A 144179-nucleotide genomic window follows, 5' to 3' on the forward strand; every position below is an offset into this window, starting at 1 on the left:
TGAAAAGATTTGGCATGGGTCCTCAGATCCTCAAAAAGATCTACAGCTGCACCATCGAGAGCATCCTGACTGGTTGCATCACTGCCTAGTATGGCAACTGCTCAGCCTCCGACCGCAAGGCACTACAGAGGGTAGTGCGTACGGCCCAGTACATCACTGGGGCCAAGCTTCCTGCCATCCAGGTCCTCTATACCAGGTGGTGTCATTGGAAGGCCCTAAAAATGGTCAAAGACTCCAGCCACCCTAGTCATAGACTGTTCTCTCTGCTATCGCACGGCAAGCGGTACCGGAGCGCCAAGTCTAGGTCCAAAAAGCTTGTTAACAGCTTCTACCCCCAAGCCATAAGACTCCTGAACATCTAATCAAATGGCTACCCGGACTATTTGCATTGCTGCCACTCTCTGTTTATTATCGATACATAGTCACTTTAACTCTACCTACATGTACATATTACCTCAATTACCTCAACTAACCTGTGCTCCCGCACATTGACTCTGTACCGGTACCCCCTGTATATAGCCTCGCTACTATTATTTTACTGCTGCTCTTTAATTATTTGTTATTTCTTTTAATTTTTTTAATTTTTTTACTTATCAATTTTTTTACTTAAAACTGCATTGTTGGTTAAGGGCTTGTAAGTAAGCATTTCACTGTAAGGTATACAGCTGTTGTATTCGGCGCATGTGACAAATACGATTTGATTTTATTCTCACCCCCTTCCATAGACTTACAAAGTAATTATGACAACTTCCGGAGGACGTCCTCCAACCTATCACAGGTTTTGCAGCATGAACTGACATGTTGTCCACCCAATCAAAGGATCAGATAATTAATTTAGTACTGAAAGCATAAGCTACAGCTAGCTAGGACTGCAATGTACATAATGTGGTGAGTAGTTGACTCAAAGAGAGAGAAAGAAAATAGTTGAAGAGTTTTGAACAAATTAATGTTTTCCTAAATGAAGGAGAAGCAAGAGAGAAATAGAGGGAGAGAGAGAGATTTTGTACTTTTTTTTCAGTTTCACTTACTTAGCTAGCAAATACAGCTAGCTGGTTTAGCCTACTGAAACACCCTGCTCAAACAGAGGGATGCTATGTTAGCTAGCTGGCTATGACTATCCAACACAACACTGGAACTCTTCCAAGTCAAGGTAAGCTTGAGGTGAAAGGAGGAGAACGCATAATGTAGATGCGAGAAGGAATACAATGTGGCTGCTATGACACTGTGAACTGTGTTTACGCATGATCAGGGGTGTATTCATTCCACCGATTCTGTTGAACAGAAGAAAACGGAACAAAACGGGGATAAACATACCTGAATTTGTCCAATAGAAACTCTTGTTTGCAACTGTTGGACTAATGATTACACCCACTATCAGTTAGATGCAGGCAAGAGTGTGCAAGGCATTATTGAATGTCACTGTCTGTCAATGTGTCACTGTCTGTCATATCAAATTTGTCTCTCGACCTGTGTGCACCTACGTTGTAAACTTTCATTCATAGGTTGTTGCAACCTCATGATGGGTATAGGGAAATTTTGAGTATCATGTAATAGCCTAAACCTATCACTGTTACATTTAACTGGGTGAATGGAATATGAATGACAGTCATCCAATATGCTGTAATAGAAATAAGGCCATGCTCATGAAAAAACATCGTCCTCCCTCATCTGAAATGGCACTGTCCGCCACTGGAATATGTCAGATATTTTGTTTATTTATACAACAATTTAATGTGTTATTACTGTGCTTCATCTAATAGCTGAACCAAATGATTGCAGTTGAGATTACATTAAAGTACATGGTGCAAGTTATCAATGCCATTTGAGATTCTATGCAGATCATTATAGCAATTGTGAAGATTTCCACAGACCAGCGACCCTGAACATGCATGCTTTCTCTTATTATATAAGAAGAAATGTATTGTTACAGTAACCTCAAAATGTGGCCATGGATGTGTTACTTATTTTAAGGTTGAATAAACACATGTTACATAACATTAGTTTGTAAGATAGCCTTAACATTTGCCTTTTACAGCAGTGGGCTAAATCAGGGTCACACAGTATTTCTTGGTAGTCTTAAACAAATCTACTTTGAAACAAAAGTATACACCTCACACACATGGTTATGGGCTTTAAAAAAGACACCTGTACCATGTCAGATATAGAGGTGAAATGTATTCAATTTTGAATTTGTATCCCAATATTACACTTTATATTCATCACAGAAGACTGAAATATAACAAAACGGTTTACATAGAAACACCAGATTTCCAGTGTTTAAAAAATAAAATATGTTTAGTAATTATGAAATTATGAAAAATATTAATAACATTCCACCCATGAGGCCACAGATTTGGGTAATTTGACTGCAGGAAAGGGCTACGCTATTTACTCGCTTACAAAAATTGTTGAACTGTGTTTCAACTATCTACTGCTTGGATAGTTAGATCTGAGCCACTGGCTTAATCCTTTTATTGTATTTATTTAACTTGTATTTTTTGGTTGAGATGACTTGAATCCAACATATCATTTGTTAACTTGTAGACAAGTTAATAGGTTATTTAATATATTGCAAAAGTGTTATTGAATTGTGTTGGCTGTCAAAGCAAACAAATATCAACATTTAAAGGAGATGTTTCTTCTGCTTGGATAGCTCCATCTGCGCCACTGAGTCTGGCTTTAATCCCAGTTTGTCTACAAATTAATAATTGACATGTTAGACTCACGTCTCCATTTCAAACAAAAATCTAAGTTAAAGAATAGAATCAAATCAAATCAAACTTTAAATGCATTTAAGTCTCCCGAGTGGCGCAGTGGTCTAAGGCACTGCATCACAGTGCTAGCTGTGCCACTAGAGATCCTGGTTCGAATCCAGGCTCTGTCGTAGCCGGCCGCGACAGGGAGACCCATGGGGCGGCGTGCAATTGGCCCAGGGTAGGGGAGGGAATGGCTGGCAGGGATGTAGCTCAGTTGATAGAGCATGGTGTTTGCAACGCCAGAGTTGTGGGTTTGATTCCCACAGGGGGTATGAAAAAAAAAATGTTTGCACTAACTGTAAGTCGCTCTGGATAAGAGCGTCTGCTAAAATGTAAAACACAGTTTGATTGGATTTGTATCCTATTCCAGTGCCGATTTTAGCATGTAAATCTTGGTGGGGGAAAAAAATAACATTGGAGCAAAGCCACTAAACAATACACTAATTTCACTATAACGGTGGCCACAAACTGTTAGGGCCTACATAATGCTGTCCCAACAGCAGTCCCAACACCTTACCACTGCTACACCTGGCTATCAGTGAGCCTTGTCTGGCACTGAAACAGTTCATTCAGTCAAATTTACTGCCTTTAAAAAAATATATAGTTGATATGGCTGACTTGCTTAAACAAATGTGGTTTCTACTGACAATTGAGAAGTACAAATTATGGCATAAGGGGACGACGAGCGGATAAGATGCAATCCGTAATTTCGATTAAGACATTAATGAGCGAGCTAGAACGGACGTAGTCAATGCAACTATTTGTTCAGCACTTTTGAAATGTACAACGACACAATTCAGAACATGGGCTGTTCTTACAGTATTTTCCCTGTACACCAAGTCAGAACCGTAGGATAAATGAAGGGGCATACAGTGGGGAAAAAAAGTATTTAGTCAGCCACCAATTGTGCAAGTTCTCCCACTTAAAAAGATGAGAGAGGCCTGTCATTTTCATCATAGGTACACGTCAACTATGACAGACAAATTGAGAAAAAAAAATCCAGAAAATCACATTGTAGGATTTTTAATGAATTTATTTGCAAATTATGGTGGAAAATAAGTATTTGGTCACTTACAAAAAAGCAAGATTTCTGGCTCTCACAGACCTGTAACTTCTTCTTTAAGAGGCTCCTCTGTCCTCCACTCGTTACCTGTATTAATGGCACCTGTTTGAACTTGTTATCAGTATAAAAGACACCTGTCCACAACCTCAAAAAGTCACACTCCAAACTCCACTATGGTCAAGACCAAAGAGCTGTCAAAGGACACCAGAAACAAAATTGTAGACCTGCACCAGGCTGGGAAGACTGAATCTGCAATAGGTAAGCAGCTTGGTTTGAAGAAATCAACTGTGGGAGCAATTATTAGGAAATGGAAGACATACAAGACCACTGATAATCTCCCTCGATCTGGGGCTCCACGCAAGATCTCACCCCGTGGGGTCAAAATGATCACAAGAACGGTGAGCAAAAATCCCAGAACCACACGGGGGGACCTAGTGAATGACCTGCAGAGAGCTGGGACCAAAGTAACAAAGCCTACCATCAGTAACACACTACTCCGCCAGGGACTCAAATCCTGCATTGCCAGACGTGTCCCCCTGCTTAAGCCAGTACATGTCCAGGCCCGTCTGAAGTTTGGGAGAATGTCATATGGTCAGATGAAACCAAAATAGAACTTTTTGGTAAAAACTCAACTCATCGTGTTTGGAGGACAAAGAATGCTGAGTTGCATCCAAAGAACACCATACCTACTGTGAAGCATGGGGGTGGAATCTTCATGCTTTGGGGCTGTTTTTTCTGCAAAGGGACCAGGACGACTGATCCGTGTAAAGGAAAGAATGAATGGGGCCATGTATCGTGAGATTTTGAGTGAAAACCTCCTTCCATCAGCAAGGGCATTGAAGATGAAACGTGGCTGGGTCTTTTAGCATGACAATGATCCCAAACACACCTCCCGGGCAACGAAGGAGTGGCTTCGTAAGAAGCATTTCAAGGTCCTGGAGTGGCCTAGCCAGTCTCCAGATCTCAACCCCATAGAAAATCTTTGGAGGGAGTTGAAAGTCCGTGTTGCCCAGCGACAGCCCCAAAACATCACTGCTCTAGAGGAGATCTGCATGGAGGAATGGGCCAAAATACCAGCACCAGTGTGTGAAAACCTTGTGAAGACTTACGGAAAACGTTTGACCTGTGTCATTGCCAACAAGGGGTATATAACAAAGTATTGGGAAACTTTTGTTAGTGACCAAATACTTATTTTCCACCATAATTTGCAAATAAATTCATAAAAAATCCTACAATGTGATTTTCTGGATTTTTTTTTCTCATTTTGTCTGTCATAGTTGACATGTACCTATGATGAAAATTACAGGCCTCTCTCATCTTTTTAAGTGGGAGAACTTGCACAATTGGTGGCTGACTAAATACTTTTTTCCCCCACTGTATAAGCAGACAAGGAAAGCTCTTACAATATTCAATGATGACATTTCTCTAAAACAGGCTATAGGCTACATGTGCACCACCAAGTCAGAACAGTAGGCTAAGTTATGAGGGGAAAAGGGACCAAATTATTAGGGTGAGGCACATGGGCTACTAACAGCTTACTACACAACATACACTTAGTATTACTTTCTTAGCTACAGTATACATATCTCCCTGGCATATTACATCATTTATGCAGCAGCATACAATACATTTTTGGACTCACCTTGTTGTGCTGTGCTCACTTGAACAGGAAGGTGGTGCGGCGGTCCTTCTTGTGGGCAAATTTTTTCATCCAACTTTGTCATCAAAGTCTGGCATTCTCTGGATTTATGGTGCTTTAAAGACAACTGGGAACTTGGAAAAAAAACAAGGTTGAATCACGACATCAGTGATCTTCAGGTCGCAGCTCTAGAAAGAGGCCCGAATTTCCGACTTGGAATTCCGAGTTGGATGACCATTCAAAACGTATTTTCCCAGTCGGAGCTAGTTCTTTTCAGAGTTCCCAGTTGTCTTGAAGTCACAGAAGTCTGAGATTTTCCAGTTACAAGTTTTCAGTTCTTTTGAATGTGGCAGAAGGAATGCTGGATTGACAGCATAGCCAATGTTGAATGTTTATCCTTTTAAGCTTGGAAAATAGTCCCTTAAACCCAGACTTGGACCACACACACACTCCACTGAATAGCTGGCTAGTGATTGCTTTGCAATGCTTGCAGTTAGCCACTGATTCCTTCCAAACCACTCATTATTGAATTTGTGATTTCCAACATGTTGTGTAATGTTTATGTCCAATGGCCGATGAGCACCGATACTTTTTATCTATAATTTCTCTTCATCATTTCTCTTCATACGACAAGGATTGAAAAGGATTTGCCAGTAGATTGTTGACTTGATTCATGATGATGACTGCTAGCTTGCTAGCTAAGATTTTGAAAGTATGATGTTGACATAATCAGTCCAATCAAAGCTATGGTAGATATAACGTGATTTGATGTCATTTTATCTGTGGCCAATGACCTTGAGCCTTCTTGGATGGGCAATTCTAATGTAACTCTATGGCAGCACCCAAGAGGCTTGAATTTTCGAGCTCTCCCCGTAGATTTATCTTTACATTGTTTGCAAATTGATATGTTACACATATTAATGCCAAAATAACATGCAAAACAGGCAACAAAAAAATATGTGAATATATATATATATATATATATATATATATATATACACACAGTGAGGGAAAAAAGGATTTGATCCCCTGCTGATTTTGTACGTTTTCCCACTGACAAAGAAATGATCAGTCTATAATTTTAATGGTAGGTTTATTTGAACAGTGAGAGACAGAATAACAACAACAAAATCCAGAAAAACGCATGTCAAAAATGTTATAAATTGATTTGCATTTTAATGAGGGAAATAAGTATTTGACCCCCTCTCAATCAGAAAGATTTCTGGCTCCCAGGTGTCTTTTATACAGGTAACGAGCTGAGATTAGGAGCACACTCTTAAAGGGAGTGCTCCTAATCTCAGTTTGTTACCTGTATAAAAGAGACCTGTCCACAGAAGCAATCAATCAATCAGATTCCAAACTCTCCACCATGGCCAAGACCAAAGAGCTCTCCAAGGATGTCAGGGACAAGATTGTAGACCTACACAAGGCTGGAATGGGCTACAAGACCATCGGCAAGCAGCTTGGTGAGAAGGTGACAACAGTTGGTGCGATTATTCGCAAATGGAAGAAACAGAAAATAACTGTCAATCTCCCTCGGCCTGGGGCTCCATGCAAGATCTCACCTCGTGGAGTTGCAATGATCATGAGAACGGTGAGGAATCAGCCCAGAACTACACAGGAGGATATTGTCAATGATCCCAAGGCAGCAGGGACCATAGTCACCAAGAACACAATTGGTAACACACTACTTATTCTAAAATTGATTAAATAAAATAACATCCTCAGCAATCTACACACAATACCCCATAATGACAAAGCCTAAACAGGTTTTTAACAGCCTTATTTACGTAAATATTCAGACCCTTTGCTATGAGACTCGAAAATGGAGCTCAGGTGCATCATGTTTCCATTGATTATCCTTGAGATGTTTCTAGAACTTGATTGGAGTCCACCTGTGGTAAATTCAATTGATTGGACATGATTTGGAAAGGCACACACCTGTCTATATAAGGTCCCACAGTTGACAGTGCATGTCAGAGCAAAAACCAAGCCATGAGGTTTGAATGGAATTGTCCGTAGAGCTCCGAGACAGGATTGTGTCGAGGCACAGATCTGGGGAAGGGTACCAAAAGATGTCTGCAGCATTGAAGGTCCCCAAGAACACAGTGGCCTCCATCATTCTTAAATGGAAGAAGTTTGGAACTGTCACGTTCCTGTTCCTCGCACCAGGCCAGTGGTGCGTGTTCCCAGTCCGGTACGGCCCATGCCTGCTCCCCGCACCAAGACAGTGGTGCGTGTCGCCAGTCCGGCCTGGCCCATTCCTGCTCCTCGCACCAAGCCAGTGGTGCGTGTTCCTAGTCCGGTCCGGCCCTGTCTGGGCCCTGGTGTGGGAGACCCCGAACCTGGAGAGGGGCTGACGTCTGGGTCTGGACTAGAGCCGCTGACCGGAGCTGGACTAGGCACCGGTGGAGTGGACTGCTCTGGCTCCGGAGTGGAGCTGCTGACCGGAGCTGGACCGTGCACCGGTGGAGCGGACTGCTCTGGCTCCAGAGTGGAGCTGCTGACCGGAGCTGGACTGGACCCTGGTGGAGCGGACCGCTCTGGCTCTGGAGTGGAGCCGCTGACCGGAGCTGGACCGGGAACCGGTGGAGCGGACTGCTCTGGCTCCGGATTGGAGCCACTGACCGGAGCTGGATCAGGCACCGGTGGAGCGGGCACGGTCCGTGCCGGACTGGACACATGCACCACTGGTCTGGTGCGAGGAGCAGGCACGGGCCAGACCGGACTAGGAACACGCACCACTGGCTTGGTGCGAGGAGCAGGAACAGGCCGGGCTGGACTGGCGACACGCACCACTGTCTTGGTGCGGGGAGCAGGCACGGGCCGTCCCGGACTGGGAACACGCACCACTGGCCTGGTGCGAGGAACAGGAACGGGCCGGGCCGGACTGGGAACACGCACCACTGGTCTGGTGCGAGGAACAGGAATGGGCCGGGCCGGACTGGGGACACACACCACTGGCTTGGTGCGGGGAGCAGGTACGGGTCGTACCTGGCTGGCGACACGCACCACTGGCTTGGTGCGAGGAGCAGGAACGGGCCGGGCCGGACTGGGGACACACACCACTGGCTTGGTGCGAGGAGCAGGTACGGGCCGTACAGGACTGGTGAGGTGCGCTGGTGACACAGTGCGTAGAACCGGAGCAGGATATACTGGACCTTGGAGGCGCACTGGAGACCAGGAGCGTTGAGCCGGCACAACCCGTCCTGGCTGGCTGCCCACTTTCGCACGACACGTGCGGGGCGCTGGCACAGAGCGCACTGGGCTGTGCATGTGCACTAGCTCCGCATACATGGGTTCCTCAATTAACCCACGCTCCTTATGTTGCCTAACCAGCTCCTCTCTCCGTGCATCTACTTCCTCCTTCTCCCTACGAGCCTCCTGCAGTGCCTCCTCTTGAATGGAGCTCTCCCGCTCTATTCTCGCTATCAGCCCCCGTAAAGTGGTGGCCTCCTCTCTTACCCTGCAGATCCGATCCTTCTCTCTCTCTCGGCAATTCTCCTCCAGTGAGAACTCCTCCGGGAGCCCCCACGAGTTAGGGAACAGAAACTCATCGTCGTCGTCATCCTCCGACTCCTCAGTATAAAACTGTTCCCACTCTTGTTCCCATGGTCGTAGGGACTCAACCTGGAAACCCACCGGGTGCAGTGGTCGGGGCTCTTCTCTCTCGCTCCCCGACCACCCCTTTAGCCCCCCTAAAAATGGTTCTTGGGGCTGCCTCTCTGGCTTCCTCCTGGGCCGGTGCCCTCTGTGTTGCTGTTGCTCCTCTCCTGCCTGGGCATCTACCTTCGCCCATGGTCCTTTCCCCGCAAATATCTCCTCCCAAGACCACATCTTCCCCACCTGTGTCCAGGGTGTTTGCTCCTGGGCACGCTGCTTGGTCCGTGTTTGGTGGGATCTTCTGTCACGTACGTTGAAGGATGGGTCAGACCAAGGCGCAGCGTGAAATGCATACATGTTTATTATAAAGATAAACACACGAACAAAAACAACAAAACAACGTAACGTGAAGTCCTCAGGCTAAACACAAAACAAGCCTCTACACGGAACAAGATCCCACAACTAATGATAACAAACAGGCTACTAAAGTATGATCCCCAATCAGAGACAACGAGCGACAGCTGCCTCTAATTGGGAATCACACCCGGCCAAACATAGAAATACAAAACCTAGAATGAGAACATAGAAATAATAACCTAGATCTCCACACCCTGACTCAATATACAAGAGTCCCATAAGTCAGGGCGTGACAGGAACCACCAAGACTCTTCCTAGAGCTGGCCACCCGGCCAAACTGAGCAATCGGGGGAGAAGGGCCTTGGTCAGGGAGGTGACCAAGAACCCGATGGTCACTCTGACAGAGCTCTAGAGTTCCTCTGTGGAGATGGGAGAACCTTCCAGAAGGACAACCATCTCTGCCGCACTCCACCAATCAGGCCTTTATGGTAGAATGGCCAGACGGAAGCCACTCCTCAGTAAAAGGCACATGACAGCCCGCTTGGAGTTTGCCAAAAGGCACCTGAAGACTCTCAGACCATGAAAAATAAGATGATCTGATCTGATGAATTCAAGATTGAACTCTTTGGCCTGAGTGCCAAGCGTCACGTATGGAGGAAACCTGGCACCATCCTTACGGTTAAGCATGGTGGTGGCAGCATCATGCTGTGGGGATGTTTTTCAGCGGCAGGGACTGGGAGACTAGTCAGGATCAAGGGAAAGATGAACGGAGCAAAGTACAGAGAGATCCTTGATCGTGACCACGATTCCTGCCTTCTGCGAAGGTGAAATAAACACCTGCCACGCTCTGTGCGTGAATCTACACCTTTTTCTCCCTGAGTATTCATTACAGGTGCTTCAACAAAGTACTGAGTAAAGGGTCAGAATACTTATGTAAATGTAATATTTCAGTTTTTTTATTTTTATAAATTAGCAAACATTTCTAAAAACCTGTTTTTGCTTCGTCATTGTGGGGTATTGTGTGTAGATTGATGAGGATAAAAAAACAATTTAATCAATTTTAGAATAAGGCTGTAACCTAACGAAGTGGAAAAAGTCAAGGGGTCTGAATACTTTCCGAAGGCACTGCACATTTAATTTGCTCTGTTGAGCCTACCCTTTGGACTTCGATAGCAACAGTGAATCTATTAATTGGAGATTTATCAACAATCATTCTCACTATATTACATTGGTTATAGTCAGTGACAAATATCAAAGCTAAGCAGGGCTGGTTAAAACCCTGGATGGAAGACATAGTTGTAGATAGGTCAACTCTCCAGTAGAAGGTGCTTCCCGGCCTATGGTTTTTTTCTTATAGTTGATATTACTTTGATGATATGATGTTGTTTAATACAAGATTTGTCTATTATGAAAATTGGTTACCATGATGACATATTCCTATGGTAGAAATTTACCCTCAAAACAACACTTTATGACTTTTTTCAAATCCAATGTATTGTCCATGTAGATTCCACATCACAATACCTTAACAACGTTGATTTAACCAGTTGGTGCCCAGTGGGAGGCTAGTGTTATGTTAGTGGTTCTATAGAAACCTTTACAGTTCATGTTGATGGTGTGTTCACTGATGCAATGACTGTCACCTAGTGGTACAAATGACACACCTAATGTTTTGCAGAAAACGTTTCGAAATGCATTGCAGAGAAAGAGGCCTACAGTATGTGTATCTACCTGTATTTTACTATAACATAAGGCTCACAGATAGGATAACTAATGTGTTCCTTAAATTTCAAAGGCGATTTCACCCCGCCCTTCTACCCACCCCCTTATGAATTATGCTTCTTGCTATAAATGTAGAACTTACAAGAACCTTCAAATGGTGTGGATAATGGATTTATATAATGCATAGTTCATGTGTATTTTTGGAAAGTGACAATTTTGAGAAAATGTCAGCGTATATCCTTGAACGCTGAAAGATGTATTGCCATGGAAACGGAAATATGATTTTCTATCTCATGATAATTCTCATTCAGATGGATGTTGAAAATTGCCACACTGAAAGACGTGGGAGGGGGTTGCGCAAGCGTGCGGGAGCTCGCGCTTCATAGAGAGGCAGGTGATCACATTGAAAGATAAGCGTGCGCCTATCAAACCAGTATTATCGCGCCAAATGTTTCTCTCTACAATTACATTTCTGATTGATAAGCGGATAAAGGAATGCAAAAATGTTTTAGTATACCAATCGTTTCAGAAGGTTACCAATATCGAATTTGGCTGGACGAGAGGAGATGCTTAAAGTAGTTGGAGACGAAAATCAACTTGGTTTAGGCTAAACATGCATTCTATAGTGTACGTAACTCAAGTTAATAATGTTTAGAAAGTCGGTGGATCCAATGATGTGCTTATGTTGAAACTTGCCTGGAGCGAGGCTGACAATCACTTTTCACTCGCCCGGACAGATGGGGATGATTGATAGGCTATAGATTGAGAGATTTTACAATCCGTGTAACCGAATCGTTATACATAATGGAATTTGTATTAAAACGCATCACGAATTTTACCTTTTGTAGTTTACTTCAGCATGGAATGACATTACATGTAACTTTTTTGGGGGTAATATTGGCGCTCCAACAGGTCGTCTCAGGCTGTCAATGGATTGAAAGTGGATATTTTACTATTTCAACCCATTAGCTTTTTCATCTGTTTTGATATACAAGAAAACAACATTTAGCAAGTCTCATCCTCGTTTTTTCTTCCATAGAATGGCTCGGTTTGGAGACGAGGTTCAGATGGCGATGGATTCCCGAGACTCCGGGGACCCGGAGCGCGGGGAGGACGGCGGGGACACGGCTTCAGGTACAGGGTCAGGGACGCTGAAACAAACCAAAGCAGCGAGGGCGCGCACAATGGCTCTCTACAACCCAATTCCCCACCGGCAGAACTGCCTCACGGTCAACAGGTCCCTCTTTATATTCGCCGAGGACAATTTAATTCGGAAAACTGCCAAGAGGATCATAGAATGGCCATATCCTTCCTTATACTATACAGACTCACTCTCACTCACAAGTTAGGCTTACCTCCTGAATATCACATCACTTAAGAGTAGTTTTCCGTTGTCAAAAAGTATTGCTTATAGCTACATTGACTTTAGTGCAGTTCAGCACCATGGAAAGCGCCATACTTATCTAGTGCGCCATTCTACAAATGTTTCACTATTGGAATTTAGTGAATTTAGTTGTTTGGACTTCACATTCTTGACTGGGTTAGCAGGTTATATAATGGCTGGCCTCAGTCATCACTGTAGTTGTTCAGATTTGATTGGACTGTTATTAGGCCCTGTGCAATCTGTTATTTGATGAGGTACAGCACATTTGTCTTTGTCTATTAGTCCAATATTACTGTCTGTTTGTCAGTCTGTCAATCTATAATTTTTCCATTTTTCATGACAACTACTTTAAATAGCTGGCCTACCTTCTGTACCTTTATCCATCTCCCTCAAACCCATAGATGTACCTATTGTGCTATAAAATGCTGTGTGAATGTGAGCTGGCTGTGCTCACTGAAGTTAACAGAACATGCATGTGATGATCAGCTCTGCATACTGTGGGCGTAGGTTGTAGGCATATCTCTTGCTGCCTTGGTGCATGATGGAATATAAACATGAGTAGGAGTCAGGACAAATGCATTATTCTTTTCACTTATGCGTTTTCCTACATGAATATCTGTCCTTGTAGGTCATTGCAGATACTTTTAGAGTTGAGGAAGGGCTACTACACCACTACAGTGATCTGCTTAACTAAGCAAAACTAGTTTTTTTTGTTGCCTTTTCTATGCTATCTATCAATATCCACCAAAGAGACAGAGACTGCTTCGTTGTGTAATGCTAGTACTTAAGAGTATAACTCTTATAGCCGTACAGGTGTAGGATTTTAATTTGATCACCCAATTGCAGGAGAACTTTCCTGCAATGCAGGAAATTTAAAACTTGTAGTGTATATATAGAGGTTTAAAAAGGCTTCTGAAGTTTGTAATTTCCACTTTGAAATTGCAGACTTGATCTTACGAAAAACATATAAACCCCTACAAAAATGTCCATTAATTATAATCCACATAATAATTCACATTTCCTGTTTCTGCTAGATTAATTTCCTGCTGTATGAAACTGGCTCAAATTAAGATCCTACATATGTACCAATACTTTCTTGTGCTTTACATTGTAGCAATACAGATAATGCATTGATTCCATAATGCAATTCACTGCTCTTTTGAGTATTATCATACTCATACACTGTGTCACTCTCCTGCTTGCTGTTATCTAACCATCATCCCAGTTGTTGTGTGGGTGTGGGACCAGAGTGGTCAAGGCAAGTTTAACACAGAGGGTTGGAGGTATAATTGTGAGACTGAGTGTTCAGGACCAGATCGTTTTTTTTTCTGCACTTGATTGAGCTTTTCTGAGGCAATGGACCTAATAGAATTTTCCCCAAAGTGCAAATCGTATACACTTGGCACTTCCAGGCAGGCTCAATCAAACGCTTAAAGTATTTGAAAGAAAACTGTACTTTGTGAGCCCAGGTCTGGTAGTTGGTGGTGAATATTAATTCAAGTGACTGTGAGTGACTAATGGGAGTCATGAATCTGGAGAGTATTATTTTGTTGAGGAGTATTATTTTGTTCTCTGGATTGGCTATTTTTAAATAGTTTGAGTCGTGCTGACATGATGTGGACTCATTCACAGTAGCTCCCAGAGGCCCCCGCCACATCCCACCGTAGTGAGTTAATGACACCATTTTCACTCAAGGCTAGAAATGAATAATGAAGGAGAGAGTGTCCCATGTGGCGCCTCTTACCATAGTCAAGACAAACACAGTCTCTCATACACACACACCCACACACACACACACACACACACACACACACACACACACACACACACACACACACACACACACACACACACACACACACACACACACACACACACACACACACACACACACACACACACACACATGCACACACACACACACACACACACAGCGATGCAGCAGCAAATCTGTGGGTATCACATTTCACATACAACAGGTCCCACAAAGAGTTGTCCTGTGGGAAGAGGCTGTCAGGTCAAATTGACTTTTGAGCACACTCAGATAACTGTTACTGTAATTTTGCCATGGATACTGTATTATCTCGGACTGTTTTGTTTCGATGCCATTCTCTATATCAACCATTCCATCGTCCATCCATCCATCAACTGATAATCCATCCATCTAATTTTCATTTTACTGGAACGACCAACATCCACAGCCATAGAAGTATAATAGATTCCATTGTAATGATATGCCCCTCCCCCCAACACCAATATAAATAGCATTATCACTATCATGTGTTTGTCAAATGATTGTTGTGTACTGTATATGATAGTGTAAAAAAGCCCTTTCCTTAACTTTGTGGCCCTTACACCGTTTGAGTGGGTGATCCTGGCGACCATCACGGCCAACTGCATCGTTCTGGCCCTGGAGCAACATCTTCCTGGGGAGGACAAGACTCCCATGGCCAAAAGACTGGTGAGACTACAGGCCTTGATTGGTTTATATTACATTTTTAGGCAGCATCTCAAATGGCACCCTATTCACCATAGTGTTGTAACTTACAGTAAATGGGTTACAGAGTTAAATGTGGCACAGCTAATTTAATTAAGAATGATCTACAGATGTTATTTACAAGAGTCATTGTATTGCATTGCAATTAATGTGATTGAGAACTATTAGAATGTTTATTTTGTAGGCCTATTGGTTAAAAAAAAACTGCAAGTACCAGAATGCCTTGTGGCAGAAAGTGAGAACAAGAAGTTCTGAATGAATCCAACAAGTTATTCACATTGCAGTGCGCTAGCTACCTTTCTTTTATTGTTTTGTACAGTCTAAAGTGGTAAAATGTAACATTAATTATTTAATTCACTAAAATAACTGACGTTCTGAGTCATTACTTTGAAGATAGTTAATCTATATATTATATACATTGAGTGTACAATGTATACTCCCCCTCCCCCCCTTTGCCCTCAGAACAGCCTCAATTAGTCGGGGCATGGACTCTACAAGGTGTCGAAAGCGTTCCACTGGGATGCTGGCCGATGTTGACTCCAATCCTTCCCACGGTTGTGTCAAGTTGGCTGGATGTCCTTTGGGTGGTGGACCATACCTGATACACACGGGAAACTGTTGAGTGTGAAAAACTCAGCAGCATTGCAGTTCTTGACACAAACCGGTGCGCCTGGCACCTGCTACCATACCCTGTTCAAAGGCACTTAAATATTTTGTCTTGCACATTCACCATTTGAATGGCACACATACACAATCCATGTCTCAATTGTCTCAATGCTTAAAAAGCATTATTTAACCTTTCTCCTCCCCTTCATCTACAGTGGATTTAACAAGTGACATCAATAAGGGATCATAGCGTTCACCTAGATTCACCTGGTCAGTCTATGTCATGGAAAGAGCAGGTGTTCATAATGTTTTGAACACTCATTGTATAATTGTGCACTACTTTTGACCAGGGTCCATAGGGCATTATATACAGATTTAGGATCTTAATTTGATGACTCTTTTGTTGCTGAGAATTTTCCTGAGGAAATGCAAAGTTGTAGTGTGTTTGATTTTTTAAAAGGTTTCTAAAGTTTGCAATTCCATTTTGAAATTTCAGACTTGATTTGCCCTAACGAAAAATGTATTAACCCCTACAATAATTAACATTTCCTGTTGCTGGAGGATTATTTTCCTGCTGGCTCAAATTAAGATCCTACACCTGTAGGGTAACTAGGGTGCCATCTTGGCTCCTGGCCCTCTGATATCCTATTGTATCCATGTTGTCTCTTCCTCTACAGGAGTGTACTGAGCCTTACTTCATCGGGATCTTCTGCTTTGAGTTTGGAATCAAGCTGGTGGCCCTGGGCTTTGTGTTCCATAAAGGCTCCTACCTGAGGAATGGATGGAATATCATGGACTTCATCGTGGTGGTCAGTGGGTGAGTTACAACTAGTGAAATATGGATTGCTTTGCATATGTGTGTGAAATTTGGACTAATAGTTCAAAGAAAATAAGCTCCTGCACAAATATCACTTGTTTATTTTGTGCCAATGTTTTGGGTTTAAGGCCTAAATTATAAAATTTTCTTTGAGTTCAATGGGTGAGTGGCAGCATGGGCCTCTTCCCTCTCTTTTCTGTGACCTCCAAAGGTATGGCTGTGTGGGTGTCCACAGTAGTTTGTTGTTGTGGACTCTATTGCAAACAGATCCATATGGATCTAGTCTATGGCAGTTAGGCAGTGACTGCTACAGTAATGACTATACATTGTGTGCGTTGGGCTTCAGTCAGTGTTTGTACTTAGATGTACTGTATATGAGGATGGATCCATAGTTCCAAACCTTGGACATATGAAACATAGTCATTTGTATGCAATGCAGTCCTGCAATGTAATGCCTAATGTTATATTATTGTCTGACAAACATACCGTAAGCAGTAAATTGGTGAAGAAATCTTATTCAATTGCTTTGATACAGTGTAGCCATGGATACCTGCTCATGTCATGACTTGTGTTGGTTAGATAGCTGTTCACCATTACGAACTGAAAATGTGTAACAACTAACGTGTGTTTATGCATAACTAGGGAAAGTGTGTGCTCCCCTTGCACAGTGTGGTCAGCAGATAGGTGGGTGGATAAGTGGATTGGCTGTCGTGTCGAAAACCTGTTTTGCCCCCAGGACCTGTAAATGTAGTCCTGAAGAAGATTTGATGCAAGAAAAGGAGAGAGAGAAAAAAAGAGAGGCAGACAGAGAGAGAGAGACACAGAGACCGTTATTTTTTTCCCCCAGGAATGGGTTAATTTATGCTTTATGTTTACTTATTCATAATGCTTTAAGTCAATATTATTGACATCCATATTGGGTCAGTTCTGTTGTGTGGAGGGAGAAGCAGCAAACAGCATACAGTATTCAGGGAATATAGCTGTTGGCATATTGACATCAAAGCTAACCCCAACGCCCACATCTATCTCTTTCTCTCTCCACTTTCTCTTACTGAATGCACTTACATAAAAAACCCAGCTAACAACAAACGTTCCCACAACTTAAGAGAACGTTCCCTTAAGAGTCATAACGTTTTCATAGGAATGTTCCCGTGATTTGCAAGGAATGTTTCCAAGAGTCCATTCCCTTAATGTCAAATATAATTTACTGAGAATGTGGTTACCATGCTCTCAGAACTTAAGATATTAATGTTCTAGAAATGTTAAATGAGAGCATTGCAAGAACACTAATGTGTCCAGTTTTCTGTGGATTCTGAGAATATTCCATCAACGTCCCACCAAACATACACAGAACATGGTTGCCATGTTCTCAGAACATAATATATTCATGTTTTAGACACGTTTCATGGAAGGAAAAAAAAGTTCATAATCACAGCACTGATTGGTGAACCCCTGATCCATTTATAGCTCTTTGTCTGTTGGCAAGGTTAGACATACTCACACAAACAGTGCTTTTAACATACACTGAGTGTACAAAACATTAGGAACACCTTCCTAATATTGAGTTGCACCCTCTTTTGCCCTCATAACAGCCTCAATTTGTTGGTGCATGAACTCTATTACATTTACATTTTAGTCATTTAGCACACGCTCTTATCCAGAGCGACTTACAGGAGCAATTAGGGTTAAGTGCCTTGCTCAAGGGCACATCGGCAGATTTTTCACCTAATCGGCTCGGGGATTAGAACCAGCGACCTTTGGGGTACTGGCACAACGCTCTTAACCACTAAGCTACCTGCCCCACCTCTATAAGGTGTCGAAAGCATTCCACAGGGATGCTGGCCCATGTTGACTCCAATGCTTCCCACAGTTGTGTCAAGTTGGCTGGATGTCCTTTGGGTGGTGGACCATTCTTGATACACACAGGAAACTGTTGAGCGTGAAAAACCCAACAGCGTTGCAAACCGGTGCGCCTGGCACCTACTACCATACCCCATTCAAAAGCACTTAAATATTTTGTCTTGCCCATTCACCCTCTGAATGGCACACATACACAATCCACACATACACAATCCATGTCTCAATTGTCTCAAAGCTTAAAAATACTTTTTTTACCTTTTTGATTTGACGCATTTCTGGAACTTTGGCCAAAGAAATGTGTGAAAGAGGTAGTCAAAGTTCCAGAAATATGTGAAAGAGGAGAAATATATACACATTATGTCCATATAAACAAGTCTGATGAATACAATCCAAAATTGCAATATCATATATTGCTAAGAATGTGAGAGTAGGGTATTTCTCCTAGCAGGTCTCGAACCCAGGTCATCAGCACCAATGACAAACACCCTAACCACTGTCCCAATAAGGGATAGCTCTAGGGCATGTGCTTATTGGGCTAGTATAGTTGAAGGTTAATATTGAAATAAGTCAAATCAATGATGAGAGAATAGTCAATTTAACTGATAACCGACACAGACATGGTGGAGTAGCAGGAAGATCATTCACTAAATCCTAAACCTCAACTAAATATTGTAATGAATAATGTGGTAATTGAGCAAGTTTAGGAGACTAAATTGCTTGGAGTAACCCTGGATTTTAAACTGTCATGGTCAAAACATATTGATACAACAGTAGCTAGGATGGGGAGAAGTCTGTCCATAATAAAGCGCTACTCTGCATTCTTAACAGCACTATTAACAAGGCAGGTCCTACAGGCCCTAGTTTTGTCGCGCCTGGACTACAGTTCAGTCGTGTGGTCAAGTGCCACAAAGAGGGACTAAGGAAAATTGCAATTGGCTCAGAACAGGGCAGGACGGCTGGCCCTTGGATGTACACAGAGAGCTAACATTAAAATGCATGTCAATCTCTCCTGGCTCAAAGTGAAGGAGAGATTGACTTCATCACTACTTGTATTTGTGAGAAGTATTGACATGTTGAATGCACCGAGCTGTCTGTTTGAACTACTGGCACACAGCTTTGTCGCAATTACCCATGCATACCCCACAAGACATGCCACCTGAGACTATGGGAGGCGCACAGTACTACATAGAGCCATGACTACGTGGAACTCTATTCCACATCAAGTAACTCATACAAGCAGTAAAATTTGATTTAAAAAACTGATAAATATACATCTTATGGAATTAAGGGGACTGTGAAGCAACACAAACATAGGCACAGACACATGCACACAAACACACAATAACAGACACACTATACACACACGTACACATGGAATTTGTGTTGTAGATATGTGGTAGTAGAGTAGGGGCCTGAGGGCACACACTTAATATGTTGTGAAATCTGTGTATTGTAATGTTTTTAAAAAGTATAACTGCCTTAATTTTGCTGAACCCCAGGAAGAATAGCTGCTGCCTTGGCAGCAGCTAATGGGGATCCATAATAAATACAAATGCCATGAACCAAGAGGTTGTGAGTTTAAATCCCAGGTGAGGACATGTTGAATAATAATTACTGTAAATGAACATGCACAGTGCAATCATGGATGTCAAAGTGTATAAAATATGTAAGTTGAAAACAATATGTTAAAAGCAGTGTGTGTGAGTAGGGCTGTGGCGGTCATTACATTTCGTCAGCCAGTGATTGTCAAGCAAATAACTCACGGTAATTGACCATTAATTAAATGTAGAATCTCCTGGCATCCACACATAGCCTACCATCCACTGATGCAGATCTTGGAACATCTACATTTTAAAACATCTAATAAATTCATTTAATATAACATACACCATCACAAAAGCTCTAAAGAAACATGATATGAATAAAATGTAGTCTATTTCAGAAGAACAGAATAGCATACTCTGAGTTGTCCTTATGTAAGGCCCTGATCTGGCTATGCCATATGGCTGTGGGCTACACTAGTTAATTTAGCAGACAAGATTTGCTTAGAATTCTGTGGCATTATTTTATATTATTTTATAGTATGAAGAATACAATTGAACATGGCTGAATAAGATAGAAAGGATATTTTCTCCAAACGATTTGAGGGAGTGCGCACATGTGGTTATTCTTTGTTGAGCGGTTAACAAAGAAACAGGTACTCCTATATGCTTAATTTAGAGTTATTTATGTAACTGTAGTTGTGATACAAACGTTGGGATATATGTTTTGATTTTGTATACATTCTAAGGCTGCATGATGCGACTCTAATGATGATTTGAAAAAAGTTGCATGAAAGGCATGAGCTCTGCTTTGTTTTTTTGCGCAAGCTGTACACACTTCATCAGTCTCTCATTCTCAATTTGACAAGCACTTGATAATGTCTAGAATTTCCCGGCGGCATCCCCTTTGTGCGGCCGTAATGCCCCCTAAAACAATCCATGCTTTTTGCGGCCAGTGGCCCTTGGGATGAATATAATAATTATAATTCCCTTCTCCCGGCTGCGTGCTCGAAGCACCTCTGCAATGAGGCTGACGCAACAGATCAGAGTGTTTAGCTTAAAATAATGATAAACGATTAGGCTATTTCTTAACATTATAAGCGCAGCAATGCGCACACAGCAGTAGGCTATAAGCGTAAATGTTCCATTAGAGGGAAAACACCATTATCAAAAGTGACCACAAATGTGATTATGCATGTAATGCTTTTATTATGAAGGTGCATTTTTATGGTGAAAATTATCTTCCCCAAACATGAAACTCATGTGCTGCCAGTTAAGCTCTACACCTATTGTAAAGCAGATGAATGTGCTTAATTTTAAGAAGTTATTTGGCCACTTTAGTTGTGATACAAACCGTATCAAAATATATAGGCCTATGGGCTAGGCTACATGAGGTGTGGGACTATGATTTGAAAAAGTTGCAAAAAAAATGAGTTTCTTGCCTTACTGCACACAAGCTGGGCATCATTCACAAGTAGGGCTGTTGTGGTGACCGTATTACCGCCACACCGGCGGTCACGAGTCATGAAGGCAGTCAAATTCCACGTGACTGTTAGCCTTCTCCAAGCTCTGATGCTGCTGATGGCCATTAGTAGTCTACCAAACTTGCTAACTGCCTGGTACTCAGCACTCTATTGTCCCTCTAATCACTGACATCAATGCAAATGTAATCAAAAATCTAATCAAACACTTCATGAAAGCCCATGAGCTCATGTTGTGCAACATATCTATAGACGATGCAATTGTGTGAGAAAACAGAGTGATGGCCTCTATTAAAAATGGGAGGATCCCATCAGCTTTCTATAGGATAGGCTTACTATATTTATTTCTCAACTTTCCAACTTATTTATTTAATTGCTTCTCTTTACAACAGGAGTATAGCCTACCTGGCTGGCATGAAAATGAACCATGGTAAAAGCGTCCTCCATTCACTATTTAAGTGCATAGATGACATGTATTTTTTCCTCTGCCTCTGTTTCGAGACAGGTGCACAATAATGGTCCATTCTCAATCAAAACAAATTTCCCACATACACTACCAGTCAAAGGTTTGGACACACCTACTCATTCAAAGGTTTTTCTTAATTTTTTACGATTTTCTTCATTTTAGAATAATAGTGAAGACATCAAAACTATGAAATAACACATATGGAATCATGTAGTAACCAAAAAAGTGTTTGAGATGTGAAATTCTTCAAATAGCCACCCTTTGCCTTGATGACAGCTTTGCACACTCTTGGCATTCTCTCAACCAGCTTCACATGGAATGCTTTTCCAACAGTCTTGAAGGAGTTCCCATTTATGCTGAGCACTTGTTGTCTGCTTTTCCTTCACTCTGCGGTCTGACTCATCCCAAACTATCCCAATTGGGTTGAGGTCGGGGGATTGTGGAGGCCAGGTCATCTGATGCAGCACTCCATCACTCTCCTTCTTGGTAAAATAGCCCTTACACAGCCTGGACATATGTTGGGTCATTGTCCTTTTGAAAAACAAATGATAGTCCCGCTAAGCCCAAACCAGATGGGATGACGTATCGCTGCAGAATGCTGTGGTAGCCATGCTGGTTAAGTGTGCCTTGAATTCTAAATAAATCACAGACAGTGTCACCAGCAAAGCACCCCCACACCATAACACCTCCTCCTCCATTCTTTACGGTGGGAACTACACATGCAGAGATCATCCGTTCACCCACACCGCGTCTCACAAAGACACAGCGGTTGGAACCGAAAATCTCACATTTGGAATCCAGACCAAAGGACACATTTCCACCTGTCTAATATCCATTGCTCGTGTTTCTTGGCCCAAGCAGGTCTCTTATTATTATTGGTGTCCTTTAGTAGTGGTTACTTTGCAGCAATTCGACCATGAAGGCCTGATTCACACAGTCTCCTCTGAACAGTTGATGTTGAGATGTGACTTGAACTCTGTGAAGCATTTATTTGGGCTTATCCTCTGCAGCAGAGGTAACTCTGGGTCTTCCATTCCTGTGGCGGTCCTCATGAGAGCCAGTTTCATCATAGCGCTTGATGGTTTTTGCGACTGCACTTGAAGAAACTTTCAAAGTTCTTGAAATGTTCCTATTGACTGACCTTCATGTCTTGAAGTAATGGACTGTCGTTTCTCTTTGCTTATTTGAGCTGTTCTTGCCATAATATGGACTTGCTCTTTTTCCAAATAGGGCTACCTTCTGTATACCCCACCTACGTTGTCACAACACAACTGATTGGCTCAAACGCATTAAGAAGTAAAGAAATTCCACAAATTAACTTTTAAAAAGGCACACCTGTTAATTGAAATGCATTCCAGGTGACTACCTCATGAAGCTGGTTGAGAGAATGCCAAGAGTGTGCAAAGCTGTCATCAATGCAAAGGGTGGCTATTTGAAGAATCTCAAATATGAAAAATATTTTGATTTGTTTAACACTTTTTTGGTTACTACATGATTCCATGTGTTATTTAATCGTTTTGATGTCTTCACTATTATTCTACAATGTAAAACTTGGTAAAAATAAAGAAAAACCCTTGAATGAGTAGGTGTGTCCAAACTTTTGACTGGTAGTGTATATGATTTAGTATATGTAAAGACAAGACTAAATCAAGAATAGTCTGATGGGTGACAATATTAGCCTATCGCTTGTGAATTATATGTTATCACTTGTGAATGATGCCTAGCTTAAGGCAAGAAACAATGTATTTTTTTTGCGACTTTTTCTAATCATTGCTGCACACCTCATGTAGCCCATAGACCTATATGTTTTGATAAGGTTTGTATCACAACTAAAGTGGCCAAATAACTTGTTAAAATTAAGCACATTAATCTGCTTTACAATGGGTGTAGAGCCTAACTGGCATACATACACAGCGCGTGATTTTCAAGTTTGGGGAAGATCATTAGTAGGCCTATCCTATAGAAAGATGATGGGATCCTCCCATTTTTAATAGAGGCCATCACTCTGTTTTCTTACGCAATTGCATAGCCTATAGAAATGTTGCGCAACATGAGCTCATGGGCTCTCATGAAGTGTTTGATTAGATTTTACGATCACATTTGCATTGATGTCAGAGTGATTAGAGGGACAATAGAGTGCTGAGTACCAGGCAGTTAGCACGTTTAGTAGGCTACTAATGACCATCAGCAGCATCAGAGCTTGGAGAAGCCTAATTACCGTGACTAAACGGTCTCGTGGAATTTCACTGCCATCATGACTCGTGACTGCCGATGTGGTGGTAATACGGTCACCATAATGGGCCTTAATGGGCTTGGCAACAGTAACAAGACATAATGTGTAATTACTATTTTTTTGTGTGACAACGTATCTTTGGGACCATCAGGTGTCGTCCTGACAACTGATACACAGAAATGTTCTTGCAACATTTCATTGACATTTTTACATTCTGAGAACATGGCAACCATGTTCTGTGTATGTTTGATGTGACTTTGATGGAATATTGTCCCAACCCTTCGAAAACTGGACACAGGAATGTTCTTGCAACGTTCTCATGAAATGTATCTAGAACATTAATATCTAACATTGTGAGAACATGGCAACAGGTCTATCTCAACAGCTGTTCTATCACCATTTAGTGTTGGAAGAATAGTTGCCCATCACTGGAAGAATCCAAAACAGAGGCTCTACTGTAGATGCAAAATATATCTTATTCATTTTGGGCCCCGATTCAGTCTTAGTAAATGTACGCCTTTCCTTCGCACTTCTCAGTAGTTGGTATTCAGACTTACCTTATGCAGGTGCGTAACGGGCTTTGCAGGCGTGTGTCCCTTGCGTGCGCTGAATAAATGTAATACAACCGCTGATATCCCTCCCACTTGCTGGCGAACAGAATTTCTCATGGAGTTTTCATTCAATAGGGTTTTCAGTACATTTATCTAAAGCCATCCCTTTAAAATTGGTGCACCTTTAATTTGAAAATGTATGCTGAGATCTACTGCACAGATCTTTTAAAAACATGACTTAAAAAACGTAAGCCTATGCAACATTAACCAATAAACAGTTCTGTAGCAGTTCTGTAGCAATGAGGTTTGTGCAGTAGGCTATATGCCCAATTCATTATCACTGTATATTAGCTATGCTTGAATTGCCCTGCCAATGTTGTTCTTCTCAGACCATTTTGAAATGTAGGTAGCATATACGATCACACTGGCAATAGATCATTTGTTGCATTACTTGTGAGCCACAGCTGAGTGAGCATAATATTTTTTACTGGACTGATGGCCTGCATCTCATGGTCAGTATGAGGGGAGGGAGGGAGCAGCGGTGAGGCTGCCGCTCACTCGACTCACCGTCCCTCCTCTCTCCCTCCCTCCACTGAGAAAAGGGGACAGTCTTTCAGCTGATGGCGAAACTGAAGTTGCACTGCATTATTTCTGCCTCATGCACCAATTTATGTTGTTACTCTTATGACCAGAGAAAGTGAAATATTCCTCTATATAAAAAAGACACAAGCTGCTAATAATAACAACGCAAGCTTATCGAAACACTTTGCTATACTCATTCATTGCAGCTGCAGTGCTGGTTGTAGCATGAGTGGACGAAGGGAGAACACACATTGTATGGCTTATAAAACTGTTGATAACAACTAGAATAACTTACTCATAAAAACAGCAGCTCTTTGCTGTATTCGTTGAGTCTCTTTCTAGTCATGGTTTTAAACGTTTTGAAATTTCACAGTATCAACTTTGCTGTGCGTTCGAGGCTTCTTTTTACATTACATTACATTTTAGTCATTTAGCAGACGCTCTTATCCAGAGCGACTTACAGTTAGTGAATAATTATATTTTTTTATACTGGCCCCCCGTGGGAATCGAACCCACAACCCTGGCGTTGCAAACGCCATGCTCTATCAACTGAGCTACATCCCTGCCGGCCATTCCCTCCCCTACCCTGGGCCAATTGTGCGCCGCCCATGAGTCTCCCGGTCGCGGCCGGCTGCGACAGAGCCTGGATTCAAACCAGGATCTCTAGTGGCACAGTTAGCACTGCGATGCAGTGCCTTAGACCACTGCGCCACGAGGAAACTGTGCAGACAAGGTGATCCGAGTTATCTAATTGGCCAGCGGTAGGCCTATAGGTGAACTTAATTTGCTCTCTAGGCCTGCCGGGGAGGCGGAGTTCTACCTTCAGACACATGAAATGGTTCAAAATGGGAACACTTTGCCTTCCTGGTGGTAGGGCTGCTGAATCAAGTGCACCTACAGTACCACCAACAGTGCGAAACTAATACAAATATAGGAACGCAAGGCTTTATCGTTGTTTTTTTTACAGAAATGCGATCGACCGGTTGGTGACCACTGCACTAGAATATATGGAGAGAACGGTTCAGAATATTAGGGATCAATTAAAGAAAGCCATGTATACACACACATTCGTCTCCTTTTCAGCACCAATTGATAGATTTAAAAATACTCTGATCTTGTATATTATTTAGGGTTAGGTAAGTATTTCTGAACAATAAAAAAACTGGTTTGGAGAGCCTTTACGCACAAAATATATTGGTGAATAAAAAATGGTGTTTTGAATCATCCTGAAAGTTGCCATATTTAATTGTTCAATCCATTAAATATTGGAAGGTGAGAAAAGTGTAGGGGTTGAACAGTAGTCCTATAAATATACCCTAATAATCCTCACTAATCATGGAACTGTAATGACAACGGTCCAGTCGCCGTGAACCATGCGCCAGGGTCCAGGTTTAAGTATGGTCTGCGTTCCATAATGATTCAAATAGGCTACATGTTCCTATTTGAAAAATAAAATAATGTATGCACTCACTAACTGTAAGTCGTTCTGGATAAGAGCGTTTGCTAAATGACTAAAATGTAAATGTAATGTAAATGTTCCAAATTATTGCACAACTTGTAATACGTTAGACTAATATGATCCACTATTGCTAGCAATACTCAGGAACAACCACACAAACGTGACAAGAGGAAAGAAAGGTAAACTAACGATATAATGGAATGATATAGAATGTAACTAAACTAACCCTTAAGTGACAGGTATAAATGTATGTGGGTATAAGTGACGGTGGCTACTGACAGTGGCTAATATTTAACATGATGCAAATTGTTTAAAAAAATACTGTGAAAAGGCCATATAATTAAAACATTCTAGAAATCATAAATCAACACTGTAGGTTTGGCACTATACTGTCATTTGCGCATGGCTACAGAAGCATATAGCTTCGGTGTCAAATTTTATCCCTGCAAGTTAAAAGGCCAGCATTTCATAAACTTCACTGTGGAAATGGTGATATGTTGATATGCTTCAGTTTGCTGCCGTATGACTGGTTTCACATTTGTCTCCAGCTATCATGAGGTAAAATAGATCAAAAACAATTGTCATTTATATTTACAATCTCCTTATCCAAACAGCTTACTCATTTACCTAGCTCTTGTCAATAGCTGTTATCAATTTGTAAATTACAGTGCATGGAGAATGGTGTTATTTCTATCGGAGAAAATAAAGTAGAGGTCAGAGGTCAGAATATGGCGTATCTGTAGACACACCTCCACCATACCTTCATTTCTATGATCTCCACCCCAAACGAATAGTGGGTGACTAGCATGCTATTCTCATCCTTAAGTTCAAGGTCATAATATGCGTAGAGAGAAAAGTGCATAAAAAGGGAATTTTACGCTCCATTTAGTCATGCTTAACTCGGGTCGGAATTCCCCCCCTTTTATCAGGGTCATCAGGGGGGTCACTGCAGGGCAGACAGACCACTCCATGTCCGTACAGTCTCTGGATTCAAGTGTTTTGAGGACAGACACAGTCTGAGGTGTGGCATTTCATAGAGTACATCCTTTTTTTCTGAGGCGATATGGAGTTGAAGACAGAACATCCATGCTGTTCTTGTTGGAAAGAAAAAGGTGGATGATCGATCTGTACCACAGAGCTGGCCCTTTATTGTAAAGTAGCTCTCCTGCTGGCTGGTCAAAAAAGTGTGTGTGTGTGTGTGTGAGAGAGAGAGAGAGTTGTAAATGCAATGTGCCTGTGGAGGTCAGGTCAGGACCTGGGTGAATCAGAGCTGTTTAATTTCAATGCTTCATCCCCTGACAAGTGTCACTATTTCAAATGGAAGATGTCATGTCATTTCCTGCTACTCATGGTCAGTATATTGCATGCTACATGCTGTATATTCTTGGTGAGTGATAATCAACTGATTTAGTCAATCAATCAAATAAATATTTGACCGAATATTTCACTAGGAAAATATTCAATCAGGTGTGTTAGTACAGGGCTGGAACAAAAGCCTGCACGCCCTGTGGGTCCCCAGGAGCAGTATTGAAGAATTAATCAGTTGAGGAAGTTTGACTGATCTCGTGTGTCCCAGAAAATATTCTAAAAGGTCACTGCACCTGGGGTGGTTTGAAAATCAAACTCTCCTATTACAATTCAAATCACTTGAACAAAATATAACAAATGTGTCACTTCCTTTTGTCTAGCATGGAATCACACACAGACACATCTGGAACCTGTAATACTGATGACCTGCTTTCTACTGCACTTATCTGACACACTTTCTGTTGGCAGGCATCTTCCCCCTCTCCCCCCTCACCTCCTCTCCTCCCTTTCCCTCCCCTCCCCTCCGCCAGCTAGGAAGTAAGTCAGACTTAAAAGAAACAGAACACGTGTCACGGCGGCGGCCAGCTGGGAATTGAAACAAGGCCAGTGGGCCAGTAGCTAGCAGCTTTCATTTCATCTGAAATTAATGAAATCGCTGGAACCTAATCTACAGGGACTCAGATCTCAATTAAGAATTCTTAATTTTGATGGGGAGAGTGTGTAGAAAAATCCAGCAGTAGTCCATCGTGCCCCAAAAAAAATATTTGATTTGCTGGGATTCTGAACGTGGTCAATTACAGTAGCTCCCCCGGCAACACGTTTGGTACCAGTGGATTGGTACCATTTTTGATTAGCATAGACATCCCAGATGAATTTTATTGCATACTGTATGTCGGTATTCCAATTATGCTTTAGTACTGTATCAAATCAAACATTATTTATGGAATACATTTCTTACATGGGATTGCATTTCAAAGTGCTTAACAAAAGAGAATAATAAAAGGTGAGAAAGTTTAAAATATTTTTTAAAAATCTGAAAGAGACAAATGAAAATAGTAAAACAATAATAAAGTAGCAGTGGACATGAAATACTAATGCATAAAATACATTGTTATTTTAAGTATGACTAAAATCTTATGATCTTTCTTAAACATTTATACCGTTTCTGAGGCCCTCAGATCTTCCGTCAGGCTGTTCCAGAGGCAGCCTCAAGAAACGTTTTTATTCTGGCCTTTGGAACAACTAAAAGGCCAGTGGCAGAGGATCTGAGGGACCGACCAGGCACATATCTTAAAAGCATATCAGACATGTATTCTGGTGTAAGGCCACGAAGTGCTTTAAAAAGCAATAAATCAATTTTAAAATCAATTCTGAAACTAACAGGTGTGCTCTCCTCCTGGCCTTCGTTAGCAGACATGCTGCTGCATCCTGAATTAGCTGGACCACTGGATAGCTACAGTTAATGCACCTATACAGAGGTGGGGTTTCCAGCTCCAAGAATTTGAAATTGCAACCCTCATATCACTATTCCATTTCTCTATACTCTAAAAAATGCTGGGTTGTATGGATGACCCAACTAATGGGCTGCAGGCATTGGGTCACTTAGTTGGGTTGTTTTCTTTAAAAAGAGCAAGGTTGGGTTGTTGATGCAGGGTTATTGATGCTAGGTTGTTGAGATATGACCCAGCGGATCAGAAGACTGGAGGCGTGGCTTAGTTGGATGTAGCTTTCAGATAGTTATTTTTGGTCACCTGTGAGAGTAAATGTAATTTGGGTTAATCTGTTGTATTGTTATCACATGTTAAGGTTGAACGCTACTACTTTTGTAGCTTTAATGAGGCTTACACAAGTGTTTGAGTTCTTCAAGTGCCTATGCATATCCCAATGTTGGGATAGTTACCACTTGTTAAAATACATAAATAATCATGTACATTTTTATATGTGATTACATTTCTCAATTGAGTCTAATGTACCCTTTCCAAGATTGGCTTTTTTGCACATTTTATAAAAGTACAGACTCAGAGCTCCAAAATTATAAATCATACACTGCAGTTGGGGAAAACATGGGAAAGTTATGCTGATTTGAAATTTGATACATCATTTCACCTTGTAAACAAGTACCAGAAAATCCCCTTGAAAGATTTTCACACTTGCTCGAGAGCTCTTTTTTGAGTATGCCCATTCAGCATCGTTGACACCATCTTAAGCCTTAGCCCCAACCATTTCTTTAAGTATTCACGTGAGGCCATGTGCTAAACTGAGTGATTAAGGTAGTGTAGTAAACAAGTGGTGAAAGTAGTAGCCAACAATAAGGAAAACTCCAGGTAAAAATACTTAATCTAGTCCTTGTCCTATATCCTAGCATGTTGTTCTTCACATTGTCTCTGGTAAAAACACTATACAGTACCAGTCAAAAGTTTGGACACACCTACTCATTCCAGGGTTTTTCTTTATTTTTTACTATTTTCTACATTGTAGAATAATAGTGAAGACATCAACACTATGAAATAACACATATGGAATCATGTATTAACCAAAAAAGTGTTAAACAAATCAAAATATATTTTATATTTGAGATTCTTCAAATAGCGACCCTTTGATTTGATGACAGCTTTCCAAACCTGGAATGCTTTTCCAATAGTCTTGAAGGAGTTCCCACATATGCTGAGCACTTGTTGGCTGCTTTTCCTTCACTCTGCGGTCCCACTCATCCCAAACCATCTAAATTCGGTTGAGGTCAGGGGATTGTGGAGGCCAGGTCATCTGATGCAGCTCTCCATCACTCTCCTTCTTGGTAAAATAGCCCTTACACAGCCTGGAGGTGTGTTGGGTCATTGTCCTGTTGAAAAACAAATGATAGTCCCACTAAGCCCAAACCAGATGGGATGGCGTATCGCTGCAGAATGCTGTGGTAGCCATGCTGGTTAAGTGTGCCTTGAATTCTAAATAAATCACAGACAGTGTCACCAGCAAAGCACCCCCACACCATAACACCTCCTCCGCTATGCTTTACGGTGGGAAATACACATGCAGAGATCATCCGTTCACCCACACAGCGTCTCACAAAGACACAGCGGTTGAAACCAAAAATCTCCAATTTGGACTCCAGACCAAAGGACACATTTCCACCGGTCTAATGTCCATTGCTCGTGTTTCTTGGCACAAGCAAGTCTCTTCTTATTATTGGTGTCCTTTAGTAGTGGTTTCTTTGCAGCAATTCGACCACGAAGGCCTGATTCACGCAGTCTCCTCTGAACAGTTGATGTTGAGATGTGTCTGTTACTTGAACTCTGTGAAGCATTTATTTGGGCTGCAATTTCTGAGGCTGGTAGCTCTTATTAACTTATCCCCTGCAGCAGAGGTAACTCTGGGTCTTTCATTCCTGTGGCGGTCCTCATGAGAGCCAGTTTCATCATAGCGCTTGATGGTTTTTGCGACTGCACTTGAAGAAACTTTAAAAGTTCTTGAAATGTTCCGTATTGACTGTCCTTCATGTCTTAAAGTAATGATGGACTGTCATTTCTCTTTGCTTATTTGAGCTGTTCTTGCCATAATATGAACTTGGTATTTTACCAAATAGGGCTATCTTCTGTATACCTTGTCACAACACAACTGATTGGCTCAAATGCATTAAGAAGGAAAGAAATTCCACAAATTAACTTTTAAGAAGGCACACCTGTTAATTGAAATGCATTCCAGATGACTACCTCATGAAGCTGGTTGAGAGAATGCCAAGAGTGTGAAAAGCTGTCATCAAGGCAAATGGTGGCTATTTGAAGAATCTCAAATATGAAATATATTTTGATTTGTTTAACACTTTTTTGGTTACTACATGGTTTTAATGTCTTCTCTATTATTCTACAATGTAAAAAATAAAGAAATCCTTGAATGAGTAGGTGTGTCCAAACATTTGACTGGTAGTGTATATCAAATCAAATCAAACCAAACCACCCCCCAGACACATCTAGCTAAGTGGATTGATCTCTATTGTCTAGACCTGTTCACATGTTCATGAACTACAATAGATGGCCATATCACCCCCAGATACACCTGGCTAAGTTTATGGGTCATGTAATCATCTGGCTAAGTGGAGTCTTTTTGTTTAGACATGTAGCATGCTAGCTAGCTAAACAAGTTCATGAACCATAATCACAACTCATACAGTTTAGCAATACAAACAGTTTAGATCGCCAGCCACCATGCATGAAATTAATGCAGTATTAATCTGCATGTAAAGCTAACCAACCAGCTAGCTAACATTAGGGTATAACTAGGAATGCAAATGAGTATCGGACAAAATTAGATTGATTTATAACGTTAGCTGGCATTAGCTACCAAGCAACTAGCCAGCTAGGTTTAAGGTTGGCTAGCTAGCTAGCCAGCCAGCTAACATTAGCTAGCTAGCTAACAGAAGACTTTAACTAGTAATGCAAATGACTTTATAACAAAATGAGATACAAATAATATCTGTACTTGAAGCTTATGTTAGAGACTTACCCGTATACATGGATGAATGCTTCACGGCAGACTGGAACTCCTTTAATTAAGTAAAATGTACCCTGTTGTCTGTGTTTCGTCTGCTCAGCTTTCTTGGGATGTTGTGTCATGTCTCTCCAGTTCACATTTACAGTGTTCAATATTCCAAGACTTATCACATCCTTTTTTGTATACAAATGGTATATCATACATTGCAGTTGGGGGAAACATGGGAAAGTTATGCTTATTTGAAATGTGATAAATGTGTTATTCCACCTTGGAGATAAGTACCAGAAAATCCTCTTGAAAGATTTTCACAATTGCTCGACAGCTCTTTGTTGAGTATGCCCATTCAGCATCATTCACACCTTCTTAAGCCTTAGTCCCACCCATCTCTTTAAGTATTCACACAAGCCCATGTGCTAAACTGAGTAATTAAGGTACAATAAGGAAAATCTCCAGGTAAAAATTTATATTTTTTTCAGCCTTCATTCAGAAAGTATTCAGACCCCTTGACTTTTTCCACATTTTGTTACGTTACAGCCTTATTCTAAAATGGATTACATCGTTTTTTCCCCTCATCAATCTACACACAATAACCCATAATGACAAAGCAAAAACAGGTTTTTAGAAATGGTTGCAAATGTAAAAAAATTAAACTGAAATATTACATTTACATAAGTATTCAGACCCTTTACTCAGAACTTTGTTGAAGCAACTTTGGCAACGATTACAGCCTCGAGTCTTCTTCGGTATGATGCTACAAGCACGGCACCTGTTTTTGGGGAGTTTCTCCCATTCTTCTCTGCAGATCCTCTCAAGCTCTGTCCGGTCAGATGGGGAGCGTCACTGCTCAGCTATTTTCAGGTCTCTCCAGAGATGTTAGATCGGGTTCAAGTCTGGGCTCTGGCTGGGCCACTCAAGGACATTCAGAGATTTGTCCCGAAGCCACTCCTACGTTGTCTTGGCTGTGTGCTTAGGGTCGTTGTCCTGTTGGAAGGTGAACCTTCACCCCAGTCTGAGGTCGTGAGTGCTCTGGAACAGGTTTTCATCAAGGATCTCTCTTTACTTTGCTACGTTCATCTTTCCCTGGATCCTGACTAGTCTCCCAGACCCTGCCGCTGAAAAACATCCACATGGCATGATGCTGCCACCCATGTTTCACCATAGGGATGGTGCCAGGTTTCCTCCAGACGTAAAGCTTGGCATTCAGGCCAAAGAGTTCAATCTTGGTTTCATCAGACCAGAGAATCTTGTTTCTCATGGTCTGAGTCCTTTAGGTGCCTTCTGGCAAACTCCAAGCGGGCTGTCATGTGCCTTTTACTGAGGAGTGGCTTCCGTCTGGCCACTCTACCATAAAGGCCTGATTGGTGGAGTGCTGCAGAGATGGTTGTCCTTCTGGAAGGTTCTCCCATCTCCACAGAGGAACTCTGGAGCTCTGTTAGGGTGTCCATCGGGTTCTTGTTCACCTCCCTGACCAGTTCGGCCGGGCATCCACCTCTAGGAAGAGTCTTGGTCGTTCCAGACTTCTTCCATTTAAGAATGATGGATGCCACTGTGTTCTTGAGGACCTTCAATGCTGCAGAAAGGTTTTGGTACCCTTCCCCAGATCTGTGCCTCGACACAATCCTGTCTCTGAGCTCTATGGATAATTCCTTCGACCTCATGGCTTGATTTTTGCTCTGACATGCACTGTCAACTGTGGGACCTTACATAGACAGGTGTGTGCCTTTCCAAATCATGTCCAATCAATTGAATTTACCACAGGTGGACTCCAATCAAGTTGTAGAAACATCTCAAGGATGATCAATGGAAACAGGATGCACCTGAGCTCAATTTCGAGTCTCTTAGCAAAGGGTCTGAATACTTACATAAATAAGCTATTTCAGTTTATTTAATTTTATTCTAAAAACCTGTTTTCGCTTTGTAATTAAATCAAATCAAATTTTATTTGCCACATGTGCCGAATACAACATATATAGCAGTGCAAATAGTCCAGGTAGCCATGATTAGCTGTTCAGGAGACTTATGGCTTGGGGGTAGAAGCTGTTGAGAAGCCTTTTGGACCTAGACTTGGTGCTCCAGTACCGCTTGCCGTGCGGTAGCAGAGAGAACAGTCTATGACTAGGGTGGCTGGAGTCTTTGACAATTTTGAGGGCCTTCCTCTGACACCGCCTGGTATAGAGGTCCTGGATGGCAGGAAGCTTGGCCCTAGTGATGTACTGGGCCGTACACACTACCCTCTGTAGTGCCTTGCGGTCGGAGGTCGAGCAGTTGCCATACCAGGCGGTGATGCAACCAGTCAGGATGCTCTCGATGGTGCAGCTGTAGAACTTTTTGAGGATCTGAGGACCCATGCCAAATCTTTTCAGTCTCCTGAGAGGGAATAGGCTTTGTCGTGCCCTCTTCACGACTGTCTTGGTGTGTTTGGACCATGATATTTCGTTGGTGATGTGGACACCAAGGAACTTGAAGCTCTCAACCTGTTCCACTACAGCCCCGTCGATGAGAATGGGGGCGTGCTCAGTCCTCTTTTTTTCCCTGTAGTCCACAGGAAAAAAGTAATCTCCTTTGTCTTGGTCATGTTGAGGGAGAGGTTGTTATCCTGGCACCACATGGCCAGGTCTCTGACCTCCTCCCTATAGGCTGTCTCATCGTTGTCGGTGATCAGGCCTACCACTGTTGTGTCGTCGGCAAATGTAATGATGGTGTTGGAGTCGTGCCTGGCCATGCAGTCATGGGTGAACAGGGAGTACAGGAGGGGACTGAGCACGCACCCCTGAGGGGCCCCCGTGTTGAGGATCAGCGTGGCAGATGTGTTGTTACCTACCCTTACCACCTGGGGGCGGCCCGTCAGGAAGTCCAGGATCCAGTTGCAGAGGGAGGTGTTTAATCCCAGGATCCTTAGCTTAGTGATGAGCTTTGAGGGCACTATGGTGTTGAACGCTGAGCTGTAGTCAATGAAAAGCATTCTCACGTAGGTGTTCCTCTTGTCCAGGTGGGAAAGGGCAGTGTGGAGTGCAATAGAGATTGCATCATCTGTGGATCTGTTGGGGCGGTATGCAAATTGGAGTGGGTCTAGGGTTTCTGGGATAATGGTGTTGATGTGAGCTATGACCAGCCTTTCAAAGCACTTCATGGCTACATATGAGAGTGCTACGGGTCGGTAGTCATTTAGGCAGGTAATCTTAGTGGTCTTGGGCACGGGGACTATGGTGGTCTGCTTGAAACATGTTGGTATTACAGACTCAGTCAGGGACATGTTGAAAATGTCAGTGAAGACACTTGCCAGTTGGTCAGCACATGCTCGGAGTACACGTCCTGGTAATCCGTCTGGCCCTGCGGCCTTGTAAATGTTGACCTGCTTAAAACTCTTTCTCACATCGGCTACAGAGAGCGTGATCACATAGTCATCTGGTACAGCTGGTGCTCTCATGCATGCTTCAGTGTTGCTTGCCTCGAAGCGAGCATAGAAGTGGTTTAGCTCGTCTGGTAGGCTTGTGTCACTGGGCAGCTCGCGGCTGTGCTTCCCTTTGTAAAGGTGGTCTAGAGTTTTAATTTCCTCTGGTTGCACATTTAATATGCTGGTAGAAATGAGGTAGAACGGATTTAAGTTTCCCTGCATTAAAGTCCCCGGCCACTAGGAGCGCTGCCTCTGGATGAGCGTTTTCCTGTTTACTTATGACCTTATACAGCTCGTTAAGTGCAATCTTAATGCCAGCATTGGTTTGTGGTGGTAAATAGACAACTATGAAAAATATTGATGAAAACTCTCTTGGTAAATAGTGTGGTCTACAACTTATCATAAGATACTCGAGACTTCCTTAGTATTTGATTTTGTGCACCAGCTGTTGTTTACAAATATACACAGACCGCCACCCCTTGTCTTACCGGAGTCAGACGTTCTATCCTGCCGATGTAGCGTATATCCCGTCAGCTCTATGTTGTCCATGTCGTTGTTCAGCCACGACTCGGTGAAACATAAGATATTACAGTTTTTAATGTCTCGTTGGTAGGATAACCGTAATCGTAGGTCATCTAATTTATTTTCAAATGATTGAACATTAGCTAATAGGATTGATGGAAGCGGCAGTTTACTCGCTCGCCATTGGATCCTTACAAGGCACCCCGACCTATGTCCACGATATCTCTGTCTCTTTCTCCTGCGAATGACGGGGATTTGGGTCTTGTCGGGTGTCTGTAGGATATCCTTCGCGTCCGACTCGTTGAAGAAAAAATCTTCGTCCAATATGAGGTGAGTAATCATTGTCCGGATATCCAGAAGCTCTTTTTGGTTATAAGAGACGATGGCAGAAACATTATGTACAGAATGAATTACAAATAACGCGAAAAAACACAAATAATAGTACAATTGGTTAGAGGGCTGTAAAACGGCAGCCATCTTCTACGGCACCATGTTTTGGCTTATGTGCACAAAGCGAGGTCCATACAGAAATGGTTTGTCGAGATCGGTGTGGAATGACTGGCCTGCACAGAGCCCTGACCTCAACCCCATCAAACACCTTTGGGATGAATTGGAACCCAGACTGCGAGCCAGGCCTAATCGCCCAACATTGCCCTACCTCACTAATGCTCTTGTGGCTGAATGGAAGCAAGTCCCTGCAGCAATGTTCCAACATCTAGTGAAAAGTCTTCCCAGAAGTGTGGAGGCTGTTATAGCAGCAAAGTGGAGACCAACTCCATATTAATGCCCATGGTTTTGGAATGAGATGTTTGACGAGTAGGTGTCCACATACTTTTGGTCATGTAGTGTAGCTTGAGGTATTTTCAGAAACAATTTTTTCAAATACATGGCCAGCTGAGGCAAAATGGTTAGTAGAAGCACCACAAATGTCATTTCTGTCTGTTATGGGACCAGAGGCTGTCACAACCTGCTGGGGCAATGAGGGGGTGGAGTTTTTTCTCAAAGATTTGACCACTTTCCAGAATTTTGCTGGATTTCCACCATTCTCAGATACACAATTCAAGAAGTATGTTTACTTTGCTTTTCTAAACAGAGTAAGACATACATTTCTCAAATGTCTGAAGGAATGCAAGTCGCAGGAAGAATCAGTCAATCTAGCCTTAGTCCAAGCAAGTTTCTTTTATGAAATCTTTTAGACAATTCAAAATCAAATCAAATCAAATTTTATTTGTGTCGTGATGTGACTTTCATTAATCTGATGACTGTTATTTATCGAATCAACTAACTATGTTTAATTGTTATTTGATTAAATTAATAATGTAACAATTAACTAATTAGGATTTGGGGCACCACGGAAGAGTTACCATCTGCCGAATTAAACTCTAAAGGTCTTTACCTATCAATATGTATAAAACAGTCAACGTATTAATCATTACGTCTTATCAGTCTCATTCTGAACGGTCGTAGACTTTTTGGATCTGCAAGAACCCCATCTTTACTTATGATTCAGCACTACACAAACTGGTTTAATTATTTATTTACTAGCTAGCTAAATAATAACAGAAAAACATACACACTTAATACATGAGAAAAAGTCCCTAGTGGACTAACAACAACATAACTGCTTGGTTACCAAAAGAGGGAGGGGTAGAGCGAGTGAGGGAGAGTGACAAAGAGAAAGAGACACGCATCGTTGATACATTTGGAAACTACCCTCAAAGTAATCATAATACTTTGCTCATGAACCACCGCCTGTTTGGAGTAAGAAATCATGAATGTATTTACGTGTGGATGTCTTTGTTTGTTGTCTATCTCTGTTGACCCAACCCCTCTTGGAAAGGAGGTTTTGTCTGGGTCTTCGCTCAGCTCACTTGTAAGGCTCTGATTTTCCTGTGGGTGTAAGGCTCTGATTGTCCACAAGAGGTAACAATGTCCTTCTTCTTAGTTGTCCTGACTTGTATTGGAATGTTTCCTCAGAACAGATACTCAGAAGAGGGGGGAGCTTTCTTCTTCCCACCTGGTGTGGTTAGTCAGAGTTTGAGCCACTTTACACGCATAGCTGCAGCCTGGCAATGTCCGGGGAGTTGATCTTCTTCACCTCGTGTTGAGGTTCAACGTTCCAACCATTTTCAGATGTGTAGACCACCGTCTCACGTCTTTCTGGTCTAATGTTAATTTCGTTACCAAGGCTTTTTATGCACTCTGGTTAAAAGGGCGTTCCGTCAGGCTGACACGCTTTCTGAGCTCACTCAGGGCGTGGCTACTTAATGGTGCAAAGCATCATCAAAACCTATGATCTCGTTAGAAAACTAAAATCATATTCCTATCTTAACAAAAATACTCTCATAATTGTCCATATTGTATACACAACGTATTGGATAAAAACTTGACAGATAGAGTGTGTACACTTTTTAAGTTACAATATTTTCTTAATACCATTCTTAATGACATCACAAAATAATAAAACAACATGACATGATTATTCTTTAGGTCCCCACTGACCATTCCCCACATTCTTATCTTAGAAATATTGTTCCAGTGTTTACTTTTTGGACGTTAGAGTTTTGGTGGCAAAAGTCTTCTGGAGACAAAGGGACATTCCAATAGCCAATACTGGAGAGAAGGAGAGAGATTCCCCTCCTGCCTAATTTACGACCGGGTGTGAGGTGTCAAAAAACCCCACATCAGTTCTGTCCTCCCCTCTTCTGTGGGTGAGAGAGGCCTGGTTACTGTCAACCATTGCCAAGCTGATCTGAGCCATTGGATCCTAACACAGGACTGTCATGACATTTGTCACATACACATGTTTAGCAGATGTTATTGCGGGTGTAGCGAAATGCTTGTGTTTCTAGCTCCAACAGTGCAGTATATCTAACAATTCACAACAATACACACAACCTAAAAGTAAACGAATGGAATTGAGGAATATATCAATATTATAAATATTAGGATGAGCAATGTCGGAGTGGTATAGACTAAAATACAGTAGAATAGAATACAGTATATACATATGAGATGAGTAAAGCAAAAATATGTAAACATTATTAGAGTTACTAGTGTTCCATTATTAAAGTGGCCAGTGATTTCAAGTCTATGTACAGTTGAAGTCGGAAGTTTACATACACCTTAGCCAAATACATTTAAACTCAGTTTTTCACAATTCCTGACATTTAATCCTAGAAAAAATTCCCTGTCTTAGGTCAGTTAGGATCACCACTTTATTTTAAGAATGTGAAATGTCAGAATAATAGTAGTCCCATGGTGTTTATATTTGCATACTATTGTTTGTACAGATGAACGTGGTACCTTCAGGCGTTTGGAAATTGCTCCCAAGGATGAACAAGACCTCTTTTTCTGAGGTCTTGGCTTATTTCTTTTGACTTTCCCATGATGTCAAGCAAAGAGGCACTGAGTTTGAAGGTAGTCCTTGAAATACATCCACAGGTACACCTCCAATTGACTCAAATGATGTCAATTAGCCTATCAGAAGCTTCTAAAGCCATGACATCATTTTCTGGAATTTTCCAAGCTGTTTAAAGGCACAGTCAACTTAGTGTATGTAAACTTCTGACCCACTGGAATTGTGATACAGTGAATTATAAGTGAAATAATCTGTCTGTAAACAATTGTTGGAAGAATTACTTGTGTCATGCACAAAGTAGATGTCCTAACTGACTTGCCAAAACTATAGTTTGTTAACAAGAAATTTGTGGAGTGAGTGACTGAAAAACATCTTCTATCTCAAGGCCATCAGACTGTTAAATAGCCATCACTAGGCAGCTTCCACCCGGTTGCGTAACCCTGCACCTTAGAGGCTGCTGCCCAATATACAGTTGAAGTCGGATGTTTACATACACTTAGGTTGGAGTCATTAAAACTAGTTTTTCAGTCTCTCGGTCTCAGCTTTGATGCACCTGTACTGACCTCGCCTTCTGGATGATAGCGGGGTGAAAAGGCAGTGGCTCGGGTGGTTGTTGTCCTTGATGATCTTTTTGGCCTTCCTGTGACATCGGGTGCTGTAGGTGTCCTGGAGGGCAGGTAGTCTGCCCCCGGTGATGCGCACCACCCTCTGGAGAGCCCTGGTTGCGGGCGGTGCAGTTGCCGTACCAGGCGGTGATAGAGCCTGACAGGATGCTCTCAATTGTGCATCTGTAAAAGTTGTAGGTTTTTAGCTGCCAAGCCAAATTTCTTCAGCCTCCTGAGGTTGTGCCTTCTTCACCACACTGTCTGTGTGGGTGGACCATTTCAGATCGTCAGTGATGTGTACACAGAGGAACTTGAAGCTTTCCACCTCCTCCACAGCGGTCCCGTCGATGTGGATAGGGGCGTGCTTCCTCTGCTGTTTCCTGAAGTCCACGATCAGCTCGTTTGTTTTGTCGACATTGAGGGAGAGGTTATTTTCCTGGCAGCACACTCCCAGGGCCTTCACCTCCTCTCTGTAAGCTGTCTTATCATTGTTGGTTATCAGGCCTACTACTGTTGTGTCGTCTGCAAACTTAATGATTGAGTTGGAGGCGTGCGTGGCCACGCAGTCATGCTTGAACAGGGAGTACAGGAGGGGGCTGAGCACGCACCCTTGTGGGGACCCTGTGTTGAGGATCAGCGAAGTGGAGGTGTTGTTTCCTACCTTCACCACCTGGGGGCGGCATGTCAGGAAGTCCAGGACCCAGTTGCACAGGGCGGCGTTCAGACCCAGGGCCCCGAGCTTAATGATGAGCTTGGAGGGTACTATGTCGTTGAATGCTGAGCTATAGAGCTATATAATTTATGAGGGGCGTTTGTCAGAATAATATCCAAAATAGTAGATTTTTCAGGCTGTTTTAAGTTTGGGTGGGTTGATTTTAGTTATCAGTTTAGTTAAATTTAGCTAAGTAGAGGGAGAGTGAACAGAGGGGAATATGGTGACACCCCCACCTCTGCCAGCTCTGTCAGATCTATAAACATTATATCCATTTAGAGACACATCAGAGTCTGGCACATACTTTTTTTAATCAAGTCTCAGTAATTATCAATATGTCAGAGTTAGTTTGAGAAGCCAAAATCAAACTGACATTTACATTAATCAGTCCAAGACCACAGCTTCGGGATTCAGATCAGCTGGAGTCTCTAACACAAAAATGCTATGATCAGTAGGTAACCCTCTATATGAAATAGCCATGGGGTTGGCTTGAAATGGTATAGATACAAGATTGCTTAGAACTGTGCCATTTGGTCTATGCCTTTAATGAGGACATGGATTAATACAAGACTCAATGAGGGTTACCTGTTTCGGCCAAGGACTGATATCCCATCACAATGTTCTATGAATTTAATTAAATGCCATGTGTCACCTTGTAGTGGGCCTACAATACAATCCACAAATGCGAAGTGCCATTAAATCTGGAGTGAAACATAGGGATGTATTATAATCTGCTTGATTAAGGAACTACACATGTACATGCTAAGAATGTTGTGGTAATATTAGGTCAAACTTAAATATAACATTTTCTAAATGTTCTTGAAATATTCGGAGGATCTCCAAGACAATTTAAAATATATATTGTGTGAACATCAATGGAATATGATGTTAAACCTAAAACAAATATGCAATGAATGTCATAAAAACTGACTTGTTTGGAAATTGTGGAACATTGTGGAACATCGTGAGAATGTTGTGTGCAATCTCTTAAGTACAATATGTGAATGTGACAAGAATATTCTTGCAACATCCCAGACAACTCACATAACTTAATTAAATGTTCTGGGAACCTTTAAAGAAAATTAAGGGAATGTCCTGTGCAACCTAACTTGAACATTTTATGAATGTCATCACAGCTGAACATATTTTGTGCTTTGGGAACCTATCTCTTGTAATGTACCCGCACTGTTCCCACAACCTAATGAAATGTTCTGGGAGCTTTTAAATAACATAAAAAATGTGTTCTGGGAACGTTCTTGTAACATCAGGTGAATGTTTTTTGCACCCTAAAATAAACATTATATAATCATCTGCACAACAGTTCAGTTCATCTTTTGTGATGTCCTCACAATGTTCCCACCCGACTGTCCCTCAACCTTTAAAGAACAGACTAAATGTGTTCTGGGAAAATTGTGGGGACATCACGACTGAACATTGTGGGGTCAGCACGACTGGACAGTTTTTGTGTTATGAGAACATTTGCCACAACCTAATTAATGTTCTGGGAACTTTCACAGAACCAATGTTTGGCTTTCTGGGAACATTTTAGTGAATGCTAGGAGAACATTTTACACATAAAAAAATTATTTGGTTTTTGAATGTTTTGGATATGTTATCAACCTAATGTTAGATAAAACTCTAACTAGAACTTAATGGGAATCTTAGCTAATGTTCTGGGAATGCTCCTGGTTTGCTGGATAGAAGGTCTATGCCAAACTGCATCTCATTGTACTGTACTACTGACCCCTCTCCACTGTATGTGTCAGCCTGAATGATACATTCAGACCACAGACGAACTCACCTTCCCCACTCCTCGCCCCTCGCCCCCTCGCCCCCTCACCCCCTTACCCCTCTCTCTACTGTATGTGCCAGACCAGCTCATCCTCCATACTCCCCTCATCCCCCAGCTAGGCCCTCCACCCATCACCTGCCTCTCCTCATGCTGTCCATCTGTGCTGTCCCTGTTAGAGAGTGTGTGTGACACTTAGCTCTGATTCATAATAGATCTGGGAGGGTGTTCTGAATGATTCATTAGCCATCTGGCACAGAGACAGCTACTCCATGCTGTGTGTGTGTGTGTGTGTGTGTGTGTGGGATGACCTGTACTCGGCATCAACTCACACCTCACACACAGCTACAGTGGACACTCCCAGCTCCTCAACATATATTCAGTCCACCTCTGGGGGGGGGCTCATTTCCAATCTTGCTCTGCTAATTGAACTGTATAAACACTAAAATGGTTTCTAGTCCCATGTGGGTAGTGGTTGGGAAAACAGACCCAGATATTTATTATGTGACTAATAATGGTTTAATGCAGCATGCTTTACTAATCCCAATGGAAGCATGCTAAACGTTTTATAAAACATTATGTTTATGAAGTTAAATGGAAGATAATGCACTTAAGACTAGTACAGTCATCTATAGACGTGGGGTAAGTTGAGCCATTTTTTACATTCAGCATCACACCGCCAAGGGAAATATAGTATTCTTTCTAACAAAGATATCTACATATATTTCACGATGTTGTGTATCCCTGGAAATAATCAGAATTTATGTAAACATTACAGTTTTGAAAAGCTAGCTTGTCCAAAACATTTGGTCTCTTTGCACAACTTACCACGGATATGGGGTAAGTTGAGCCGCCTACAAATTTCTGTGCTGAATGAAATATTACCACTACGATAACTATCTTTATTTCCCAAACACAATTCAACACAATCACAATCGCTTTTTTGGATTTAATCATTTTAAGCATCTTTTAACAGAGGCTTAACACCTAAAAAACACTTTGTACTTTATTAAACACTTTTAACATAGGCCAGACCCTGTTGTTACCTCATATCCCAGCGATAACGCCTTGCATTATGCGTGGGAAGAAAACATTTCAATTTACTCAACTTGCCATCAGCTCAACCATTGGCTCAATTTATCCCAAGGCAAACATTTTGACTATATTAGCCCACACGGATACAAGGATGCACTTTCATACTAGGTTTAGGACCTCATATTGAAGCTTATAGAGACCCCAACTAATGTATAGAACAATCGTAAATTGATCTACTTTGGTTTAGATACAAGCATCATGAAACCTCTAACTCAATACATTCATTTTACTTGGTGAAAATCAGTTTTTGGACCTAACTTACTTACCACTTTTTCCATGTGGTTTCTTCCTTCACAGACTCCATTAAATATTTGGTGAAATGATTCATTTTGTGTATGGTTTCCTAGAAACAAGGTTGGTTCAACTCACCCCTTTGTTGTAACTTACCCCACTCTCCCCTACATACAGGACTCCTCTGTTTGTGTTGTTGTCATTAGCTGTTAGCTGTTAGAGTTATTCTCTCTCTCTCTTTTTCTTAATTTTTTTCCTCCCAGTGTTCAGTGCTGGTTCTCCATGTAGGTGGAGGTGTGTGGGAGAGGCCGGCAGGCGGCATTCTGTTCATGTAATGAATTCAATCACTTAAAAGTCAGTTTCAGTACAATAAAGTGTTACACTTTGAGACGACCGTGAAAGTGGAGCAACCACTCAGTGTAGCGTGAATGAACGACGACAAACAAACACGGAAGCAACATAAATCAATTCCAGAAATCTGCCGATGCTACTCCTATCAATCCATTACATTAACAACTACTGAAAATACTCATCTCTATTAGCTAGTATATTTCTCCAATGCAAGTAATGGTTGATTTAGACTGTGTTTATGTGACAGTTGGTTTGTGTATCCTTAGTGCCAGTCTGTTTGTGCTATCATATCAACTGTCACTCATTGTCATGTTTGGCTTGACAATGACAGCAGTGGTGTTGGCAAAAGCACAAACAGACCTGGGACAAGGCCATTTGTCGTGTGTTTCTGAGAGCAAACCAAAGCAGTCTCTAATTTGTGGTCAAAACAAAAGTCAGACAAACAGGTTTTCCCTTGCATTGATTCTACGATTGTTGTGGTTCTGTGGTCAGGAGAAATTCTCTGTGCCCCCCAGATCAGCCTTGAAAAAGCAGCAGTGCTGCAGCTTTTGTTCAATGTGTTTGATGGCTGTAGACTCATACACCTCTCCACCACAGGAGGTTGGTAGCACCTTGATTGGGGAGGACAGGCTCGTGGTAATGGCTGGAATGGAATAAGTGGAATGGTATCAAATACAGCAAACATATGGTTTCCATGTGTTCTTTCTCTCTCTCTCGCTCGCTCTCTCGCTCTCTCTCGCTCTCTCCCCAGTCTCTCTCCCCTCTCTCTCTTTCTGTCCACGCTCTCTCTGTCACCCTCTTTCTCTCCATCAATCTCTCTCCCTCATTCTCTTCATCACGCTCTCTCTCTCTCTCTCTCTCTCTCTCTCTCTCTCTCTCTCTCTCTCTCTCTCTCTCTCTCTCTCTTTCTTTCTCTCTCTCTCGCCATGCTTCTCTCTCTCTGCTTTCAGTGGATATTGCATGGGCCCACACTTGAGTTTCTGCCATGTGCTTTGTGCACCCCTCCACACACACACAAGCTCGCCCACAATCCACAGCACTGACGTGTGTGAGTGAGTGAATCTATTAATCTACAGTGCCTTCAGAAAGAATTCCCACCCCTTGACTTTTTTCACATTTTGTTGTGTTACAAAGTGGGATTAAAAGGAATTTAATAGTTATTTTTTGTCAACGATATACACAACATACTCTGTACTGTCTAAGTGGAAGAATAATTTTAGCATTTGTAAAAATAAAAAACAAACAATGTAAAACAAAACACTAATATACACTGAGTATACAAAACATTAAGAACACCCGCTCCTTCCATGACATAGACTGACCAGGTGAATCCAGGTGAAAGCTATGATCCCTTATTGATGTCACTTGATAAATCCACTTCAATCAGTGTAGATGAAGTGGAGGAGACAGGTTAAATAAGGATTTTGAGCCTTGAGACAATTGAGACATGGATTGTGTAGGTGTGCCATTCAGAGGGTGAATGGGCAAGACAAAACATTTTACGGGATATGGCAGTAGGTGCCACCAGTTTGTGTCAAGAACTGCAACGCTGCTGGGTTTTTCACGCTCAACAGTTTCCCATGTGTATCAAGAATGGTCCACCACCCAAAGGACATTCAGCCAACTTAACACAACTGTTGGAGTCAACATGGGCCAGCATCCCTGTGGAACGCTTTCGACACATTGTAGAGTCCATGCCCCGACGAATTGAGGCTGTTCTGAGGGCAAAAGGGGGTGCAACTCAATATTAGGAAAGTGTTCCTAATGTTTGGTATACTCAGTGTATAAATCATTGACTACACCACTGATTATCATCTATTATCATCTCACCACATCACATCCAGAGAGACATTATCAGTAGGTAAGAACACAGACATCATTCAGTATGGATCTATAGTTTTGTGGAAGGAGACAGAGTACAAACCAAATCTCACATCCCTCAAAAACCCACGCACGTATTGACATCCCTCCACCCACACACACAAACATTGAAAACACCATTTACAGCAACCAACAGGAGGCAAAGAAAGGCAAATATACAGTCTCTCTGTACTGTATACACTGTATATTCTGTACATCTTGTACTGTATGCTGCATTCCTGACCAGTAGCTGTGGCTGGGTAAAATCAGTGAGGAAGCCAAGCCAAGTCAGTAAAAAAGCCATATTACAACCTATGCGTTAATTGCGTTGTTTGCTCTATAACCCATTCGTTCATACGCAACCGTGATGTGCAATAAGGCAGTGACAACCAAAAGACAACAGTTAGACAGTGGCAGAATAAATTCAACTACACATACGTTTGTTTCATAACAAAACCGGAGAGCAACATCTGCCTGGTGAAGTCAACAAAGTAAATATTGCATTCAAACAGTTATATCACCTGCAGCATGGTCAAGCAAGTTAATGTTTTCGACAGTTTACTAAACAACTACTGATTTAGAACCACGGAGTTATCGCAAGTCAGCACAAAGACAACAGGAGCACTGCTTCCGCTATTCCAGCACCATTTCAAATTAAACATTTAAACATCATCAAATCAACAAGGCTGTATATGCTTAGTTTAATACACTGAAAACAAACTTAAAGATACCAAAAACGATTTAGTCCAATCAATGTTGCTAAATATCATGTGACTGTCCATGGTACTGATTTGTGTGTGTGTGTGTGTGTAGACTAGTTGAATTCCAATGCCATCCTCCTCTCTTTCATGTTGGCAAAACGGTCTATGGCTATAGCAGACATTGAATATCCTTTTGAGCATGGTGAAGTTATTCATTACACTTCGGATGGTGTATCAATACACCCAGTTACTACAAAGATACAGGTGTCCTTCCTAACTCAGTTGCCGGAGAGGAAGGAAACCGCTCAGGGATTTCACCATGAGGCCAATGGTGACTTTAAAACAGTTACAGAGTTTAATGGCTATGATAGGACAAAATTGAGGATGGATCAACAACACCGTGGTTACTCCACAATACTAACCTAAATGACAGAGTGAAAAGAAGGAAGCTTGTACAGAATACAATTTTCCCCAAACATGCATCCTGTTTGCAATAAGGCACTAAAGTAAAACTGCAAAAAATGGGTGTCCTGAATAGAAAGCGTTACGTTTGGGGCAAGTCCAACACAACACATCACTGAGTACCACTCTTCATATTTTCAAGCGTGGTGGTGGCTGCATCATGGGTATGCTTGTCATCAGCAAAGACTAGGGAGTTTTTTAGGATAAAAAGAAACAGAATAGAGCTAAGCACAGGCAAACTCTTAGAGGAAAACCTGGTTCAGTCTGCTTCCAACAGACACTGGGAGACAAATTCACCTTTCAGCAGGACAATAACCTAAAACACAAGGCCAAATATACACTGGAGTTGCTTACCAAGACGACATTGAATGTTCCTGAGTGGCCTAGTTACAGTTTTGACTTAAATCGGCTTGAAAATCTATGGCAATAGACTTAGCCAGAAAGACTCACAGGTGTAATCGCTGCAAAAGGTGATTCTAACATGTATTGACTCAGGGGGTTGAATACTTATCTAATCAAGATACACTGAGTATACAAACATTAAGGACACCTACTCTTTCCATGACATAGACTGACCAGGTGAATCCAGGTGAAAGCAATGATCCCTTATTGGTGACTTGTTAAATTCACTTCAATCAGTGTAGATGAAGGGGAGGAGACAGGTTAAATAAGGATTTTATAGCCTTGAAACAATTGAGACATGGATTGTGTATGTGTGCCATTCAGAGGGTGAATGGGCAAGACAAAATATCAAAGTGCCTTTGAACGGGGTATGGTAGTAGGTGCCAGGAGCACCGGTTTGTGTCAAGAACTGCAACACTGCTGGGTTTTTCACGCACAACAATTTCTTGTGTGTATCAAGAATGGTCCACCACCCAAAGGACATCCAGCCAACTTGACACAACAGTGGAAAGCATACATTTACATGGGCCAGCATCCCTGTGGAATGCTTTCAAAACCTTTCGAGTCCATTCCCTAACGAATTGAGGCTGTTCTGAGGGAAAAAGGGGGTGCAACTCAATATTAGGAAGGTGTTGCTAATGTTTGGTATACTCAGTGTAAATGATATTCAATGTACACCACTTCTGCCCCCGAAACCCCTTATCCATAAACCACACTGCCTATTAACCGTTTATCCCACTTGAAAACATTAATTCAGTATTTTATTGTGAATCTGATCATTCATGTGTTTCTATGTGCAGAATACTGGCAACAGCAGGGGCCCACATGAACATACCAGTGGATCTGCGGACCCTGAGGGCAGTGAGAGTCCTGAGGCCCCTTAAACTGGTCTCTGGGATCCCAAGTGAGTACAGTCAATATCTACCAGCATATCAATAGCATTTACAGTGTCATAATACCTCAATATGTAACTTTCTATAATGTCTAATTCTCACGTGTGTGTGTGTTGTTTTTTTAATCATTAGGCTTGCAGATCGTGCTGAAGTCCATCATGAAGGCCATGGTGCCCCTGCTCCAGATCGGTCTGCTCTTGTTCTTCGCCATTCTTATGTTCGCCATCATCGGCCTGGAGTTCTACAGTGGGAAGCTACACCACACCTGTCTACCTACTGCTGACATCCTTGGTAGGAACATACCCCAGTCTCCCTCACACTCTCTGTATTTCATATACTACCCCACACTCCGTCATACTCTCTCACTATCCAAAACCTCTTTGCCCACTTCTACCTCTATCCCTTGAAGAGGTTCCCTTCCCCTATGTGTTCCATTTTCGCAGGCTCCTCATCTCTATTATACTGTATTTGACAATCTCTCTCTCTTTCTCTCTGTCGCGCTCTCCCCCCTGCACCATCATTAACGTCTTAGACTCTAAAGAATTAAAGGGTGCATGGTGGGTGGAAGAATTAACCAACAAATCTATGGATATAGCAGCCTATAGCCTAATTTCGTCTGTCAAACAGGTAGGTCTACCTCTTATTCCTTAAATAGGAAGAAATAGGCTCCAATACAAAACCCTCTTATTGTTAGTAAAGTCTAATAAAAATTAAGACTGTTGCAATATATTATGCCTACTAGAATTTGACTACTTTCAGCACCATGAGCTGTCCATTTTTGATTGATTGTGCCACGGCTGTGTCACACTCGTCAAACACAGTGGACCAAGGCGCAGCGTGATATGCGAACATACTTTTATTTATATTCACCCACACGAACAAAACAACAAAACGATACGTGAAGTCCACAGGTTCACAAACACAAACCTACACGGAACAAGATACCACAAAACACTGTGGAAAGCAGGCTGCCTAAGTATGGTTCCCTATCAGAGACAACTAGCAACAGCTGACACTCGTTGCCTCTGATTGAGAACCACCCCGGCCAACACAGAAACACATGAGCTAGATAAAGAACCTAGAACACAAACATATAGAAACTACACACCCTGGCTCAACATAACAGAGTCCCAGAGCCAGGGCGTGACAGGCTGCTGCTTCAAGTTTCAGCACCCCAATGTACATTAAGTTCTGGCTTATTGTGAGGTCAATATCTTTAATAAAAACATCAGGGGCAAGAAACATATTGTTTTTAATCAAACCAATTATAGTAGTAGCAAGCCATCAAAGTTTACCTCTGGTCCTCCTTCTCATCTTCACGCTCTCCTTCTCAAACTGAACAGAACATAGGCTATAGGCTAGTCTGCACAAGATTTTGGTAGAAGCCTTTGACTCTCCTCCTGAACTGCCACCGTAGGCCTACACAGCACAGCCATTGGTTAGGCAGCACACACAACCGTTTTAAGATAAGCAGGAGCAGAGCAGGCCGGGGCTCAGGGTTGGGATATCAATTTCTGTGTGTAAAACAGCCTAGTTTAATTTACACCATCCCAGCAGCTATCTTAGAAATATAACTTTGCTCTGTGCTTCTCCGAGTATGCACTGCGTAGCCTATAGCATATAGGCTATGGCTAATTTGATTGAGACCACACTAAATAGCCTATAGGTGCACTTGATATTGCACACCCAGCGGAGAATCAGAGATGATATATATCGACACACATCGATATATAGCCAAATAAGCAACTAATTCTAAAACACTGAGAAATATTGAAATGTCATCAATTACACTAGATTTTAAATATACTAAACCCTCCCCTTGACTGAAATTGAACATGACACTCCCCCATTTTCCTCCAGGTAACCGTTCTGTAAATTGCGATCCGTCCCTTAGTATGCCCAACTGGGCTGCCTAGCTACCTTTTCATGATCCAACAATGATTACTCTGTAATCACACAAGCCAAATATAGTATTTTATTAAATATGGTTTGACACAGTCAGATATGATCTCTCCAGAAACTTGTATTTCTCAACCTTCAATTCACGAAGCAGCACTGACCCCTGGGATGTTGGTGACCAGTCCCTGAGATGGTTAGCTGAAACAGATTCAGTCAGTTTTCAAGTGCCAGTTTTTAATCTAAGTGGTCCTCGAAGGAGGAAGGATCACAGCTCTCCTGTTGTAATTAAGGTTGACGCTCTAGACATCCGCTACTCCTAAACCCTATTGCCCTCTTAAAGAGCAATCTGCATTTCAAACAAAAACAAAGCGGCAACCCTACCACTGTTTTGGTAAACAGCTGAGGGATGAGGCTGGAGAAATGTAACCACTCTCAAATTCATAGACAGAGCTATGGATGCCATGACTGACCATCCATGATATCAAAATGATTGTTTTAACAATGTTTTGAGGCTATACAGTGTGTGTTCTCAATTACCTTGTTTACAAACAATGGAGTATCATATTTTACATTTAGCAGAAGCTCTTATCCAGAGCGACTTGCAAGCGCCATGCTCTACCAACTGAGCCACACGGGATCTAAGTAAAACAAGGTTATATTTTGGGTTCAGATGGGCAACGACAGTTGAACTAAGTTAATGGGGTATTTATAAGTTATATTCTTCAAGAATCAATGGGTATATATAATTAATTTAAAGGGTCAAAATTGGATGTACCAACTGCAGATTGCCCCTTTGAGGAAAAGGTCTGATGCGGCGCTAATGTAATCAAACAATGAAAAAGCTGCCACACTGTGTTGCTAGTTTTGTGTAGCTCAGTTGGTAGAGCAGGATTGTGGGTTCGTTTCCCACGGGGGACCAGTATGAAAAAAGTATGAAAATGTATGCACTCACTACTGTAAATTGCTCTGAGTAAGAGCTTCTGCTAAATGACTAAAATGTACATGTGTAGAAAGTAACAAGCTGCCTACACTTTAACCACCCCTGCCTTGTCCTGTGTTAGAAAATGAGACGATGGATACGACCGAGGTGGAGTTTGCGTGTGGAGTGAGGAAGTGTCCGGAGAAGTATGACTGTATTGGGTCATGGATTGGCCCCAACAACGGCATCACCCAGTTTGACAACATCCTGTTCGCTGTGCTCACTGTCTTCCAGTGCATCACCATGGAGGGATGGACAGCTGTACTTTACAATGTGAGAACAGATCACCCAAAGTATTTAAAAAAAACTATTTTTAAGGTAGAGACATTGAAGTAAGGGATAATCAACGAGGGGCTATGAAGTCCTGTGGAAATAACCCACGATGTGCGGGTGTGATGCGTCCCCGATGCACAGCATTGTGGCACAGCTTCCGCGTTGTGCTTTATTTCCAGAGAACGCATAGCCCCTTGTTCTTACATAGAACTCTTTAGCAGTGAAGCGTTTGTCTGTACCTGTATTTATGTACCCTATACATGTCTATTGTACGTCCGTTAGACCAACGATGCCTTGGGCTCTATGTGGAATTGGATGTACTTTATTCCTCTCATCATCATCGGCTCATTCTTCGTGCTCAACCTGGTGTTGGGAGTCCTCTCTGGGTGAGTAAATAAAAGCTGTGTGTGTATGCATGTATGGGGCGGCAGGTAGCTTAGTGGTTAAGAGCGTTGTGCCAGTAACCGACTAGGTGAATAAATCTGTCGATGTGCCCTTGAGGAAGGCATTTAACCCTAATTGCTCCTGTAAGTCGCTCTGGATAAGCGCGTCTGCTAAATATGTAAAATGTATGTGTGTGTGTGTGCGCGTGCAAGTTTGTGTGTGATTTTATGAGGGTTTTGGAAGGGGAAACAATGGATTGCCTCATGTCCTGCGTGTGTAGGGAGTTTGCCAAAGAGAGGGAGCGGGTGGAGAACAGGAGAGCCTTCATGAAGCTGAGACGTCAACAGCAGGTGGAGAGAGAACTCAACGGTTACAGAGCCTGGATAGACCGAGCAGGTACTGTACTGTTACCTTACAGCCACCACCAACCGAGAGATAACTACGTAAGATGCTAAAATTAATATATTATAAGATCCAAGTGGTGATTTGGTTGAAGTAGATAAAGATGCAAAAATGAATATATTATAAGATCCAAGTGTTGATTTGGTTGAAGTAGATTATGTTAATTTTGCTAGCTGCTGTGTTGCCTTTGAGATGGCTCTGCTGTGATGGAGCTACCTGGTGAATATGTGGATGGAGCTACCTGGTGAATATATGGATGGAGGGTGACTTTGTGACGCTACAGTGCTATAATGGCAATCTACAGTATCTTTCTCCCACGCAAGTAGAGGTTGAGAGGAAGGTGATGCGGACTCATTGACTCAAGTGTAAATGTGTGAGTGCGAGTCTGTGCATATCTATGTGTGTGAGCGTGTGTGCATCCGTGTGTGTGTGTGCACTCATCCGTGTGTGTGCGCTCATTCGTGTGTGTGCGTGCACATCCACGCATCCGTGTGTGTGTGTTTGAATGTATGCATTAGTCATAGAAATCAATGTGTTCCCTCTCTGCAGGGCGTCATCAGGGCCCTGAAAGAGAAAAGTTAGCTGCCAGGCGAGCGCTGGATGAGCTCTCACCTGATGATGAGTTTCTCCCTCTCTCAGAGCATCAACACTATGCGACGCTATGCATTCAGCCCAAATACTCACCTTTGTAATGCAAATAAAATCATTTCAATATTACATTTAAACAGGTTAGCCCCATGATTTGCTCACGATCTTCTGAGAGCGCTAAGGGAGAGAGAGAAAGCCCTGTTTATGTTTCAGGAGCACTTTATGATGGACTGTGAATTCACTATGTGTGGATGACAATGAAATGTGTTCATCCCAATGTTTCAGAGGAGGTGATGCTGGCTGAGGAGAACAAGAATTCAGGGAGATCTGCTTTAGATGGTAAGAACCAGAAGACACAATTCATTGAGAGGAGTCACCACCACAATGGTGTATTCAATTGTGCTGAAGTCCTTTCCTCCCACATTCACTACCCTTACAACAGTAAATCCTTATGTAATGGGGAGTCAGTGTGCTGCTAAGAGCTTTGCTTCCTCCACTGTCCAAATGCCCCTTACTGGGCTTGAACCAGTGATCCTCTGCTTTGCAACACACGTGATTGCCCTCCTTGACAACGTTCCAGCGGTGTTGGCTACCAGAAAATATCTAAGTCGATAGCTCAATCTGCGACATTTCAAGCTTGCTGTGGAGGGAGTTTACAGTACCTTCTTAACTTCGTTATACGTACAACAGTACAGTACAATGTTTTTGAATGTTCTATACCATGTTCCGCAATTGTTCCACAACCTGCCTCTCTCCATCCTGCACTTTAAACTCCAGTTGTAAACAAAGGCAGCCATTTTGTTCCTCTTTGACCTCCATTAGCTTAGAGCTGCTGCAGACAATTGAAAATGGCAGTGAAAAGGCTAAACCTCTTTCAGAGGAAAATATACCATAAAACCCTCAAGAAGTTAATTTGCTTTGATTACTGTGTGAACATCGCGGTTGTTTTGGTAACAGCAAGGTGAAAAATGCTTGGCGCACGCCTGTAGGGCTATATCGTCTGTCAACAAAGTCTTGTTGTATCATGTTTTTGTGAGTCTCACTCCTTTTTGGAAAACGAAAATGGTTCATATGACACTTTCATTTACACCATACCTAATCAACCTATCAAAAAGTCCCAAACAATAAAGCCACATTTAATTGGCTCTTCCTCCTTCCTCTCATTGTTCAGAGGATTTCAGTCAGTTTGCCCTGAAAGTTAGTATGTCAACATTACCATTTCCTTCCATTAATATATAATTATCTCTATTTATAACTAGTTTGTTGTTCCCTATGGACCAAATGGCTGGCAAGTGAAATTTGTTGTGTCATTATGCTTATAAGCATCTGTTGTTCTATGTCAGTCTATCTATGCTGTTAGAGACATTCTCTGTTTGTTCAAATTTTCTGTCGTGTGTATATTCAGTGCTGAAGCGGGCCACCAGTAAAAATGCTAAGCGTAGAGGAGTTCCTGGGGATGCAGAGATCTCCACTATAGGTGAGAGAGGAACACACAGCCCAGATCCTCATATCTAGGCGTCTTACTGTCTTTCTCCCTAACTTAATTTCTGGTCTCTTTCCCCTATATCTACTGTATTTGACCCCTATTTGACATATTTATAATTTTCTACACCCTTTCTCTCTCCTCTCCAACCCTGACCGTTTTCTTTCTCCATATCCTTTCTCTCGCTCACTTTCTTTCTATTTACTCAACCTCTCTTCTCATTCTTCCTGCCCCAGGAGCACCTCGTATGCGGATCCGTACAGTGCGGCGTGGCCCGGTAGCGTATATACGTCGTAAGGAGCGTATGCTGCGTATCTCACTGCGGCGCATGGTGAAGACCGACACCTTCTACTGGACCGTCCTCAGCCTGGTGGCTCTCAACACCATCTGTGTGGCCATCGTACATCACAACCAGCCCAAATGGCTCTCCACCTTCTTGTGTACGTCTGTGCTGGACTATCAATCAACCGATCAATTAATCAAAATGTGTCTATATAGCCCTTTTTACAACAACGATTGCACATTCAGAAAAAACTCCTGGTCCTAAGTATAGGCTATGTAGGGCATTTACAGTTATAGTAGCAACTATCAATGCAATCTGGCCAGCTTTCAAATATCCTTCTAGACTATGAAGATGTGGTTCTTCTGTTGTACGGAGTTTATAACGTAGCCTGAAAGAAAGCTAAATAGCTTGGTTTGAACAGAGAAAAAACTGTGAACATTTGCCCAGTCTTTGATTCATAATGATTTATTCTTTCTTCAGACTATGCAGAGTTTGTTTTCCTGGGGCTCTTTTTGGCAGAGATGTTCTTAAAGATGTATGGCCTGGGTTTCCGGCTCTATTTCCACTCTTCCTTCAACTGCTTCGATTGCGGAGTGAGTTCATTCATTTTACTCCATGTTAGCTTAAGGTGAACCTTGATTACCACAGGTATGTGGTTTCAAGACTTACTGTAGAAGTGTGGCAACATAAGATGTTCTTATGGTTGTACAGGTGAATCAAGGTGTGTTGTCTTGGAGTTAGGAAAAACAAAAATACATTTAATTTCTAACAATATGGACAATTAAGTGCTATTATTATGTGATACTCAAATCAAATCCAATCAAATAAAATGCTATTTGCTGAATACATTACCGTGAAATGCTTACTTACAGCCCTTAACCAACAACGCATTTATTTATTTGTTATAAAAAAGTAAAATAAAACAATAACAACAACAAAAAAGTGTTGAGAAAAAAAGAGCAAAAGTAAAATAAAGTAACAGTAGGGAGGCTATATACAGGGGGGTACCGGTGCAGAGTCAATGTGCGGGTGCACCGGCTAGTTGAGGTAGTTGAGGTAGTTGAGGTAATATGTACATGTGGGTAGAGTTAAAGTGACTATGCATAAATAATTAACAGAGTAGCAGCAGCGTAAAAAGATGGGGTGGGGGGCAGTGCAAGTAGTCCGGGTAGCCATGATTAGCTGTTCAGGAGTCTTATGGCTTGGGGGTAGAAGCTGTTGAGAAGCATTTTGGACCTAGACTTGGCGCTCCGGTTCCGCTTGCCATGCGGTAGCAGAGAGAACAGTCTATGACTAGGGTGGCTGGAGTCTTTGACTGTCCTATATTGCTGATTAATGTGTGTTCTTAATGATAGAGGTTTGTCTAAACCTCTATAATGGTGTTTGAATGTTGCGTGGTGTCTCTCCCATGCAGGTGATAGTTGGCAGCATCTTTGAGGTGGTGTGGGGCTTCTTCCGGCCTGGCATGTCCTTTGGCATCAGCGTCCTGAGGGCACTGAGACTCCTGAGGATCTTTAAGATCACCAAGTGAGTGGGACATCAACCAGAATGAGGGTTAGGGTCAGCATTAGTGTTGCTGCTGTAAGTATAATGTATTACCATTCTAGGGTTAGGGTTAGGGTTAGGATAGGGTCAGCAATATTTTTACTGCTGTAATTACAATGTATTAGAATTCTAGGGTTAGGGGTAGGGTAAGTGTTAGTGGTGTAAGTACAATGTATTACCATTCTAGGTTAAAGGGTAGGGTCAGCTTTAGTGTTACTGCTGTAAGTACAATGTATTACCATTCTAGGTTAAAGGTTAGGGTAGGGTCAGCTTTAGTGTTACTGCTGTCTTTTCCTACTAGCACTGACCTGTCTGATAACTACTCTATTGAGGAAAATTTACTTACTACGACTGTCAGATGTGGTTGTCTCACCTAGCTATCTTAAGATGAATGCGCTAACTGTAAGTCGCTCTGGATAAGAGAGTCTGCTAAATGACTCAAATGTAAATGTAAATGTAGGGTCAGCATTGGTTATACTGCTGTAAGTACAATGTATTATTCTCCAAAATACATTAAAATGGCAAACGGAAGATGTTGAGGTCTGTCTATTTTGTATGTGAACCTTTTTTCTTTTTTCTTGACCAGGTACTGGGCATCTCTTAGGAACCTGGTTGTGTCTCTCATGAGTTCCATGAAGTCCATCATCAGTCTGCTCTTCCTCATCTTCCTCTTCATCGTCGTCTTCGCCCTGCTGGGCATGCAGCTCTTTGGGGGCAGGTGAGCACAACCAGAGGGTTTGGGTTCACTTATTAGATACAGTGTCACTGATCTCAGGATAGTGATTCAGTGCTTCACCAATATTAGGATATCAATATGTTTTTGTATGCGCAAGTCCCAGGTTCCATGAATGTATTTTCAGTTGATCTCTTAATTGACTAATGATGTGGATTGGCCATCATCATATCTCCGTATATATTTACAAATATTAATTCAGAAGCAGCTTGAAGCTGTGCCATTTTTTGTTTTGCTGCATCGGAAATGGAATGATAGACCTGAAATTACACATCTGGTTGAAAATAGCATTTTCCACCTCCGCTTCCCACCTCTTCCTCCTCTTCCTCCTCTTCTTCCCCGGTCATATCTGCCCATCCATTCTTTCTCTCCCTTTAGGTTCATCTTTGAAGATTACACTCCTACCAACTTTGACACATTTCCAGCTGCCATCATGACAGTGTTCCAGGTTTGGCTCTTACACTCCAGACTGTCCCATGGTGACACACAGAACCTACCCGGGAATATCTCCCACAACCCCCCAGGGCCAAGATTAAACAACTCTGCTCACTGCTCACCTCCCCCTCCATCTACTAGCCTCCCACACATACACACATGCACATAAATGTCAGAGCTGTGAAATATGGAAGAATGTTTGATCAAAACTATAAACTGGGTTTCCGAGACAAATAAAATAATACTAATTCTGACATTTTTAACTCTGCAGGGAGAAAGAACCCTGTTACCGATGTGATAAATATTATGGCCCATTATGGCCCATAATGTATTTGTGTGTTAGCATTCGGAAAGTATTCAGACCCCTTCACTCTTTCCACATTTTGTTACGTTACAGCCTTATTCTAAAATGGATTTAAAATGTTTTTCCCTCATCAATCTACACACAATACCCCATAATGAGAAAGCGAAAACAGATTTTTTTAATACATTTTGCAAATGTATTAAACATAAAAAACATAAATACCTTATTTACATAAGTATTCAGACCCTTTGGTATGAGACTCGAAATTGAGCTCAGGTGCGTCCTGTTTCCATTGATCATCCTTGAGATGTTTCTACAACTTGATTGGAGTGCTCCTGTGGTAAATTCAATTGATTGGACATGATTTGGAAAGGCACACACCTGTCTATATAAGGTCCCACAGTTGACAGTGCATGTCAGAGCAAAAACCAAGCCATCAGGTCGAAGATATTGTCCGTAGAGCTCCGAGACAGGATTGTGTCGAGGCACAGATCTGAGGAAGGGTACCAAAACATTTCTTCAGCATTGAAGGTCCCCAAGAACACAATGGCCTCCATCATTCTTAAATGGAAGAGGTCGGAACCACCAAGACTCTTCCTAGAGCTGGCCATCCGGCCAAACTGAGCAATTGGGGGAGAAGGGCCTTGGTCAGGGAGGTGACCGAGAACCCGACGGTCACTCTGAAAGAGCTCCAGAGTTCCTCTGTGGAGATGGGAGAACCTTCCAGAAGGACAACCATCTCTGCAGCACTCCACCAATCAGGCCTTTATGGTAGAGTGGCCAGACGGAAGCCACTTCTCAGTAAAAGGCACATTCTAAAAACAGTTTTTTGCTTTGTCATTATAAGGTATTGTGTGTAGATTGATGAGAACAAAACAACTATTTAATCAATTTTAGAATAAGGCAGTAACGTAACAAAATGTGGAAAAAGTCAAGGGGTCTGAATACTTTCCGAAAGCACTATATACTTTGCGTTTGTGTATTATTTTCATTCAGATTTTATTGGGCTGATCAATATTGATCTTGTATTTTTCAATCTAGATTCTGACTGGTGAGGACTGGAATGAGGTGATGTACAATGGGATCCGCTCCCAAGGAGGAGTGCAGTACGGCATGTGGTCCTCCATATACTTCATAGTGCTCACCCTGTTTGGGAACTGTATCCTTGCTCAACATCCTGCTAACCACAATCGACAGATTCTGCTCACATTGTAGATAGGTTTACGTGTATCTTAATTTTTATTTGAAAGTTGTTGCATAGACCTAAAGTAGTTGTAGGGTCATGGGTTGATTTATTAGGGGAAAAAGATGCACTGAGTACAACCCAGGGGATATCCCTTTAATGCGATTCCACTTGTTTCAAACGTGGTTCAGATGTTTTGTGGAACTGTCCGATAGTAGCCTAATTCATGTATTGCAGTTTCATCCACCCCTGTTAGGATTCTTGACCATACTGTGAACAGATACACTACTCAACGTCTTCTTGGCCATCGCTGTGGATAACCTTGCCAACGCACAGGAACTCACCAAGGTGTGTAGTACTGGTTTAAGAGTTTCTACAGAATGGGGTATTTTAAATTAAAATAAGTGCTTTCAAATAAATGTGTAAGAGTCATGACCTATGGCCATATCTGCCCAATATCATAAACTAATTGTGGGATGTAAATTACCTTGTGTTTTTATTTTACCTTTGTTAGGACGAAGAGGAGGAAGAGGAGTTCTTCAATGCAAGATACGCCAGAGGCAGAGATGGCCCGATGTCTGAGTAAGTGTTCTGTTTATACTTTTATCACAATGGCAGTTGGTCAGGCACCTACTTTGGCCTAGTCTTGATGATGATTAGGAGGGGATTGAATCTGAGGGGTGATCATGATGCTTTCTCAATATCTATCGATTACACAGCCATAAAACCCATAGAAAAATAAGGATCTACTATTCTCTTTGAGAATCTGATGTAGGCGTTACCAGGAAGAATGTTTATTTTCTTTGCGTACAGCTGCATGATGAATCTTCAGGGTTAGAGAGGCATGTTCTGTGTGTGGAAAATGTATGTGTACCTGCCTGTTACATAGGATGTGTAATGGAAATTGCATTAGTGAAATTAGGGATGAGGCGCATGTCCTAGTGATGACATGCATCTTCGCTTATAAATCTGTCATGTTCGTTCATAAACGGGTCGGACCAAGGCGCAGCGTGATATGCAAACATGTTTATTTAACGAATAAACACAACGACAAAACAATAAACCAACGATACGTGACGTCCTAAGGTACACACAACAAACCTCACACGGAACAAGATCCCACAACCCACTAGTGCCAATAGGCTGCCTAAGTATGGTCCCCAATCAGAGACAACGAGCAACAGCTGCCTCTGATTGGGAACCACACCGGCCAACATAGAAATACCCATACTAGAACCTATAACAACACAACATAGAAAATCACACCCTGACTCAACAAATAAGAGTCCCCAGAGTCAGGGCGTGACAGTACCCCACCCCCAAAGGTGCGGACTCCGACCGCACAACCTTTACTTAACAGGGTAGGGGCCGGGTGGGCATTCCGCCTCGGAGGCAACCACCTATTCTCCGCATCCCTGTTGCGCCCCGGGACTGGTCTGGACCTCGGCGCGCTGCTTCCCCTCTCCTTCCTCCCACTATACTCCAAGCCCTGTCTGGACCCTGGTGTGGGAGACCCCGAACATGGAGAGGGGCTGACGTCTGGGTCTGGACTGGAGCTGCTGACCGGAGCTGGATCGGGCACCGGTGGAGCGGACTGCTCAGGCTCCGGACTGGAGCCGCTGACCGGAGCTGGACTAGGCACCGGTGGAGTGGACTGCTCTGGCTCCGGAGTGGAGCCGCTGACCGGAGCTGGATCAGGCACCGTGCTGCCGGAACACGAGCTGGACTGGACCCCGGTGGAGTGGACTGCTCTGGCTCCGAGTGGAGCAGCTGACCGGAGCTGGATCAGGCACCGGTGGAGCGGACTGCTCTGGCTCCGGACTGGAGCAGCTTACCGGAGCTGGATCAGGTACTGGTGGAGCGGACTGCTCTGGCTCCGGACTGGAGCTGCTGACTGGTGCCGGACCAGGCACCGGTGGAACGGGCACGGGCCGTGCCGGACTGGACACACTCACCACTGATCAGGTGCGAGGAGCAGGCACGGGCCGAACCGGACTAGGAACATGCACCACTGGCTTGGTGCGAGGAGCAGGAACAGGCTGGGCCGGACTGGCGACACGCACCACTGGCTTGGTGCGAGAAGCAGGAACAGGCCGGGCCGGGCTGGCGACGCGCACCACTGGCTTGGTGCGAGGGACAGGAACAGGCCGGACCGGGCTGGCGACGCGCACCACTAGCTTGGTGCGAGGGACAGGAACAGGCCGGGCCGGGCTGGCGACGCGCACCACTGTCTTGGTGCGAGGGGAAGGAACAGGCCAGGCCGGGCTGGCGACGCGCACCACTGGCTTGGTGCGAGGGGCAGGAACAGGCCGGGCCGGCCTGGCGACGCGCAACACTGGCTTGGTGCGAGGGACAGGAACAGGCCGGACCGGGCTGGCGACACGCACCACTGGCTTGGTGCGAGGGGCAGGAACAGGCCGGGCCGGGCTGGCGACGCGCACCACTGGCTTGGTGCGAGGAGCAGGAACGGGCCGGACCGGACTCCGAAGGCGGACTGGAGGTCTGGAGCGGAGAGCTGGCACAACCCGTCCTGGCTGGCTACCCACTTTCACACTACACGTGCGGGGTGTTGGCACAGGACGCACTGGGCTGTGCACGCGTACTGGCGATACAGCTCGTAGAACTACCGCAGGATATGCGGGACCGAGGAGGCGTACTGGAGACCAGGAGCGTTGAGCCGGCACACCCCGTCCTGGCTGGATGCCCATCTTCGCACGGCACGTGCGTGGTGCAAGCACAGGACGTACAGGACTGTGCCGGCGCACTGGTGACACAGTACGTAGCTACGCATAACACGGAGCTTGCCCAGTCATACGCCTTCTCGCGTGAGTACGGGGAGTTGGCTCTGCTCTAACCCTAGGCTCCGCCAACCACCCCGTGTGCCCCCAAAAAAATTTTTCTTGGGGCTGCCTCTCGGGCTTCCTCCTTGACCGGCCTCCTCCGTGTTGCCGTTGCTCCTCTCCTGCCTGGGCATCTACCTTAGCCCATGGTCCTTTCCCCGCAAATATCTCTTCCCATGACCACAACTTGCCCACCTGTGACATGGCCCTTCGCTCCGCCTGGGCACGCTGCTTGGTCCTCGTTTGGTGGGATCTTCTGTCACGTTCGTTGATGAACGGGTCGGACCAAGGCGCAGCGTGATATGCAAACATGTTTATTTAACGAATAAACACAACGACAAAACAATAAACCAACGATACGTGACGTCCTAAGGTACACACAACAAACCTCACACGGAACAAGATCCCACAACCCACTAGTGCCAATAGGCTGCCTAAGTATGGGCCCCAATCAGAGACAACGAGCGACAGCTGCCTCTGATTGGGAACCACACCGCCCGACATAGAAATACCCATACTAGAACCTATAACATAGAACAACACAACATAGAAAATCACACCCTGACTCAACAAATAAGAGTCCCCAGAGTCAGGGCGTGACAACATCTGATGTTGTTCTGGGGACTTGCTAATGAAAATGTATGATTTTAATTAGAATTGACTTTTGTTTTGTTTATTTGAGCATGTCATTCAACAGGTAAATTAAGAAAGATAACAGGCCAGTCATACATGCATGTTTTTATTTATTTAGAATTTGTTTATTTGTGCATGTCAGTCAACAGGTAAATTAAACCAAATGACAGGGCAATTGTAGAGTATAAACATAGTATGTGCTTAGTGTATAAGCACCACCAACCATTCTGCTCCCTCTGTAACAGGTACAGGTAGGGGGGAAAAGGATGCATGGATTGTACTGTCCTCTGATCTTCTCCAGGCACGTTACACTGACTGTGTCATTTGTCTGTTACTACATATTTGAGTGTCAGTCCTATGTGTTTCAGAGCTATCAAGATGGCGCCGCTTTTGATACGTATACTGTACTATGGTGTAATGTTATGTAATGCTGCTTCCATCATGTTGTCTTGTTACTCTATGCCTGTTATGTGGCACTGACCAAAATAGATATTACAAAATATAGAAGTCTAAATTCTATCACTGCCCCTGTACGGTCAAGGTGAAACAATTTGTAACTTGGATAACCACTGTTATCGGATAAGATGTATAAGCATCCACTGTCACTACTTAAGAAATAATGATTGAACAGGATTTGGATCCATTTATCAAGCCTTCAAAGCCAAATCGCCATGCCAAATATACAAACATAATTATAAGACAAATAAAATAAGATATAACCAAATATACTAGACTGGCATTAAGGTGACGTCTGTTGACAATTGGCCTTGACCCTTGACCTGGTTTTGGACTGTGTCACAAGGATTGTTCTGTTCTGTCTTTGTTCCAAAAACACTAATGTCTTGTTTTCAACCAATCACTCATTGATTACATGGACTACAAAAGAGTTTGAATACCCGTAAGTAAAGGTGTCTGTCTGTACTCCTGTCACACCTAATTCAGTTTCCTTTATCTTAGAAGAAGAAGTTCATTTCTAGATATCACAGTATTTCCCTATTTTAATTCTGCGCCATTCCTTTTTATTTTTGTGGCTTTTTGAGTTTGTGTGCTTTCTTCCCAGGTATTTTCATCATTTGAATTTCAATTGAATTTATGGTGTTTGTTTTATTTAGATGATAATTCAATATGTGAATTCAATTCATCTTTAGCCATACAATATGCAACATATCTGATTCAAAATGTTAATAGCAAATTGCTCTGTCATGCTATTTTCGTACTTCATTATTGACTTACATACATGCATACATACAATGTTATATAATATGTAGTATGTTTATACTGTATTTAGTGTTGAGATGCATCCTTTCATTGATACTGTAAGTGTACATATGATGTGGGCGTGATGCTGCCCTCTAGTGACAGGCTTTGTGTTGTGCTCTATAGGAGGAGGAGGCGGCCCTACCTCCGCAGGAAGAAGGCCATCCACAGGGGCCGTATGGCCGTCCCCGAAGAGGAGGAGGAGAGCGGCGCCGCAGGCGGAGACGACCAACCCCCCAACGGCGCCAACGCCTTCTCCAACCGCCGTGACAGACGGAGGAGGGGGGGAGGAGGAGGAGGAGGAAGAGGCGGAAGATCCGTGTGGGAGCAGAGGGCCAACCAGCTACGCAAGCGGCGCCAGATGGAGAGCCAGGAGGTGCTGTTTGGAGGCAGCCCCACCGAGGACACCACTGACACCCCTACCACCGCATACCGCGCCCCCACCCTTTCCCCAGACGCCAGCCCCGGTCACCTGCCCGAGTCGCCCATGTCCGGGATCATGCCCATGCCTGAACCCCCGATGTCCATCGCCATCCCGCTGCCGGAACCTCCAGACTCTGAGCCTATGCCTCTGTTTACATTGGCTGAGGAGAGAGCGGTGAACCATCGCCCCGCCGGTGGGGACAGGAGGCACAGGGTGGCCCGGAAGTTCAGGCCTGGCCCTGGGGGGGCGGAGGAGGGAGGGGCGGCGCGGCATAGGAGGCACCGCCATCGTGAGGCCCGGGCTGAGGCCAAGAGCAGAGAGTCCCCACAGGAGGAGGTCAGCGAATCAGGCAGCCGCGAGAGGAAGATACTAGAAGAGAGGGAGGAGAAGGAAGAAAAAGATAAGAAGGGGGAAAAAGGAGAGGTTGCTGAGGTGGAGGGAGGAGTGTTGGGCCAGGACGAAGGAGGAGCCAGCATTATCAACTTAGAGAGTGAAGAAGAGCATCTGAGGTAAGACGGTGGTGCTAGGTTCCATTATTTTACGCTAAGGGTTAAGGCATTGTGATTCGTGAGATAAGACTTCAGGCCCAAATTAGGTGTCTAAACACATCCACACATTCTCTTCCATACACCTCCTCTTCAGAGTGTGTATTGCAGACATCCCTGAGCCTCCCCTATGTGATGACTTCCCTGAGTCCCTACCCCCACCCCTGCTGGACCCTCCACCCCAGATGGAGGAGGGCGAGGTGGGGGAAACTGGGCAGTGTGAGCCCCTGTCTCAGGACCCTGCAGTGGAGCCAGCTCCAGAACAGTTCACAGACCCCCCAGAGCTCCAGGCGGCATCCGGCGTCAATGATTCGGAGAACAACCCGGACACCCTGAACCGTGAGAAGGGTGAGGAGCCAGGCCAAGGCCTAGACAGCCAGACTAGTGTGATCATAGAGATGTCTGGAGAACAGCCACTGCTGGAGATCATCCCTGTGACAGGTATGCTTCCATATAGTCGCTCTTGACCGAAATTCGTAGCTGAAACATTCTAGTTCATTGAAAGCAATGTAATTGCCATTCATTGTTCTGTACCGTTTCCTGCTGGAAAAAGGATGGTAACGATAACGATGGACTTGTTTTGCCATGCTTGGCAGGAGCCAGGTCAAATAACAGGTTTTATCTTCAATTTACTTTTAGCTTTACACAGCAGCAAAGAGATGGAGGTGTACCAGCCTGAGAGGAAGGAGAAGGAGAAGGAAAAGCAGGAGGAGGCGCAGGAGGAGGAGGAGGAGGAGGCCAGCCCTCCCAAACCTGTACCTCCTGACAGCATGTTCCTCTTCAAGGCATCCAATCCGTAAGACTCCCCTTCCTGCCCATGTCTTGGCATGCATTCTAGTGCGGTACTAATCAATTCAGTTCAGTTTTATGGAAGGACTCAGAAACACGTTTCTCTGATCCCTTTTAGTATACATAGGCTATTGTGTTTCTCTCTCTGCACACACTCCCTCATGCACTGTAGCTGTACAGCACTCTCACTCTCAGAAAAAAAGGGTATGGTTAGGGTACAGTATTGTTCCCTAGGGTACAAAAATATAAAAATCCACATAATGTGTCTTCAGAGGTACACATATGTGACTCGTTTCAGGAAACTAGGTGTATATTACGCGTCACTACTTCACAGGAGAGCCATTTGAATGTAAACCTTTAAAAAATATAAAAATTAGTTTTTTGGCAGAAATGCCTTCTGGAACATGTGAACTTTCATGTTCCTTAATAACAAACTTGTATGCCATCTGTAAATACAATTAAAATGGTTAAATTACGAGCCTAGTTGGTTTAGCCACAGAAAAGACAGCAACCTTCCCGCTAGCCATGATTGGCTGAGATAATGAGTGGGCTGGACATACCGAGAGATGAGTTCGGATTGGTCTGCCATGTAGCAGGCTTCTGTCTATTTGAGCTGGTCAGTATGTGTAGGTAATCCTGTCTAACGCGGCTTAAAAATATATATATCACGTAGTAGAACTGCATAAGTGTTGCTCTCCACTTTCTGGAGGACCGAGTTTTGAAATCAGTGGAATTAGAGTATGAAAGCTAAGGAGATGGAGAAAATACCTGTCTCCGGATTACATCTTCAAACTAAGGGCAACCATGGCATCCATGACAGAGAGGGAGAAGCGTACATCCATGTATACGGTTAAGATAGTCTAGCTAGCTACATTTTCAGATATGATGTTTCTAATTTAGTCAGAAAGTCATTTTCATTTCAAGTTAAAGTGTACTGTTAGCTAGCTAGCTAATGTTGGCTGGCTCGCTAGCTAACGTTACGTGTATGATCTGTGTAGTAATATTATTCATATCTCAGAGCCATTTGCTTTGCTAGTTATAACCTAAGTTAGCTAGCTAACATTGAACCTGGTTGGTTAGCTACCTGCAGATTCATGTAGGGTAGTAACATCATGAATTAGGATTATGGTTAATTGTTTAGCTAGCTAGCTACATGTCTTAACAAAAGACTCCACTATGCAAGTAACCATTTCAATAGAATGTTAAGGATGTCACTGCAACAACTGTTGATAGACTTAGCTAGCAAATTCGCTCTCGTCTGAGTGTGCCAGAGCACAGAATAACTGACGAATTTACGAACGCTCAACACCCGTTGAATATGGCCATGTCAGTAAACGTTGGCAAAAAAATGTAAATTGTTTCCAGCAGCACAGTTGCAGTCACCAACGCTCTGGATAACATAAAAACAGCCTAACCAGCTCTGCTAGGGCGAGTAAAATGGTCAGAGTGAGCTGTTCTCTCATTTGTGTCTGGAAGCAGCTAGCAAGCTAGCCAACGTTAGCCAGTTAGCTTGGATGCTTGACTGCTGTTGTTAGGACAGAACGCTCGGATCAACCTTTAAAGAGATGGGTGGGGCTAAAGCTTAAGAGGGTGTGAATGATGCTCTCCAGTAGATATACCAAAACATTCAAATGCCATTTTTTCAAAATTGAGGTTACAAGTTTATCAACTTTCAAAGCAGAATTACTTTCCCATTGTTCCTCAGCTGTAGTGTATGATATACAATGTTCTAGCTCTGAGTCTCTACTTTTATCCAATGTAAAAAACACAATTTCAAATGTTGCTACATTAGACCGAATCATGTCGGTCGGTCACATATGATCTCACCGTTCCGTACCTTTTAGGGTACATGTGTGGATAATCTAGTATGGTACATTTTTGTACCCAATATTTTGAATATAAAGGTACAATTACGCACAGTGCGGGTGTGGCTTTCAGTTAGTTATTTTTGGCCACACATGAGTGGAAGTGTTGTACAAGTTTAAGTGGTCTATGGTTATGTAAATAAGACTTTTAGCATGTCCGCTGCCAGTCCTGAAGTCTTTATAAAGGCTTACATAAGAGCATGTGACAATAAAATGCATTAATCCAAATTGTAGTGACCTTAAGGCCAGGTACTACAGGATAAAATTACATTTGAAAATCTACTTATCGATTTTTTGCTTTTTTGGTCCAATAATATTAGTAATTTCAAAAAGTTAAAATTAAAATGTAAAAAAGTTGATGACAATGTATATTTGCATTAGTTTATTGTACTACCATCATCAAAATGTAATGAATTGTAAACACTTTTAAATGGACAAACATTTACATTTACGTCATTTAGCAGACGCTCTTATCCAGAGCGACTTACAAATTGGTGCATTCACCTTATAGCCAGTGGGATAACCATTTTACAATATTATTATTATTATTTTATTTTTTGGGGGGGTGGGTTAAGGGGGGGTAGAAGGATTACTTTATCCTATCCCAGGTATTCCTTAAAGAGGTGGGGTTTCAAGTGTGTCCAGAAGGTAGTGAGTGACTCCGCTGTCCTGGCGTCGTGAGGGAGCTTGTTCCACCATTGGGGTGCCAGAGCAGCGAACAGTTTTGACTGGGCTGAGCGGGAACCAGCAGGCCAGAGGTGGATGAACGCAATGCCCTCATTTGGGTGTAGGCACTGATCAGAGCCTGAAGGTACGGAGGTGCCGTTCCCCTCACAGCTCCGTAGGCAAGCACCATGGTCTTGTAGCAGATGCGAGCTTCAACTGGAAGCCAGTGGCATGTGCGGAGGAGCGGGGTGACGTGAGAGAACTTGGGAAGGTTGAACACCAAACGGGCTGCGGCATTCTGGATGAGTTGTAGGGGTTTAATGGCATAGGCAGGGAGCCCAGCCAACAGCGAGTTGCAGTAATCCAGACGGGAGATGACAAGTGCCTGGATTAGGACCTGTGCCGCTTCCTGTGTAAGGCAGGGTCGTACTCTCTGAATGTTGTAGAGCATGAACCTACAGGATCGGGTCACCGCCTTGATGTTAGCGGGGAACGACAGGGTGTTGTCCAGGGTCACGCCAAGGTTCTTCGCACTCTGGGAGGAGGACACAATGGAGTTGTCAACCGTGATGGCGAGATCATGGAACGGGCAGTCCTTCCCCGGGAGGAAGAGCAGCTCCGTCTTGCCAAGGTTCAGCTTGAGGTGGTGATCCGTCATCCACACTGATATGTCTGCCAGACATGCAGAGATGCGATTCGCCACCTGGTTATCAGAAGGGGGAAAGGAGAAGATTAGTTGTGTGTCGTCTGCATAGCAATGATAGGAGAGGCCATGTGAGGATATGACAGAGCCAAGTGACTTGGTGCATAGCGAGAATAGGAGAGGGCCTAGAACTGAGCCCTGGGGGACACCAGTGGTGAGAGCACGTGGTGCGGAGACAGATTCTCGCCACGCCACTTGGTAGGAGCGACCTGTCAGGTAGGACGCAATCCAAGAGTGAGCCGCGCCGGAGATGCCCACCTCGGAGAGGGTGGAGAGGAGGATCTTATGGTTCACATTATCAAAGGCAGCAGACAGGTCTAGAAACACAAGAGCAGAGGAGAGAGAGTTAGCTTTAGCAGTGCGGAGAGCCTCCGTGACACAGAGAAGAGCAGTCTCAGTTGAATGACCAGTCTTGGAACCTGACTGGTTTGGATCAAGAAGGTCATTCTGAGAGAGATAGCAAGAGAGTTGGCTAAAGACGGCACGCTCAAGAGTTTTGGAGAGAAAAGAAAGAAGGGATACTGGTCTGTAGTTGTTGACGTCAGAGGGATCGAGTGTTGGTTTTTTGAGAAGGGGTGCAACTCTTGCTCTCTTGAAGACGGAAGGGACATAGCCAGCGGTCAAGGATGAGTTGATGAGCGAGGTGAGGTAAGGGAGAAGGTCACCGGAGATGGTCTGGAGAAGAGAGGAGGGGATAGGGTCAAGCGGGCAGGTTGTTGGGCGGCCGGCCGTCACAAGTCGCAAGATTTCATCTGGAGAGAGAGGGGAGAAAGAAGTCAAAGCATAGGGTAGGGCAGTGTGAGCAGGACCAGCAGTGTCATTTGACTTAACAAACGAGGATTGGATGTCGTCAACCTTCTTTTCAAAATGGTTGACGAAGTCATCCACAGAGGGGGGGAGGGTGAGGAGGATTCAGCAGGGAGGAGAAGGTGGCAAAGAGCTTCCTAGAAAGTGGCTTTAGCAGCAGAAACAGATGAAGAAAATGTAGAGAGGAGGGAGTGAAAAGATGCCAGGTCCGCAGGGAGTCTAGTTTTCCTCCATTTCCGTTCGGCTGCCCGGAGCCCTGTTCTGTGAGCTAGCAATGAGTCGACAAGCCACAGAGCAGGAGGGGAGGACCGAGCCGGCCGGGAGGATAGGGGACATAGAGAGTCAAAGGATGCAGAAAGGGAGGAGAGGAGGGTTGAGGAGGCAGAATCAGGAGATTGGAGGGAGAAGGATTGAGCAGAGGGAAGAGATGATAGGATGGAAGAGGAGAGAGTAGCGGGAGAGAGAGAGCGAATGTTGCGACGGCGCATTACCATCTGAGTAGGGGCAGAGTGAGTAGTGTTGGAGGAGAGCGAGAGAGAAAATGATACAAAGTAGTGGTCGGAGACATGGAGGGGAGTTGCAGTGAGATTAGTAGAAGAACAGCATCTAGTAAAGGTGAGGTCAAGCGTATTGCCTGCCTTGTAAGTAGGGGGGGACGGTGAGAGGGTGAGGTCAAAAGAGGAGAGGAGTGGAAAGAAGGAGGCAGAGAGAAATGAGTCAAAGGTAGAGGTAGGGAGGTTGAAGTCACCCAGAACTGTGAGGGGTGAGCCATCCTCAGGAAAGGAACTTATCAAGGCGTCAAGCTCATTGATGAACTCTCCAAGGGAACCTGGAGGGCGATAAATGACAAGGATGTTAAGCTTGAATGGGCTAGTGACTGTGACAGCATGGAATTCAAATGAGGAGATAGACAGATGGGTCAGGGGAAAAAGAGAGAATGTCCACATGGGAGAGATGAGGATTCCTGTGCCACCACCCCGCTGACCAGATGCTCTCGGGGTATGCGAGAACACATGGTCAGACGAGGAGAGAGCAGTAGGAGTAGCAGTGTTTTCAGTGGTAATCCATGTTTCCGTCAGCGCCAAGAAGTCGAGGGACTGGAGGGTAGCATAGGCTGAGATGAACTCTGCCTTGTTGGCCGCAGAACGGCAGTTCCAGAGGCTGCCGGAGACCTGGAACTCCACGTGGGTGGTGCGTGCAGGGACCACCAGGTTAGAGAGGCAGCAGCCACGCGGTGTGAGGCGTTTGTATAGCCTGTGCGGAGAGGAGAGAACAGGGATAGACAGAGGCATAGTTGACAGGCTACAGAAAATGGCTACAATAATGCAAAGGAGATCGGAATGAAATGAACTAAACATCTGGGAAAGCGAGAGAGCGGGGCCTCCCTCACTTACGTTTCACTGAAACACCCAAATATAACTCTCCCAACTTCCACCTCAGAAACTATAATTGTTGTAAACTACAGCGGTTCAATGTTTTCTAGGAATAGACTAACTTAGTTTATTCAGCTAGCTAACTTGGTACAGTATTCTTCCGTGAAAACCGTCCAGGGCACCTAGTCATATGACGCCACAGCCAACTAGCATGCCGGACTCCAACAACACGGTTTAGCACCAATACTCGGCCACAACAAACCACCAGTGTGTCAACACGCCAAGCAGATCATTTGTGTCCGTGTCTAACGTTGTGGGTTAGTCCCGACAGCTTGAGCGAGTCCGTCGTCAACTTAATTATCCAGTTAGTTAGCTAGAATAGTTAGCATACTAGCTAGCCATTGCTTTCTGCCAACGAAGAAACCCCTCCTCCCACGGCACGAACACACAGAGAGAGCCAAGCTAACGTTAACTAGTCACCCATGTCCTGAATTCACTTGAACGACTCTGGCTATCAGTATGTAAAAACAAAACACAAATGTAGGTTATAACTTACCCCTAGCAGCTACTGTTAGCTAGCCAAGTGCAAAGCTAGCCACTGTATTGACTCAGCCAGTTCACGTCTGTTCGCTAGGTCGTTCCAGCTATTGTTTAGTAGCTATCCAGGTAGCAACAAGCTAGCTACATTTCAAGCACAGTAGCCACTTACTACCTAACGTTAACGCTTCAGACAATGAGGTTAGAAAAACAGCTGAATGGTAGACATTATTGTATGTAATTATTGTAGGCAGCTAGCTGGCGTAAATACAGGTACTCTCAGGCGTGAAACAACTATCCACAGTTGCTAAAAGTTACCAGTAGCTACCCGCTAGCTAGTCCAGGTAGTGGGTTAGCTAGCTTTGTGCTTCACCGGGCTCAGCCGAATACAATACTAACCTACAATAATTATATACAACAACCCACGATAACTACCTACAATACCTAACTACAATCTAAATACATAGTTTAAGCTTTACTCGACAAAGCCCAAACTATGTATATAAGCCATATAAGCCAAGCTTACCTCCCGCCAGAGAGAGACACAACCTCACCCGACGACGACCGCACATGTAATAATTTCCATAATTTCAAAGCTCTCAACATTGAATCACACATCATTTAAAAGCCCATTTCATAGAGAATGTTACAAACTGGACTAAATGTGGTAACTTACTTTGAAAAGATGGTGATTGGGTCTAAATAGGTGTTTGGCGTTTGATAGTCTAAATTCAGTGTACTTGTCTGTAACTGCCATTTCCCGAAAGTCAGACTCTTCCCATACGCCAACAAATTTTTCTCAGCCTTAGAAGCATCTGAATTCACCAAATTTAGTCAAGACACTTCACTTTAGACTTATTCTCCAGATTTATACATAGGAAATTGTTGATATGTTGTTAAATGTTTATTTTAGATTACATTTTCTTCCCAAAAATTCGACACAAATTCATTTTACGTACCTTTCTTTAGTATTTTACTGATAGAAGATGAAAAACATATTTATCCACAATCTGCTATGTCAAAGTCCGGTCCTGAAGTGTCTTGACAAAATTTAGAAAATATGCGCATATTTAATTAAATATTACCTAATTTGCATACAATAGTTCTGAAAATGTGTAATACAAAAAAGTATTATATTTGTGTCCACATTCAACTGGTAAAAGTTGATTGTGATATGATTAATGGAAAAAAATACCCTATTAGGGTGTGGTGTCTGGCTTTAACCCTTTAATCCTCTGTAGCTCAATTGGTAGAGCATGGCGCTTGTAACGCCAGGGTAGTGGGTTCGATCCCCGGGACCACCCATACGTAAAAATGTATGCACACATGACTGTAAGTCGCTTTGGATAAAAGCGTCTGCTAAATGGCATATTATTATTATTATTATATTATAACACTGAGAGACCTAATGGTTAAGGTGTTGGCTTGACAGTTGCTGGACTCAGGTTCAAGTCCTGGTCAGGGCTACCCTCTGAATTCGCTACATTTGTGTCAGAATTAGGATGGCAGAGAGGTGTGTACATGTGAGGGACTTGGTATAGAGAAGATGCACATGTTTGGCACTTAAAAGGAACAAACGGCTTTGTCACTGGTGGTACCCTATAAAGGCACATTTGTACCTTTTTCTATCTTATCCCCAAAGGTACACAATTGGCTCTTTTAAGGTACAAACTGCAAGGGTACAATTATGTACCTATAACTAATGGTACAATGGGCATACCTTAGAGGGTACCACTACAGTGGCAAGCGTTTGTACCCCTTTAAGTACAATTCTGTACCTTTTTTTCTGAGAGTGTATGAGCGACCATTAGTGTATCTGATACTGTCAACTCCTCTTTTTTGATCTGTAGGATCAGGAGGATCTGTCACTATGTGGTGACCATGCGCTACTTTGAGATGACCATCTTGCTGGTGATCGTGGCTAGCAGCATCGCTCTGGCTGCTGAAGACCCTGTGTGCACCAATTCTGACAGAAACAGGGTAAGTTCAATATGATTTTGGAATGTTTGTATCAGTGACGTGAAGATGTGTATTTCCTCTCACATAATTGTTGGATGTGTTTGCTTTTCTAGGTTCTCCGTTACTTTGATTACGTCTTTACTGGAGTCTTCACGTTTGAAATGATCATAAAGGTGAGATACTCAAAGAGAAATGATCAATTATGAACCTCCTAAAACTATGCACAGAAATACACTTGTAACATTGTTTTTAGTGTAGTAACTTATGTTGTCTTTTGTGTGTGTGTGTTTGTGTTTATGTGTATCTATGTTGTGTGTGTGTGGGCACGTGCGTGTGTGTGGTTGTGTATCTATGTTGTCGTGTGTATGTGTGCGTGTGTCCTCCAGATGATTGACCTGGGCCTACTTCTGCACGACGGCTCCTACTTCCGTGACCTGTGGAATATTCTGGACTTCATCGTGGTGGTGGGAGCTCTGATCGCCTTCGCTCTGACGTGAGTCACAACGCTTCTGGTGCTGGATTAGTAATCACACTGACTCACCGACTCACATCTTTATATACTGCACTGTAGCAAATCTCAAAATATATAAAACTAAGTGTCTGACATGCATCTTCTGGTTGATGCCTCATGCAGTGATATAAATATTACATTTCCTATGTCTTTGTTTTAACCCTTTCCCCTCTGACAGGTGAACATGTTAATTAACTTTCAGTCTCTTGTAGGCTAACAGACTAATAACGTAATCAAGTAGCTAGCTAGCGCTCACAAGATTTAGTTCTGGGTTGCGAGATTAATTAACTTGTGCTTCTCCCCTGCCTTATACACTGCTCAAAAAAATAAAGGGAACACTTAAACAACACAATGTAACTCCAAGTCAATCACACTTCTGTGAAATCAAACTGTCCACTTAGGAAGCAACACTGATTGACAATACATTTCACATGCTGTTGTGCAAATGGAATAGACAACAGGTGGAAATTATAGGCAATTAGCAAGACACCTCCAATAAAGGACTGGTTTTGCAGGTGGTGACCACAGACCACTTCCCAGTTCCTATGCTTCCTGGCTGATGTTTTGGTCACTTTTGAATTCTGGCGGTGCTTTCACTCTAGTGGTAGCATGAGACGGAGTCTACAACCCACACAAGTGGCTCAGGTAGTGCAGCTCATCCAGGATGGCACATCAATGCGAGCTGTGGCAAGAAGGTTTGCTGTGTCTGTCAGCGTAGTGTCCATGGCATGGAGGCGCTACCAGGAGACAGGCCAGTACATCAGGAGACGTGGAGGAGGCCGTAGGAGGGCAACAACCCAGCAGCAGGACTGCTACCTCCGCCTTTGTGCAAGGAGGAGCAGGAGGAGCACTGCCAGAGCCCTGCAAAATGACCTCCAGCAGGCCACAAATGTGCATGTGTCTGCTCAAACGGTCAGAAACAGACTCCATGAGGGTGGTATGAGGGCCCGACGTCCACAGGTGGGGGTTGTGCTTACAGCCCAACACCGTGCAGGACGTTTGGCATTTGCCAGAGAACACCAAGATTGGCAAATTCGCCACTGGCGCCCTGTGCTCTTCACAGATGAAAGCAGGTTCACACTGAGCACATGTGACAGACGTGACAGAGTCTGGAGACGCCGTGGAGAACATTCTGCTGCCTGCAACATCCTCCAGCATGACCGGTTTGGCGGTGGTTCAGTCATGGTGTGGGGTGGCATTTCTTTGGGGGGCCGCACAGCCCTCCATGTGCTCGCCAGAGGTAGCCTGACTGCCATTAGGTACCGAGATGAGATCCTCAGACCCCTTGTGAGACCATATGCTGGTGCGGTTGGCCCTGGGTTCCTCCTAATGCAAGACAATGCTAGACCTCATGTGGCTGGAGTGTGTCAGCAGTTCCTGCAAGAGGAAGGCATTGATGCTATGGACTGGCCCGCCCGTTCCCCAGACCTGAATCCAATTGAGCACATCTGGGACATCATGTCTCGCTCCATCCACCAACGCCACATTGCACCACAGACTGTCCAGGAGTTGGCGGATGCTTTAGTCCAGGTCTGGGAGGAGATCCCTCAGGAGACCATCCGCCACCTCATCAGGAGCATGCCCAGGCGTTGTAGGGAGGTCATACAGGCACGTGGAGGCCACACACACTACTGAGCCTCATTTTGACTCATTTTAAGGACAATACATCAAAGTTGGATCAGCCTGCAGTGTGGTTTTCCACTTTAATTTTGAGGGTGACTCCAAATCCAGACCTCCATGGGTTGATAAATTTGATGTCCATTGATCATTTTTGTGTGATTTTGTTGTCAGCACATTCAACTATGTAAAGAAAAAAGTATTTAATAAGATTATTTCATTCATTCAGATCTAGGATGTGTTATTATAGTGTTCCCTTTATTTTTTTGAGCAGTGTATATACTTATGACTGTGTGTTGATTTCTCTGTTGTGGATATAGCTGTAACTGTGATCCTCATTGTGTATCTCTATTTATGCTTCTATTTCTCTGTTGTTCCTGGGGAATTTATCACTGTTGGGGCTTCCAGGAATGTGATTGGGTAAAGCAAACACTTCTCACTCTCATACTTGTCATGTACAATTTGTCATACACTTCTCATAGAATTCTCATGTACTTCCCATACTTCTTGTACACAATTCACCATGTCTTTTGTCAGATACTTCTCACTCAGCTACGAAACTTTAAAGTACTGAATACAAATGAATTCATATTACTCTGATAATCTTCTTTATAGTATTGTTTTTCATCAAAAGATGGAGATATTTTTTGTTAATGTGTGTGTGTGTGCGTGTGTACGTGCACTCGCTCGTGCATGTGTGCGTGCATGCATGTGTGTCTTCTGTCCCCACAGTACACTAAAACACATCTCTATATCAACAGGAACCACAAAGGCAGAGACATCAAGACCATCAAGTCCCTCAGGGTCCTGAGAGTCCTACGACCTCTGAAGACCATCAAGAGACTCCCCAAACTCAAGGTACTGTACTGTGTATATGTTCATATATATTCATCTGCCAACATGTCAATGTTTAGTTGACCTTGGCTTCTTCATTAAAATGAATGAAATCTTTCAAGGAATTTCCAGTGAATGTGGGTTTTTACCTTCGATCTGTGCTACCATGTCATTATGTTATCATCTCTCCTCCTCCTATACAGGCAGTGTTTGACTGTGTGGTGACGTCCCTGAAGAACGTCTTCAACATCCTCATCGTCTACAAGCTCTTCATGTTCATCTTCGCTGTCATCGCCGTGCAGCTCTTCAAGGGAAAGTTCTTCTATTGCACCGACAGCTCCATTGACACAGAGAAGGAGTGCCAGTGAGTCAAACACACAGATATACACACTGACTGCTGCCCCCACTTACAGTACACCCACTGGAATAAACAAAGACATACAACACATTGATCTTACTAATTTATCTCTTCATAATCTAATGAAGAAATAAATATAATTAAGTCGTGATCATCCACACACCACCCATTTTGTGAGTGATCAGAGGAATCCCAACCTCTGGCTCTGTCCCCTAACCTCCATTCTGTTTCCTACAGAGGTTACTACATAGACTATGCTCGAGACAAGAAGGAATTGAAGAAGAGGGAGTGGAAGAGACATGAGTTCCACTATGACAATGTCTGCTGGGCTCTGCTCACCCTCTTCACCGTTTCCACAGGAGAGGGCTGGCCGCAGTGAGTCCCTGATGTTCCCAGCACTATACTCTTAGAAAAAAGGGTTCCAAAAGGGTTCTTCGACTGTCCCCATAGGAGAACCCTTTTTTGTTCCAGATAGAACCCTTTTTGGTTCCAGGTAGAATGCTTTTGGTTTCCATGTAGAACCCTCTGTGAAAATGGTTTTTCATGGAACCCAAAAGGGTTCTTCCTGCAACCAATAGGGTTCTACCTGGAACCAAAAAGGACTCTTCAAACGGTTCTCCTATGGGGACAGCCGAAGAACCCTTTTAGGTTCTAAATAGCACCTTTTTTTCTAAGAGTGTATGCTCTAACACCAAATGAATGCCATTTGATAGGGGATTCAGAGAGACCGTTTTGATATTAGTCTCTCTCTCTCTCTCTCTCTCTCTCTCTCTCTCTCTCTCTCTCTCTCTCTCTCTCTCTCTCTCTCTCTCTCTCTCTCTCTCTCTCTCTCTCTCTCTCTCTCTCTCTCTCTCTCTCTCTCTCTCTCTCTCTCTCTCTCTCTCTCTCTCTCTCTCTCTCTCTCTCTCTCTCTCTCTCTCTCTCTCTCTCTCTCTCTCTCTCTCTCTCTCTCTCTCTCTCTCTCTCCAGGGTCCTGCAGCATTCTGTGGACGTGACAGAGGAGGACAGGGGTCCAAGTCGGGGCAACAGGATGGAGATGTCCATCTTCTACGTCGTCTACTTCGTGGTCTTCCCTTTCTTCTTTGTCAACATCTTCGTCGCTCTCATCATCATCACCTTCCAGGAACAGGGGGATAAGATGATGGAGGAGTGCAGCTTGGAGAAGAACGAGGTACAGGACAGAAAAGCGGCATACAAATGCACTCCCAGTCTACTGTAGCTTGAACATACTTAACTCATACACAAATTCTTACAATACAAACACAGAAAGCATTAGACCTATCACTAAAAGCTTCAGTCATACAAAAGTTATACTTAAATCCGAACTGGTTCTCTAGCAAATTAGTAAGATTGTCTCAACCCATGTTCAAGAATGGCCTTTTTCCCTTTATTCAGATTACAACCTCTCACTTTCAGTTATTTGAAAAGGAAATAATCTCCCAAATATCACTATTTCTAAAACAAGCCATAGAAAGTTGGTTGCAATTTCAATTTAATCCTTCAGAAACGACAGAACAAATAATGCAACAAATATTGTGGTTAAACTCAAATATACTAATTGATAAGAAAACATTATTTTTTTAAAGAATGTTTAAAAAAGGTATAATCTTCGTAAATTATATCATAGGTAGGACTGGTGGAGTGATGTCGCACATGCAGCTAACAAAAACATATGGAAATGTCTGCTCTACCCAAAATTACAACCAAATAATAGCAGCATTACCGCAAAAATGGAAGAGGAAAGTGGAAGGGGGAAAAAGTAAAGAACTTGTCTGTCGGCCCTGCATTAAAGAACATAATTGGTTAAAGAAAATTGTGATAAATAAAAAAAGTTTACCAGTTTCATTTAAGGACCAAAGGATTGACAGGAGGGTTAACTCCTGTCTCAGCTCCTCCTGTTGCCTGGCCAGCTCCTCTCTCCGTGCATCCACAAATTCCTTCTCCCTTTGGGCCTCCTGCAGCGCCTCCTTCTGAAGTGAGAGCTCCTGCTCCCTCTTCTCTAACAGCCCCCGTAATGTGGTGGCCTCCTCTCTCATACTGCTGATCCGCAGGTCTTGGAGGACCTCTACAATAGCGGCCTCCTCCTCCACAGTCAGCCCTTTCACTGCCTCCTGCTGCTTCGTCGACCACCCCGTGTGCCCCCGCAAAACATGTTCTTGGGGTTGCCTCTCGGAGTCGCCGTCAATCCTCTCCTACCTGGGCTTCTACCATCGCCCAGGGTCCTTTCACAGCAAATATCTCCTCCCAAGACCACATCTTCCCCACCTGTGTCCAGGGTGTTTGCTCCTCCTGGGCACGCTGCTTGGTCCGTATGTGGTGGAATCTTCTGTCACGTTCGTTGAGTACAGAATTGGCCCAAGGTGCAGCGTGGAATGCATACATGTTTATTAACGAAGTTACAGACGACAAAACAATAAAAGCAACATAACGTGAAGCTCACAATGGCTACACACAAACAAGCCAAACAAGAGTCAAGATCCCACAACATAGGTAGGCAAAATGGCTACCTAAGTATGATCCCCAATCAGAGACAACGATCGACAGCTGCCTCTGATTGGGAACCACACCCGGCCAACATAGATCTACAAACATAGAATGTACACATAGAAATACACACCCTGACCAAACCAACTAAAGAAAACCGGTCTCTCAAGGCCAGGGAGTGACACTTAAGGACAACAAAGTCAAGGTATTGGAGTGGCCATCACAAAGCCCTGACCTCAATCCTATAGAACATTTGTGGGCAGAACTGAAAAAGCGTGTGCGAGCAACAAGGCCTACAAACCTGACTCAGTTACACCAGCTCTGTCAGGAGGAATGGGTCAAAATTCACCCAACTTATTGTGGGAAGCTTGTGGAAGGCTACCCAAAACGTTTGACCCAAGTTAAACAATTTAAAGGCAATGCTACCAAATACTAATTGAGTGTATGTAAACTTCTGACCCACTGGGAATGTGATGAAAGAAATAAAAGCTGAAATAAATCATTCTCTCTAATATTATTCTGACATTTCACATTCTTAAAATAAAGTGGTGATCCTAACTGACCTAAGACAGGGGATTTTTACTAGGATTAAATGTCAGGAATTTATCAGCAACCATCAGTCCTGTGTTCCAATGGCATGTTGGGTTTGCTAATCCAAGTTTATCATTTTAAAAGGCTAATTGATCATTAGAAAACCCTTATGCAATTATGATAGCACAGCTGAAAACTGTTGTGTTGATTAAAGAAGCAATAAAACTGGCCTTCTTGAGACTAGTTGAGTATCTGGAGCATCAGCAATTGTGGGTTCGATTACAGGCTCAAAATGGCCAGAAACAAAGAACTTTCTTCTGAAACTTCTTGTTCTGAGAAAAGAAGGCTATTCTATGCGAGAAATTGCCAAGAAACTGAAGATCTCGTACAATGCTGTGTACTACTCCCTTCACAGAACAGCGCAAACTGGCGCTAACCAGAATAGAAAGAGGAGTGGGAGGCCCCGGTGCACAACTGAGCAAGAGGACAAATACATTAGAGTGTCTAGTTTGAGAAACAGGCGCCTCACAGGTCCTCAACTGGCAGCTTCATTAAATACAGTGGCTTGCGAAAGTATTCACCCCCCTTGGCATTTTTCCTATTTTGTTGCCTTACAACCTGGAATTAAAATGGATTTTGTGGGGGTTTGTATCATTTGATTTACACAACATGCCTACCACTTTGAAGATGTAAAATATTTTTTCTTGTGAAACAAACAAGAAATAAGACAAAAAAACTGAAAACTTGAGTGTGCATAACTATTCACCCCTTCCAAAGTCAATACTTTGTAGAGCCACCTTGTGCAGCAATTACAGCTGCAAGTCTCTTGGGGTATGTCTCTATAAGCTTGGCACATCTAGCCACTGGGATTTTTGCCCATTCTTCAAGGCAAAACTGCTCCAGCTCCTTCAAGTTGGATGGGTTCCGCTGGTGTACAGCAATCTTTAAGTCATACCACAGATTCTCAATTGGATTAAGGTCTGGGATTTGACTAGGCCTATCCAAAACATTTAAATGTTTCCCCTTAAACCACTCGAGTGTTGCTTTGGCCGTATACTTAGGGTCATTGTCCTGCTGGAAGGTGAACCTCCGTCCCAGACTCAAATCTCTGGAAGACTGAAACAGGTTTCCCTCAAGAATTTCCCTGTATTTAGCGCCATCCATCATTCCTTCAATTCTGACCAGTTTCCCAGTCCCTGCCGATGAAAAACATCCCCACAGCATGATGCTGCTACCAACATGCTTCACCGTGGGGATGGTGTTCTCGGGTGATGAGAGGTGTTGGGTTTGCGCCAGACATAGCGTTTTCCTTGATAGCCTCATCTGACCAGAATACCTTCTTCCATATGTTTGGGGAGTCTCCCACATACCTTTTGGCGAACACCAAATGTGTTTGCTTATTTTTTTCTTTAAGAAATTGCTTTTTTATGGCCACTCTTCCGTAAAGCCCAGCTCTGTGGAGTATACAGCTTAAAGTGGTCCTATGGACAGATACTCCAATCTCTGCCGTGGAGCGTTGCAGCTCCTTCAGGGTTATCTTTGGTCTCTTTGTTGCCTCTCTGATTAATGCCCTCCTTGCCTGGTCCGTGAGTTTTGGTGGGCGGCCCTCTCTTGGCAGGTTTGTTGTGGTGCCATATTCTTTCCATTTTTTAATTTTGGATTTAATGGTGCTCCGTGGGATGTTCAAAGTTTCAGATATTTCTTTAGAACCCAACCCTGATCTGTACTTCTCCACAACTTTGTCCCTGACCTGTTTGGAGAGCTCCTTGGTCTTCATGGTGCCACTTGCTTGGTGGTGCCCCTTGCTTAGTGGTGTTGCAGACTCTGGGGCCTTTCAGAACAGGTGTATATATACTGAGATCATGTGACACTTAGATTGCACACAGGTGGACTTTATTTAACTAATTATGTGACTTCTGAAGGTAATTGGTTTCACCAGATCTTATTTAGGGACTTCATAGCAAATGGGGTGAATAAATATGCACGCACCACTTTTCCGTTATTTATTAATTTTGTATTAATTTTTTTTCATTTCACTTCACCAATTTGGACTATTTTGTGTATGTCCATTACATGAAATCCAAATAAAAATCCATTTAAATTACAGGTTGTAATGCAACAAAATAGGAAAAACGCCAAGGAGGATGAATACTTTTGCAAGGTACTGTAGTACCGCAAAACACCAGTCTCAACGTCAACAGTGAAGAGGCGACTCCGGGATGCTGACCTTCTAGGCAGAGTTGCAAAGAAAAAGCCATATCTCAGACTGGCCATCAGTCGTGTGTTCCAATGGCACGTTGTGTTTGCTAATCCAAGTTTATCATTTTAAAAGGCTAATTGATCATTAGAAAACCCTTTTGCAATTATGTTAGCACAGCCCGAAACTGGCCTTCTTGAGACTAGTTGAGTATCTGGAGCATCAGCAATTGTGGGTTTGATTACAGGCTCAAAATGGCCAGAAACAAATAACTTTCTTCTGAAACTCGTCAGTCTATTCGTGTTCTGAGAAATGAAGGCTATTCCATGCGAGAAATTGCCAAGAAACTGAAGATCTCGTACAACGTTGTGTACTACTCCCTTCACAGAACAGCGCAAACTGGCTCTAACCAGAATAGAAAGAGGAGTGGGAGGCCCCGGTGCACAACTGAGCAAGAGGACAAATACATTAGAGTGTCTAGTTTGAGAAACAGGTGCCTCACAGGCAGCTTCATTAAATAGTACCCGCAAAACAACAGTCTCAACGTCAACAGTGAAGAGGCGACTCCGGGATGCTGACCTTCTAGGCAGAGTTGCAAAGAAAAAGCCATATCTCAGACTGGCCAAATAAAAAGAAAAGATTAAGATGGCCAGTCTGAGATATGGCTTTTTCTTTGCATCTCTGCCTAGAAGGTCAGCATCCCGGAGTCGCCTCTTCACTGTTGACGTTGAGACTGGTGTTTTGCTGGTACTATTTAATGAAGCTGCCAGTTGAGGACCTGTGAAGCATCTGTTTTTCAAACTAGACACTCTAATGTATTTGTCCTCTTGCTCAGTTGTGCACCGGGGCCTCCCACTCCTCTTTCTATTCTGGTTAGAGCCAGTTTGCGCTGTTCTGTGAAGGGAGTAGTACACAGTGTTGTACGAGATCTTTAGTTTCTTGGCAATTTCTCGCATGGAATAGCCTTCATTTCTCAGAACAAGAATAGACTGACGAGTTTCAGAAGAAAGTTATTTGTTTCTGGCCATTTTGAGCCTGTAATCGAACCCACAATTGCTGATGCTCCAGATACTCAACTAGTCTCAAGAAGGCCAGTTTTATTGCTTCTTTAATCAACACAACAGTTTTCAGCTGTGCTAACATAATTGCAAAATGATTTTCTAATGATCAGTTAGCCTTTTAAAATGATAAACTTGGATTAACAAACACAACGTGCCATTGGAACAATATTCCATTAAAAATAAAAAATAAAAAATAAAAAATTACCCAGGATTTCATGAAATTAATTCACCTATAATAACCATCTTGGTAACTCAATCAGATATACACTTTTCATTGATCACAATAATCGTAACAATTTAATTCCTGATTTATTTATCTTATTTTTATTCTCTCTCCGTCAGAGGGCATGCATTGACTTTACCATCAGTGCCAAGCCCCTGACGTGCTACATGCCTCAGAACAGACAGACCTTCCAGTACCGGCTGTGGCACTTTGTGGTGTCACCATCGTTTGAGTACACAGTGCTGGTCATGATCGCCCTCAACACTGTGGTGCTCATGATGAAGGTATGGAACCTATATATTTTTAACACAGCTATACATGACAATATGTGCAGGCCTTTGTAAGAATCTAGTTTCACTCTCAAAGTCTCTAATCCGTAGGAGAAAGCCCAATGTAACCGTGTTTGTCTGATAACAGTTTAATATTACACATCTCTGACTCTTCCTATTAAATATGTTACCCTCTTCTTTGCCATCGCTCTACGGAGGTTGACATTTATTGTCATGAGTTGTGCCCTGGAGGCAGAACTGAGAGGTTTCTACTAGATGGGCCTGCTGCAAAGTCAAAATTGGCTATATTGTAAAGATTGGTTAAAACAAAAATTTGCTTTTTGGTCTTAATTTAAGGTTAGAGTTAGGCATTAGGGTTAGCAGTGTGGTTAAAGTTAAGGTTAGGTTATATTTAAAATCAAATTGTATGACTTTGTGGCTGTGCCAGCTAGTAACCACTCTGCAGAGCTGCCTCCAGTACATGAGTCATCTCAATAAATGCCAACCTGCTCACTGTTTGATACATCTGGTCTTACCCTGACTGTGTCCTCTTTATCTACAGTACAACTCCGCTCCAGCAGCGTATGATACGGTATTGAAGCACCTGAACACAGCCTTCACCGTTCTCTTTTCCCTGGAGTGTATCCTCAAGATCATGGCCTTTGGTTTTGTGGTAAGCAAGACAATAGGACATTAGTGAACTGTTGGTAAAATGTAATTAACTGATCCAATGACATGGTAGCATGTTCAGATATATCCTTTCCATTCAAGAACGAAGCCTTGCTATTGTCGAATGGTGTTCATTTGCCCCCTGACAGAACTATTTTCGAGACACTTGGAACATTTTTGACTTCATCACCGTGCTCGGCAGCATCACTGAGATCGTTGTGGATTTACAGGTAATGTTTCGCTCTAGCTCATTAACCTTTACTTTATAACCATTCTGATCCAGGAGCTTGTAGTCCTGTAAAGCTTTTTCTCTCAGTAGAAACTAGGCTATTAAAGTTGTAAACTCACTTGAGCACCTTTCAATCAAATCTATCTCTATATGTCCCAATCTGCCTATGTGCTGTCTTTGCCTTTCTCTAACACCTTCTCTCTCCCCGGACCCTTCTCCTTTCTGTATATTCCTTGCCCTCTCCACCTCTCTATATTTCCTGTGGTCTGTCTATCTCAGTCAATAAACACGTTCAATATGAGTTTCCTGAAGCTGTTCCGGGCTGCCAGGCTGATCAAGCTGTTGAGGCAGGGCTACACCATACGAATCCTGCTCTGGACCTTCGTGCAATCGTTTAAGGTCAGCCATGTTCTCCCCTACTTTTACCATCTTTCGTCCACTTAAAAAATATCCAACTTTGTTACCATAAATGGTTTTTTGTCTTTATTTTGTGTGTCCCTTGTCCCAGTACACTTCGATGGACCTACAGCAGTGGTCACCAACCTTTTCTGAGTCAAGATCACTTTCGCAGTCAAAAAGCAAGCCGAGATCTATCATTAAACTAATATAAACAGTTCTGTAGGAATTAGGTTTGTGCAGTAGGCCTAATACATTTTCACAGCATATTGGCTATATGCCTGGCCTGCAAACATTGTTCTTCTCAGACCATATTATATTTCAAAACTCGAGCTTTGATAACAAAATAGATCAGTTGGTGTAGCACTTGCGAGGCACAGCTGAGCATAAATTGAAATAATTTGCTAATAACTAAATTTTTTATTTTACTGGACTGATGGTACCTGCATCTGATGGTCATGGTGCTTTCAAGACAACTGGGAACTCTGAAAAAACTAGGTCAAATCATGATGTCAGTGAACTTCCGGTCGGAAAGTCGACGCTCTAGAAAGATGCCCGAATTTCCGAGTTGGATGACCGTTCAAAATGATTTTACCCAGTTGGATCTCATTTTATCCCCAGAGTTCACAGTTGTCTGGAACGCACTGAAGTCGGAAGTCGGAGATTTCCAAGTTCCCAGTTTATTAGAACACGTCATTAGTCCCAGCGGAGGGAGGGAGAGAGCAACAGAGGGTCCGCGTCTCACGGTCCCTGTTCTCTCCTTCCTTTCCTCCGGTGAGACTGACCAGAGAGGGGACAGTCTTCCACCTGATGACGAAACTCGAGTTGCACCGCATCTGCCTAAGCCACAAATTAATGTTGTCCCTATGACCAGAGAAAGTGAAATACTCTTCGATATTAAAATAGACACGACGAGCTGCTAATAATAAAAACGCAAGGTTATCGATACACTTGGTTACTCATTCATTGCCGCTGCAGCGCGAGAGGAAGTAGAGAAAAGCATGTTTTATGTTTTGCAATAGTGTTGAATAATAAACAGTGTTGACAGTGCTGGATAAAACTTATACATTAACTCACTCATAAAAACAGCAGCTCTTTGCTGTATTTGACAGTCTCTCTCTGGTCAATGTTTTAAAAGTTATGAAATCTCACATAGGCTAGTATCAAACTTTGCTGTGGCCAGGGTCATGGAAGCTGTAGGTAGGCACAGTGACTTGAGCTATCCAATTGGTCAGCACAGTAGGTGCACTCAATTTAATCACAGATCTCCGGGTCCGCCGGGTAGGCAGAGTTTGTATTTTCAGACAAATGAAATGGTTCAAAAGGGGAACACTTTGCTTACCCGGTGAGCAGGGCTTCAGAATCAAGTGCATCTGCCGTCAACAGTGCAACACAAAAAAAAGGTGCGCAAGCCTTTATGGCTTTTCTACAGATATGTTTGGTGATCGACTAGGAATGTCTTGACAATCGACCAGTCTGGTTGGTGACCACTGACCTACAGTATGCTGCTAAAGTGTATGTTATTGGGAAAACCAAATAAATATTTATCTCTTTGTATCTCTTCTTCTCTCTAGGCCCTTCCTTATGTTTGTCTGCTCATCGCCATGCTGTTCTTCATCTATGCCATCATTGGGATGCAGGTAAAGCATCCAAAGCTTATACAGTGGGGGAAAAAAGTATTTAGTCAGCCAGCAATTGTGCAAGTTCTCCCACTTAAAAAGATGAGAGAGGCCTGTAATTTTCATCATAGGTACACGTCAACTATGACAGACAAATTGAGGAAAAAAAATCCAGAAAATCACATTGTAGGATTTTTTATGAATTTATTTGCAAATTATGGTGGAAAATAAGTATTTGGTCACCTACAAACAAGCAAGATTTCTGGCTCTCACAGACCTGTAACTTCTTCTTTAAGAGGCTCCTCTGTCCTCCACTCGTTACCTGTATTAATGGCACCTGTTTGAACTTGTTATCAGTATAAAAGACACCTGTCCACAACCTCAAACAGTCACACTCCAAACTCCACTATGGCCAAGACCAAAGAGCTGTCAAAGGACACCAGAAACAAAATTGTAGACCTGCACCAGGCTGGGAAGACTGAATCTGCAATAGGTAAGCAGCTTGGTTTGAATAAATCAACTGTGGGAGCAATTATTAGGAAATGGAAGACATACAAGACCACTGATAATCTCCCTCGATCTGGGGCTCCACGCAAGATCTCACCCCGTGGGGTCAAAATGATCACAAGAACGGTGAGCAAAAATCCCAGAACCACACGGTGGGACCTAGTGAATGACCTGCAGAGAGCTGGGACCAAAGTAACAAAGCCTACCATCAGTAACACACTACGCAGCCAGGGACTCAAATCCTGCAGTGCGAGACGTGTCCCCCTGCTTAAGCCAGTACATGTCCAGGCCCGTCTGAAGTTTGCTAGAGTGCATTTGGATGATCCAGAAGAGGATTGGGAGAATGTCATATGGTCAGATGAAACCAAAATATAACTTTTTGGTAAAAACTCAACTCGTCGTGTTTGGAGGACAAAGAATGCTGAGTTGCATCCAAAGAACACCATACCTACTGTGAAGCATGGGGGTGGAAACATCATGCTTTTGGGCTGTTTTTCTGCAAAGGGACCAGGACGACTGATCCGTGTAAAGGAAAGAATGAATGGGGCCATGTATCGTGAGATTTTGAGTAAAAACCTCCTTCCATCAGCAAGGGCATTGAAGATGAAACGTGGCTGGGTCTTTCAGCATGACAATGATCCCAAACACCGCCCGGGCAACGAAGGATTTTCTGGATTCTTTTTTCTCATTTTGTCTGTCATAGTTGACGTGTACCTATGATGAAAATTACAGGCCTCTCTCATCTTTTTAAGTGGGAGAACTTGCACAATTGGTGGCTGACTAAATACTTTTTTTCCCCACTGTATATTTCTATCCAGTCAGATAAATACTCCAAACAGCCTACCCGACCGCTCGGAGGCGTCCACATGGTCCTAAAGCACACCGTTGCCTCGTTTTGTATCACATTCCAATGATAAAACTGGGGGGGGACAAACATGCAATTCCCCCCATCCCCAGGGAAAGTTGCACCCCTGGAAACTAAGTTTTAGTCAAATGTTATATCTGTTTGGGCTTCTTGGACATTTTTGGTAATTACTGGATGTTCCGGCCCCCTGACCATCCGCTGCTGAATCTAGTTGATGATCCCTGCCTTTGAGGCTGAAGTTACCATTGTTAAGCATACAGTGGGGAAAAAAGTATTTAGTCAACCAGCAATTGTGCAAGTTCTCCCACTTAAAAAGATTAGAGAGGCCTGTAATTTTCATCATAGGTACACGTCAACTATGACAGACAAAATGAGAAAAAAGAATCCAGAAAATCCTTCGTTGCCCGGGCGGTGTTTGGGATCATTGTCATGCTGAAAGACCCAGCCACGTTTCATCTTCAATGCCCTTGCTGATGGAAGGAGGTTTTTACTCAAAATCTCACGATACATGGCCCCATTCATTCTTTCCTTTACACGGATCAGTCGTCCTGGTCCCTTTGTAGAAAAACAGCCCCAAAGCATGATGTTTCCACCCCCATGCTTCACAGTAGGTATGGTGTTCTTTGGATGCAACTCAGCATTCTTTGTCCTCCAAACACGACAAGTTGAGTTTTTACCAAAAAGTTATATTTTGGTTTCATCTGACCATATGACATTCTCCCAATCCTCTTCTGGATCATCCAAATGCACTCTAGCAAACTTCAGACGGGCCTGGACATGTACTGGCTTAAGCAGGGGGACACGTCTCGCACTGCAGGATTTGAGTCCCTGGCGGCGTAGTGTGTTACTGATGGTAGGCTTTGTTTCTTTGGTCCCAGCTCTCTGCAGGTCATTCACTAGGTCCCCCCGTGTGGTTCTGGGATTTTTGCTCACCGTTCTTGTGATCATTTTGACCCCACGGGGTGAGATTTTTTATTTATTATTTTTTATTTATTTCACCTTTATTTAACCAGGTAAGCCAGTTGAGAACAAGTTCTCATTTACAACTGCGACCTGGCCAAGATAAAGCAAAGCAGTGCGATAAAAACAACAACACAGAGTTACATATGGGGTAAAAAAACATAAGGTCATAAAATAGAACAGAAAATATATATACAGTGTGTGCAAATATAGCAAGTTATGGAGGTAAGGCAATAAATAGGCTATAGTGCAAAATAATTACAATTAGTATTAACACTGGAATGCTAGATGTGCAAGAGATTATGTGCAAATAGAGATACTGGGGTGCAAAATAGCAAAATAAATAACAATATAGGGATGAGGTAGTTGGGTGGGCTAATTTCAGATGGGCTGTGTACATGTGCAGTGATCGGTAAGGTGCTCTGACAACTGATGCTTAAAGTTAGTGAGGGAGATAAGAGTCTCCAGCCTCAGAGATTTTTGCAATTCGTTCCAGTCATTGGCAGCATAGAACTGGAAGGAATGGCGGCCAAAGGAGGTGTTGGCTTTGGGAATGACCAGTGAGATATACCTGCTGTAGCGCAGACTACGGGTGGGTGCTGCTATGGTGACCAATGAGCTAAGATAAGGCGGCGATTTGCCTAGCAGTGATTTATAGATGGCCTGGAGCCAGTGGGTTTGACGACGAACATGTAGTGAGGACCAGCCAACAAGAGCATACAGGTCACAGTGGTGGGTAGTGTATGGGGCTTTGGAGACAAAACGGATGGCACTGTGATAGACTACAACCAATTTGCTGAGTAGAGTGCTGGAGGCTATTTTGTAAATGACATCGCCGAAGTCAAGGATCGGTAGGATAGTCAGTTTTACGAGGGCATGTTTGGCAGCATGAGTGAAGGAGGCTTTGTTGCGAAATAGGAAGCCGATTCTAGATTTAACTTTGGATTGGAGATTCTTAATGTGAGTCTGGAAGGAGAGTTTACAGTCTAACCAGACACCTAGGTATTTGTAGTTGTCCACATACTCTAGGTCAGACCCGTCGAGAGTGGTGATTCTAGTCGGGTGGGCGGGTGCCAGCAGCGTTCGATTGAAGAGCATGCATTTAGTTTTACTAGTGTTTAAGAGCAGTTGGAGGCTACTGAAGGAGTGTTGTATGGCATTGAAGCTCGTTTGGAGGTTTGTTAACACAGTGTCCAATGAAGGGCCAGATGTATACAAAATGGTGTCGTCTGCGTAGAGGTGGATCTGAGAGTCACCAGCAGCAAGAGCGACATCATTGATATACACAGAGAAAAGAGTCGGCCCAAGAATTGAACCCTGTGGCACCCCCCATAGAGACTGCCATAGGTCCAGACAACAGGCCCTCCGATTTCACACATTGAACTCTATCTGAGAAGTAGTTGGTGAACCAGGCGAGGCAGTCATTTGAGAAACCAAGGCTATTTAGTCTGCCAATAAGAATGCGGTGGTTGACAGAGTCGAAAGCCTTGGCCAGGTCGATGAAGACGGCTGCACAGTACTGTCTATTATCGATCGCGGTTATAATATCGTTTAGGACCTTGAGCGTGGCTGAAGTGCACCCATGACCAGCTCGGAAACCGGATTGCATAGCGGAGAAGGTACGGTGGGATTCGAAATGGTTGGTGATCTGTTTGTTAACTTGGCTTTCAAATACTTTCGAAAGGCAGGGCAGGATGGATATAGGTCTGTAACAGTTTGGATCTAGAGTGTCACCCCCTTTGAAGAGGGGGATGACCGCAGCAGCTTTCCAATCTCTGGGGATCTCAGACGTTACGAAAGAGAGGTTGAACAGGCTAGTAATAGGGGTTGCGACAATTTCGGCGGCTAGTTTTAGAAAGAAAGGGTCCAGATTGTCTAGCCCAGCTGATTTGTAGGGGTCCAGATTTTGCAGCTCTTTCAGAAGATCAGCTGCTGAATTTGTGTGAAGGAGAAGCGGGGGGGGCATGGGCAAGTTGCAGCGGAGGGTGCAGAGTTGGTGGCCGGGGTAGTGGTAGCCAGGTGGAAAGCATGGCCAGCCGTAGCAAAATGCTTGTTGAAATTCTCAATTATTGTAGATTTATCGGTGGTGATAGTGTTTCCTAGCCTCAGTGCAGTGGGCAGCTGGGAGGAAGTGCTCTTATTCTCCATGGACTTTACAGTGTCCCAAAACTTTTTGGAGTTAGTGCTACAGGATGCACATTTCTGTTTGAAAAAGTTAGCCTTTGCTTTCCTGACTGCTTGTGTATATTGGTTCCTAACTTCTCTGAAAAGTTGCATATCGCGGGGGCTATTTGATGCTAATGCAGTACGCCACAGGATGTTTTTGTGCTGGTCAAGGGCAGTCACGTCTGAGGAGAACCAGGGGCTATATCTGTTCTTAGTTCTGTATTTTTTGAATGGGGTATGTTTATTTAAGATTGAGAGGAAATTACTTTTAAAGAACAACCAGGCATCCTCTACTGACGGAATGAGATCTATATCCATCCAGAATACCTGGGCCAGGTCAATTAGGAAGGCCTGCTCGCTAAAGTGTTTTAGGGAGCATTTGACAGTGATGAGGGGTGGTCGTTTGACCGCGGACCCGTTACGGACGCAGGCAATAAGGCAGTGATCGCTGAGATCCTGGTTGAAGACAGCGGAGGTGTATTTAGAGGGTAAATTAGTCAGGATGATATCTATGAGGGTACCCATGTTTACGGATTTAGGGTTGTACCTGGTAGGTTCGTTGATAATTTGTGTGAGATTGAGGGCATCTAGTTTGGATTGTAGGATGGCCGGGATGTTAAGCATATCCCAATTTAGGTCACCAAGCAGTACGAATTTTGAGGATAAATGGGGGGCAATCGATTCACATATGGTATCCAGGGCACAGCTGGGGGCTGAGGGGGGTCTGCAAGCGGCAACAGTGAGATACTTATTTCTGGAAAGGTGGATTTTTAGAAGTAGAAGCTCAAACTGTTTGGGCACAGACCTGGATAGTATGATAGAGCTCTGCAGGCTATCTCTACAGTAGATTGCAACTCCACCCCCTTTGGCAGTTCTATCTAGACGGAAAATGTTATAGTTGGGGATGGAAATTTCAGAATTTTTGGTGGCCTTCCTAAGCCAGGATTCAGACACTGCTAGAACATCAGGGTTGGCGGAGTGTGCTAACGCAGTGAATAACTCAAACTTAGGAAGTAGACTTCTGATATTTACGTGCAAGAAACCAAGACTTTTGCGATTACAGAAGTCAGCAAATGATAGCGCCTTTGGGAGTAGGAGTGATACTGAGGGCTGCAGGGCCTGGGTTAGCCTCTACATCACCAGAGGAACAGAGGAGGACTAGAATAAGGATACGGCTAAAGGCTTTAAGAACTGGTCTTCTAGTGCGTTGGGTACATAGAATAAAGGGGGCAGATTTCCGGGCGTTGTAGAAAAGATTCAGGGCATTATGTACAGACAAGGATATGGAAGGATATGAGTAAAGTGGAGGTAAACCTAAGCATTGGGTAACAATGAAAGAGATAATATCACTGGAGGCACCAATTGAGTCGGTCTCCGCGTGTATGGGGGGTGGGACAAAGGAGCTATCTAAGGCAGGTTTAGCCTTGCTGGGGGATCTACAGTGAAATAGTACAATTAGAAATAACCGAAACAACAATAAGCTAACCATATTGACAAGGGAGAGAGGCATAAAGCAATCACAGGTGTAATTTGAGAGAGCTAAGACAACAGCTGGTAATGATGACACAGTTTGGGCTGAGGCTAAACATAAACAGGATGCAGTACCATAAAAAGGAACAGTCCAGCAGACATCAGCTGTATAGCTGAGTTAACATAAGGTCCGGTGAACAGCAATAGGATAGTTCGGAGGTAGTTCGGGGGCTGCTAAAGCACTAGCGAGCAAGAGGGCACGGCTAGCGTGTGCTAGCAGGCCGGGGCTAGCAGATGGAATCTTCGTGGTCGACGTCGTAACGGGAAGCCTGTTGTAAAATCTACCTCATCAGACGATTTCGTCGGCAGACCAGTCGTGTAGGATCGGCTGGGCTCTGTGTCAACACTAGGTGGTCCCGTCCGGTTGACAGAGAGGTAGATAGCCGGGAGATGGGCCTAGCTCAGGATGATTAGCCAGACCTCAACGTCCATTTTGTTGCAGCTAGCTGGTAGCGATGAATCCGGAGTTAAAGGTCCAGTGATTCAGTGATTCCGGCAGAAAATCCAATGTTCTGGGTGAAATAGCAACTGTGGCTAATAGCAAGTAGCTAGTTAGCTGGCTAGCTAGTTTCAACTGGAGATTCTAGATAAAAGGTAAGTCAATAATAGAATCCGTTCCACATTGAGTGAGGCGGGTTGCAGGAAAGTATATTTTGTAGAAGGATGAAAAGTCTGATAGGAAAATATGTACGAAAAATACAAAAAAAACCAGGGTATTTACAGGCTATTTACAGACACACGACAAAAACAGGAGATCTTGCGTGGAGCCCCAGATCGAGGGAGATTATCAGTGGTCTTGTATGTCTTCCATTTCCTAATAATTGCTCCCACAGTTGATTTCTTCAAACCAAGCTGCTTACCTATTGCAGATTCAGTCTTCCCAGCCTGGTGCAGGTCTACAATTTTGTTTCTGGTGTCCTTTGATAGCTCTTTGGTCTTGGCCATAGTGGAGTTTGGAGTGTGACTGTTTGAGGTTGTGGACAGGTGTCTTTTATACTGATAACAAGTTCAAACAGGTGCCATTAATACAGGTAACGAGTGGAGGACAGAGGAGCCTCTTAAAGAAGAAGTTACAGGTCTGTGAGAGCCAGAAATCTTTCTTGTTTGTAGGTGACCAAATACTTATTTTCCACCATAATTTGCAAATAAATTCATTAAAAATCCTACAATGTGATTTTCTGGAAAAAAATAATCAATTTGTCTGTCATAGTTGACGTGTACCTATGATGAAAATTACAGGCCTCTCTCATCTTTTTAAGTGGGAGAACTTGCACAATTGGTGGCTGACTAAATACTATTTTTCCCCACTGTATATATATATATATATACACTACCGTTCAAATGTTTGGAGTCAATTAGAAATGTCCTTGTTTTCGAAAGAAAAGCATTTTTTTTGTCCTTTAAAATAACATCAAATTGATCAGAAATATCAGACCCGTTCCGATCGGACCCGTGGACAACTAGACCCATTCTGTATAGACCTGGTCGGATCCAGCCCCGGTCCAATCAGAGTGGGGGAAGCAGCAGAAAAGTTACTTTTTTTAAGCTGCTTTATTAACCGAAAGCTGATAAAGCGTGAAGGAGAGGATTTAGCAGGGGCTGTGTCTGTCTCTGTGTGTGGGCTACTGTGAGTGTGAGCGAGTGACATGGGGAACAGGGAGGAGGGAGGGAGAGACGAGAGACCGCAACCAATCCGACTCGTGCTATAGTAGACTAATAATATAGCGTGAGTCCTACACATTTACAACCAACTCCATTTAGAATATAAAGTAGCATCCTACCTGTTGTTCTTGGTCGTTGTAGCCTATCCTTCTCCTTTCATTTATAGATCCATAATTTTAATTCCGTCTTCCATTGATTTAGATATCTCCTAATTTTTGCCTTACATGGAGGCACTACAGAGGATAGTGCGTACGGCCCAGTACATCACTGGGGCCAAGCTTCCTGCCATCCAGGACCTCTATACTTGGCCTCCCGAGTGGGGCAGCGGTCTAAGGCACTGCATCTCAGTGCTTGAGGCGTCACTACAGACCCGCTGGTTCGATTCCAGGCTGTATCACAACCGGCCGTGATTGGGAGTCCCATAGGGTGGCGCACAATTGGCCCAGCGTCGTCCGGGTTTGGCCGGTGTAGGCCGTCATTGTAAATAAGAATTTGTTCATAACTGACTTGCCTAGTTAAATAAAGGTAAAATAAAATAATAAATATCAGGCGGTGTCAGAGGAAGGCCCTCAAAATTGTCAAAGACTCCAGCCACCCTAGTCATAGACTGTTCTCTCTGCTACCGCACGGCAAGCGGTACCGGAGCGCCAAGTCTAGGTCCAAAAGGCTTCTCAACAGCTTCTACCCCCAAGCCGTAAGACTCCTGAACAGCTAATCATTGCTACCCGGACTATTTGCACTGCCCCCCCACCCCCACCCCCCTCTTTTACGCTGCTGCTACTGTCTATTATTTATGCATAGTCACTTTAACTCTACCCACATGTACATATTACCTCGACTAGCCGGTGCCCCCGCACATTGACTCTGTACCGGTACCCCCCTGTATATAGCCTCCCTACTGTTATTTTATTTAACTGCTGCTCTTTAGTTTTTTCATTTATTTATTTAAAAAATCTTTAAAAAACTGCATTGTTGGTTAAGGGCTTGTAAGTAAGCATTTCACTGTAATGTCTACACCTGTTGTATTCGGCGCATGTGGCAAATAAAATTTGATTTGATTTGATTTGATTTGAAATACAGTGTAGACATTGTTAATGTTGTAAATGGCTATTGTAGCTGGAAACGGCTGATTTATAATGGAATATCTACATAGGCGTACAGAGGCCCATTATCAGCAACCATCAGTCCTGTGTTCCAATGGCACGTTGTGTTTGCTAATCCAAGTTTATCATTTTAAAAGGCTAATTGATCATTAGAAAACCCTTTTGCAATTATGTTAGCACAGCTGAAAACTGTTGTGCTGATTAAAGAAGCAATAAAACTGGCCTTCTTGAGACTAGTTGAGTATCTGGAGCATCAGCAATTGTGGGTTTGATTACAGGCTCAAAATGGCCAGAAACAAATAACTTTCTTCTGAAACTCGTCAGTCTATTCTTGTTCTGAGAAATGAAGGCTATTTCTCGGATTGAATAGCCTTCATTTCTCAGAACAAGAATAGACTGACGAGTTTCAGAAGAAAGTTATTTGTTTCTGGCCATTTTGAGCCTGTAATCGAACCCACAATTGCTGATGCTCCAGATACTCAACTAGTCTCAAGAAGGCCAGTTTTATTGCTTCTTTAATCAGCACAACAGTTTTCAGCTGTGCTAACATAATTGCAAAAGGGTTTTCTAATGATCAATTAGCCTTTTAAAATGATAAACTTGGATTAGCAATCACAACGTGCCATTGGAACACAGGACTGATGGTTGCTGATAATGGGCCTCTGTACGTCTATGTAGATATTCCATAAAAAATCAGCCGTTTCCAGCTACAATAGCCATTGACAACATTAACAATGTATACACTGTATTTCTGATCAATTTGATGTTATTTTAATGTACAAAAAAATTGATTTTCTTTCGAAAACAAGGACATTTCTAAGTGACCCCAAACTTTTGAACGGTATTGTATGTCCCCCCCACTTCTAAAACCAAAGTTGCGCCCCTGATCGTTTCAAACATTTGTATATGATCACTTATATCTCTCTATTATGCGTCGGAATACTTTGGAACAGATTTCCAAAATTAAAATCACTTGGAGCTGATATGTTAGTGTTTTTACAGTCTTTTGTGTCCAACAAAAAACAATATGTTTTTTAATTTTTTGCTCAGAAAACTTGGGGGGCCGCCAGTTGGGGAACCTTGCTCAAAGGGATGTTGTATAATGGCTTCATGTTTTTTTCTCACCTGATCCACATAAGGTGTTTGGAAACATCAAACTGAACGATGAAAACCACATAAACCAGCACAACAACTTCAAGACCTTCTCCGGTGCACTGATGCTTCTCTTCAGGTGGGCGCATTGAGAAGGACTCGCAAGCTGAACTGAGATATTCAAAACTATAAGTAGATGATTATGCTGACTGATGATGAATTAATATATTGGTTAATGTTTAATAGACTAATTGGTTGATCAAATCATTGCTTGCTTGATTGATTCATTAATTGACTCATTGATTGACTCATTGATTGACAGGAGTGCGACCGGGGAGTCATGGCAGGAGATCATGCTATCGTGTCTGGGGGGGCAGGAGTGTGAGCCAGACTCCTCCATGGCACCCATGACCATGTCCCCTGACCACGAGGGAGGCTGTGGTACTGACTTCGCCTATTGCTACTTTGTCTCCTTCATCTTCTTCAGCTCCTTCCTGGTGAGGACGCTGCAGAAATACACATTTTCTCCTTACCTCCACTATTTGTCAGTGCTCTTCTCTCCTCTCTCACTCTCCCTCTCTCTCTCTCTCTCTCTCTCTCTCTCTCTCTCTCTCTCTCTCTCTCTCTCTCTCTCTCTCTCTCTCTCACTCCCGCTCTCTCACTCCCGCTCTCTCTGTCCATCTTACTGATACACAAAAGTACTTTTTTTATTGTGCTACACAAATACACTTTCTCTCCTTATCTCCACTCTGTCAGCACTCTCTCTCTGTCCATCTTTCTCATTCTCATTCACAAAAGCAGTTATTTTTATTGTATGCATGCATATGTGCACATCAGTATAGCACATACTGCAGACTGTATATTTGTACATACACACATGCTGTCCTTCACACGTCCTCTCCTCTTGTGTGACTCTGTAGATGCTGAATCTGTTTGTGGCTGTGATCATGGATAACTTTGAGTACCTGACCAGAGACTCTTCCATCCTGGGACCTCATCACCTGGATGAGTTTGTCCGTGTCTGGGGAGAGTACGACCGTGCAGCATGGTGAGAGAAAAGAACCCCACCATGTCTCAACTTTGCCCAGCAGAGGGCAGTGTATTGATTCACTAAAAGCGAAATAGGCCTAAACTGCCTTAATTCCTGTGCAAGATTTGCCAACCTATTCTGTTTCAAACTTACACAAACTCGTAATGAATGCCTTTACCTTTACCTTTTCTCTTCAACTCTCTCTCTCTCCTTCCTCATCTTCTCTGTTTCCTCGGTAGTGGGCGTATACACTACACTGCCATGTATGAGATGTTGACCCATATGTCTCCACCCCTTGGTCTGGGGAAGAAATGCCCCAGAGGTATGGCCTACAAGGTATGGGAGAAACAGTTATTTTCTTATTTTTAATTTAGGATAGAGAAATATTTAAGTTGTTTTACAGTAAAGCAAGTTGAATCCTCCCTCCCTCCCTCCCTCCCTCTCTCCCTCCTTCCTTCCTTCCTTCCTTCCTTCCTTCCTTCCTTCCTTCCTTCCTTCCTTCCTTCCTTCCTTCCTTCCTTCCTTCCTTCCTTCCTTCCTTCCTTCCTTCCTTCCTTCCTTCCTTCCTTCCTTCCTTCCTTCCTTCCTTCCTTCCTTCCTTCCTTCCTTCCTTCCTCCCTCCCTCCCTCTCTTCCTTCCTTCCTTCCCTCCCTCCCTCCCTCCCTCCCTCCCTCCCTCCCTCCCTCCCTCCTTCCTTCCTTCCTTCCTTCCTTCCTCCCTCCCTCTCTTCCTTCCTTCCTTCCCTCCCTCCCTCCCTCCCTCCCTCCCTCCCTCCCTCCCTCCCTCCTTCCTTCCTTCCTTCCTTCCTTCCTTCCTTCCTTCCTTCCTTCCTTCCTTCCTTCCTTCCTTCCTTCCTTTCTTCCTTCCTTCCTTCCTTCCCTCCCTCCCTCCCTCCCTCCTTCCTTCCTTCCTTCCTTCCTTCCTTCCTTCCTTCCTTCCTTCCTTCCTTCTTTCCTTCCTTCCTTCCTTCCTTCCTTCCTTCCTTCCTTCCTCCCTCCCTCCCTCCCTCTCTTCCTTCCTTCCTTCCCTCCCTCCCTCCTTCCTTCCTTCCTTCCTTCCTTCCTTCCTTCCTTCCTTCCTTCCTTCCTCCCTCCCTCTCTTCCTTCCTTCCTTCCTTCCCTCCCTCCCTCCCTCCCTCCCTCCCTCCCTCCCTCCCTCCCTCCCTCCCTCCCTCCCTCCCTCCCTCCCTTCCTTCCTTCCTTCCTTCCTTCCTTCCTTCCTTCCTTCCTTCCTTCCTTCCTTCCTTCCTTCCTTCCTTCCTTCCCTCCCTCCCTCCTCCTTCCTTCCTTCCTTCCTTCCTTCCTTCCTTCCTTCCTTCCTTCCTTCCTTCCTTCCTTCCTTCCTTCCTTCCTTCCTTCCTTCCTTCCTTCCTTCCTTCCTTCCTTCCTCCCTCCTCCCTCCCTCCCTTCCTTCCTTCCTTCCTTCCTTCCTTCCTTCCTTCCTTCCTTCCTCCCTCCCTCCCTCCCTCCCTCCCTCCCTCCCTTCCTCCCCTCCCTCCCTCCCTCCCTCTCTTCCTTCCTTCCTCCATCCCTCCCTCTCATCCTTCCTCCCTCCCTCCCTCCCCCTCTCTCCACAGAGGCTGGTGTTGATGAACATGCCAGTGGATGAGGACATGTCAGTCCACTTCACCTCCACCTTGATGTCTCTCATCCGCACCGCTCTGGAGATCAAGATCGCACGAGGTCAGGGAATGAGTTGAGTTTGAAACCACCATGCATCACTGCATCTGCATGCGTTTATCCTGTTTAGACTTGGTCTTCCATATTGAGCCTGGAGATCCACACATCCTAGGACATGTAGGCTTTTGGTCCAGCCCATTACTGGTAACACACCTGATTCAACTTATAAATGGCTTGATGATTGGTTGAGTAGTTGAATCAAGAAATTAAGCAAAATCAACAATTTCCACTGCCTGTGTATAATGGATGAATAAAGATCTATTTTATTCCGCTCCAGGTGGGGAGGACCGAGTAGCTCTGGACACTGAGCTACAGAAGGAAATCAGTGTGATATGGCCGTACCTCCCCCAGAAGACTCTGGATGTACTGGTGCCCATCAACAAAGGTCAGACCCACACTAGAGAGATTTGAAGAGGTAGAGCTGGGAGGCAGTCAGTCACTCAACGACTAGCAATCTAACTGTGTTTGTGTCTTACAGATTCCGACATGACAGTAGGTAAGATATATGCCTCCATGATGATCATGGACTACTTCAAACAGAATAAAGCCAAGAAGCTGAGAGCACAACTGGAAGCACAGGTCAGATATGCACACGATATAAACATCATATATACTGTATAAACCTCACCCCTCTTTTGTATAAGATTATCATGGCATCTGATCTGTTGACACAACCCAGTGCCTGTAGTGATACATTGCTTGGTGTGGTCTCCTCTACAGAAGGCCAGCCTGATGCCGTTCCAAAGGCTGGATGCCTCGACCCTCTCTGAAGACATTCTGTACAATGCCCAGCCCCTGCCCTGCATGCCCCTCAGTGCCGGCTCCGCCCTGTGAGTCAATCCAACTTTTTTTTCAAGAATCTAATTTCTTCTTAACTTTTTGCTTAAGGAGAAACACAAGAAATAGCGCAAGAAAATTTCCAATAACCTTTTTGAGGAATAGCAACTTTGCTTAACTTTCTTCTCAAGTCTATAGTTAAGGGAAAACATGGCAATTAAGAATACATTTCTTCTTAAGAAGGTTTTGTGAATCTGGGCCCAGAAGTCCCCACAAGAATAGTAAATGAACAAAAATTTGACCAACTGGGGATATTTTGTTAGTCCCCACAAGGTCAAATGCTATTTCTAGGGGGTTTAGGGTTAAGGTTAGAATTAGGGTTAGGAGCTAGGGTTAGTTTTAGGGTTAAGGGTTAAGGTTAGGTTTTCAGGTTAAGGTTAGGGTTAGGGTTAAGGTTAGGGTTAGAGAAAATAGGATTTTGAATGGGACTTAATTGTGTGTCCCCACAAGGTTAGTTGTACAAGACTGTGTGTGTGTGTATGTTGTGCCTTTAGAAAGTATTTGTGTTTGACATTATTTCCTGTGTGGCTTGCCTCCCTCTGTAGGACCAGAGGAGGCCTGGTGGCATTGAGTCCTCTCTCCCAGGACCTGTTCACCATGCAGCCCATGACTGACCAGGACATCAGCAGCCAACACTCCAGGGTAAGGACAAGTACCAAGGACTACATACTGTAGAAACTCATCACAGGAGTACTGTACATCACACTAAACTAGCACGGACACCAACACATACTACACCAACAAAGGATGCTTTATATCATTTAGTAAGCATACAATGATAGCTCTATAAGGCCCTTTGCTAGGAACCGAAAGGAAAAAGTCAAATCACAATGATACAGTAGCTATGGGCAAAATATAAAATACTGCACAATGAAAGCCTAACCTCCTGCGGTAAAGCTTAATACCAACCCACACATAGATAACAATGAATCAATGACACATCTAGTAGTAATGGTTAGGGCCATTTGTTTTTGTGGGTTTTTTCCTATTATTTTGCAGGGAATACTATTTGTAGATCAGTGATTCTACACCTCACTTTGCTCAAGCTGATCCTCTCCAATGGACTCGGAAGTTGTAGCAAAAAATTGGTTAATTAGGCTGCGTTTACACAGGCAGCACAATTTTGATCTTTTTGACCAATCACATCAGATCTTTTTCAGAGCTGATCTGATTGGTCAAAAGACCAATTAGTGAAAAAAAGATCTGAATTGGCCTGCCTGTGTAAATGCAGCCATTTTTAGCTACAACTTCCGAGTCCGTTGGAGAGGATCGACTTGAGCAAAGTTAGGTATAGAATCACTGCTCTACAAATAGTGGGCTGCCTGTCTAAACGCAGCCCTAGAGGCAGTTTAAGGGGAGAGTCATTACCACGTTTACATGCACACCAATACCCTGTTATTATTCGGGATACTCAAGTATTCTGTTCTTGAGTTGACACATATAAACATCCAATCCCGTTTACAATAACCCGAAAAAGCTTATATCACGGTTATGAGAAACCCGGATAAGATGCCTGGGATATGCTGATCTAAGATGGAACTGTGGCAAATAAACATCTTATCCTGTTAACTGTTTTTTTTAGCGGTCTGCGCATGCTCAGTTTAACATATCATGCGTATTGTGTGCTGATATTTTCATCTGATTGTCAAACAAATCACTTCAAAAAGTAGGCTACCTGTGCAGTTCAATTCACCATAATAATTCAATAATAATTTTGCCTACTAAATTCTAATTAATTTACTATAATTTACTACTGGCTACTTTCACCCGTAATTTAGACAAGTTTCTGCTTATAATTTCCGACATTGGCCATATTATAATTTACGACATTTGGTAGGACATTTGTTTGTCAACTATAGTTTGATACATGCAGCTTCTCTTCTGTCATAACTTGTCACCCCAGAATACTAAATAAAGTAGTGCTCACCAGAATGTCTTACATCAATAGAATGAATGCATTGGTGATCTAGTTAACACCGGTAATGTTGTCTGTTTCGTTTAGGGACCGGGGAGAAAACGCAATAACTCCAAAACGGTGGAAAGATTGGTCCTGTGCAAAATGTCCAAATGTCATCAGTTTGACCGGTTTTAAGGAAATGAAAAGCTGAGAAAACAACGAAACACCTTTCTGATAAGACTTCAGTTTATCTTGGGTGCATATTTTATGTGGTTGAAATACTGTCTGCTTGTCAAAGATGAAACGTTACAGGCACATTTGTCTTTTCTCAAGAGATGCTGAAAGAAAAAAGAATTATCCGCTCGTGTTCCTGAGACAAAATTAACAGTTGTATAATTTCACTGCAAGAAATGCATAATTCTGGTTAAGGTGTTGGCTTGACAGTTGCTGGACCCGGGTTCGAGTCCTGGTAGGGGCTACCCCACGAATTTGCTACAAAACACTCCCATGTTTGGTTTAATTGACTCACCCCTTAAACAGCACCTAATTTACCAATTTCTAGCTACACTTCTGAGTCCGTTGGAGAGGATCAGCTTGAGCAAGGTGAGGTGTAGAATCACTGATATACAAATAGTATTCCCTGCCAAATAAAAGGCATTTAATTAAGATTCAAAGAGCTACGCCTCCCCTGGCTTAGGCGATCCCCCCCACCAAGCACTCACACACAACCAGACATTGATTGATTGACAACTTGTGTCCATTAAAGAAGATTTCCTAGGATTTTCTACCTGCAGCAAACCTAGTGGGTAATGCTGGAAATACCGGTCAAATAAAAAAATTCAGAAAAAAACAACTGGCCCTAGTAATGGTTGAATGAAGAAACTAGTAGTGCATCGCAGAGCACGGCATTGATGTTTCTAGGTGTTTCTGTCCTTGCCAAGTTGTAGTCCGGTTAGTGGAGGTTTGAAAGGAGATGTAGGCATTCTCACTGCTCATTGTACTATTTCTATGCTGTTTGGTTGAACTGGTCAGCAGTGTACTTTTTGCCCTATAGGAATGTCACGACTTTGACTCTTGATATCTGTTAGTGTTTGCCTTCTTCTATGTATATTTTCACTGGGGAGTAACATGACTGGCTTTAAGGCAGGTGAACTTGTCCGGCTCAGTATGTTTGGTGCATCCAGATCTGAACTTGCATTAGTGTGTGTGTAACAACAGCCCAATAGTTGTTCTGGCCTCTCTCTTCTCATTTATTGTTGTAGCAATGTGCTTATGTCGCCGTCTCCTTACGCCCTCTGACTCTTTCTCCTACTCCTGTTTTGCCCAATCCTACTGGGGTCAGACTCCTTGTTGTCATTGGTTGTTAATCTGTGGCTCTTTGGCTGGAATGGCTTCTGATTGGTTGAAGAAAGGCACTCGCAAATGATTACGATGTAACATTGGCTGAAACCCTCCTTCGCTGGAACCCCAAAAGGCAGTTAGTCCCAGTATTGAATTGTCCAGCCTGATCTGTACTGTACTCTATCTCTCCCCTTGCCCCTCTCTCTGTCTCTGGTCTCATATAGGTGAGTGCAGGGGAGTGCAGTGGGTTGATTCCTTACCCACTGGAGCTCCCGTTTGGCAAGGGGCTGGGTGTACGGGCCTCCTCCATGCCCCGTCTGGCTGTAGAGCCACAGGTACTGCCCTCTGACCACACTGACTCCTCCAGGGGCCAGAAGGGCCCTGGGCAGCAAGGGGGCCCCAGAGTGTGACATGCATGTCTGTTTGACAGAGGACGAGGACCAGGCTACACTGGTTGTGCCGTTTGGAGAGAAAAAGGGGTTTTATGTGTCTTCCATTTGCTGCTGGGTTGTCTGGAGAGGGATAATCAACATGGATGTTTCAAAGGAATGCTAGCGGTTCAGAATGGTGTTTGATTGATCCTGGGTTACTGGTATGTTTTGTCTCTGTCTTGCGCTGAACAATGAGTTGAAGAGTAAAATGATGAGGTTCAAGCATCCTAGTTGACCTGTTAATTGCCTGGAATAGTGAGCATGGATATGAATTTAAAAAAGAGAATGCTGCATGGATCGACAGATGGATGGATTTCTTCGAAAGTAACACATCCTATTTTATGGTATTTGTGGGTATTTGGTTGTCTCCCCCTCTGTGTGCATGTGCGTGTGTATGCACGTGCGTGTTTGTGTGTGTGTGTGTGCAGATGGAGATGGCCAGTGGCTCTATGAAGCGTTCCTCGTCCACTGTGGCTGAGGAGAAGAAGAGTCCTGATAGACTGTACAGACCACGCCACAAGAGCTACAAGTCTGCCGGTCAGTCTCCACTCTCCAATTTCCACTCATGTGACCTCTCCTCTCATCTCTCCCACTGGCATGATGAGGGATGTTACTGTGTGGTTATTCTATGCATGTGTTAATATGTCAAGTTTTCTTCCCTGCATTTTCCCTTTCCTTTCTTAGGTCTTTATCCTGTATACAAGTGCCGCTTTTCCTTTTCTTTTATCCTAAGTGCATCAATGTCAACATACTATTTAATGATCTACAGTGTTTTTAAAAAATCTATATCTATTTATCTTGCTGTCCCCCCCTCCCCTCCTCTCTCCTCTCTCCTCTCTCTGTGCTCCTTGCCATGGTCTTCCTCGTCCTCCTCCAGTGTCCCGGTCAGACAGGAAGAGGCAGTTGGACACGGAGAAGGAGCACGGGAGGTCCAAAGAGCGCCGCCACCTCCTCTCTCCAGACACATCCCGCTGTAACTCTGAGGAGAGGAGTCTGCAGCCCTCATGCTCCCCTAGCCGAGAGCGCACACACCCTCTGGACAAACAGGTAGGCCACGGACACACACACACGCACACACACACACTGGATGCCTTACCAAGGGCACACATTAAAGAGCCATACACCACTGGTGTAAACTCTGGTTTAGACAAAGTAGACCACAAACACATACCCACATTGGATACACAATAGACACTTTTTTTTAAAGGCAGTCAGACATCTTTATTAAATGTGTTTCGACTCCTGTGTCCAGGGCAACAGCTCCGACAGCCCCATCCCCACCTCTGAATCTAGTACCCCTAGCCGCCGCCCCCTGTCCCAGACCCCAACTCGCTCCCATCCCCACATCTCCTACTCCCCTCTGGTGTGTCGCACGCACCCTCCCTCTGGGGACGATGATGACGACAGGGGCAGCCCAGAGACCCAGAGGCGGGGGGAGGCCTCCAGAGAGGAGGCAGGGGGAGAGGGACAGACCGGGGCAAGAGGTCATCGCCACCACCACCAGCAGTGCTCCACCCCGCGTCGCTACCCGTCGGAGCCCTACCTTGCCCTGCAGGAGGACGAGCACAGTCCTGACCCCTCCGGGTTCATGGAGACACTGACCTTCGAGGCGGCGGTGGCCACTAGCCTGGGACGCGCTAACACGGTCAGCTCCACCTCCAGCTCTAGCTTCAGCTCGGCCCGAAGGGGCTCCAGGAGCGGTTGGCAGATCCCCAATGGACACTTCCGGAAACGCCTGGCTCAGACCGTCTCTGTTGCAGGCTGTGAGCCACTCAGCGACACAGAGGAGGACGACCACTGCTAGGAGGAGGAGGAAGTGGTTGTGGATGAGAGGTGAGGAAGGTGCTAGAGTAAAAGATGTGCTACAATATAAAAGAAAAAGGGACATTTGTCGCTCTCTTGCATTACTACTGCATACCTGTGTGATTGCAGTATGTTTGATAAAATGTGAGGGGAGAACAAAAATTAAGAACATTGTTTTTCACTTCCTGCAAGTGGGATCCCTTTGAAAGTCACACAGAAGATGTACAATAAATATCTACCCACAAATATTTGACTGTGGTTCAATTCTATTCTGACTATCAAAAGAAAGCGAGTAATAATAAACCTCAATTAGCCTTGGATGTACAGAAAATAGATTAAATAAATTGAAAGGATAGAATTATGTGTCAATAGGTATTGTCATTTCTGAAGGTGTTTTTCTGACATTGATTCAGTGTTTCTCTTAACAGTGTATGTGGGGTGTGTGAATATGTGCAAAATAAGGAGAAACAATATCTTTGAAAGCCATGGTTTTTGTAAATACATGTGATTTTTGTCATACAATTGTAATGCCACCAATACCACTTGATTGTCTGAGTAGGATACATGGCCATAGAGAAGGTTAACTGTCAATGTATTAAGTTAATAAAATGTAATCATGTCTGTAAAAAAATACACCCAAACAATAATTGATCAAAGCAATGTGTTTTGAAATGTAGTAGAGATTAGTTCGTTTTTTACCTTTTGCACCCTCCACCATTAGATTTCCTATCCATTTACTGTCTACAAAGGGAACACACTTCTTTAGTAATAACCTATTCATACGTAAACTATGTAATTCCTGTTGTAAAATGTAAAAGGAATAAAACAATGATCAATAGGAGAGTTATCCACTTTGTACAAACAGAAAAGTGAATGGCACACTCTTCTATTGGGAATCTGTATGATTTATTTTTATTTTTTACCAACTTGCAGGACAATGGAAAGCAACCAACAATGTTATGAAATGTGAAACATTATTTTTCAGAAAAGGAATGTCAAAATATCCAGTGTGATTTGAAAGAGAGTGCTTTGTTATGAACTGGACTCTAGAGAACCAAATGACTAGAACTATACACAGAACATGGCTTCAATCCATCAATTAACCTTTATTAAGTCACTAGGAAAACCAGCAGACCATGTGCCTGTCTTGGACCAACTTTCATCTTGTCAATGTACTGTACTGTACCTGTTTTTCTTCAGTTGTTACAATATTTTACCATTTGACTGATTAATTCCTTGTCATCTTCCAGAATCAAAAACTGGCACAGAAACAATCATGAACTTGAGTGTTTTGTTGTTCATAAATGTAGCAGTCCATATTCTCCTCTTCTACATTAGCTTACAACGTCATCAGTATGTGTCAAAGAACTCACTGCAACTGTATATCTTCTTCCTTTATTCTTTATGTCAATACTGTATGAACCATTACAGACGACACATGTAGAAATATGTTTTCCACACACCTGGGAGCCTACGGCCAACTTGGAAAACTGGGTGATCAAACCTTCGGTATCCTCCTCTGACATGCACTATTAACGCTTGAGCGTGCCTGTATTCTCCACCATCTGTGACGTCACGAGAGGCTACACAGCTTTCAGCGGGATTGCTCAAGTAGTGCAAGGAGACAAGGTTCAAACAAAACAAGGATTTTATTATAGGTCTTGGGAAATTAACGAAAATATAACAAAATTCTGTTCTCTTGTGGCTCTTTAAGGGTTAACAGTTCAGGGATGTCTCTTCCACATCCAAAATCATAATTCTCACTCGCTCAGATAACTTTTCCCCAGCCTTACTGTAGTCCACGTTGCAGCTAGTGGCCAACCCAGCAAAAAAGTCCTTCCAAATGTCTCTCCCGTATTTCCACAGGTGCATATATCCAAAGGTGAGTATTTCCCAAAGGTAAGTATCTCCAAATCCTTATATTCCTCATGGAAGTGGACGTGCAGCACTCTTGTCCTCCAGAGAGCCCAGGTTGGAGACTGTGTCTCTTCCCTTCCCAAACCTTCAGCTCATCAGCTCCTCATTTGTTTCAGCTGCGTGGGAAGATTGGCCATAGAGGGGTGGAGTTCCCGACCATACCAGCAGATGGAGCCATAGCTGTCTGGGTTTGCAGCCACCTCAGGGGGATGTAACGTCCCTCCAGGACACAGCCTCTCGTGACATCACAACATGTATCCAACATATTAGCCCAACACATGATACATTTATGAAATCAAGATGTTTCCTAATCACACACACAAAAAAAATATTGATATCATATTCACAGGAGGTATGACACACCCATTTGTGTACACTGAGTCAAAACCATATTTTCAGTTCGCATTTGGTAGACTGGGACGGCAGGTTAGATAAAATGGGACACCATTATTATAGTCCTAATTTTACCCCAGTGACAATTCAATTCAATGTTGTGTGATTAGGAAACATCTGAGGATTTCAGAAATATGTCATGTGTTGGGCTATTATTTTGGATAGATGTCTGAAGAGGTAACAGAAGACGGAAATTCAAAAAGTGTCCTACTTGTTCTGAATTCACTCAAATAACAGTACTAATAACAGTACTACAAGAAAAAAATTAACCGGATATGGTACTACAATAACCATAGCCCTGCCTAACCTAAGTACAGGGGGTCCCTAATGTAAACTGGACCTATAAGAGCCTATAAGACTGTCTCACTTTAGCTACTCCATGTTGTCCTACTTTATCTAGCTATGGTTGGTAAAGCGGGACACCAACAAGAAATTACTGAAGTACAAAATGTAAACTTTTTATGTATACTGAACAAAGATATAAACGCAACATGCAACCATTTCAACTATTTTACTGAGCTACAGTTCATTTAAGGAAATCAGTCAATTGAAATTAATACATTAGGCACTGATCTATGGATTTCACATGACTGAGCATAGGCCCACCCACTTGGGAGCCAGGCCCAGACAATCAGAATGAGTTTTTCCCCACAAAATATATTTATTACAGACAGAAATACTCCTCAGTTTCGAGGTGGCTGGCCTCAGAAGATCCCACAGATGAAGAAGCCGGATGTGGAGGTCCTGGGCTGACGTGGTTAGAAGTGGTCTGCGGTTGTGAGGCCAGTTGGACATTGCCAAATGGTAGAGAAATTAGCATTCAATTCTCTGGCAATAGCTCTGGTGGACATTCTTGCAGTCAGCATGCCAATTGCACGCTCCCTCAAAACTTGAGACATCTGTGGCATTGTGTTGTGTGACAAAACTGCACATTTTAGAATGGCCTTTTGTTGTCCCCACCACAAGGTGCACCTGTGTAATGATCATGCTGTTTAATCCGCTTCTTGATATGCCACACCTGTCAGGTGGATGTATTATCTTGGCAAAGGATAAATATTCACTACCAGGGATGTAAACAAATTAGTGCTCCAAATTTGACAGAAATAAGCTTTTTGTGCTTATGGAAAATTCTGGGAACTTTTATTTCAGCTCAAGAAACCAACACTTTAAATGTTGCGTTTATATTTCTGTTCAGTATATTGATGTATTTTTTAACCCAATTTCAATGTTGTCTCATCGCTGCAACTCCCCAATGGGCTCAGGAGGTGAAGGTCAAGTCATGCATCCTCCGAAACGAAATCACATCACCGAACCACACTTCTTAACACCCACCCGCTTAACCCAGAAGCCAGCCGCAACAATGTGTCAGAGGAAACACAGTTCAACTGGCAACCAAGGTCAGCCTGCAGGTGCCCGGCCCGCCACAAGTAGTAGCTAACCCAGACGACACTGGGCCAGTTGTACTGGGACTCCCGATCACGGCCGGTTGTGACACAGCCCGTTATCGATCCCAGGTCTGTAGTGACTCCTCTAGCACTGTGATGCAGTGCCTTAGACCACTGTGCCACTCAGGAGGCCCTTGTTCAGTACCTTTTCATGAACCAGTATATTTTATATACATTTACATCACAATTTGGCACAGTGCATTATAATGACAGTTTTATAACCTCAACATCAAAGCAGGAAAAAAGGCTATGTCACTGATCATACTGTGTGCTTCGCGGGGTGAGCTTCCTGTTTGAAGCTTGCTCTGCCCCTCTCTATGATGTCACACCAATTAAGTGATGTGATTTTGATCATGTGGTTTCTCTGCAAGTGCTTAGTAACAATAGTTATGATTTTCTCTTGTCAGACCAAGAAATAAAAGCGTCAGGATTAAACTGTCCCAGTTTATATGATGTTCCACTCTATCTGAATTCACCCTACATGAATTATGAGATGAGATCAATAATTGTGACCTTTGTTGAAGACCTAATTGCATATCATTCATAATATCACATCAATATCATAGCAACCAAACCATAACCCCTGGAATAATGCACTAATTGCCAGCCACCACTTTCTTCTCCTCTTGATGTTGCAATGCAACTATGCAATGAAAGTGCAAAAGCATACTCCTCTCACTGTTTCTAAACAAAGTTTGGTCTTTGGTCCTCTAACTCTCACTCCCCTTCTGACAAAGCACAACAACACTAAATCCTTTAAGTCATATCCAATGGACACCGAGATGTCCTCAGGTTGAAAATGAGAATAAATCAGAGAGGAAGAGAAGAGAGAGAGGGTTTACTCTGTCCAAAATCTGTCCATGTTAAAGCGCAATTCCACCACCAAACCAGTGTCTACAGATGTGAAAACATCACATTTCTATGATCTGTGGTTAAAAAAGATAAGAAGAGGGCCTCCCGAGTGATGCAGCGGTCTAAGGCACTGCATCGCAGTGATAGAGGCGTCACTACAGACCTGGGTTAGTTCCCAGGCTGTGTCACAACCGGTTATGATCGGGAGTCCCATAGGGCGGCGCACAATTGGCCCAGCGCTGTCCGGGTTAGGGGAGGGTTTGACCGGGAGGGGGCTTTACTTGGCACATTGCGCTCTAGCGACTCCTTGTGGGGGGCTGGGCGACTGCAGGCTGACCTCGGTCGTCAGTTGAACAGTGTTTCCTCGTGTGGCTGGCTTTCGGGTTAAGCTGGCGGGTGTTAAGAAGCACGGTTTGGCAGGTCATGTTTCGGAGGACGCATGACTCAACCTTCGCCTTCCGAGCCCATTGGGGAGTTGCAGCGATGAGACAAGATTGAAACAGGGGGTAAATTACAGCAACAAGAAAATAGATAAGAAGAAAGGTCTTACAAAATGCTTGTCTATGACATCACAGGGTAGGATTAAATGTACAAAAAAAGTACATTATTTTCAAATGTTTCTAGCCAGAGGGAGGGCATTTTCTTGCTCCCCACTTCACCATATTTGAATATCACTTTGATGATGTCATCGGGTAGAACTTTTTAACTTTATATTTATTTCTGCCAAAACGTACAAATGCAGCGTTTTCACATATGCCTAGACATTGGTATTGTGCTGAAGATAATGAAAATGAGGTTGAAAAGTGGTGGAATTGCCCTTTAACTAGATAATTAAAGCTGCAATATGTAACTTTTTGGGCAACCCACCAAATTCACATAGAATTGTGAGCTATAGATCTGTCATTCTCATTGAAAGCAAGTCTTTGAAGTGGTAGATCTGTTCTATGTGTGTTATTTATATGCTTCCTTTCTTAAGTTTAGTTTTTGCGTCTTTTACTTTCGGTTTTTGTACACCAGCTTCAAACAGCTGAAAATACAATATTTTTGGTTATGGAAAATACATTTCACAGCGGTTTAGATTTTACAATGATTCTCTACACTATACTTGCTTGTTTTGTCACATAAACTGAAATTAGGCGAACTATTAGAATTAGAAGCAAGTGAGGAGTTTTTGAGAGATTGTGGAATTTAGTAAAGATAAAAATGAATTGCTATTTTGATACCTGAGGCTTATTTGATGTAATAGAAGTTTCGTAATGCTTAGGTTGTTATGAGCATACTGATATAAGTGTGATGAACGTGACATCCTGGTAACTGAGAAAAAACACTTTACATCAAATTGTCCCTGTTGAAATCAAATCAAATGTTATTTGTCACATACACGTGCTTGTGCTTCTAGCTCCGACAGTGTTGTAATATCTAACAATTTCACAACATATACCCAATACACACAAAAAAAGTAAGGAATGGGATTTAAGAATATATACATATATGGACAAGCAATGACAGAGCGGCATGGACTAAGATACAGAAGAATATTATAGAATAGAATGCAGTATATACATATGAGATGAGTAGTGCAAGATATGTAAACATTATTAAAGTGACTAGTGTTCCATTTCTTAAAGTGGCCAGTGATTTCAATAGGCAGTAGCAGCCTCTAATGTACTAGTGATGGCTGTTTAACAGTCTGATGGCCTTGAGATAGAAGCTGTTGTTCAAACAGGTGCCATTAATACAGGTAATGAGTGGAGGACAGAGGAGCCTCTTAAAGAAGAAGTTACAGGTCTGTGAGAGCCAGAAATCTTGCTTGTTTGTAGGAGACCAAATACTTATTTTCCACCATAATTTGCAAATAAATTCATAAAAAATCCTACAATGTGATCTTCTGGATATTTTTTTCTCAATTTGTCTGTCATAGTTGATGTGTACCTATGATGAAAATTACAGGCCTCATCTTTTTAAGTGGGAGAACTTGCACAATTGGTGGCTGACTAAATACTTTTTTCCCCCACTGTATATATAGGCAGCAGCCTCTAATGTGCTAGTGAAGGCTATTTAACAGTCTGATGGCCTTGAGATAGAAGCTGTTTTTCAGTCTCTCGGTCCCAGTTTTGATGCACCTGTACTGACCTCGCCTTCTGGATGATAGCGGGGTGAACAGGCAGTGGCTAGGGTGGTTGATGTCCTTGATTATCTTTTTGGCCTTCCTGTGACATCAGGTGCTGTATGTGTCTTGGAGGGCGGGTAGTTTTCGCCCAGTAATGCGTTCGGCAGACCGCACCACCCTCTGGAGAGCCCTGCGGTTGTGGGCGGTGCAATTGCCGTACCAGGCGGTGATACAGCCTGACAGGATGCTCTCAATTGTGCATCTGTAAAAGTTTGTGAGGGTTTTAGGTGATAAGCCACATTTCTAAGCCTCCTGAGGTTGAAGAGGCTCTGTTGCGCCTTCTTCACCACACTGTCTGCGTGGGTGGACCATTTCAGTTTGTGTACGCCAAGGAACTTGAAGCTTTCCACCTTCTCCACTGCGGTCCCGTCGATGTGGATAGGGGGGTGCACCCTCTGCTGTTTCCTGAAGTCCACGATCATCTCCTTTGTTTTGTTGAGTTAGGGGGTACTTTCCTGGCACCACACTCCCAGAGTCCTCACCTCCTCCCTGTAGGTGATCTCGTCATTGTTGGTAATCAAGACTGTCTATGCATATTCATGAGGCTAGCATGGAATCTCATTCTCCATTGAATACAGGCGGTTGACGTCAACACCTCTCATCGAATATTTAAAAAGACATTCAAATAACGAGATGTATCCACCAATCCAGAGAGGAATAGGCGGGAGCTTGACATCCCGCCATTGTTAGGGCGGAGACACAAGCATCTTGTCATTATGTCCAGTATCTCTGATAATAATGATGGGCAGACAGTTAATTGCTGATTTATTCGCGAAGTCAGTGGTCGATATTTGTGCAAAATATTCATTCTCTATCGCTTGATGTTGTTATGGTAGTTGCTATTCAAGCGAACGTTTTACATTTCAAATCGTAGGCCGAGGAATGAGTGATATTCATTTAGGAATAAAATGTCGCTAACGTTAGCTAGCTAGCTAGTTAGCCAAATATAGCTAACAGAAGTAACTTGCAACTGTTACTATCTAACTCTTTGTTTTGACTATGATGGTCTGATGATGTTGAATAGCTTGGACAGCTGCTGGGGCTCGAGATAGTATTCGTATGAACATACAAATTATATATTTAATGGGTTGTTAAACAGTAGTTAATGTGTAATAACGTTACTTCTGTAACGAGGGGAGAATACATTTAGTTGTAAACGAACAATAGCAAGTTTACAAGCTAGCTACTTTAGCTAGCTAAACAACGAGGGGCTGAGAAGAGGACATGGGCAATTGTCTCAAATCGCCGACGTCGGACGATATATCTTTGCTTCACGAGTCTGACAGAGGAAGTTATGGGGACGCAGACGCGGATTTGGAGCCACCTCCGCCTTATCAGGTCAGACTTTATAGGAACTTAGCTAGATAGTTTTATGAGTTATTTAGCTTGCTAATGTTAGCTAGTTACTGGTGTGAAGTAGGGCTATGATAATTGACAGAATCATGCAAGACCCAGGGTAGGGGTCAAATGCATTGAAAATCTTTAGGGAATCTGGTCAAATTTTCCCAGATTATTTAGCTAGCTAGCTAATGTATTTTCTTTTGTACTCTTCTAGAGGTATGCAATGACTAACATGACAAGAGGAATTGATGATGCACTACCCAATTTCAAAATAGCACATTTTGCATTGTACTATTACATTTATATTTACATTTTAGTCATTTAGCAGACACTCTTATCCAGAGCGATTTACAGTTAGTGAGGGCATACATTTTTCAATCACTAACTTTAAAGAGTTAGTTTAAAGCTGGACTGAGTTCCTTTAAAACATTTATTAATGTATTTTGTTGTGGGGGGAGGGGGGTGGCAGTCTTTCTGCATCAACATTATCAATTGAAACCAATTTAAGCCAAGCCAAACTCTTATAGGCGGGGTGAAGCCGAGCTAGGCGGGGGGCCCATCCCACCTCACCCTTACAGTGATTGGTAAAACACTGGGTTGTGCGATCAGTCCAGTTGAGTTGGCCTGTGTATTGACTCTGTATGTGTGTGTCTTTTCTCCAGGAGCAGGCCCATATGCCAGTGTACCACCCCACCCCCAGCCAGGCCCGCCTGGCCACCCAGCTGACTGAGGAGGAGCAGGTCCGTATCGCCCAGCGAATCGGCCTCATCCAGCACCTCCCCCGTGGCGTCTATGACGGAGGACGGGACGGCTCCGAGAAAAAAATCAGAGAGTGAGCATCTGCATACCACTGTTTTTATATTAGCTTACCACTGTTTTTATTATTGGATATTATATATTGATATAATTAGTTTACCACTGTTTTTATTCTCTGATTTTATTGATAAAGATCACTGATCATGTGACCTGACCAGGTAAAACTCTGGCCCTAGTTGTAACATGTAACTGTGTGTTTAACATAACTAGTGCCCAGTTTTTCCTGGTCAGGTAATGTGCTCAGGAAAAATATACCACAGACTCTAATCAAAACCACTGTTCATAATGATATAAAACCCATTTTATAGGTGTGTGATATGTATGATGGACTTTGTGTACGGGGACCCCATCCGCTTCCTGCCCTGTATGCACATTTACCACATGGACTGTATAGATGACTGGCTGATGAGGTCCTTCACCTGTCCCTCCTGCATGGAGCCTGTGGATGCTGCCCTGCTTTCCACCTACGAGACCAACTGACCCCTAAGACAATCCTACCCCTTTCTGACGAGCTCCGCCTTGCTGCACCCCTACAAACACACACAAACACACATTCTACAACCATCACTGACTTCTTACAGTGCCACCTCCACCAGCCCCAACAAATACATACACACACGCTGACCTCCTCCCCTCCGCTTTTACCTTTGGGATAAAAAGCAGCAAGGTGTCTTGGTCGGTGATGACATAGAGAGAGAGACTATGCGAACACTAGTGATTAACAATGAAAAGACTTGGACCCATCACCTGGAACTGGCTCTGAACTGAACAGTCATGGTCTGACTGAAGGAAGGCAAACATTAGACAACTGTCTACATAGGAGGACATGCATGCAAAATGTGTTTGTGTGTCTGTGGTGGACTGGGTTCCTGAGCCAGCTGTTGAATACAGTAGGCCTGGGTTGGTGATGTTATGGTGGGAAGGATGGTGAGGGGGCTTTTACCGTAGTGATGGCTCACTGCATTTCCACTTGAGCAGGTCTCAGTAGTATCCCATCCCAGCCAATTGTTCACCATGATTAGTAGCAGGGAATGGGATTGGATAATTCTCTGTAGTGTGAATTTGGCCACCAGGAGGTATCCTATCAGATTCCTTTAAAAGACACAGCTGGCAACACGATAACATGACTCATCTGTCTTCTAAAGTCTCCAAATCCTGCACTCTGAATATGGCTTAGGAAGGGTAAAAAAGCCACAGGAAAGCCGGCATGGTGGCGTAAAAATAGGAATCTCTCTATGGACTAAAGTTTACCCTGTTTTAGTGTTACAGTTGCAAAATAAAATAAGTTACAGAGCATAGTCTTCTTTAGGATTACAACAAAATAACTAGTATGCACATACACAGTGCAGAAATCACCCAAAGTCCATCCTTTACTAGACTATGTTTAATGGAGAAATACATGTACTACTACATACATTAGCTTTTGTTTTGTCATTCAGATGTACCATTTTAAAAAGCTCCACTGCCACTCCAAATGGCCTAAATAAGTGGATGAGCTGTATGTCAGTCACCCTGTGTAAGGTTAATATGTTTCACTTTTAACAGGATTAACATAGCTGTCAGCCAATGTAAAGGGCTCATTTGTGCATGTGCTGGAGGATCAGTCTAAAAGTTAGGAATGCTTGCACACACATTAATCTGATCCCGAGATTTGCACTTTACTTATAGGACAATAACGGAAGCATTATATATATATACCTATAACCTTGCACTTTTCAATATTATTTATTATTTTCGCAGCACAGAAGTTATGATTGATATTGATAATGGTATCAATGCTACCATTGGTCACTTCTCACATTAAAGTAAAGCTCAATAGCTGAATATATATTCATGATTGTGTGATTCAGTAGTGTGAGTCTCTGCTTTGTTTAGCTGGTCTTGATCCTAGTGTGGGTTTTTGTGTGAAAGTGACTGAGTGAAGGGGATACATTATGAATAGGGGAATTTCTTCCCTTAAGTACTTAGCTTACTTACCTGTATTTTCAGTCTTCTCCCACAGTCAAAAGATCATTGCGCAAAAATATGTTCTGGCTGGTTTTACAGACACTATGATTTCCTTTTTTGTTTGTCGCTTTTTTATATATGTTTGTAGCGAAGTAGCTGCTGCTGCGGTGAATTATTTCCGTTAAAGGTTTTGTTTATATTATAATGATACCATTTTCTGTATTGATGTTTGCAGTGGTGGAAAAAGTACCCAATTGTCATACTTGAGTAAAAGTAAAGATACCTTAATATAAAATGACTCAAGTAAAAGTGAAAGTCACCCAGTAAAATACTACTTGAGTAAAAGTCAAAAAGTAGTTGGTTTTAAATATACTTAAGTACCAAAAGTAAATGTAATTGCACAAATATACTTCAGTATCAAAAGTAAAAGTAAAAGTATAAATAATTTCAAATCCCTTATATTAAGCAAACCAGACGGCACCCTTTTCTTGTTTTTATAATTTACGGAGAGCCAAGGGCACACTCCAACACTCAGACATCATTTACAAATGAAGCATTTGTCCTTATTGAGTCCGCCAGATCAGAGGCAGTAGGGATGACCAGGGATGTTCTCTTGATAAGTGCGTGCGTCGGACCATTTTCAAAATGTAACAAGTACTTTTGGGTGTCAGAGAAAATGAATGGAGTAAAAAGTACATTATTTTCTTTAGGAATGTAGTGAAGTAAAAGTAGTCAACAATATAAATAGTAAAGTAAAGTACAGATACCCCAAAAAATGACTTAAGTAGTACTTTACACCACTGGATGTTTGTATATCTCCTACCTTTATATTTATTGTTTATCATTGTGTTTGTAGGAGATAAATGTCTTGGCCAGTAGAGTTTACACTGGTTTGACTATACATCTGCAATAGAGTGCAAGAGGGAGAAAATCTACAGTGCATTCGGAAAGTATTCAGACCTCTTGACTTTTTCCAAATCTTGTTATGTTACAGCCTTATTCTAAAATGGATTAAATAAAAAAAATCTCTCATCAATCTACACACAATACCCCATAATGACAAAGTGAAAACAGGTTTTTAGAGATTTTTTAAAATGTATTAAAAATAGAAAACTGAAATGCCTTATTTACATAAGTATTCAGACCCTTTGCTATGAGACTCGAAATTGAGCTCAGGTGCATCCTGTTTCCATTGATCATCCTTGAGATGTTTCGACAACTTGATTGGAGTCCACCTGTGGTAAATTCAATTGATTGGACATGATTTGGAAAGGCACACACCTGTCTATATAAGGTCCCACAGTTGACAGTGCATGTAAGAGCAAAAACCAAGCCTTGAGGTCGAAGGAATTGTTCCTCGAGCTCCGAGACAGGATTATGTCGAGGCACAAATCTGGGGAAGGGTACCAAACCATTTCTGCAGCATTGAAGGTCCCCAAGAACACAGTGGCATCCATCATTCTTAAATGGAAGAAGTTTGGAACCACCAAGTCTCTTCCTAGAGCTGGCAGCCTAGTGGCTTCAGATCACTTCTGAAGTGTAAGTCTTGGTGGTCCCAGTGGATTTAGAGCCTTTATACATAGAGCTTTTCTCTCCGTCACGACCCTGATTGACTGCAACCTTTCTCCCGACCAATAAGGTTGCACCGTGAACAAGAATGCCATCGTGCCATTATCCTTTGTTGGTGACACAATGGTGGCCCTCTAAAACCGGATTTATTTTGCCTGAATATTTCACTAAATTTGCAGGCCTGCGTATGTCTGGCAAAAGTGTTGCAATAAGGTAAGACGTGATTGTTCAATAATGTATGTTTACCAAAATACAGCAGCAGGGAGAGCCTTTATGTATATTTCATGGCATTTCACTCAATTAATGTAATTATTTACAACTTTTCTGTAGACTACATTTTGTAACTGGGCCAGTTTTACCTTACTTTCCTGATCAATTTACTATTTGGCAGAACAATTGTCAAAAAGCATCTATTTCAAATGGGCCTAATTTACATTTTAGTCATTTAGCAGACGCTCTTATCCAGAGCGACTTACAGTTAGTGAGTGCATACATTTTCATACTGGCCCCCCGTGGAAAACGAACCCACAACCCTGGCGTTGCAAGCGCCATGCTCTACCAACTGAGCTACAGGGGACTACGTCTTGACTTGTATATATGCATGTGTGATCCAGATTTACTGTGTAAATGCTTATCTGGGGTGACTTTTGCTTATTTTAAAGTACATTTCTACAGAGTACGGAATCAAATCAAATATTAAAATCAAATGTTATACATCACATGATTCGTAAGCAACAGGTATAGACTAACGGTGAAATACTTACGGGCCCTTCCCAACAATGCAGAGAGAAAGAAAGTAGAGAAATAATAGAAAAGTAATAACACGTAATAATAAGTAACGATAACTTGGCTATACACGGGGTACCAGTACCGAGTCAATGTGCAGGGGTACGAGGTAATTGAGATAGATATGTACATACAGTATAACTAGGACTAAAATGACTAGGCAACAGGATAGATAATTAACAGTAGCAGCAGCATATGTGATGAGTCAAAACATTTAGTGCAGAAAGGGTCAATGCAGATAGTCCAGGTAGCTCTGAACAAAAAATAAATGCAACATGTAAAGTGTTGGTCCCATGTTTCATAAGATGAAATAAAAGATCCCAGACATTTTCCATACGCACAAAAAGCTAATTTCAAAAAGCTAATTGTTTACATTCCTGTTAGTGAGCATTTCTCCTTTGCCAAGATAATCCATCCACCTGACTGGTGTGACAGTTTTGTCACACAACACAATGCCACAGATATCTCAAGTTTTGAGGGAGTGTGCAATTGGCATGCTGACTGCAGGAATGTCCACCAGAGCTGTTGCCAGAGAATTGAATGTTCAAGCCACCTCCAACGTTGTTTTAGAGAATTTGGCAGTACGTCCAACCGGCCTCACAACCGCAGACCACGTGTATGGCGTCGTGTGGGCAAGCGGTTTGCTGATGTCAACGTTGTGAACAGAGTGCCCCATGGTGGTGGTGGAGTTATGGTATGGGCAGGCATAAGCTACGGACAATGAACACAATTGCATTTTATCGATGGCAATTTGAATGCACAGAGATACCGTGGCGAGATCCTGAGGCCTATTGTCATGCCATTCATCCGCCGCCATTCACCTCATGTTTCAGCATGATAATGCACGGCCCCATGTCGCAAGGATCTGTACACAATTCACAATTCCTGGAAGCTGAAAATGTCCCAGTTCTTCCATGGCCTGCATACTCACCAGATATGTCACCCATTGAGGATGTTTGGGATGCTCTGGATCGACAGCGTGTTCCATTTCCCGCCAATATCCAGCAACTTCGCAAAGCCATTGAAGAGGAGTGGGACAACATTCCACAGGCCACAATCAACAGCCTGATCAACTCTGTCGCGCTGCATGAGGCAGATGGTGGTCACACCAGATACTGACAGGTTTTCTGATTCACGCCCCTACCTTTTAATTTTAAGGTATCTGTGACCAACAGATGCATATCTGTCTTCACAGTCATGTAAAATTCATAGATTAGGGCCTAATGAATTTATTTCAATTGACTGATTTCCTTATATGAACTGTAACTCAGTAAAATCTTTAAAATTGTTGCATGTTGTGTTTATATTTTTGTTCAGTATATTTAACTAGCTATTTAGCTGTCCTATGGCTTGGAGGTATAAGGTGTTCAGGGTCCTGTTGGTTCCAGACTTGGTGCATTGGTACTGCTTGCTGTGCGGTAACAGAGAGAACAGTCTATGACATGGGTGGCTGGAGTCTTTGACCATTTTTATGGCTTTCTTCTGGCACCGCCTGGTATAGAGGTCCTGGATGGCAGGGAGCTCGGCTCCACCGAGTCATACAGTACTTTGTGTACATTGGGGTTTATTGAGGACTTTGAGATTCTCAGAACCACTCAAGTACCATAATCCCTTGCAAAACCATTTTTGAAGAGTATTGGTCAAGAGTGACATTAGTCAACTCAGACATGCATCGCATGTGGCAAGGACTACAGACTATCACAGACTACAAAGGAAAATCCAGCTGTGCGGTGCCCACTGAATCCTCCCTCCCAGACGCGCTTAACACATTCTATGCACTCTTCGAGGCAGACAATACTGAGCCATCCAGGAAGACTCTCGCTGCTCCGGATGACCAGGTGCTTTCACTATCCGAGTCTGACGTGAGGAAAACTCACAAAACCGCTGGCCCAGAAGGCATCCCTGGCCGTGTCCTCAGAGTGTTTGCTGATCAGCTGGCAGGCGTCTTCCCAGGCTGTAGTCCCCAACTGCTGTATATAGCCTTGTTATTGTTATTTTATTGTGTTATTTTATTGTGTTACTATTTTATTTTAATCTATTTGTTAATTTTCTTACTTTTTAACTGCATTGTTGGGAAAGGGCTCGTAAGTAAGCATTTCACGGTAAAGTCTACACTTGTTGTATTTGGCGAATGTGACAAATACAATTGGATTTGATATAAGGAGACCAACATCGTCCCAGTACCCAAGAAAAACAAGGTGACATGCCCAAATGACTATCGCCCCGTTACTCTCACCTCGGTCATCAGGAAGTGCTTCGAGAGGCTGGTCATGGTCCACATCAAGGCCAGCATTCCAGGCACACTGGACCCACTCTAATTTGCCTACCGCTCCAACAGATCCATGGAAGATGCCATTTCCATCGCTATTCACACAGCCGTAACACATCTGGACAAGAGGAACACCTATGTGAGAATGCTGTTCATTGACAACAGTTCAGCATTCAACACTATTGTTCCATCTAAGCTCGACACCAAGCTCAGAGCCCTGGGTCTGGACACCACCCTCTGCAACTGGATCCTGGACTTCCTGATGGGCAGACACAGGCTGTGAGGATTGGCAACAACACCTCCTTCACACTGACTCTTAACACATGCCCCCCCCCCTCCAAATACTACCACTGCACCATCAAGAGCGTCCTAACCGGTTGCATCATGGCCTGGTACGGGAATTGCTCCATCCACAACCGCAAGGCCCTTCAGCGGGTGATGAAGACGGCCCAGTAAATAACTGGGACCGTGCTTACACCCATCCAGGACATCTACTCGAAATGGTGCCTGAGGAAGGCATGCAGTATCATCAAGGACCCCACACACCCCAGCCACGAGCCTCCTATCCCTTACCGTCAGGCAGACGGTATCGGAGCATGAGGTCTGATGATACTAACAGGCTCAGAGACAGTTTCTATCTACAAGCCATCAGACTGCTGAACACTTGAACTGGACAGACCACCTGCTCTGATTCTCCGCACCTTAGCACACATCACAACTGCTGCTACCAGACTCTTATTATACTACTACATTTATACACTTACCCCCCATCCCCCAATACACGTGTAAATATTGTACTATAAATTGTGCCTTCCTGTATTATACAGTTGAAGTCGGAAGTTTACATACACCTTAGCCATATACATTTAAACTAATAATTCCTGACATTTCATCCTAGTAAAAATTCCCTGTCTTAGGTCAGTTAGGATCACAACTTTATTTTAAGAATGTGAAATGTCAGAATAATAGTAGAGAGAATGATTTATTTCAGCTTTTATTTATTTTATCACATTCCCAGTGGGTCAGAAGTTTACATACACTCAATTAGTATTTGGTAGCATTACCTTTAAATTGTTTATCTTGGGTCAAATGTGTTGGGTAGCCTTCCACAAGCTTCCCACAATAAGTTGGGTGAATTTTGGCCCATTCCTCCTGACAGAGCTGGTGTAACTGAGTCAGGCATGTAAGCCTCCTTTCTCGCACACACTTTTTCAGTTCTTCCCACACATTTTCTATAGGATTGAGGTCAGGGCTTTGTGATGGGCTCTCCAATACCTTGACTTTGTTGTCCTTAAGCCATTTTGCCACAACTTTGGAAGTATGCTTGGGGTCATTGTCCATTTGGAAGACCATTTGCGACCAAGCTTTAACTTCCTGACTGATGTCTTGAGATGTTGCTTCAATATATCCACATATTTTTCCTTCCTCATTATGCCATTTATTTTGTGAAGTGCACCACAACCTCCTGCAGCAAAGCACCCCCACAGCATGATACTGCCACCCCCATGCTTCATGGTTGGGATGGTGTTCTTCGGCTTGCAAGCCACCCCCTTTTGTGTACTATTGTTTGTACAGATGAACGTGGTACCTTCAGGTGTTTGGAAATTGCTCCCATGGATGAACCAGACTTGTGGAGGTCTACATAAAATTTTCAGAGGTCTTGGCTGATTTCTTTTGATTTTCCCATGATGTCAAGCAAAGAGGCACTGAGTTTGAAGGTAGGCCTTGAAATACATCCACAGGTACACCTCCAATTGACTCAAATGATGTCAATTAGCCTATCAGAAGCTTCTAAAGCCATGACATCATTTTCTGGAATTTTCTAAGCTGTTTAAAGGCACAGTCAACTTAGTGTATGTAAACTTCTGAACCACTGGAATTGTGATACAGTGAATTATGAGTGAAATAATCTGCCTGTAAACAATTGTTGGAAAAATTACTTGTGTCATGTACAAAGTAGATGTCCTAACCGACTTGCCAAAACTATAGTTTGTTAACAAGAAATTTGTGGAGTGGTTGAAAAACGAGTTTTAATGACTCCAACCTAAGTGTATGTAAACTTCCGACTTCAACTGTACCAATGCTAAAATGTTTATTCTATTCTACTGCCATTTACTTTATCTCCGTATTCTTAATTTGTACTATTTCTCATTGTTGTTGCACTGTCGAGAAGGAACTTGCAAGTAAGCATTTCGTTGGACGATGTATACCATGCGTATCCCGTACATACGACTAATACAAAGCAAAAATCAAGCCATGAGGTCGAAGGAATTGTCCGTAGAGCACCGAGACAGGTTTGTGTCGATGCACAGATCTGGGGATGGGTACCAAAACATTTCTGCAGCATTGAAGGTCCCCAAGAACACAGTGGCCTCGATCATTCTTAAATGGAAGAAGTTTGGAACCACCAAGACTCTTCTTGGAGCTGGCCGCCGGGCCAAACAGAGCAATCGGGGGAGAAGGGCCTTGGTCAGGGAGGTGACCAAGAACCCGATGGTCACTCTGACAAAGCTCCAGGGTTCCTCTGTGGAGATGGGAGAACCTTCCAGAAGGACAACCATCTCTGCAGCACTCCACCAATCAGGCCTTTATGGTAGAGTGGCCGGATGGAAGCCTCAGTAAAAGGCACATGACAGCCCACTTGGAGTTTGCCAAAAGGCACCTAAAGACTCTCAGACCATGAGAAACAAGAATTTCTGGTTTGAAGAAAACAAGATTGAAATCTTTGGCCTGACTGCCAAGTGTCAAGTCTGGAGCAAACCTGGCACTATCCCTACGGTGAAGCATGGTTCTGACAGCATCATGCTGTGGGGATGTTTTTTAGCGGCCGGGACTGTGAGACTAGTCAGGATCGAGGGAAAGATGAACGGAGCAAAGTACAGAGAGATCCTTGATGAAAACCTGCTCCAGAGCGCACAGGACCTCAGACTGGAGCAAAGGTTCACCTTCCAACAGGACAACGACCCGAAGCACACAGCCAAGACAACGTAGGAGTGGCTTCGGGACAAGTCTCTTAATGTCCTTGAGTGGCCCAGCCAGAGACCGGACTTTAACCTGATTGAACATCTCTGGAGAGACCTGACAATAGCTGTGCAGCGACGCTCCAAATCCCACCTGACAGAGCTTGAGAGGATCTGCAGAGTAGAATGGGAGGAACTCCCCAAGTACAGGTGTGCCAAGCTTGTAGCAACATACCCAGGAAGACGCAAGGCTGTAATTGCTGCCAAAGGTGCTTCAACAAAGTACTGAGTAAAGGGTCTGAATACTTATGTAAATGTGATATTTCAGCTTTTTTAATTATTTTAATTTAGCTAAAATGTCTAAAAACCTGTTTTTGCTTTGTCATTATGGGGTATTGTGTGTAGATTGACGAGGGGGGGGGAAACAGTTTAATCCATTTAAAAATAAGGCAGTAACGTAACAAAATGTGGAAAAAGTCAAGGTCTGAATACTTTCCGAATGCACTGTATATGTGTATATATATATATATATATATATATATATATTATATTTTCCCGCCTTCTGTTTATGTTAGCATTCCCACTGAGCTGTCTGTATCCTCCTGACTGGTGGTAATTTTTTTAAAGAAACTGAATATGCTTTTCTGCATCACTGCTAAAATCTAGGTAAAAGATTAAAAGAAATGTGAGTCTTATTCAGTACATTAAATAATTGCTTAATTTTCAAAAGTCTACCAACCTTGTCACTAGGCATGCCAGCTAAGATAGTGAGACAAGCTAGCTACTCTAACTTGATTGATAGCCTTACATGGCTTTTTGATGGCTAATTATGAGGTTGGGAGATTGGGAACCTATCTCGGCTATCTAAAGCCAACTTCATAAAATTGCTTGGTGGATAGTAGTGATACAAAGAAATAATGAATATATATACTCTGCTCAAAAAAATTAAGGGAACACTTACACAACACAATGTAACTCCAAGTCAATCACACTTCTGTGAAATCAAACTGTCCACTTAGGAAGCAACACTGATTGACAATACATTTCACATGCTGTTGTGCAAATGGAATAGACAACTGGTGGAAATTATAGGCAATTAGCAAGACACTCCCAATAAAGGACTGGTTTCGCAGGTGGTGACCACAGACCAATTCTCAGTTCCTATGCTTTCTGGCTGATATTTTGGTTACTTTTGAATGCTGGTGGTGCTTTCACTCTAGTGGTAGCATGAGACGGAGTCTACAACCCACACAAGTGGCTCAGGTAGTGCAGCTCATCCAGGATGGCACATCAATGCGAGCTGTAGCAAGAAGGTTTGCTGTGACTGTCAGCGTAGTGTCCAGAGCATGGAAGCGCTACCAGGAGACAGGCCAGTACATCAGGGACGTGGAGGAGGCCGTAGGAGGGCAACAACCCAGCAGCAGGACTGCAACCTCTGCCTTTGTGCAAGGAGGAGCAGGAGGAGCACTGCCAGAGCCCTGCAAAATGACCTCCAGCAGGCCACAAATGTGCATGTGTCTGCTCAAACGGTCAGAAACAGACTCCATGAGGGTGGTATGAGGGCCCGACGTCCACAGGTGTTGGGCTGTAAGCACAACCCCCACCTGTGGACGTCGGGCCCTCATACCACCCTCATGGAGTCTGTTTCTGACCGTTTGAGCAGACACATGCACATTTGTGGCCTGCTGGAGGTGGGGGTTGTGCTTACAGCCCAACACCATGCAGGACGTTTGGCATTTGCCAGAGAACACCAAGATTGGCAAATTCGCCACTGGCGCCCTGTGCTCTTCACAGATGAAAGCAGGTTCACACTGAGCACATGTGACAGACGTGACAGAGTCTGGAGACGCCGTGGAGAACGTTCTGCTGCCTGCAACATCCTCCAGCATGACCGGTTTGGCGGTGGGTCAGTCATGGTGTGGGGTGGCATTTCTTTGGGGGGCCACACAGCCCTCCATGTGCTCGCCAGAGGTAGCCTGACTGCCATTAGGTACCGAGATGAGATCCTCAGACCCCTTGTGAGACCATATGCTGGTGCGGTTGCCCCTGGGTTCCTCCTAATGCAAGACAATGCTAGAGCTCATGTGGCTGGAGTGTGTCAGCAGTTCCTGCAAGAGGAAGGCATTGATGCTATGGACTGGCCCGCCCGTTCCCCAGACCTGAATCCAATTGGGACATCATGTCTCGCTCCATCCAGCACCACAGACTGTCCAGGAGTTGCCGGATGCTTTAGTCCAGGTCTGGGAGGAGATCCCTCAGGAGACCATCCGCCACCTCATCAGGAGCATGCCCAGGCGTTGTAGGGAGGTCATACAGGCACGTGGAGGCCATACACACTACTGAGCCTCATTTTTACTTGTTTTAAGGACATAACATCAAAGTTGGATCAGACTGTAGTGTGGTTTTCCACTTTAATTTTGAGGGTGACTCCAAATCCAGACCTCCATGGGTTGATAAATTTGATTTCCATTGATAATTTTTGTGTGATTTTGTTGTCAGCACATTCAACAATGTAAAGAAAAAAGTATTTAATAAGATTATTTCATTCATTCAGATCTAGGATGTGTTATTTTAGTGTTCCCTTAATTTTTTTGAGCAGTGTATATATATACACACACACTACCAGTCAAACGTTTGGACACACCTACTCATTCAAGGGCTTTTCTTTATTTTTACTATTTTTTACATTGTAGAATAATAGTGAAGACATCAAAACTATGAAATAACACATATGGAATCATGTAGTAACCAAAAAAGTGTTTAAAAAACAAAATATATTTTATATTTCAGATATATGGGCATGATGCCTCTGGGTGTGCATACATATTCTTTCTGATAGAGAAGTTGTGGGGTTAAAGCCCCAAATTATCCTTTATATTTCTTAACGAATAAATAAACAGTTTAAAAAGAAAGAACAGTTTAAAAATAACTATTTTGTATGATTAAAATTTTACTATGACTACCACATTATTTTCTTATAGTACACTGCTGCTGTCTACTGGAATGGCATGGGATTAACATAAATGTAATTAGCATGCTAGCCCATCCCGTAGACTTCCACTCATTCTGCTAACGATAGATAGCATTAGCTCCCGAAACTTCTTCTAACTTCCTTCATACTGGACCCAGATACATCAAAATGGTATCTATGAATTCATCTGACTCTGGGGAAGAAGTTAAAGGGCCTCATTGCCAAAATCCAGAACTATCCCTTTAATGACCAATTTTAGCTGTCCTGATTTGCATATTCCCAGCATGCTTCACTCTAGTTTGTATGAGTTTGTTGTAGAAACAGAAATAAACACAGACAACTGTACCTAGGTGGGATTTTTGATAAAAATAATACAAATGGAAAATATATAGTCTACTCATGATTCTTTTTAAAAGGTACTTTTGAATGTAGTTGTAAAACCGTAATAGAGAAGGTTGAGTAAGATTTGACATTATCTAACAACACTGACCCTATCTCCGTTTCTGTGGGTGCAAGCTCATTGTAGAGGTCACATGCAGAGTGAGAGTCACTCAACCAATCACCTTGGGGAAGGTCTGAGACAGGAGCTAATCACTGCCCTAGCAGGGCATCACCTGCTCTGGGTGAGTGAGTGCACAGAGAATATGGGCCATTGTGAGCTGTCTTCACATAAGAAAACAGCCAATGCACATCTCCAAAGCTACTGGTGGATGTGACCTCACTGGCTTGGAAACACTCATGGCTGGCATATGAGTGCAATGTGTGAGTTGGAGTACACCTCCAGAACCCAATTCACACTACTCTCCACCCACACTTTTACTATCAAACTACTGTCCCCCACTCATTCACTTTTACTCTTTCAACTAAATAAATGAACACTTTTACTATTAAACTTTCAGTTACTATTAGACGACTCTACCAACACAATTTTATATATACACATAATTTTGATTGTGTATTTTTTCCCCCTTCTGTTTATCGAAGCATTCCCACTGAGCTGTCTGTATCCTCCTGACTGGTGGTTATTTTTTAAAGAAACTAAATATGCTTTTCTGCATCACTGCTAAAATCTAGGTAAAAGATTGAAAGAAACGTGAGTCTTATTCAGTACATTTATTAATTGCTTACTTTTCTAAAGTCTACCAACCTTGTCGCTAGGCATGCCACCTAAGATAGTGAGACAAGCTAGTTACTCTAATTTGATTGATAGCCTGACATGGCTTATTGATGGCTAATTATGAGGTTGGGAGATTTGGAACCTATCTGGGTTAGTTAAAGCCAACTTCATAAAATTGCTTGGTGGATAGTAGTGATACAGAGAAATAATAAATAAATAAAAATACAGTGCATTCGGAAAATATTCAGACCCCTTCAATTAGTCCACATTTTGTTATGTTACAGTGTTATTCTAAAATGGATTAAATAGTTTTTTCCCCCTCATCAATCTACACACAATTCCCCATAATGAGAAATAAAAAACGTTTTTTTAGAAATTTGTGCAAATGTATACAAAATAAAAAAAATGAAATATACATTTACATAAGAATTCAGACCCTTTACTCAGTACTTTGTTGAAGCACCTTTGGCAGAGATTACAGCCTCCAGTCTTCTTGGGTGTGACGCTACAAGCTTGGCACACCTGTATTTGGGGAGTTTCTCCCATTCTTTCTGCAGATCCTCTCAAGCTCTGTCAGGTTGGATGGGGAGTGTCGCTGCACAGCTATTTTCAGGTCTCTCCAGAGATATTTGATCGTGTTCAGGTCTGGGATCTGGCTGGGCCACTCAAGGACATTCAGAGACTTGTCCTGAAGCTGCTCCTGCGTGGCCTTGGCTGTGTGCTTAGGGTCGTTGTCTTGTTGGAAGGTGAACCTTCGCCCCAGTCCGAGGTCCTGAGTGTTCTGGAGCAGGTTTTCATCAAGGATCTCTCTGTACTTTGCTTCGTTCATCTTTCCCTCGATCCTGACTAGTCTCACAGTCCCGGCCGCTAAAAAACATCCCCACAGCATGATGTTGCCACACCATGCTTCACCGTAGGGATGGTGCCAGGTTTCCTCCAGACGTGACTCTTGGCATTCGAGCCAAAGAGTTCAATCTTGGTTTCATCAGACCAGAGAATCTTGTTTCTCATGGTCTGAGAGTCTTTAGGTGCCTTTTGGCAAACTCCAAGTGGGCTGTCATGTGCCTTTTACTGAGGAGTGGCTTCTGTCGGGCCACTCTCACATAAAGACCTGATTGGTGGAGTGCTACAGAGATGGTTGTCCTTCTGGAAGACTCTCCCATCTCCAAAGAGTAACTCTGGAGCTTTGTCAGAGTGACCATCGGGTTCTCGTTCACCTCCCTGACCAAGGCCCTTCTCCCCCTATTGGTCAGTTTGGCCAGGCGGCCAGCTCTAGGAAGAGACTTGGTGGTTCCAAACTTCTTCCATTTAAGAATGATGGATGCCACTGTATTCTTGGGGACCTTCAATGCTGCAGAAATGGTTTGGTACCCTTCCCCAGATTTGTGCCTCGACATAATCCTGTCTCGGAGCTCGAGGAACAAGTCCTTCGACCTCATGGCTTGGTTTTTTCTCTTACATGCACTGTCAACTGTGGGACCTTATATAGACAGGTGTGTGCCTTTCCAAATCATGTCCAATCAATTGAATTTACCACAGGTGGACTCCAATCAAGTTGTAGAAACATCTCAAGGATGATCAATGGAAACCGGATGCACCTGAGCTCAATTTCGTGTCTCATAGCAAAGGGTCTGAATACTTATGTAAATAAGGTATTTCTATTTTTATTTTTTTATAAATTAGCAAACATTTCTAAAAACCCTGTTTTCGCTTTGTTGTTCTGGGGTATTTTGTGTAGATTGATGAGGAAAATGTTTTATTTAATCCATTTTAGAATAAGGCTGTAACAATACAAAATGTGGAAAATATCAAGGTGTCTGAATACCTTCCGAATGCACTGTATATATATATATATATATATATAAAACTGGAGAAATCTGAGGGAGCAAGTGCTCCTGTGCCCCCTATGGGCATGATGCCTCTGGGTGTGCATACATATTCTTTCTGATAGAGAAGTTGTGGGGTTAAAGCCCCAAATTATCCTTTATATTTCTTAACGAATAAATAAACAGTTTAAAAAGAAAGAACAGTTTAAAAATAACTATTTTGTATGATTATCGTTTTACTAAGACTACCACATTATTTTCTTATAGTACACTGCTGCTATCTACTGGAATGACATGGGATTAACAGAAATGTAATTAGCATGCTAGCCCATCCCGTAGACTTCCACTCATTCTGCTAACGATAGTTAGCATTAGCTCCCGAAACTTCTTCTAACTTCCTTCATACTGGATGCAGATACATCAAAATGGTATCTATGAATTCATCTGACTCTGGGGAAGAAGTTAAAGGGCATCATTGCCAAAATCCAGAACTATCCCTTTAATGACCAATTTTAGCTGTCCTGATTTGCATATTCCCAGCATGCTTCACTCTAGTTTGTATGAGTTTGTTGTAGAAACAGAAATAAACACAGACAACTGTACCTAGGTGGGATTTTTGATAAAAATAATACAAATGGAAAATATATAGTCTACTCATGATTCTTTTTAAAAGGTACTTTTGAATGTAGTTGTAAAACCGTAATAGAGAAGGTTGAGTAAGATTTGACACTATCCAACAACACTGACCCTATCTCTGTTTCTGTGGGTGCAAGCTCATTGTAGAGGTCACATGCAGAGTGAGAGTCACTCAACCAATCACCTTGGGGAAGGTCTGAGACAGGAGCTAATCACTGCCCTAGCAGGGCATCACCTGCTCTGGGTGAGTGAGTGCACAGAGAATATGGGCCATTGTGAGCTGTCTTCACATAAGAAAACAGCCAATGCACATCTCCAACGCTACTGGTGGATGTGACCTCACTGGCTTGGAAACACTCATGGCTGGCATATGAGTGCAATGTGTGAGTTGGAGTACACCTCCAGAACCCAATAGGCCCTTTTCACGATGACGTCATCTAACTTCCGCCTTTTTCGCGTAGCAGGTTAACTTCACTTCCGTTCGCCCGTAACCTGAGACTTCTCTTCTGAGGTACGTTTAAGTTAAATTAGTAAAGTTAAGAGTAATAATGTTTACGTATATGCAATGGTTTGTAACTTGCTAACGTTATTGTTAATTCATAATTGTTCACTGCCTTAGTTACTTAAAAGTGGGCTAACGTTAGCTAACAACAACTTAGTACCAGATACCGATAACGTTAAAAGGTAGCGTTACATTGCTGCCTGGCTGTAATGTAACAAGTTTACTTAGCTAGCTATCTAACCCTTTGTTAGGCAGTTAGTTTATTCATGAATGTATAGTAACTCACCTATTCAAATACTGTTGTGCATGATAGCTAGATAAATATTGATTCCTGGTCAAAGCTGAATGTTAATTTAGCTGTTTCTTTTCTCCCGGGTGTCTGTATCGCAACAGTATCCCATCCAACACCGAAGCATGGCACAATCTTCGAGAAGATGCTATTGCAGTGTACCATTTTGTTCAAACAACAAACAGAAATTCCCGTATCTTCCCGTAAAAATCTCCTCATTTCAGCAGGGAGGACACTCTTAAGACCCAGGCCATCGCCCGGCTGAGGATTTTAGTCGAGAGGGCCATACGGAGGGTGAAGGAGTACCATATCTGGGATGGGCTTGTTCCTCTTTCCACAGTGGGTTCAGTGAATCAGCTGTGGGCCATCTGCTGCCTCATGCGAACTATCAGGGACCTCTTGACATTAAAGGAGACAAACCAGTCTGATGTTTTTGTCAACTGGAAGTTGTATATTTCCTGAGTAAGCTAGATGGGCTGTAAATAGAAGTACTTTTATATTACTGTATTGTATGTACAAAAAAATGTAAATATGAATTAACTTTGTTGGTAATTTAATTGATCTAATGTTATACTGTATGTTTTTGTTAAGGGTAATAACTTTTTCATAGCTATTAATGAACCTAATGTGATATATTGTAAAAATATCCAACTATTAACCATGTTATGTGCTTATGTGTCATGGCACTGATGGAACTATTAAATATATGTTTGCAAGCAACTGCTTCCAATCCTTTTTGATTTTGGTAAGAGCATTTACAACATCGCAATCCTTTTCAAAATTTGTATTTCAATACATAGATATACAGTATATAACACAATTAAGTTCATTTGCAGTTAAAGAAAAACATGTCGACATTTACATCACAATCCTTTTCAAAATGTGTGTTTCAGTACATAGGAGATATACAGTATATGACAAGTTAATTTGCAGTTAAAGAAAAAAATGTCAAAGGTTCACCTTCCACATTTACCTTAACACTATTTACACATAAAATTCTGCCTTATGTTTTATAACTTAAGAAGACATCCATGTAGATGTTATAATAGAAATGATCAAGCTTCTGTCGCATTGAGTGGATAATCTCCTCATCCCTAAAGATTCTCTCAACTGTGAAGTCAGTGCGGGTATCTGTAATGAAGTCACACCACTGAAGTCCGCTTAAGGCGAGTTGGCCTTGAACCTGATAGTAGTATTTGTGGCTCTTCTTAAGGCAGGCCTGGCCTTTAACTGTGATCAGGTGTTTAACTTGGGTAACATTTTCAACATCGCAACTCTTAACCTCAGCAAGACCAAATGGTGGTGCTTCTGTTGGGCAGAAGACTTTAGCATCCGGGCTGGCTGCAAGGTGAGGTGAATCAGGGTGGATGATGACCCCGCATTGTTTCAGAGAGACATCACAAAAATCAGAATATTGCCTCAGTATCTCAGGTTCCAGATCCAACCCTCTTCTCATAGCAGCTGTCTGAGGGAGTTCCTCTCAGAATGCGGGTTGCCAAAGCCTTGGCAGACAACTCCCCCACGAACATGGCATATTTCACGGAATCTGCTGGCTGTCAGTCGGGGTTTGCGTACCTGGCTCCACAGCTGGCATTCTGACTGCATTCTTGTTTCTGCTTCAATAGCAGCAGACATCTCCTCTGACACAATCAGGCTGTCCAAATGACATTGTTGTATGTAGTTGGGCTCAAAATCAATGGGAAATTTAAAGTTGTAACCTTCAATAGGCAACTGAGGAAACTCACTGGCACCAGGGGTGTTTAATAATATCTCTACTTCCAATTCTAGAGGGCACTGGTAAGAAAGCACAGACCCAAATGGCACAGGGCCAAATTTAGAGTCCACCAAATTAAGGCCCTCAAGCCCGTGCAGCAATTTGCAAATCCCTGGTTGTGGACGGATGTCTTTCAGTTTCTCAGCACTGGCCATGACGTGAGGATCCGGAATAGGCCCTGGCATGAAAGTGAGATATGTCAAGTTTAGATTTCATTAAATGCCACCTTATCTTTTTCACTAAAAAAGACAACCACACTCATCCAGTCTCGTACATGCTTCTAATACAAATAAAAAAATATCCACTGAAAGTCTATATAAAAAGTAACAAATAATAATCACTTTTATGTTTGTATTATTTTAGAAATGCACTAAAGTCTTTGTGCTCTAGTACAGGCGGGGCTCATTCAGACTCACCATCATAGGCTCGGTACAGTGTGCACTTCACACCAGCTCTGACACTTGTTTTTTTCTTAGCCGCTGGTTTACACACCGCCATATCATTGGTGGCCTCTGGTACAATTCCCTGTGATATAATAATGATGAACAATACATTGTCAAAAGTCAATACAAACTGCAAAGTTCTGCATCAGTGTAACAAATAATGTCTGACCTGTGTCCTAGGCCGGTGCCAGGTCTGCAGTGCGCTGGTGCATGACAGAGGCAATGGCACTGTCTTAAAGCCCATGGTAACATAGTGAGCACTTTGAAAAAGAAGTGCTACTATGTGATTACATAGTGCTTTCCCAGCAGAGCAGGAACATGACATGTGATTGAGTACCACAGGAACCTCTGCAGAGTCTAGTGTAACCTGTTCATAGAGACATAACAATTAGTGCTGTACTTACAAAACATTTTTTCTGCGTTTCATTATAAACTACTGTACACAATTTTCAAAACCCAATTTCTTTTTTTTAATTAAGAAAAATTGGCTGTTCTGAAACCTTTGACAAGTAGTGCCAACACTTATCGAAAATTTGAACATTTTGAGTTATCACAGAATCTTTCCCAGTCTTTATTGCCGTCAACAACCCACATCGGTTTGTTAGAATTTCGTTGTGTATTAAGTTTAATGATACAAAATCAGAGCTCAGACTGAGAAACAAACTGATCCACAGTGGAACATTGTGGAATCATTCTTATTAAATCTGCAACCGCAGCAAAACACAACAAAAAGAAAACTTATCTATCTTAACCTATCTTATCATAATGTTAGAGAACTGTTTATCTGAGAAACCTGAAGCCGATGAGCCTCCTCATTTTTCTTCATGGACCTGTAACATCGCCCTCTCACTGTCACCTCACCGTTAACTACACTTGAGACTGTTTCAATACAGTGATTGGGAGAAAGGGCGCAGCATTAGCCATTAATACATTACTGACTCTTATCTTACGGTCGATACAAACAGCAGTAATATTAAAAGAGGCTGCAAAACAGAAACTCGTCAGCTCATAACCTTCGCTAGCATAGGGCTAATTTAAGCTAAATAAAGATAAACACGTACCTTCATAATCAAACAGGTAACCTTCAACGAAGAACTTGTAGCCTTTATCAAGCTTCGATCTTGAAGTAAGGGACCACTTGTCAGCAAGTCGTTCTACGTCGTTAAGTCGTATTGGTGGCAGATGTGAAAGGGACTGGGTGAACTCCATAATGATGTGCTACTAGCTAAACGTTCCTAAGCGACACCGGATGTAAACAAACCTCATCGCTGGCATATGAGTGCAATGTCTGAGTTGAGTACACCTGAACGCCAATTCAGACTACTCTCCACCCACACTTTTACTATCAAACTACTATCCCCCACTCACTCACTTTTACTCTTTCAACTAAATAAATGAACACTTTTACTATTAAACTTCAGTTACTATTAGACTACTCTACCCACACAATTTTACATATATATATATAATTTTGATACAGTATTTTTTTCTCCTTCTGTTTATCTAAGCATACCTACTGAGCTGTCTGTATCCTCCTGACTGGTGTTTAAAAAAAAAAGAAATTAAATATGCTTTTCTGCATCACTGCTAAAATCTAGGTAAAAGATTGAAAGAAATGTGAGTCTTATTCAGTACATTTAATAATTGCTTACTTTTCTAAAGTCTACCAACCTTGTCGCTAGGCATGCCAGCTAAAATAGTGAGACAAGCTAGTTACGCTAATTTGATTGATAGCCTGACATGGCTTCTTGATGGCTAATTATGAGGTTGGGAGATTTGGAACCTATCTGGGCTAGTTACAGCCATCTTCATAAAATTGCTTGCTGGATAGTAGTGATACAGAGAAATAATAAATAAATAAAAATACAGTGCATTCGGAAAATATTCAAACCCCTTCAATTTTTCCACATTTTGTTATGTTACAGTCTTATTATAAAATGGATTATATCATTTTTTCCCCATCATCAATCTACACACAATTCCCCATAATGAGAAATAAAAAACGTTTTTTTAGAAATTTGTGCAAATGTATACAAAATAACAAACTGAAATATTACATTTACATAAGAATTCAGACCCTTTACTCAGTACTTTGTTGAAGCACCTTTGGCAGAGATTACAGCCTCCAGTCTTCTTGGGTATGACACTACAAGCTTGGCACACCTGTATTTGGGGAGTTTCTCCCATTCTTCTCTGCAGATCCTCTCAAGCTCTGTCAGGTTGGATGGGGAGTGTCGCTGCACAGCTATTTTCAGATCTCTCCAGAGATGTTTGATCGTGTTCAGGTCTGGGATCTGGCAGGGCAACTCAAGGACATTCAGAGACTTGTCCTGAAGCCACTCCTGCGTGGCCTTGGCTGTGTGCTTAGGGTCGTTGTCTTGTTGGAAGGTGAACCTTCGCCCCAGTCCGAGGTCCTGAGTGTTCTGGAGCAGGTTTTCATCAAGGATCTCTCTGTACTTTGCTTCGTTCATCTTTCCCTCGATCCTGACTAGTCTCACAGTCCCGGCCGCTAAAAAACATCCCCACAGCATGATGTTGCCACACCATGCTTCACCGTAGGGATGGTGCCAGGTTTCCTCCAGACGTGACTCTTGGCATTCGAGCCAAAGAGTTCAATCTTGGTTTCATCAGACCAGAGAATCTTGTTTCTCATGGTCTGAGAGTCTTTAGGTGCCTTTTGGCAAACTCCAAGTGGGCTGTCATGTGCCTTTTACTGAGGAGTGGCTTCTGTCGGGCCACTCTCACATAAAGACCTGATTGGTGGAGTGCTACATAGATGGTTGTCCTTCTGGAAGACTCTCCCATCTCCAAAGAGTAACTCTGGAGCTTTGTCAGAGTGACCATCGGGTTCTCGTTCACCTCCCTGACCAAGGCCCTTCTCCCCCTATTGGTCAGTTTGGCCAGGCGGCCAGCTCTAGGAAGAGACTTGGTGGTTCCAAACTTCTTCCATTTAAGAATGATGAATGCCACTCTATTCTTGGGGACCTTCAATGCTGCAGAAATGGTTTGGTACCCTTCCCCAGATTTGTGCCTCGACATAATCCTGTCTCGGAGCTCGAGGAACAAGTCCTTCGACCTCATGGCTTGGTTTTTTCTCTTACATGCACTGTCAACTGTGGGACCTTATATAGACAGGTGTGTGCCTTTCCAAATCATGTCCAATCAATTGAATTTACCACAGGTGGACTCCAATCAAGTTGTAGAAACATCTCAAGGATGATCAATGGAAACCGGATGCACCTGAGCTCAATTTCGTGTCTCATAGCAAAGGGTCTGAATACTTATGTAAATAAGGTATTTCTATTTTTATTTTTTTATAAATTAGCAAACATTTCTAAAAACCCTGTTTTCGCTTTGTTGTTCTGGGGTATTTTGTGTAGATTGATGAGGAAAATGTTTTATTTAATCCATTTTAGAATAAGGCTGTAACAATACAAAATGTGGAAAATATCAAGGTGTCTGAATACCTTCCGAATGCACTGTATATATATATATATATATATATATATATATATATATATATATATATATATATATATATATATATATATATTAAAACTGGAGAAATCTGAGGGAGCAAGTGCTCCTGTGCCCCCTATGGGCATGATGCCTCTGGGTGTGCATACATATTCTTTCTGATAGAGAAGTTGTGGGGTTAAAGCCCCAAATTATCCTTTATATTTCTTAACGAATAAATAAACAGTTTAAAAAGAAAGAACAGTTTAAAAATAACTATTTTGTATGATTATCGTTTTACTAAGACTACCACATTATTTTCTTATAGTACACTGCTGCTATCTACTGGAATGACATGGGATTAACAGAAATGTAATTAGCATGCTAGCCCATCCCGTAGACTTCCACTCATTCTGCTAACGATGGTTAGCATTAGCTCCCGAAACTTCTTCTAACTTCCTTCATACTGGATGCAGATACATCAAAATGGTATCTATGAATTCATCTGACTCTGGGGAAGAAGATAAAGGGCCTCATTGCCAAAATCCAGAACTATCCCTTTAATGACCGATTTTAGCTGTCCTGATTTGCATATTCCCAGCATGCTTCACTCTAGTTTGTATGAGTTTGTTGTAGAAACAGAAACAAACACAGACAACTGTACCTAGGTGGGATTTTTGATAAAAATAATACAAATGGAAAATATATAGTCTACTCATGATTCTTTCTAAATGGTACTTTTGAACGTAGTTGTAAAACCGTAATAGAGAAGGTCGAGTAAGATGTGACACTATACAACAACACTGACCCAACTCTGTTTCTGTGGGTGGAAGCTCATTGTAGAGGTCACATGCAGAGTGAGAATCACTCAACCAATCACCTTGGGGAAGGTCTGAGACAAGAGCTAATCGCTGCCCTAGCAGGGCATCACCTGCTCTGGGTGAGTGAGTGCACAGAGAATATGGGCCATTGTGAGCTGTCTTCACATAAGAAACCAGTCAATGCACATCTCCAGCACTACTGGTGGATGTGACCTCACTGGCTTGGAAACACTCATGGCTGGCATATGAGTGCAATGTGTGAGTTGGAGTACACCTCCAGAACCCAATACAGACTACTCTCCACCCACACTTTTACTATCAAACTACTGTCCCCCACTCACTCACTTTTACTCTTTCAACTAAATAAATGAACACTTTTACTATTAAACTTCAGTTACTATTAGACTACTCTACCCACACAATTTTACATATATATATATAATTTTGATACAGTATTTTTTTCTCCTTCTGTTTATCTAAGCATACCTACTGAGCTGTCTGTATCCTCCTGACTGGTGTTTAAAAAAAATAAAAAATTAAATATGCTTTTCTGCATCACTGCTAAAATCTAGGTAAAAGATTGAAAGAAATGTGAGTCTTATTCAGTACATTTAATAATTGCTTACTTTTCTAAAGTCTACCAACCTTGTCGCTAGGCATGCCAGCTAAAATAGTGAGACAAGCTAGTTACGCTAATTTGATTGATAGCCTGACATGGCTTCTTGATGGCTAATTATGAGGTTGGGAGATTTGGAACCTATCTGGGCTAGTTACAGCCATCTTCATAAAATTGCTTGCTGGATAGTAGTGATACAGAGAAATAATAAATAAATAAAAATACAGTGCATTCGGAAAATATTCAGACCCCTTCAATTTTTCCACATTTTGTTATGTTACAGTCTTATTCTAAAATGGATTATATCATTTTTCCCCCCTCATCAATCTACACACAATTCCCCATAATGAGAAATAAAAAACGTTTTTTTTTAGAAATTTGTGCAAATGTATACAAAATAAAAAACTGAAATATTACATTTACATAAGAATTCAGACCCTTTACTCAGTACTTTGTTGAAGCACCTTTGGCAGAGATTACAGCCTCCAGTCTTCTTGGGTATGACACTACAAGCTTGGCACACCTGTATTTGGGGAGTTTCTCCCATTCTTCTCTGCAGATCCTCTCAAGCTCTGTCAGGTTGGATGGGGAGTGTCGCTGCACAGCTATTTTCAGATCTCTCCAGAGATGTTTGATCGTGTTCGGGTCTGGGATCTGGCAGGGCCACTCAAGGACATTCAGAGACTTGTCCTGAAGCCACTCCTGCGTGGCCTTGGCTGTGTGCTTAGGGTCGTTGTCTTGTTGGAAGGTGAACCTTCGCCCCAGTCCGAGGTCCTGAATGTTCTGGAGCAGGTTTTCATCAAGGATCTCTCTGTACTTTGCTTCGTTCATCTTTCCCTCGATCCTGACTAGTCTCACAGTCCCGGCCGCTAAAAAACATCCCCACAGCATGATGTTGCCACACCATGCTTCACCGTAGGGATGGTGCCAGGTTTCCTCCAGACGTGACTCTTGGCATTCGAGCCAAAGAGTTCAATCTTGGTTTCATCAGACCAGAGAATCTTGTTTCTCATGGTCTGAGAGTCTTTAGGTGCCTTTTGGCAAACTCCAAGTGGGCTGTCATGTGCCTTTTACTGAGGAGTGGCTTCTGTCGGGCCACTCTCACATAAAGACCTGATTGGTGGAGTGCTACATAGATGGTTGTCCTTCTGGAAGACTCTCCCATCTCCAAAGAGTAACTCTGGAGCTTTGTCAGAGTGACCATCGGGTTCTCGTTCACCTCCCTGACCAAGGCCCTTCTCCCCCTATTGGTCAGTTTGGCCAGGCGGCCAGCTCTAGGAAGAGACTTGGTGGTTCCAAACTTCTTCCATTTAAGAATGATGGATGCCACTGTATTCTTGGGGACCTTCAATGCTGCAGAAATGGTTTGGTACCCTTCCCCAGATTTGTGCCTCGACATAATCCTGTCTCGGAGCTCGAGGAACTGTCGTGTATTGAAATTATGACGTTGTTAAATGTTTTTTAAGTGGAACTGAAAGAATGTTGATTTTAGTATCAAGAGGGAATGTTTTAGTGTAACGTCACATACAACAGACAGGAAGTGTGTTGTAGACAGGGGAGACTGGTGATTGGCCAGAAGAGGGAGCATCTTTTTGCATTGTTTATAAGTAGGGGGAAAACCGAAGGAGAAGGCAGAACGGCCATTGCAATCTGGGACGCCGTTCTCCAGACACCGCGGGTCTGTAACTTATGCTGTAACCTTGTGATATTAATAAAAGCCTCTAATCATTGTGCAGCATAAGCGGACTCTTTGTTGACAGCAATAATTGCCACCATTCACCCGATACGACAAATGGCGCCCAACGTGGGGCTGGTCTGCATCTCTCCTTTGCTCAATCGTAGCCGCCAGGCTAACTCAAGCTAACTCGGTCTGAAGTCATGACCGGACAAGGGTGAGTGTTCCTCACAGCTTGGTTTGGATACTGCGTGTGTACACTGGAGGGGTGTACCATACGACCGTGCCTCGTGTGGCGTTATTGCGGTCGACTAGAGTCTGTTATAATATATTCCATGGGTAAACGGCAGGTAATTGGAAGTTTAGAGCATAAAACTGTAGGAATTAAGTATTGAAGGTGTACAATTAAAACAGATATGCGCATTCATTAGGGCACTGTACCGCTTAAGACCCCGGGGGGGCCATTTAGAAAATGATGGGCCGACAAATCCGCTTGCACGATAGAATGTGCAGTCGGTGGGTTTTAAAAACTCGGTTTGATGGGGTTTATCTGATTGTGATTATGGTTCGACTTTCGTCCGACGGGGGGTTTGATTGGGTCTAATTTCTTGGTGAAATGGTCATTAATCCACGGTAGCACAAACGGTAGGGAAATAGACAAAAAGGAATAAGGGCAGTGCAGGATGTTTGTTTGTGTGGTAGGCCGCAGTTAGCTAAAGGCTAAGGCTAATGTTAATGCTAAATGCTGGAGTGTGGGTCATGCTACATGGTACATAGCGGCTAATGCTAAATGCTAATTGTGTTGTGTGCTACATGCTAACGTGTCCTTAGAGGGCCATTGCGATGGATTAAAGCCTCTTAAACTTGTTTGTATGTGGGTGGAACTCAAAGTTCTACGCAAATGTGAGTTCTGTTATGTGTAATTGTCTGATTATAAGTGTAAAATAGAGAACTGAGGTAGAACGCTGGCGTTCTATGGTGTGGCAAGCATGGGGTTAAGTGGATGTGCGCATGCGCTTGATTTTACGGCGCTAAAACTACGACATGCGGTTATGTGCTAAAACTACAAACACGGCATTGTGGGTAAGGGTCATAGGTCTGTGGGGTTACCCTGCAGGGGAGAAATAGCCACAGATAAGGGGAAGTTGGACACTAATCTTCTAAATCGTTAAAGTGACTGTTATTCGAACATGAAACTATTTGTTGAGATGTAGTGAATTTATAAATTAAATATATGTTGACGGAGTATAATGAATTGAATTAAATGACGGATTAAAATAAAATAAAAATGTTTTTGAGCGATCTATTTAGTCCTGAGTTAAATGACGGATTAAAATAAAATACGTAATGAATTAAATTAAGTCTTAGAGCGAATATGAACGAAGGAATGTTGAATATGGTTGAGATAACTCAGTGATTGCATTAACTACTAAAATGTTATTCTGTGTCTTTGTTCTTCTGTCATATGAGAGGAACGATAAGCAAGAGGAGAGAGGAGATACAGGAAGTGCTGATGTGACATCACGTGACGCGGCAGAGGATCAAGTCAAAAAAGGTTTTGAGACTGGTCTGGTTAAAAAATATCTGATGTTATGACAATTTCACATAGGCTTGGCAAATACTATTTCATTAAAAATTGCATTTTGGAGGCTATGTGCATCACTTGGGTTAATTACAGATGTGTTGGGAATCAAGGACTGACATTATTCTGTAAATTTAAGATAATTAGGTGCCTATAGAGCAAGGGGGTGTATGGGAATTGTAGTAATGGTAGGGTTAGAGACTTTGTTTATGGGTATTTTAGTCTGAAGTTGACTACTTGCATTTGATGGGTTGTGGTAAGATAGCCAACACTAATTGATAAATTGGTGACATAGGATATAGGAATAAAAATTGGTTTTAATTATACATGATTTTTAATTGATTTATTTAAAAAAAAAATTTTTTTGGAGTTGTTAGGTTTATATTAATAATTAGAGGGGGGAAGCCATAGGCTATATAGTCTAAAATAAGATAATTCATAATAAAGGAATATAAAAGAGTAGTTACAATGGGGAAAAACGACATCAAGGCTATAAAAGTCATTACACCGGTTGATATAGTACAAAATGGTAATCCTTTAACTAAAGTATTGCTAGGTTATCCGGCAAATGAAACAAAAGTTGCCCTTCATTCTCAAACAAAAACTGATAAAAGATTCCAGCGATGAGATAAACAAAGCTATAGAGATAAGGCTAAGGGAAGTAGAGCTTAGGGATGTTTATCCTCAGCTTCCGGTGATCATCCAGGAGGGTGATTGTTGCATCAGAGATGAAGACGAATAATAGATAGAGGACAAGCAGAAACGACGATCACAGAAGAAAAGTAAGAAGATGATGGAAGATGATATTTTGAGGACAGAACTTAGAATATAAGCTGTTGAAGAATCCTGATATGTCAACAACAAAGAACAGGACGAAGAAACTCTGAGAAAACTCAATCATACAACTGGTGGAGAAGAGAAGCTTTGGTTATGAAGAATCAGAGTGAACCAAATCAACAATCACTGTTACAGCTTCAACTGAACAATATCAAATGCAATTGTACCAGCCAAGGGGGGTACCAGGTGTTCCATATCCACAGCCAGTTTCTGGACAGACACAGAATTGGAGAGGAAGAGGACGAGAAGGCTTAGAAGGAGGAGGAAGATTTCAGCTACACTTCCAGCAACTTTCAGAAGACTGTTATAATTGTGGACAGATTGGTTACTTTACCTGTGAGTGCAACAAGTCAGGAGGAAACACAGAGAACATTTTTAAGGAAGATACAGGGGCAGTCGAGATCACCTGTTAGTGCCTAGAAGATACGAAGGGGGGTGTCAGCTGATAGCATCGATTAGAGAAGAAGAGAAAATAGCTAACAATTGAAGTAAAACCAGAGGACTATGAGAAGTGATAGTGAATAGTGTAAAAACTTATCTGTGCTGAGCCTAAAGAGGTTAAACATCTCACTATGTAAAATTAACTAATTAGGATAGGGATTTGAGGTAGTAAACAGCTAATTACTCTTAAGGAACCAAGTGAGCTCTGCTATAAAACTCAAGGAGAAATTAAAATAGACATACTAATATTAAAAAATATACCTATTGCATTGTTGGGAAGAGATGCATTGTTTAAATTGAATTGTACAATAAGATGTACACTAAACGGCTGTCTGGTAGAGGATTTTAAAAAGTAGGGTTTTTGGGAATCATATTTGCTTAAAAAGATAATATCATAGGAAGGATGATAATCTATTAGACTGCCTATTAGACAATCTGTCTGAAAAATAAAGTTAAAAGGGGTGACTGTTATTCTGGGTTACATTCTTACACCAAGAGATTTCAGGCTAGGCTAAAAGGTGTTTAGTCGTTTGCCAAGTCTGTGTGTAAAGTCAGAAGCAGGTGGGGACCTTCCCAATCACATATTCTAAAAATTTGGTGGTAAAGGGATTTTGTGAATAAATCAGTGGAAAAGGTTTTTAAAGGTTAGGAGGAAAAGATTAGATTAAAATAAGTTAGGAGAACTAGGTTGAAGGAACTCTAGGACAGTAAGCTAAGTTTCAAAGTTAGTAGTAAGAGAGAGAGAACAGTAGTGAAGGACATTTTAAAGTTTAGTGGGAAGATATGGTAGGAGTTTAGATCTGTTAGGAGCAGATGCATTGAGAAAGTATGTGTTGCTGAATGATAAGAGAAGATTGAGGGTGATTGAGTATCTATAGTTACAGTTCCCAGCAGGGAGATCAAGGTAATTATAGGTGTATTTTTTTTATAATCAAACGTTTGAAAGTGGGATTAGAGATAGGACTGAGAGTTGGGAAAAAAGTGACACTAGTGGTGATAGATGGAAGTACAAGCAAAGACTTCAAATCTTTGGAAAATGGATGAAGTAACTAAGGACATTAACACTTCAGTCTATTATAACAACAGTGAGAAGCAATTTAACTCTTTCAACATTGATAGTTATTAAAGCCATAAATATATCGCATTTGAT

The 144179-nt window shown here is 42.9% G+C and overlaps 2 protein-coding genes across 7 annotated transcripts; both read left to right on the forward strand.

Moving 5' to 3' along the window:
- The first annotated feature begins 14884 nt into the window (after nt 1-14884).
- On the forward strand, nt 14885-107038 carry LOC121581022 (voltage-dependent R-type calcium channel subunit alpha-1E-like). Of its 6 annotated transcripts, XM_041896325.2 has the most exons (47): nt 14885-14985; nt 16305-16444; nt 48696-48799; nt 48921-49079; nt 51749-51939; nt 52222-52325; nt 52604-52719; nt 53599-53652; nt 54719-54790; nt 55033-55236; nt 55560-55672; nt 56494-56606; nt 57211-57342; nt 57736-57805; nt 59138-59255; nt 59560-59627; nt 59794-59861; nt 62998-63003; nt 64136-64942; nt 65076-65419; nt 65618-65774; nt 73569-73698; nt 73791-73850; nt 74064-74170; nt 76214-76225; nt 76567-76663; nt 76843-77003; nt 77235-77372; nt 77967-78168; nt 83613-83777; nt 84325-84435; nt 84581-84661; nt 84940-85059; nt 86631-86696; nt 96608-96699; nt 96883-97057; nt 97481-97608; nt 97830-97926; nt 99167-99272; nt 99547-99654; nt 99748-99848; nt 99990-100099; nt 100652-100748; nt 103569-103679; nt 104204-104312; nt 104653-104822; nt 105028-107038. In XM_041896325.2, the coding sequence occupies exons 1-47, from the start codon at nt 14971-14973 to the stop codon at nt 105577-105579; spliced, it is 6561 nt and encodes a 2186-aa protein (XP_041752259.2). In that variant the 5' UTR covers nt 14885-14970; the 3' UTR covers nt 105580-107038. The 6 variants fall into 6 exon arrangements, with proteins under 6 accessions (XP_041752259.2, XP_041752263.2, XP_041752261.2 ...); XM_041896329.2 differs by lacking the exon at nt 103569-103679 and having other exon boundaries at nt 99167-99284; XM_041896327.2 differs by lacking the exon at nt 76214-76225 and having other exon boundaries at nt 99167-99284.
- A 6015-nt stretch (nt 107039-113053) lies between these two features.
- Nucleotides 113054-116340, forward strand: LOC121581529 (RING finger protein 11). Its single transcript, XM_041897026.2, has 3 exons — nt 113054-113693; nt 114359-114528; nt 114821-116340. Exons 1-3 carry the CDS (start codon nt 113580-113582, stop codon nt 114990-114992), a joined length of 456 nt encoding a protein of 151 aa, XP_041752960.1. The 5' UTR covers nt 113054-113579; the 3' UTR covers nt 114993-116340.
- The last annotated feature ends 27839 nt before the right edge of the window (nt 116341-144179 follow it).

The sequence above is a fragment of the Coregonus clupeaformis genome, chromosome 14 (assembly GCF_020615455.1).
Source record: "Coregonus clupeaformis isolate EN_2021a chromosome 14, ASM2061545v1, whole genome shotgun sequence".
In the NCBI taxonomy this organism is placed as follows: domain Eukaryota; kingdom Metazoa; phylum Chordata; class Actinopteri; order Salmoniformes; family Salmonidae; genus Coregonus; species Coregonus clupeaformis.

Bases quoted from the DNA above. Each gene is read 5' to 3' on its own strand.
- LOC121581022 (XM_041896324.2), top strand. The intron at 55,237-55,559 runs GTACGTCTGTGC...TTCTTTCTTCAG, and splicing joins ATGGCTCTCCACCTTCTTGT to ACTATGCAGAGTTTGTTTTC. The intron at 104,823-105,027 runs GTAGGCCACGGA...TCCTGTGTCCAG, and splicing joins CACACCCTCTGGACAAACAG to GGCAACAGCTCCGACAGCCC.
- LOC121581529 (XM_041897026.2), top strand. From the start codon at position 113,580: ATGGGCAATTGTCTCAAATCGCCGACGTCGGACGATATATCTTTGCTT. The intron at 113,694-114,358 runs GTCAGACTTTAT...TCTTTTCTCCAG, and splicing joins AGCCACCTCCGCCTTATCAG to GAGCAGGCCCATATGCCAGT. The intron at 114,529-114,820 runs GTGAGCATCTGC...CCCATTTTATAG, and splicing joins TCCGAGAAAAAAATCAGAGA to GTGTGTGATATGTATGATGG.